Genomic DNA, 143,803 nt, shown 5'->3' on the forward strand with positions numbered 1-143,803 from the left:
CACCCCACCCTAACCCCATGTACCTCACATTCCAAACTCCATTCCTTCACTCACACTATTCCTTTTGACTGAATTCCCTATTTCAAACCCCTTCCACCTGTGAAAATCTTTCCCACCTTGCAAAGCCAAGTTTATGAAACTCCCTGGTTCCTAGTAAAATTGAGTATCTCCTTTGTGCTTTTTCAGCTGTCTTTGTACTACTTATTACAAGCTGCCTTACATTAGACTTATTTAAGTACCATGCCTTCCTCACAAGATTCTAAGCTCTGATTCTCCTGCACCACTCAGGGATTATACAATAAATGTTAATGGAGTTCTCATTGCCATTTTTGACACACACACACACATATATATATATATATATATTTTTTTTTTAAAGACAGAGTCTCACTCTGTTGCCCAGGCTGGAGTGCAGTGGCGTGATCTCGGCTTACTGCCTCCCAGATTCAAGCAATTCTCCTGCATCAACCTCCCAAGTAGCTGAGACTACAGGCATGTGCCACCACGCCCTGGCTAATTTTTTGTATTTTTAGTAGAGACGGGGTTTCACCATGTTAGCCAGCATGGTCTCAATCTCCTGACCTCATGATCTGCCCACCTCGGCCTCCCAAAGTGCTGGGATTACAGGCGTGAGCCACTGCGCCCGGCTGATATATTTCATATAATATAAAATTAATCATTTAAAACGTATACTTGGGTGGTTTTTGTTTTTTGGAGAGTTTTGTTTTGAGAGACAGGGTCATGCTCTATCACTCAGGCTGGAGCCCAGTGGCACAATCACAGCTCACTGTAACCTCGAATTCCTAGGCTCAAGTGATCTTCCCACCTCAGCCTCCAAAGTAGCTGGGACTACAGACACACACCACCACACTCAGGTAATTAAATTTTTTTTTTTTTTTTTTTTTTTTTAGAAACAGGGTCTTCCTGTGTTGCCCAGGCTGGTCTTGACTTCCTGGCCTGAAGCAATCTTCCCACCTGGGTCTCCCAAAGTGTTGGGATTACAGGCATGAGCCACTGCACTCAGCCTTTGAATGGTTTTTAGTATATTCACTATGTTGTACAACCATAACCACTATCTAATTCCAGAACAGTCCCATCACCCCAAAAAGAAACTCTGTCTCTACTTGCAGTTAGTCTCAATTCATCCCTTCTTTCATTCCTTCTCAACCACTAATCTACTTTGTCTCTATGAATTTGCTTATTGTGGACATTTCATGTAAGCAGAATCACACAATTTGTCATCTTTGTGACTGGATTTTCACTTAGCACAATGTTTTCAAGGTTCATGTTGTAGCATGTGATAGTTATTTCATTATTTTTATTTATTTATTTTGTAGAGACTGGGTCTATGTTGCCCAGGCCGGTCTTGAACTCCTGGCCTTAAGCAATCCTCCCATTGTGACCTCCTAAAGCAATAGGATTACGCTTGAGAGCTACTGCACCTGGCTTCTGCATTCCTTTTTATGGCTGAATAAGATTTCATTGTATGGATATGCCACATTTTATTTATCATTTCATCCACTGATGGACATTTGGGTTGCTTCCACTTTTTGGCAAATATGAATAAATAATGCCACTTGTTAATGTATGTACAAGTTAATGTATGAACATATGTTTTCAATTCTCTTGGGTCTATACCCAGGAGTAGAATTGCTGAGTCATTCTATGTTTAGTTTTTTTGAGGAACTGCAAAACTTTTGTGCAGTAACTGCATCATTTTACATTTCCATCAGCAATGAAGGCTCTAGTTTCTCTACTTCCTTACCAAAACTTGTTACTGTCTTAAAAAAAAAATAGTATGACCATCCTAGAGGATGTAAAGTGTTATCTCTCACTGTGGTTTTGATTTGTAATTCCCTACAGACTATGATGTTGAAGATCTTGTCATGTGCTTCTAAGTCATTTGTACATCTTCTCTGGAGAAATGTCTATTCTATTCAAATGCTTTGCCCATTTTTAAATTGCACTGTCTTATCTTTGTTGAGTTGAAAGGGTTCTTTGCATATTCGGGATATAAACAATATATATAAAATATGTATACTTATCAGAGATATAATTTGCAAATATTTTCCCCCATTCTGTGAGTTGTCTTCATTCTACAGTGTCCTTTGATGCATGAAAGTTTTTAACGAAGTCCAGTTTATCTACGTTTTTCTTTCACTGCTTGTGTTTTTGTTTTATATCTTCAAAAATCACCATTTAATCCAAGGTCATACAGATTTTCACCTATGTTTCCTTCTAAGAACTTAACAGGTTTAGGTCTTTGATCCATTCTGAGTTAATTTCGCATGTGATGTGAGGCAGGGATCCAAATTCATTTTTTTACATGTAGATATCCAGTTGCCCCAGCAACATATGTTGAAAAGATTATTCTTTCCCCAGTTAATGATCTTGGCACCCTGGTCAAAATCAACTGACCATAAATGTATGGGTTTATTTCTGGACTCTAAATTGTATTCCATTGGTTTACATGACTCTCCTCATGCCAGTGACATGCCATCTGGATTACTGTAGTTTTGCAGTAAGTTTTGAAATCAGGAAGTATGAGTCCTACAATTTTGTTCTCTTTTTTTCAAGATTGTTGTGGCAAATATGGCTCTACAATTCCATACAAATTATAAGATCAGGTTGTCTATTTTCAGGAAAAAGGCAGTTGAACTGTGACAGGGATTGCATTAAATTTGTAGATAAATCTGGGTAGCATTGCCATCTTAACAATATTAAGTCTTCCAAGCCATGAACACAGGACGTCTTTCAATTTATTTAGCTCTCTACTTTCCTTCAACATGTTTTCTGTTTTTTAGTGTACAAACCTTACACTTCTTTGGTTAACTTTATTCATAAGTATTTTATTCTTTCTGATGTTATTATAAATAGATGTTTTTTCTATTTCATTTTCAGATTATCCATAGCTAGCATATAGGAATGCAACTGATTTTTAGATAATAATCTTGTACCTTGCAACTTTGCTGAATTCATTTATTAGTTCCAATTTTGTTTTTGGTAAATTCTGTAGGATTTTTCTACATATAAGATCATGTCATCTGTAAATATAGTTTTATTTCTGTCTGATATAAATGTCTTTTCTTTTTCCTGCCTAACTGCCCCACCTAGAACCGCCAATAGAGTGTTGAATAGGAGTGGCGAGAGCATCTTTGTCTTGTTTTCATCTTAAGTGGGAAAGCTTTCAGTCTTCAACCATTAAATATGATGTTAGCTGTGAATTTTTCTGTTAGTTGGATTTTGTTTGTTGAACTGAATTTTGACAGTGCCAACTCATAAGGTTGCTCTGAGAATCTAATAAGAAAAGATCTGTGAAGGTGTTTTCAAAACTGTAAAATATCATTTAATTTCAAGATTGTCTTATTCAGTGACTTGGTACTCTTACTCTAAAAAGTTTCAGAGTAATGTTAAATGAATCAAAATGTTTCTGAAGCTTTTTAAATTCCTGACATCCTGACAAAGCTTTTGCACTTATGTTGTTTTGAAAGGGGAAGAAAAAGGGAAAACTCTTTGGAGAAGGAATCAGAACAAGGATCCAAGGCCTAGAGCCTCTCCCCTGTCCCAACAAGGGAATGCCAGTCCAGTACAACTCAGGATGTTCAGGAAAGCAGAAAGGAGAAATGCAAAAACGGGCAAGCAGCAGCATGGTACGGAGGAATGAACACGGGATTTAATGGAAAAAGATAGCTGAGATTCCAGTTGTTCAGAAACAACTGAAAAAAACAGTAAGGCTGGGTGCGGTGGCTCAAACTATAATCTCAACACTTTGGGAGGCCAAGGAGGGAGAATCATTTGAGGCCAGGAGTTCAAGACCAGCCTGGGCAACATAGTGAGACCCAAACTCTACAAAAAAGAAAGAAAAGAAAAGAAAAGAAAAAGAAAAAAGAAAAGAAAAGAAAATTAACCTGGCTTGGTGGCACAAACCAGTAATCCCAGTTATTAAGGGGGCTGAGGTGAGAGGTTCGAGCCCAGGAGGTCAAGGCTACAGTGAGCCCTGATCATGCTACTGCACTCCAGACTGGGTGACAAAGTGATACCTATCTCAAAAAAAAAAAAAAAAGAAAAAGAAAAAAGAAACAGTGAGACACCCGAGATTATTAGAAGGTCTACTAAACTGCACATCTTCAATGCTGCATGATGTATTGACTTACATCCATAAGGCCACACTATACTTATCTAAATTGTTGATGCTACTTTTAGTCACTATAACACAGCATGCTAATAATTTATGATGTGTCCTTAATATTGAGAGGTTTCTCATTTAACAAATTCAGCTTGCTAATAAATATAAACACAGTATTTACATATTATTTAGAAATAACTGAGTAGAAATCATATTTACAAATAATTGAGTCAAAAATCAGCTGTTAGAAAGCAAAAAGAAATTACTAGCCTACTTCTGTTCCATAGAACAAATATTTGATAAATATTTATAATGTCCCAGGCACTGTGCTAGGTGCAGGAGATGCTCAAATTAACAACAAAGCAGTTACCACTTTTTATATTTTTTTGAACACTGAACAGGAATAAAATATGTATAAAATATAGGTAACACATAAAACACCATAAACCTGCTACCCAGTTTAAGAAAAAGAACATTATTTAAATCAAGTTTTTATTGAAGAAAAACATATATACAGAAAAGTGCATACATTATATGTGTTTGGCTCAATGAATTTCTACAAAGTGAACACACCCAGGGTAACCAACAGTTAGGTGAAGAGGACATTACCAGCATCCCATACTGCCCGCTCCTAGTCATTATCCTTCTACTCAACCGCAGATACCCACTAGCTTAATTTCTGTCATCAGAGATAGAAATCATGAATAGAAATATATTCACTCCTCCCACCCCCAGGAGTATAAGTGCTGGGTCACGGCATCCTGCCTACTCTCAGTTTTAGGGAATTCTTTTAGTTTTCCAAAGAGGTTGTGCTCATGTATTTTCATCAGCTCCAGCTGCTGCACATCCTCATCACCACTTAGAATTGCCATGACAGGTCAGGCGCGGAGGCTTACACCTGTAATCCCAGCACTTTGGGAGGCCGAGGCAGGTGGATCGCTTGAGATCAGGAGTTCGAGACCAGCCTGGCCAACATGGCAAAACCCCATCTCTACTAAAATACAAAAATTAGCTGGGCGTGGTGGCAGGTGCCCATAATCCCACCTATTCGGGAGGCTGAGGCAGGAGAATCACTTGAACTCAGAAGGCAGAGGTTGCAGTGAGCCAGGATCGCACCACTACACTCCAGCCAGGCAACAGAGCAAGACTCCATCTCAAAAAAACAAAACAAAACAAAATCAAACCCAGAATTGTCATGACAATGTGTTCTTAATTTAACTTTCTGGTGGGTGTGGAATAACATTTCCCTGAGGTTTTAACTTGTGTTTATCTGATGACTAATGAGGTTGAGCATTTAACATATGTTACAGGTAAGTTCTTTGTGAAATGCCTGTTTGAATCCTTTGTTCATTTTTCCATTGGCTTTCTGTCCTTTCTTTTTATTCTTGATTTGTAGTTCTTTATATATTCCAGGTACAAGTCCTTGTCAAATACATGTATTTCTTTTTTCTTTTTTGAGACAGAATCTTGCTCTGTCGCCCAGGCTGGAGTGCAGTGGCGTGATCTTGGCTCACTGCAAGCTCCGCCTCCCAGGTTCACGCCATTCTCCTGCTTCAACCTCCTGAGTAGCTGGGACTACAGGCGCCTGACCCCATGCCTGGCTAATTTTTTGTATTTTTAGTAGAGACAGGGTTTCACCGTGTTAGCCAGGATGGTCTGGATCTCCTAACCTCATGATCTGCCTGCCTCAGCCTCCCAAAGTGCTGGGATTACAGGCGTGAGCCACTGCGCCCGGCTGTCAAATATGTGTATTTCAAATACCTTCTCCCATTCTCTTCTTTCTCCTCAGTGGCGTCTACTATGGAGTGAAATGTGCACTCCCCACTGCCCCCACCAAAATTTATTAGTTGAGGCGCTTCCCCCACCCCAACTATTTTGGAGATAGGGACTTTAGGAGGTAATTGAGGTTAAATTAGGTCATAAGCGAAGGGCCCTAATCTGACAGGACTGTGGCTTTATAAGAAAAGGAAGAGAGATGGTGAGATCTTGCTGTCTATCTGCCGCACAGACACACGGCAAGAAGCCTGTGTGCAAGCCACAAAGACAGTGGTCACCAAAACACAGTCATACTGGCACCCTGGTCTCAAACTTCCAGTTTCCGGAACTGTGAGAAAATACATTTCTCTTGTTTAAGCCACCAAGTCTACAGCATTGTGTTATTGCAGCCTGAGCAGACTAAGACGGTGTCTTTGATGAAATCCAATTAATCAATTTTTTTCCTTTGTATCTAGCGCTTTTTGTATTCTGTTTAAGAAATCTTGGCCGGGCGTGATGGCTCAGGCCTGTAATCCCAGCACTTTGGGAGGCCGAGACGGGCGGATCACGAGGTCAGGAGATCGAGACCATCCTGGCTAACCCGGTGAAACCCCGTCTCTACTAAAAAATACAAAAAAACTAGCCGGGCGAGGTAACGGGTGCCTGTAGTCCCAGCTACTTGGGAGGCTGAAGCAGGAGAATGGCGTAAACCCGGGAGGCGGAGCTTGCAGTGAGCTGAGATCCGGCCACTGCACTTCAGCCTGGGCGACAGAGCGAGACTCCATCTCAAAAAAAAAAGAAATCTTTACCTGTCTTCAATGTTTCTGCCTTTTCTTGTCATTAATTTCCACCTTGCCTACATTATGATCAGATATTATAAAGATATCAGCACCTTGGATGTGGTGTTCAATACTCCTCAATTATTAACATTGTTAATTATATTAAGTCTTCTAAATTAATGCAGTGCAAAAGTACTTTCTATGCTGTCCAATACAGCAGCCATATAGCAGCCATTGTCACATGTCACTAGTAAGCACTTTAAAAGTGGCTATTGCAACTGAGAAACTGAATTTTTAATTTAATTTTCAGCTGTAACCATTTTGTCTTTTTAATTTTTCAATTACTGACAGAGTTTTGAAACTCCTCACCATGGTAGATTTGTCTATTTCATCTTACAATTATGTCATTTTGTTCTTTGTACATTGAGGCAATTATTAGGTTCACACAAGTTTGGAATTGTTTTTACCTTTATGGATAAATAAACCTTTTCTCATTGTCGAGGGACCTATCTCTAGCTATCTCTTGTTTGAAAGATCATATTGTCTCATGCTAATATAGCTAGTTTACCTCCCTTTTGGTTAGAATTTGCCTGATAGACTTTTTCCATCCTTTTGCTTTCTATCTTTCTACATTCATATGTATTAGCTCTCTCTCTCGAAAATTATAGCTAGATTTTATGTTGTTTCAGTAAGGTTTTTTTGCTTGTTTTTATTTATTTACTTTTTGAGACGGAATCTCACTTTGTTGCCCAGGCTGGAGTACAGTGGCATGATCTTGGCTTACTGCAACCTCCGCATCCTGGGTTCAAGTGATTCTCCTGCCTCAGCTTCCCAAGTAGCTGGCATTAAAGGTGAGCACCACAACACCCAGTTAATTTTTGTATTCTTAGCAGAGGCAGGGTTTCACCATGTTGGCCAGGCTGGTCTCGAACTCCTGATCTCAAGTGATCCACCTGTCTCAGGCTCTCAAAGTGCTGGGTTTACAGGCATGAGCCACTGCACCCAGCCTGCTTGTTTTTAAATAATCCAATCTGACATTCTTTGTCTGAATGATGTATTTAGTCCACCATATATTTGATTTGATTTTTACATTTTATTTTTGCTTCCTCTTTATCTGACCTTTTCTATGTTTTTCACTACTTCCTTGCCTTTTAAAAATTGTTTTTCCGCTATAAATTATTCCTAATATTTATATTATTTTAGTAGTTACTCTGAAAATACTAATACACACACTTATCAAAATCTAAAGTTAATTGAATAGCTTTACCTTTCTCTTCAACAGTATAAAGATCATAAAACACTTTAACCAGTCTTTTGATTTAGATGCCATTGTTATAAAATATTTAGTTTTTCTTTTTTTTTGAGATGGAATTTCGCTCTCGTTGCCCAGGCTGGAGTGCAAAGGCGTGATCTCAGCTCACTGCAACCTCTGTTTCCCAGGTTCAAGCGATTCTCCTGCCTGAGACTCCCAAGTAGCTGGGATCACAGGCATGTGCCACCATGCCTGGCTAATTTTTTTCTTATTTTATTTTTAGTAGACACGGCGTTTCTCCATGTTGGTCAGGCTGATCTCAAACTCATGACCTCAGGTGATTCGCCCGCCTCGGCCTCCCAAAGAGCTGGGATTACAGGCATGAGCCACCATACCCAGCCTATTTAGTTCTATTTTTTAAATCTCCGCATACATCATTTTATAAAGCCAAGCCAACATTTATTTCAATATATCCACAAATTTATCATTATCTTTACTCTTCAATCCTTCTTAAATCTCAGACTTTACATCAGTGGTCACTTTTTTTTTTTAGCCTTCAAGAAATTGATCCGAATTTCTACTAGTAGGGAAGGTTTGACGGTTACAACGTTCAGTATTTGTCTGTTTTAAAGTGTCTAATTTTGCCCCCATTCTTCACAAGATATACAATTCTTGGTTGACAATTATTTTCTCTAAGCATATGGAAAATATTATTCCCTGTCTTATGGCTTTCACTATTACAGACAGGAAATTAGCTGACAGCCCAAATACCTGAAGGTAATATCTTTTTTCTCTGACAGCTTTTAAGACCTCTCTATGGTATTATGCAGTTTCTTTAAAAAATGTTTAGGTGTGAATTTCTCTTCTTTTTATCCTTTCTAGGATATTTTAGCTTCCTAAATTTGTAGGTTGTTTTTCGTCGGTTCTCTGTCATTATCTCTTCAAATACTGCCTTTGCTTCATTCTTTTCCATGCCCCTGCTCCCCTGGCCCTGGAATTCTGACTAGACTGAACCTTCTTACTCTACCTTCCGTATTCTCTTAACTCTTTTATTACTTTTCATTTTCTTGCCTCTATACTGCAATTTTTTCAGATCCACTTTACTAAATCTTTCTTTAGCTATGTCTAATCTGTTATTAAATTTGTACACTGGTCATTTTTGTATACTTGCTCCTTATTCCTATTTAAATTTTTTTTTCTGTAAGCATATTAAATACATGTGTTTATAATCTGTGTCTGCTAATTGCAATATGTGAAGTCTTTGCAGGTTCTGATTCTGCTCTTCATTGTTTCTGCTTGCTCTCATTCATTGCATCTTATTTCTTTCTGCATTTTGTGAATGTGAGATCGTATTTCTTACAGCTTTATGTTTAGGAATTTTCTAAATCCTAAGATCAAGATGGGTTCTCCCAAGAAGCTTTGTATTTGCTGCTTTTTAGACATTCTTAGGCATTTTAAGGCTTCGTCACTCTTGTACCACTTTTATATTTAATTACTGGCTTAAGATCTTCATACCATCCAGGTAATATAAAATCAGGATTCAAACCTGCATGAAGGTCAGCTTGTGGGTAAAACTTCTCAGGGAATTTCTGTACCCTTCCCATCACCACAAAAGTTTGAGGCAGGAAATTTTCCTTTCTGATCCTTAGACAAGGTAAGTTTATTACCAGTTCTCATTTATTATGATGTATAGCCCCTTGGGGTACCATCTTTACCGGTAGAGGTAGGACGTTCTACCAGAAAACTACCAACTTTTATATTCTGTTCTCTGGGCTTCTTGAGGCACAAGCACAAGTTAACCAGGTTTTCCAAGTAAAGCCATTTGCAAATAATGTCCTCACGGCAAAAGTACTTGGCTTATATTTCTGGGTTTTCACCTTCACATAGTTTTTGGCCTGATTATTCCTTCCTTTTCAGCCAGCTATCTCCATGCATGTAAGGTTTTTACTTAAAAAATATTTTATCTGCCAGGCACAGCTGCTCACACCTGTAATCCCAGCACTGGGAGGCCCAGGTGGAAGAACTGCTCGAGCCCAGGAGTTAGACCAGTCTGGGCAACATGGCAAGACCCCATCTCCACAAAAAATAAAAAAATTTGCTGGACATGGTGGTGTGCACCCGTGGCCCCAGCTACTCGGGAGACTGAGGTGGGAGGATCGCTTGAGTCCAACAGGTTAAGGTTGCAGTCAGCCATGTTCACACTACTGCACTCTGGTCTGTGTGACAGAGCAAGACCCTGTCCCCCCTCCAAAAAAAATTTATCTAGAATTTTAAATTGTTTATTTGGGAAGGTCAGTCAGGGTACCTAATTAACTATACTGCAGGAAAATAGCTATGCTTTCTTAAAAGTTTGAAAATTGGATATAGATGAAGGTAGTAATGGGAAGAAGACGATAACCTTGAAACCTATCAATAACAAGGTTGAGTATACATTTGGAAAGAAATCTGGAAAAAATACCTTCAACAATTTATAAGGAACTAAATTGGAGAGCTCAAAATACTCAGTGAATGCTTCTCAACTTTAACATACATCAGAATCACCTGGAGAATTTACTGATAGAGAATGCTAAGCCCTACCCCAGGGTTTCTAAATTAGTCAACCTGAAGTGGGAACTGAGAATTTGCTTTTCTAACAAGTTCTCAGATAATGCTAATTTGCTGGTCTGCAGAACCCACTATCACAATCACTGTACTAAGAGAAATAAACTTCATAAAACAGGAACACTGACAGGTTCATTTCATTACCTTCTACAAAAGAAGAGAAGAAACGTGTGGAAATGAGATTTCAATAACACTCTTGGTCCATCTCATCATTTAACTTATACTTAAGTTAATTTGGTGATTGATAAGTAGATTTATTGAAAGATTTGTGAAAAAGGACTGCAGTGCAGCAGCTGTTTAAAGCTAGATCTATAATACTAATGATTTAAATAACACAATAAACAACATTATTTAGAGTATTCAATAGCTTGGCAGAGAATATCAAAATTCAAACTACAGACATTGTCAGAAGTGACAATTTACTAAGATGTTCAGAAACAAATGTCTTGTTCAATCATTCAGGAATCATAATATCCCCATACCAGGCTCTATTCTCAGCAATGGGAACTGTCTGCTACCATCCCACAAAATTGTATCATCCCACAAACTTATTCTCTAGGAGAAAAATAGGCAGGATAATTAAATTTAAAAATTTGACACAGAGGTTCATTGGAAGACTCAGAATTAGTGATAATTGCTAGTTTCATTGCTTGTCAAACCAACTACAAAATGTTTATCAGTACACAACACTGAAAACACTTTACAACTTTTTAAAAAACCCACCAATGCAGCCCTAAAAGTCTTTATTATGTGGTGATTTTAAAAAGAAATGACTCTTGCATTTCAAAAATGACTAACTTATTTCTTACCTGAAATTAATAATTTTCCCATTTCTTCCTCCACCAAAGTTCTATATGGCTAGTGCAAATCTATCAGCACTTTAGCAGTTCTTTCTGAATTTAGCAAAAGACCAAAATACCCTGCATTACTCATAAACAGCTGATGCTAATTCATTTGGTTTCAAATCTACAAGGCATAAGTTGTGAGAAATTAACACTTTCAGCTTAAAGTCAAAGAAAAGGAGATCAGGTTCCTAAAGTTATTGAGCTGAATTTTATTGAAGTGCTCTTTGTGGCTGCCCTAATAAAATATAAGAGGAAAAATGTAGGTCAAAAATCAATACTGGTAGGTTAAAAGTGTCTTTAAACAAACAAACAAACCAACAGTCTCGCTCTGTTGCCCAGGCTGGAGTGCAGTGGCACGATTTCAACTCACTGCAACCTCCACCTCTTGGGTTCAAGCTGATTCTCGTGCCTCAGCCTCCTGAGTAGCTGAGACTACAGGCATGTGCCATCGTGCCCGCTAATTTTTGTATTTTTAGTGGAGATGGGGTTTTGCTATGTTGTCCAGGCTGGCCTTGAACTCCTAGCTTCAAGTGATCCACCCGCCTCAGTCTCCCAAAGTGCTGGGATTACAGGCATGAGCCACCGTGCCTGGCTGTAATGTTCTATTTTTTAAAAGATAAATATCTGAAGCAGGTATCATAATATGTTAACATTTCTTAAATCTCAGTGGTAATCACATGGATATACGTTATTCACTGTACTTTTTGTCATAATTGAAATCTCTTAAAAGTGTGTATGAATTATACTCATACAAAAATACTTAGGGCTTCCAGAAATGGTTACATCTACATAAGAAATATTTCGTTTTCACTATAAAAAAAAAGTTGGAAATTAGAAGTTTAAATCACTAGGAAACTGAAGTCAGTAGGTAGCTCTCAGAGCAATATTAAGGGTATCAGTACTAAAATATGAAAGAGTATCTCACTGAGCAATTTTCACTTAAAATACTACAGTCAGAGGACAGATGCTTTAAAAAGCATTACAGCAAGTTCTTAGTGTACTGCCCAATGCAGGTATTTGCAAGGGTTCACTCTTCCGCCACTTCCAGAATTTTCAATGGTTAATATACTTTACCTTATACTTCTGCACCTTAACTTAAATACTTGAAAAAAGAATCATCCTATACATAAATTTCTCTGGGTTTATCTAATGCTGCTTTAAAGAATTGCTTTGTTTCCTAAAATTCATTGCATTTGAAGATACTTTTGAAAATATCCACTAAAGCGATATACAAAACCAGTAACTACTGCATATAAGACTGCAGAAAGTTGATGTACTTTAGAGAGTCAAACTTTCATTTAGGAAATGGATTACCAAACACTTTATAGTATTTGTTTTGATTTGTGGTACCGCACATGAGCTATCCCCAATTTACAGCCTGAGTTCCAAAGTTTCATCTGAAAGTTTATTTGGTAACGATGTCATTCACCCACAAAATGTTACAAATGACTAGGTTTCTAAACAAAGGCTACAAAAGCTTCTGATATTGATACTGATACTGAATATTCTGGCCTGCCCTAGTCAAAACACTGGATTCAATAAATTTTACCTCTAACATCTTTCCATACCCCTTTCAACCCCTAAGAAAGTTCTCTCTCGTTGGTTCCTATTTCACATTATCTTACTCCCATCTCTACAAAACAGATTACCTCGACTGGGTTTAAGGACTTATGAAGAAAGAGATCCACTGGTTTTATTTGCATTAAAGTATGTATATTTTCAGAAAGGGACTGCTGAATCTCCAGTGAGATTTCTGGCAATTTTAAAAGATAAGCATACAAAACAGTTCAGGCACTGTGGAAAACTTTTCTCTTTTTCTTTTCCAGTAGTGGGAAGGTAGTGGTATCTTCTGATGACCTATAAACTGTACACTGAGTAACATCACATATTTTATTCTTCAGCCAATTTCCCAGATATACTATATACGGTGCTTCATTGGTCAGAGAAAGGAGAGAGCAAGACATACAAGTTACTAGTGCTATCAATAGCAACAGTGATATAACAAAAAAAAACTTCAATTACATAGTGAATATAAATCCCACTTACAAGATGATGTCAGAATACCAAAATTAACCAAATCAAAAGTGCAAGAATTCAAAATAAACTGTCCCCCACAAAAAGGAAATATAAAATCCATTAAGAGTATCGCAATAGCTGGGCACAGTGCCTCACGCCTGTAATCCCAGCACTGTGGGAGGCCGAGGCAGGCAAATCACTTGAGGTCAGAAGTTCGAGACCAGCCTGGCCAATATAGCGAAACCCCGTCTCTACTAAAAATAAAAAAATTAGCCGAGTGTGGTAGCGCAAGCCTGTAATCTCAGCTACTAGGGACGCTAAGGCAGGAGAATTGCTTGAACCCAGTGGGTGGAGGTTGCAGCGAGCCGAGATATCACGCCACTGCATTACAGCCTGGGCGACAGAGCAAGACTCTGTCTCAAAAAAATAAAAAAAAAGAGTATTGCAACAACAACAACAACAACAAAAATCTGATAAAATTCAACATCCCTTCATGATTAAAAAAACTCTCAACAAATTAGGCATAGAAGGAATACATCTCAAAATAATAAAGTCTATATATAACAAACCCAGAGCTAACGCATACTGAATGAGGAAAGGTGAAATCTTTCTTCTAAAAGCTGGAATGAGGCAGGGATGCCCATTTTCACCACTCCTATTCACCACAGTACTGGAAATCCTAGCCAGAACAATCAGACAAGAGAAAGAAATGAAAGGCATCCAAACTGGACAAGAGCAAGTCAAATTGTGTCTTTGCTGATTATATATCTGTAGGTTTAGAAAACCTTTAAATCAGTAGCATTTCTATACACCAATAATGATCTAGCCAAGAAAGAAATTAAGAAGGCAATCCCATTTACAATAGCTACCAAAAACCTACGAATACATTTAACTAAGGAAGTGAAAGATCTCTACAAGGAAAACTACAAAACACTAATGAAAGAAAATAAAAAAAATCCTATGCTTGTGGAAAGAATTAATATCATTAAAATGACCATATTGCCAAAGCAATCTACAGATTCAATGAAATCCCTATCAAAATACCAATGTCATTCATATGGGACCAAAAAAATCGCTTGAACCTGGGAGGCAGAGGTTGCAGTGAGCCAAGATCACGCCACTGCACTCCAGCCTCGGGCGATGGAGCGAGACTCCATCTCAAAAAAAAAAAAAAAAAAAAAAAAAATCCAGTGATAGGAGGAATAAATTCAATGTTTGATAGCTGAGTAGATGACTATACTTAATATATTGGACTCATGTACCCTGACTTGATCACTACACATTATACACATGTAAAAAATTTTTCATGTACTCCATAAATATGCACAAATAAAAGTATTGCAACAAGGTGAACTATATTTGCTAAACATCACTCAGTAATTACTAGAAAATAAAGGCTACCAGAAGAAATGATAGACAATCAGATGGGCCAAAGTTGTTCAGATTTTCCAAAAGGTAGAAGATAGTTTCTGAACATTATTATGTCCAAAAAGTTCTAGGTGAGGTAAACTTAGTCTTCATTACATTCTTGTAACTAAGTTAGTGAACTAGGTAACAGTACCAGGCTGATCTGAGTTCAAATCCTGACCCTGCTTCTTGCTGGCTACGTGAACTTGGCAAGTTACTAAATCTCTCTCTCTCTCTCTGCAAAAAACAAAGATAATACTACCTACTTTGCAGGGTTGTTTTGTTGGGATTAAATGAGATATATCTGTACTTAAGCAACAGTACCCAAGTGTATTAATGGGTATCAGTCTAGAGACAGGTCACTGGCACCATATGCTGAAGGGTTATTTCTGACCCTGTCTTATTCTATTCTTTACCAATAACTCAAATGTAGAAACAGAAGTCACGATTATTAAACCTACAGAGCTAACCAAACTGAAAGAGACAGCTATTATGTTTCCTAACACGAGAAGAACTAAGAATCCAGATTACCTCAACAAATAGCAGACAGGCAATGACCTAAAAAAATGAATTGTAAAAGGATAAGGTCTTGATTTAGGTTCAGTAAAACGGCTCCAAACCTAGAATGGAGCTAGGGAGCTGATTTTAAAAGAACGTGAGTTTTCATTAAGTACAAGCTCAGTTATGAGCCAAGAACGTGATTTACTGTAGAAAAAACGTTAATACAATTTTATCTGGCATGAATAATGGTAGTGTCCATCTCAAGAGAATAATAGCTCAAGTACACTCTTCTCTGATCACTGTGTTCCACTCTGGGCACATTTTAGAAGAAAGGCTGACAAAACAGTAACATTAGGTTACTTCCAGAGGAAGGTAGTCTAAATGATTAAGCGTTTGGAATATGAAATATGCCAGGAATTGGGGGATGTTTAACTTGTAAAATAGAAAATCTGAGGAGATATGTAACCTGTATTCAAGTAAACGAATAGCTCGAGTAGCTATTACATGGAAAATTGTGTTTACACCTTCCATATAGCTTTAAACAGCAGAAATAGTAACTACGTGTAAAAGTTACATGGAACTCCAGATAACAAAGACGTAACATAGCTGTATGACATTATGGGCAAGCTTTAGGGTAATACACCATCTATCACCAGAGTGTTCAGAGATTGATTCATTTTCAACAAAAATGTATTGAGTACCTAAGTCCCAGAAGGTACACAAAGTGCAGTTGCTAATGACTAAATAACTTATATGTTCTCTGCTTTTCACTGAGGTGAAGTGGTAGAAGCAAATAATTACACACACTCAAAGTAACCAAAAAAAAAATCTCTAAGGAGAGGAATACAGTTCTTCAAGGGTATATAACAAAGGATCCTTACTTACAATGTGGGGTCAGAATAGGCCTCCCTTGAGTAGCTAAATGATGTCTGAGTAGGCGGTAAATGGTTGTGGCAAAGAACGTTACAAAGAAAGGAAACACCACTTGCAAAGACCTTGCGGTAAAAGAAACTACAGGCTGAAGGAATTGAAAGGCTCATTTACCATATAACCTGAGGACAGAGAGTTAAGAGAGAGAGAGTGGAAAGAAGCAGGAGCAGAACCACAAAGAGTCTTGAAGGCCTCATTAAGGATTTGGTTTTCTCTAAAAAGTAATGGGATGCTGCTGAGGAGGGGTTTAAGTAGTAATGGGCATGGGAAGGAACAATCAATGTCAGTGTCCAGAATGAACCGGAGGTGGGCCATACACTCTAAGAAGACTATTTGGGAGGCCGGGCACGGTGGCTCAGGCCTGTAATCCCAGCACTCTGGGAGGCCGAGGCAGGTGGATCACCTGAGGTCAGGAGTTTGAGACCAGTCTGGCCAACATGGTAAAACCCCATCTCTACTAAAAACACAAAAATTAGCCGGGTGTCGTGGCGGGCACCTGTAATCCCAGTTACTCAGGAGGCTGAGGTAGGAAAATGGCTTGAACCTGGGAGACGGAAGTTGCAGTGAGCTGAGATCGCGCCATTGCACTCCACGCTGGGTGACAAGAGCGAAACTCCGTCCCAAAAATAAAACCAAAAAAACAACAAAACAAAACAAAACAAAAAAACTACTTGGAAGCTTCCTGCAGTAGTCCAGACCAGAAATGATGGTAGTCTGGGAAAACGAGGTAAAAATGAAGATGTGGAAAGGTGGACAGACAGGAGATTTTTAGGTTAAAATGACAGAACCCATGTGACCAATCCAGCCAGTCCAGTGGGTGATTTGGATCTAGTTTAAAGCAATCATTCTCCCAAACCAGAGTCTTTAGACCCTAATTAAACACCTTTATGGGGGGCAGGAGCAGAACTGACAAATTTTACCAAATTTTACCTCTGTATAGGGCAGAGGACATGGATAGGGCAGAGGAGAGATATCAAGGGTTACCCACCCTCTTCCTCCCCCAGATTCCCAGCCTATATAACTGGGTGGATGACGGTATCATTCAGTGAGATATTCCTATCTTACTGAATAGGTACAGACAGTCCCTGACTTACAATGGTTTCACTTAACATTTTTCAACTTTACAATAGTGCAAAGGTGACAGGCATTCAACAGAAACTGTACTTTGAGGACCTACACAACCATTCTGTTTTTCACTATCAGCACAGCAATAAATGACATGAGGTATTCAACATTTTATAATATAGGTTTATGTTAGATGATTTTGCCCTACTGTAGGCTAATGTAAGTGTTCTGGGGATGTGTAAGGAAGGTAGGCTAGGCTAAGCTATGATATTCGGTAGATGGGGTGTATTAAATGCATTTTCAACTTCTGATACTTTCAGCTTACAATGGGTTTATCAGAAGGTAACTCCATCGTTAAGTTGAGGAGCATCTACACAAGTTAGGTGGGCTAAGATCCTAGGTTCGGAATTGAAAAAGCTGAGTTTCAGGGGCCTTGATTTTAAATAAGCTGTTGGACGTATTAACCTGAAACTTAAAGGGCAAGTCTGGACTGGGGGTAAAATATTGAGAATCACTGCCATATAGACAGTTGTAGCTATGGGCTTAGAAGAGATTGCCTGAGCAGAAAATTGAGAGAAGATGGCCTTTGAGGAATACCAGCAATGAATAACGAAGTAGAGGAGGGTGAGTCCGCAAAAGAGAGGTCTGAGTCAAACCAGGAGCTAGGCATCCAAGAACACATGTAAAGAGTGCTTTCCATCGAGGAGGCCATGGTCAACAACGTCAAAAGCTGCTGAGACATCAAATAAGGATTGAAAAGTTCAATTAAGTTGAGGGACAGGTTTCAGTGGGATGATGGGACATAAATCAGACTGCAGTAGGTTGAGGGGTGAGTAGGTGGTAAGCAAATGGAAAACAATAAATATAGACAACTCTATCAAATTTCCTGCTGTAAAGTGGGAAGGGAAAAGGTGACAGCTGTGGGGGTGGGGGAAGGGTTTGTTTTAGGATAAAGAAGCTTGATTATATTAAGAAGGAGCAGATGAATATACAGATAGGGTCTGAAGTATTGGTAGAAGGACTAGCCTTAAAAGGAGAGACCACGGGGAAAAGGAAGAGAAAGAAGCCAAACTAAATGACCTTTAAGATCCCTTCTGACTCTAGAATCTCATGACCTACAAGTCCCTTTAGATAGGGCTTTTGCATATATGCATAAATCTATGTAAACTTATTCAAAAATTCTGGTACAAAGAGATCAGTCAAGCACATCTTTCGCCCCCAGTGACGCAGTTAATGTCCTCAGGTTTATAACCAGTGTAATCTCTGGGCAGGACTCATCCCTTGAGAGCTTTTAGCTCAAGGCAGACTGCAATACAGCACTCAACCAGCTCTATCTCTCCTCGCCAAATCCATCCTACCCAGCAACCCTAAAGCCTAAAGGAGGAAGTAAATTTAAAACCCTGAAACTACAGCATATCCTGCTGCATTGAAAGCGCCTGTCATCCATAAAAACAAAACGTGACAGCCCAAATCCATCCTCACTCCAAGCTAAAGCAAATTCCCGCCTGACCTGACAGTTGACAGGTCCCCCAGATGGCAGGGCTCTAACACTAAAAGTCATTGGCACCCCCTCCTCTTTCCCAACGACCTTTAATTTGTGAAGAGCCAGACATGGGTTCCTGATGATCCTTCCTACACCGCTCGCCCCGAATGCAGCAGACGTGCTCCCGGCAGTTACTCCGGCGCCCCCTAATAAGCCCTCGCAAGGGGGTGCGGAAAGACCCCCAGAGCCAGTCAGAAGGGGCTTCGGCGACCGCGACCCTGCGGCTATGTGGAGGACAAGGGAAACAAGCCCCAAGGAATGGGAGAGGACGACCTGAGGCGCAGCAGACGCGGGTAACGAGGGGGTCATCTCCCCTCGAGGGGGGTGGAGTTGTTGAGGAGGGCTAATCCTCTGCCACCGCTCCCCTGCTACCCTCGAGTCCCGCTCTGGCCTCGCGCCCCATTGCTCGGATTCACTCCCACTCCCCTGGGGCCTCCTGGACCCCGGAGTGCCCGCGAGCCCGGCGCCCCTGCCTCGAGCCTCACCGGCACTCACCCGGCCCGCCATCTTCGCCGACACGTCCGGCTAGGCGGCTGCAGCTCTGCGTTAGGCAAAGCCCGCCCCCGCCGTGCGCGCGCCCCCGCCGCCCGCCCTCGCGCAGGCGTGCAGCCGCGGTGAGGACGCGCGCGTCCCCGGAGTCCTCGCTCCACAGGGCGCGCGCGCGGGGCGGGCAGAGCGGCGGCGCCATTTTGGCTGGAGCTGCTGGGCGGCGGCAGGTGACTCTGTTTCCAGCGCGCGCATCCGTCCGCGGCTCGCTCGAGGGCTGCTCCTGCGAGTCTCATGTCCCCTGGCCGTTCGCGCCGGAATTTGTCGCAAGGGCTTTAATGCTTCGGATCACTTATCCCTTTGCCAGCAGTTGTTCGCCCTCGAATGTCCGTTTTGCTCTGTGCTTCCAGACTCTCTCTTTTTTTTTTTTTTTTAAGACGGGGTTTCGCCCGGGTCCCCCGCTGTAGCCCGGGCTGGAGTGCAGTGGCGCCATCTCGGCTCACTGCAAGCTCCGCCTCCCGGGTTCACGCCATTCTCCTGCCTCAGCCTCCCAAGTAGCTGGGACCACAGGCGCCCGCCACCACGCCCGGCTAATTTTTTGTATTTTTTAGTGGAGACGGGGTTTCACCATGTTAGCCAGGATGGTCTCGATTTCCTGACCTCGTGATCCGCCCGCCTCGGCCTCCCAACGTGCTGGGATTACAGGCGTGAGCCACCGCGCCTGGCCTCCAGACTCTCTTAAACATGGCCTTGCGGTTGAGAAAACCCCGCGCATTCCCTGGCTTCCCCCAGAAAATATCAGCTCCGAGGAGTTGGTTCTGAGTTCAAATTCTCCATGAATTTTCTCACTTTTCTTTGTAGGCGTACTTGTTTTCCTAGTTGCTGGAATTGTCATCGTTGGCAGTTTTATTTATGTGTAGCCTGGAAAACTCAGTATTTTCTTCAGATTTGAAAGCGAATTGTGATTATTTTTATTAAATATTTGTCTTTAATAAAGGCAACTTGTATCTTCGACAACCTTTTCATTCCCCAGCGTTGTTTCATTTTAGACACTATACATGGTAGAATCTGAATAAAATATAACCTAAATTTCAGCCTTGTTGAACCTCGATGTTTTCACCATACCATTCCTCCACTGGAATCTCAGAATATCTAACTTCAAGCACCCTGGGAGGAGACAGATTCTGCCGAATGGATTCCCTTTTGCTTTTATTTACCCCACTATCATCTCTCTCTTCATATTTGCGCAAGACAATAGGGAATGATAGGATTTGTTCTCTTTCATTTCTCACAGTTAATTAGAATAAATCGGGTTTTTTTCCCCCCAGCATGAGAAAAGAAGGGAAATAACTAGAAGAGCTGAGCATGCATAGTGATTTAAATTTGAGAACTAATAAAATCAGACAGTGACCTGAAGATGAACTAGGGACAGAAGAAAAAGTTAACGCCAGCCAGGCGGGGTGGCTCATGCCTGTAATCCAAGCACTTTGGGAGGCCAAGGCGGGCGGATCACCTAAGGTCAGGAGTTCCAGACCAGCCTGGCCAATATGGTGAAACCCCATCTCTACTAAAAATACAGAAATTAGCCGGGTGTGGTGGCGGGTGCCTGTAATCCCAGCTACTTAGGAGGCTGAGGTGGGAGAATCGCTTGAACCCGGGAGGCGGAGGTTGCAGTAAGCCGAGACTGTGCCACTGCACTCCAGGCTGGGCAACAGAGCGAGACCCTGTGTCAAAAAAAAAAAAAATCACGTCAATTTCATGAAGTCTCACACTGAACCTGAGGACCAAGTTGCTTCCTTGACCAAATCAGATGTTAGCTAAATCATGGGTGGGTCAGAGAGGTTATCAGGAAATACAGGAAACTAGTTGAGTTCTGATCTACTAACTTGCAGAAATTACTAACGTACAAAAACAAATATTAGAATAGCTTGGGAAGTCCAGAGGGTTAGGTTCTCTTTGTCCCTATCTGCCCGTCACCTGTGTACCTTCATATCCCTGAGCCCAGTTTCCTTATTTGTTTTTTTTGTTTGTTTGTTTTTGAGATGCAATCTCACTCTGTCACCCAGGCTGGAGTGCAATGGCGTGAGCTCAGCTCACTGCAAACTCCACCTCCCAGGTTCCAGTGATTCTCCTGTCTTAGCCTCCCAAGTCGCTGGTATGACAGATGCCCACCACCACGCCCAGCTAATTTTTGTATTTTTAGTAGAGACAGGGTTTTGCCATGTTGTCCAGGCTGGTCTCGAACTCTTGACCTCAGGTGATCCACCTGCCTTGTCCTCCCAAACTGCTGGGATTACAGAGGTGAGCCACCACGCCTGGCCTAGTTTCCATCCTTTTTTTTTTTTTTCTTTTTCTTTTGGTACCTTGAATTTGAACCTAGAAATCAAAGAGATTTTAATAAATAATTACCAGATCGAGAAAATGACATTGGCTCTCGGTCCAATAATCTGACATTATTTTCAAGGTTGGAAAATAATGCAAACGTGTTTCTCCATATCACTGGTTAATTTGTCTTGTTTTACTAGGTAAGCTAGACTGCAAGTACAAATGTCTTCAATTTCTCCAACAAGGAGGAATATTTATCATCTTGGAAAGATATGCCTGCTGGAAAATTTCCAGTGTATCAGCTAACGTGCGTATCTACCCATTATAAGAGGCCCTCTGTGCCCTCTCAAAGCCCTCTGTGCCTTCTCACAAGTGTTAAAAATTAAATAGAATCATTTGCACAGCCCTGCAGGGCCTGCCAAATAAATTGCAGGCAAACATAGCTCCTGTCCTTAAGGTCCTTAGCATCCAGCAGGAGGGGAAGGATTGTAAGACATTGCTCCAGATACTCCACATGTCTCTGCATCCTGTTTGTGCCTTGCTCTGACATTCAAGGTCATCTTAGAGGGGTGCTGATTCTGCATCACCCTCTGAGTAATCCTTGCAGCGATAGTCGATAAGCAACACATGTTTTTGCTGCCCCAGATTCACTCTGCCCTTTTCTGGTAACAGCTCTTCCAGTTCATGTGGCCTTGGAAGGATTGTCAAACCAGGAACCCTGCCTCCCCCTGGCCCAGGAGTGAGTACAGAACCCAAGTTCAATCAATCAGATGCTCTCTCTCCCCTAAGTAATTGTAATCTTGAGTACCCTGAGGAATAATGACAGAAATAGCTAGAGCTCATTTATTGCAATGATGACACCCTGAAGAGACCATTTGCTAGTTTTCTAGATCTCTAGAGTTCACCTGCTTTCTGTCATCTGCAAAATCTGACTGTCCCCCTTTGTCTTGATTTCTGTGAGTTAGTCACTTTCTCTTCCTAAAAAAATACCTCCCTTAGCTCTTCATCGATCCCTGAAATTCTTTTAATATGCTTTTCTTTTACAGTGAGAAAGTTAGTAAGACGGTTAACAGAATGATTAATTTAAATTCTAAAGTGTAATGACTAACATCATTTTTTTAAGGAAGGAAGGGCTTTGAGTGGGAGGTAGGAGGTGAGACTAGGGATAGGGTCAGAAAGGAAAGGTACCTGAAAGGTCGGGGGAGAAGATGAAGACATGATAAAATGAAAATAGCAGGACCCAGAATGAAAAAGAGTGGGGCATAGGGGCAAGGGCAGGGTTTGACCAAAATCAGTTAGCCCTTGTGATCCAGTGTGATGGTTAATTTTGTATCAACTTGGCTTGGCCATGTTGCCCAGATACTTGATCAAATATTATTCTGGATGTTTCTGTGAGGGTGTTTTTAGATGAGATTTACATTTAAATCTGTAGACTCTGAGTAAAGAACGTTGCCCTCCATAAGGTAGGTGGGTCTCATCCAATCACTTGAAAGCCTGAATAGACAAAAAGCCAAACTCATTCAGAACAAGAAGGAATTCTCTAGCAGGTTACCTGTGAACTAGAACTGTAACTCTTCCCTGGGCCTCCAGCATGCCAGCTTCTCCCATCAGATTTTGGGTTCCCCAAGTCTCCACGATCACACACGAGTCAATTCCTCGAACTAAATTTCTTCCTTTATGTATATACATTCTGTTAGTTCTGTTTCTCTGGAGAACCCTGATGAATATGGTCAGTTTCCTGTCAATTACAGGGATGAGATTCCTGTCTTTTACAAAGTGACCCTTAATATCACCTGTTGCTCCCTGATAGGTAACCAACATCTATAGGTGGAGGCCTGATTCAAAGACTTGAAAACAGTGCACTGATATAATTTTATGTTCAAATTATATCCCATTAAACATCACTTAATATGTGCTCCATCAGAATGGGCTGAATAACATTTTGGTTATATAGACGTTTGTTTGTAATGGTTGTGGTAACAGAATTTAACTGGCGGAAAAATAAATATCTTCTGTGATTTGTGGAGTGAGGGCAATATGAAACATAAAAGTGAACAGATTCACTGTAATCCACTTTATTTAACAAAGCAATCTATTTGGTGTTTTCATATTAACCAAAGGAAAACTACCTTTAGTCTGTGGAAACTGTAGGGTTAAACAAGTGGCGCTGGGTACAGAGTTTTTAGTCACTGCAGAGCTGTTTCAAAGGTCTTCCAGCAGGATTGTATGTAGGTGTTTCAGGGAACAGACCTGTTTGGTGAATTCATCACTGCATTGTAATTGTCAGAAGGCATCCTGCAGTGTGTGTGTGTGTGTGTGTGTGTGTATGTGTCAGAGAGAGAGAGACAGAGAGAGATGAAGACCTGAACTTCCCCTCTTGCAGAAGTTGTCACTGTGAAGCACACAAAGGCGGTCTTCAGAGCCCCTTTTATTCCCTTCCTGCTGCACCCCCTCCCCTCTTTCTCAAGTTCTTTCAGTATTAGTAACCTAATGTATTACCCTTCCCAGGAGTAGTGGCAATTTGGGAGAATACTGACAGGACAGCAGTCAGTATTCTCCTAACTAACCTAAGAAAACAAACCTCAAAAGGCAACACTTCAGAGACTGACACTGTATGGGGAGCCATCTGTGTATAGAAAGCCTTCTCTTGCCCCTCCAATTGTAACTCACAGGTCAGCCACACATGCCATGCAAGCCTAGGCTTTCTGGGAGCCCCATGGACACTTGATTTTACAGCCCTGTCACAGCCAGTTTTAGGATGATGGAGTTGCCATCTGTTTGTTTTCTGTCAGAGAAACCTGTTTTCTAAAATGATGGATAAAGCTAGAGAACAGAGCAAAATGGAGAAAGGACATGGAATTTTAAAATGAAAGGAAGACTGGCTGATGCAATGCAGTATTCTAGCTGCAATCAGTTGCGGGGTGGGGTGGGGTGTTTGTTTTAAATGAATATGTCTTTTCTCTTTGCAGGATCAAGGACAAACACCTATAGTCACAAAAATCAATTCATTCTAGAAAGCCTGAGTGGGCAGGACAGATGATAGAATCCTCCATGGAAAGGAAGGACTGTTGCTATGGAAACCAGATGATCCTTCAGTGGGGGCCACAATACACTTGCCAGGCTGCCTAACCCTGTGTATTAACATCATGGGGCTGGAAGGCTGCCTGCATCTCTTTGAAAAGGGATTTTTCAGATATTGTTCTGATGAGTCTTAATGCATCTTGAGAAAAGTAAATCAGCGTCTCCTGGGAGGGCCTGAGTTGTCTAGAACCTTAAAACACTAGAGGCCCAGACACCACAGCTGATTGGGGTGACTATATTGGCTACTCTTGACATTTCTCAGGAGGGCATCAAAGAAGGTGTGTCTTAAGGATTCTCTCTCTCTTTTTTTTTTTTCTCGAGATGGTGTCTTGCTCTGTTGCCCAGGCTGGAGTGCAGTGGGACAATCTCAGCTCACTGCAACCTCTGCCTCCAAGGTTCAAGTGATTTTCCTGCTTCAGCCTCTCAAGTAGTTGAGATTACAGGCACACACGACCATGCCTGGCTAGTTTATTTTTTATTTTTATTTTTTGGTAGAGACAGAGTTTCACCATGATGACCAGGCAGCTCTCAAACTCCTGACCTCAAGAGATCCACCCACCTTGGCCTCCCAAAGTGCTGGGATTACAAGCGTGAGTCACTGCACCTGGCCAAGGATTCTCTTAAGGACAGGTTTATGGAGGCTGTTTCTGAGGTAAGGAACACAGCTTTCCAAGAGAGGAAGAAGACATCCCTTGAGCAGAAGTTTGATTAGAAGAGTAAGTTTAGTGGCACTTGGGGGAAGGTGGTCTGGGTATTCTGTGTGCCATTTAAACTCTAACTACCATACCAATACCACTATTACTACAACTAATCCTAATTACACTATTAACTAATTTTAAAGTCTAAGCCAGAGATGAGGAACTTTCTCCAAATAGGTTTCTCAAAGTGAAATTCTCTTTCTGCTTCTCCCAAGAGCACTTTGTCCTTTCCATGTGTTTTCTAATTAAGGAAAAAATAACTCTTAAATCAATATTATCATAAGCAATTCATGCTTATTGAGTCATTGCAGTTCGAGATTTATAAACTTGCCTGAGCAGCCATTGTGATTTCAATTAATCCTCCCTCTTAATTGTCAGAGTTTTAATTTTTAAAAAATAAGTTGAGTTTTCCATTTTAAAATCAGTACACCATTTTCCCTCGATCACTTAAAAACAATCACAGTCCTACCTCCTGAATATATTCACTAGTAAGTTAGGCCTATTTTTAGCCTCTCCTCTATATATTCCTCATGCATATCATTATAAAATTCTCCCTCTTTTTCTCTGTCTATATGTATGTATTTTGTTTGTTCATTTTTTGAGACAGGGTCTTGCTTTGTCTCCTAGGCTGGAGTGCAGTGGCACTATCTTGCCTCACTGCAACCTCTGCCTCCCAGGCTCAAGCAGCCCTCTCATCTCAGTCTTCTAAGTAGCTGGGGCTACAGGTGCACACCACCATGACCAGCTAATTTTTGTATTTTGTATTTTTGGTAGAGATGGGATCTCACCATGTTGACCAGACTGGTCTTGAACTCCTTGGCTCAAGCAATCTACCCAACTCAGCCTCCCGAAGTGCTAGGATTACAGGTGTGAGCCACTGCACCCAGCCATATGTATTAAATATATATATAATATATATAAAATATATATGTATATGTGTATGTATTCATGTGATTATAATTGTTTAGCAATCGAATGCCATGTGGGCAGGAACTTTGTTTATTCAGAGGCTTGTGAAAGGAAAATAAAAACTTGGGACCCCAATTCATTCTGCCAAAAGAAAAAAAAATGAAGCTGAAAGCTGAGTCATGCAAGAAGTTGCCTTTCCTTTCATTCCTAAGCAGGACTGGCTGCAGCTAACTACTCTATGTCCACCTTATCTTATGGTAAGCACGAGAGTAATACATAATTGACTATTTCTCTACCTGCTCTTTGTCTCTTGCAACATGTGAATTCAGTAATGTGAGCATACTCTCCTTCTTTCCCGTCCAGCCTGCTTTTCCATTTTAAATATTAAATCCTGGCCAGGCATGGTGGCTCACGCCTGTAACCCCAGCACTTTGGGAGGCTGAGGCAGGCGGATCACGAGGTCAGGAATTCAAGACCAGCCTGGCCAACATGGTGAAACCTCGTCTCTGCTAAAAACAACAAAAATTAGCTGGGCATGGTGGTGTGCACCTGTAATCCCAGCTACGGGTGCGGCTGAGCCAGGAGAATGACTTGAACCCAGGAGGCGGAGGTTGTAGTAAGCCAAGATCGTGCCAGCGCACTCCAGCCTGGGTGATAGGGCAAGATAAATAAATAAATAAATAAATAAATAAATAAATAAATAAATAAATAAAATATTAAATCCTTCTGGCTGGGCACGGTGGTTCACACCTGTAATCCCAGCACTTTGGGAGGCTGAGGTGGGCGGATCACCTGAGGTCAGGAGTTGGAGACCAATCTGGCTAACATGGTGAAACCCTGTCTCTACTAAAAATATGAAAATTAACCAGGAGTGGTGGCACATGCCTGCTAATCCCAGCTACTTGGGAAGCTGAGGCATGAGAATTGCTTGAATCTGGGAGGCGGAGGTTGCAGTGAGCCAAGATTGTACCACTGCACTCCACCCTGGGCAACAGAGTGAGACTCTGTCTCAAAAACAGACAAACAAACAAACAAAACAAATCCCTCAAAATCACCTTTGGAAAAAGGCACAGGCCTATCTCCCAGGTAAGCGTCCTTAATTTTGGCAAAATAAACTTGTAAATTGATTGAGACCTGTCTCAGATACATTTTGGTTTACAGGCTCAGTGCAGATCTTGGAAAATAATGAATATTCTTAGGTTATAAGGGATGGAAGGATAAATTCTCATAATTATCAGCTCCAGCATTCCTTCTGTAGGAACAAACAATGCTAAGTAAAAATCTTACCTTTGTTATTTCACCTTGTTTGTAGGTTATGATGACTCCATTCAAACAACAACTTTCATAGTTGCTGGCCAAACAACTTTCTGTCTTTGCCTTGGAAGTCAGTAGGACATGAATATATCATTTCTAATAGATGAAATAAAAACACTAGTGAATATTTGGAAAAATAACGAGTCATCAAAGAAATGAAAATTAAACTAACATGAGGTTTTTTTTTGTTTTTTTTGAGACAGAGTCTCACTCTGTCACCCAGGCTGGAGTGCAGTGGCTCGATCCCGGCTCACTGCAACCTCTGCCTTCCGGGTTCAAGCGATTCTCCTGCCTCAACCTCCCAAGTAGCTGGGATTACAGGAGTGCGCCACCATGCCCAGCTAATTTTTGTATTTTTAGTAGAGACGGGGTTTCACCATGTTGACCATGATGATCTCGACCTCCTAATCTTGTGATCCACCTGCCTCGGCCTCCCAGAGTGCTGGGATTACAGGTGTGAGCCACAGTGCCCGGTCTTCTTTTTTTTTTTTTTTTTTTTGAGACAGTGTCTCACTCTGTCACCCAGGCTGGAGTGCAATGGCACAATCATGGCTCACTGCAGCCTCAACCTCCTGGGCTTAAATGACTCTCCCACCTCAGCCTCCCAAGTAGCTGAGACTACAGGCGGACAGGGTTTTACCGTGTTTCCCAGGTTTATCTGAAATTCCTGAGCTCAAGCGATCCTCTCGCCTTGGCCTCTCAAAGTGCTGGAATTACAGGTGTGAGCTGGCATCATGCTCAGCCGAGAGCTTTTTTTTTGGGGGGGGGTGGGGGTGGGGTCACCAAATTAGCAAACAAAAAACTTCACCTTCAAAAAATGAGTCCTTTTTTTTTTGAGACAGAGTTTCTCTCTGCTCACCCAGGCTGAAGTGCAATGGCACAATCTCCGCTCACTGCTACCTCCACCTCCTGGGTTCAAGCAATTCTCCAGCCTCAGCCTCCCGAGTAGCTGGAATTACAGGCACCTGCCACCATGCTCAGCTAATTTTTGTATTTTTACGGGGTTTCACCATGTTGGCCAGGCTGATCTTGAACTCATGACCTCAGGTGATCTGCCCGCCTCGGCCTCCCAAAGTGCTGGGATTACAGGTGTGAGCCACTGCACCCGGCCAGCTCATTTCTTTATCGTGCTGCATAATATTCCACTGTCTGGATGTACCATAGTTTATTTATCCATTCACCCATTGAAGGACATCTTGGTTCCTTTCCAGTTTTGGTAATTATGAATAAGCTGCTATAAACATCCATGTGCAGATTTTTGTGTGGACATGTTTTACTTATACCCAATTCTTACTCAGCTCCTTTGGGTAAGAGTATGTTTAATTTTGTAAGAGACAGCAAACTGTCTTCAAGAGTGGCTGTTCCATTTTGCAATGAATGAGAGTTCCTGTTGCTCTATAAAAATCCACTGTTTGAAAGAGCTGGCCGGACAAGGTGGCTCAAGCTGTAATCCTAGCACCTTGGGAGGCTGAGGTTGGAGGATTGCTTGAGCCCGGGAGTTCAATATCAGACTGGGCAACGTGGTAAAACCCTGTCTACAAAAATTACAAAAATTAGCCAGGCATGGTGGTGCATGCCTGTAGTCCTAGCTATTGGGGATGCTGAGGTGGGAGGATTGCTTGAGCCTGGGGAAGCAGAGGTTGGAGTGAGCCAAGATCATACTACTGTACTGCAGCTTGGGTAACAGAGCGAGACCCTGTCTCAAATAAAAATAAAAATAAACCAAAATGGTAACAGTGATTATATTTGGATGGTAGGATGATGGGTGATTATTTGTTTTTCCTCCTTTTCCTCCCCCCACTCGTTTTCTTATCTCCCTCTCTCTCTCTGGTGAGGGGAGTGTCTTTTTTCCCATGTACTTTAACAAATGACTATGTATAATTTTTTTTTTTTGAGACCGAATTTCACTCTTGTTACCCAGGCTGGAGTGCAATGGTGAGATCTTGGCTCACCACAACCTCCACTTCCCAGTTTCAAGCGATTCTCCTGTCTCAGTCTCCCGAGTAGCTGGGATTACAGGCATGTGCCACCACGTCCGGCTAAATCTGTATTTTTAGTAGAGATGGGGTTCTCCATGTTTGTCAGACTGATCTCGAACTCCCGACCTCAGGTGATCCACCCGCCTTGGCCTCCCAAAGTGCTAGGATTACATGTGTGAGCCACCACACCCGGCTATGTATAATTTTTATAGTCAGAAAAAAGATACTTTAATTTTTAAGGAGTCATATGTATTTATATTAACCCTCATACATACAAGCACTGTAATTAGAAGAGTAAGTACAGTACTGTAATTGTAATAGTTTTGTTTGCCCAATGCACAGTGAGTCAGCATACAGAGACACCCGGCTGCAGCAAAGAAAGAGTTTAACAATCACAGGGCATCTGAACGAGGAGATGGGAAGAAGCCTCAAATCCACCTCCCTGAGAGCTTTGGGGGACAGGGTTTTTTAAGTCCTCTGGACAGGGACTGTAGTGTGGGGATCGATGATTGGTCAGGAAGTGAAGGGCGAAGTCATGAGACAGGGAGACTAAGAAACCTCATTCTTGTGCTGAGTGGGTTCCTTGGTGGGGTATGTCAGAATTCAGAATCTGAAAAACAAACAGTTCTTGAGCAGAAAGATCTTATGAGTCTAGCGTCAGAAATTCTTACTCATGGTAAGAACCGTGGGGAAACAGGTAGCAGGTGGTCTAGCATGCTGGGTGACGTTCTGTGAGTTAGCAGCTGCAGGGAAGTGGGTCAAAGTACACTTGTGCACCCTAGATAATAGCTAACTATATATAATGCTGTCTTAAAGCCTGGCTTGTAACTCTCCTTAATCCTGTGAGGGCAGTTTCAATTCTGTATTTGCTTAAAAAGATTAAGGTGGCTGGGCGCGGTGGTTCATGCCTGTAATCCCAGCACTTTGGGAGGCCGAGGTGGGTGGATCACTTGAGTTCAGGAGTTCAAGACCAGCCTAGCCAACATGGTGAAACCCCGTCTCTACTAAAAATATAAAAATTAGCTGGGCGCAGTGGTGTGTGCCTGTAATCCCAGCTACTTGAGAGGCTGAGGCAGGAGAATTGCTTGAACCAGGGAGGCGGAGATTGCAGTGAGCGGAGGTTGCAGTGAGCTGAGATCGTGCCACTGCTACTTAATATTTTTCTGTAAAACAGCAGGGAAAATAGTTTCTAATTCACTGGACGTGACGGTCCTGCAGGTAAAATTCTTTTTCTTATTTATTTAGTCAATTCTAGCAGTACCTTCTAACTTTGTTTGTTTGTTTGAGACAGGGTCTCACTTTGTCACCCAGGCTGGAGTGCAGTGGTGTGATCACGGCTCTCTGCAGCTTTGACCTCCCGGGTTCAAGTGATCCTCCTGCCTCAGCCTCCCAAGTAGCTAGGACTACAGCCGTGTGCCACCATGCCCGGCTATTTAAAAAAAAATTTTTTTTGTAGAGGTGGGGTTTTGCCATGTTGCTCAGGCTGGTCTCGAACTCCTAGCTCAAAGCCTTGGCCTTACCAGGAGGGAGCCACCGTGCCGCGCCAGCTAAAGTTCTTGATATAGGTTCTGGCACATAGTATATGTTTAATAGATATTTGTAATTCTGATGATTTCAGTTATGTACCGTTTACAGGCGTTTGTAACCTTTTTAGCTAACAAGGTGGGCATTTAGGGAACTGATTATGGAAAGCATTGCTCAGAAACCAGGACTGGTTCTGCGACGTCTTAACGAGGTGCGGGTGGCCAGTGTTTTCCCCAACTGTTGAAAATCTGTTTAGAGGTGGGAGAGCAGTCTAGCCTCAGGCGGAATAGGAAACCTTCCTTATGTCTAATTTCAGTGTCAGAGTCTGCTATTTCCTACGCGGAACACCGCCCCAAACTAATGTCTACGTTTAACTCAACTGCGGTAAATTTCCTTCCATGGCACTATTAACCTGGCCCTGCCCACATGTCCGCTCCCGGTTGGTGTGAATGCTCCAGGGTTAGCTCAAACCTCAGCGATTTTCCCAGCCGATTGGCTGTGGAAATAGACAATCCTTTTGCTTTTCTGATTGGTCGCACGTGGCATGGAGGACGTGGGCGTGTCTCGCCGGAACTCGCTGAGCTGTCATTTGAAGACGAACAGGGTATTGCCAGAGCTTCGTGGCGTCGCCTACGGCGCTCCCTCCCTCCTAGGCCTTTACTATCCTTTGCATTGGTCAGATGTGTCGTCACTCATAAAACTTCTAGCTCATTGGTGCAAAAGCTCTAGGAGGCGGTGGGTGATTGATTGGTTGCTGTTCCTATCTCCACGCCGGTTGTGGTTTAGCTGAACTGAGCCGAAATCCTAAAGGCCGCGGAGTCGGCGGTGATGTAGGTAGCGGTGCCTTGAGTGGCAACAGGTGAATCTCCGGCTCACCTGGGGCGGCAGCACTCAAGACCTGGCTGGATCTCCACTTCGTCTGCGGGCCAGAAACTGGAGGGCGGCGGTGGCTTGCGGAAAGGTATTGGGCTCCGCTGTTCCTTCTTTGCCCTCTCGACGGCCGGAGCAGCGAGGAACCGAAGGAGGCTTCGTAGGTTCCACGCAAGGCCCTCTCTCTGCTCTTCCAGGGGCGCACAAGTTGAGAAGGAGCGGCCTGGCGGCCCAGGTAAAAAAGGCATTCGGCGTTCTTCCCCGGCAGCCGGGCGTGCCTGGCTGCCGCGCACGCTCACCTGGGCCACCGTGCTCGTTCGTGTCCTTGACGTCGTGCCGACGTTTCTCCCTAATGCACTTTTGGCGCTTGGGGCCAGGAGAGTGAGCATGCCAAAAAGGCCCTGTAATCGGAGCCATCATACCCCAGAGGGTCTTCAGCGGCGCAGGGGTGTCAGGACCGCGGGGGTCTGGGGCACATGAGTAGCAAGAAGAGGAAAGAGAAGGGAGAGGGAGGTCAAGGGGGTGTGTCTGTGCGGTTGGCAGGGGGAATCTGTGGAATTATCTGCCTCAAGGGGCATCTGAGCGGGAAATACCTTCCCTCCCCCAGCATGTTCCATATTTGTGAACAGGAAAAATTCTGGGCTCGCTTTCTCTCATCCTAGAAAGGAATGTTGTGTACTTGGGCGTAATCCATGATATTAAGCTACTGCTGGCCACTGTTGAATTTCAGCGGTGAGGCCTGTGGAATTTCAGCGGTGAGGCCTGTGGACCTCCCCTCTGTGGTCACCAGAGTTCGAATGAATGGTTGATTGCCTGTCGTCTTTGTGTCTTCCCCCTCCCCTGACCAGGAGTAAAGCTTTCTTTGGTTAGCAATTTAAAAGGAAAATAAATCACAGTCTCTGGAACAAGGATATAGGTTTCTTTTTTTTGTATTATTTTAAAAAATAGAGGCAGGGTCTCGCTGTGTTGCCCAGGCTGGTCTCGTACTCCTGGCCTAAAGCAATCCTCCCGTGTTTTCTGTTATCTTAGTAAGCAAAAAATAAAGTGATCGTATTGCTTTGGCCTCACAAAGTGCTGGAATTGCAGCGGTAAGCCACCCTACCTGGTCTGAAGATCTTTATAGACTTCCAAGAGCTTGGTTAGAGGTGTAGACCCAGCACTGCTTTTAAGTCTTTACTTAGAATGTCAAGCTCACATTTCAAGTAGGCTGATCTCAAAGAGACTGTACATTTCTGTAAAGTTAGTCTAACTTTGCTATTGATGTACTTTATGTAAGCTACCATGATCTCTACTGAAAAATAAAATATTGAACATTTATGCTGTTAGAAGTCAATATAGTGATTACCTTTTATGGAGTAATGACTGGGAGGAGACACAAGGAGAATTGATCTAATAATCATCTTTTTTTTTTGAGATGGAGTCTCGCTCTGTTGCCCTGGGCTGGAGTGCAGTGTCCTAATCTCAGCTCACTTCAACCTCCACCTCCCAGGTTCAAGTGATTATTGTGCCTTAGCTGCCTGAGTAGCTGGGACTGCAGCTGTGCACCACCATGCCTGGCTAATTTTTGTGTTTTTAGTAGAGACAGGGTTTTGCCATGTTGGCCAGGCTGGTCTTGAACTCTTGACTTCAGGTGATCCGCCCACCTTGGTCTCCCAAAGTGCTGGGATTATAGGCGTGAGCCACTGTGCCCAGCCTGATAAATCATCTTTTCTTGATTTGTTTACATAGATGTGTTTGGTTCATGAAAATTTATTGAACTTTACAGTTATGTACGTTCATATCTGTATGTAAACTATACTTAAATAAAAAGTTCTAAGAACTGGTTGAGAGAAAGGTGATAGTTACAGCAATAGAACACTGGATACTGGCTGGGCCTGGTAGCTCACGCCTGTAATCCCAGGACTTTGGGAGGCTAAGGCGGGAGAATCACTTCCTGAGCCCAGGGGTTCGAGATTAGCCTGGGAAATATAGTGAGACCTAATTTTCACAAAAAATACAAAAATTAGCTGGGCGAGGTGGCGAATGCCTGTAGTCGCAGCTGCTCTGGAGACTGCGGTGGGAGGATTGCTTGAGATGGGGAGGTTGAGGTTGCAGTGAGTCGTGATTGTGCTGCTGCACTCCAGCCTGGGTGACAGAGTGAGACCCTATCTTAAAACAAAAGACTCAAATGAAAACTGGATGCTGTGGTGCCTCCTCAACTCTGCCAAGTTCTCTCTCTTGGCAGTGAAGCTTCCCAACGCTGAATTTCTTTGCCTCTGAAATGTCTTAGGTTATTTACTAGGCTGTCTGCTAGCCATGGGAACTACTACGTTTCCAAGGGATATAGTTGTTTAACCTACCTTAAAGACTTTGTTTTATATTGCATAAAATATACAGCTTCTCTGCTTCACAAATTCTCATTTCAGTACAGTTTAGAATGAGGTATAGTTGTATTTGTTGTATCATTGCTTCTGTACTTCTGTTTTTTTAAAAAATTTAATTAATTAATTAATTAATTTTTTGAGACGGTCTTGCTCTGTCACCCAGATTAGAGTGCAGTGGCGTGGTCCTGGCTCAGTGCAACGTCTGCCTCCAGGTTCAAGCGATTCTTATGCCTTAGCCTCCTGAGTAGCTGGTACTACAGGTGTGCGCCACCAGGCCTGGCTAATTTTTGTGTTTTCAGTAGAGATGGGGTTTCACCATGTTGGCCAAGCTGGTCTTGAACCCCTGACCTCAGGTGATCCGCCCGCCTTTTGGCCTCCCAAAGTGCTGGGATTACAGGCGTGAGCTACCGCGCCTGGTCCTGTACTTCTGTACTAAATTGACTAAAGGCTGCCACTGTCGTAGCAGTGCTGAGGTTGAGTTGCATATCCCACTTGGATGCTGCAGTGGAAAATATAATTTTCTGGTAAGGCATTGAAAGGTTTAGTTGAGTTTCCCTTTGAAGATAAGACTACTCATTGGCCAAAGTGTACCTAAAATTGTTTAATTTTTCCTGGAAGCCATTTCTAATTGACACTTGTATTTTATGCATGTTGCTTCTATATCTCTGCAAAGAACAATTATTTGACTTACTTTTCTTGTCATGTTACAGAATTCAATTACAATGGGAAGCATTTTTGAAAAGCTCGTTAAGAGTCTACTTGGGAAAAAAGAGATGCGGATTCTTATATTGGGTTTGGATACAGCTGGAAAAATGACCATCTTGTATAAATTGAAGCTGGGGGAGACTGTGCCTACCATCCCTACAGTAGGTAAGTTAATGAAAGACCTGCGGCAATTGCAGTTTACAATTTAGTATGTTATATATATTTTTTCTGTTAGGTTCTGTTTCACCGGAGAAATATGTTTTATTTTTACATGCTGCTTCTGTTATTGAATAATCCTTTTTAAAAATCTTGTCTACTCCAAGAGCATACATTTTTAGAGGCCAAAAACCAGGTTACATTATATATCCTTTTCTTTTTTTTTGACTCTGTCACCCAGACTAGAGTGCAGTGGCGCCTCTCTGCTTACTACAGTCTCAACTTCCTGGGCTCAAGTGATCCTTCCACCTCCCTCCTGAGTAGCTGGAACTACAGGCATGCACCAGCATGCCCAGCTAATTTTTGAATTTTTGGTAGAGATGGGGTCTTGCCATGTTGCCTAGGCTGGTCTCGAACTCCTGGGCTCAAGCGATCCTCCTGCCATGGTCTCCCAAAGTGCAGGGATTATAGGCATGAGCCACCGTTCCTGACCAGGTTCTCTGTCCTTTTCTAGTGGCTTGCACATTCTTAGGTTCACAAAGGTGACATGTGAACACAGATAGACTAAGCAAAATTAACCCTATCTGCTTGGCAAAAAAGAAAAAGATAATGGGCCAAACAGGGAGGGTAGTTCTGCCCCCCTTTCCTCCCAGCTAGTGTCCCAGCAGAAGGCTGAGGGTGGGAGCTGGGAATCTGCTGGTGCCTCCTCAGTCAGCCTCTGTTCCAGCTGGCCTTCCTTAGTAGCAGCATCTTATCTCTCTATACCAAGTACACTCCTGGTGCTTAGAGACGGAGTGTGATTTCTTTTCTTCACTCTGGCTCAAGCCAACTGCTTGAGATGATGTCCAACTAGAGAAATAGACAAGCTGGCTGTATTGCTCTTACTGTGAACCAGCACTGTGTTTTATGGGCTCGTTAAGAGATTTGCAAAATGAGTTTTGACAGAACTGAATCTTTGCCTTGTGAACTGCCTTTAGATCCAAACTTCTGACTGAGGATACACCCCACAGGTTGGCATGTGAACATGACTACTGTTCTGAACACTGAATTAGGCACAGGACTCAAATGATCAACTTTTTTTTTTTTTTTTTTTTGAGATGGAGTCTCGCTCTGTCATCCAGGCTGGAGTACCGTGGCACGATCTCGGCTCACTACAACCTCTGCCTCCTGGGTTCAAGCAATTCTCATGCCTCAGCCTCCCGAGAAAGCTGGAAATACAGACGTTCGCCACCACGCAAGGCTAATTTTTGTATTTGTAGCAGAGACAGGTTTTCACCATGTTGGCCAGGCTGGTCTGGAACTCCTGACCTCAAGTGATCTGCCCTGCTAAGTGCTGGGATTACAGGCGTGAGCCACCGCATCTGGCCTCCAAATGATCACCTTTCAACTTGGGCAGTAACTGCAGAGATTGCGTCGATTGAGCAGTGGGAAACCGATGAGAATGTTCGAGTTATGAGATGGTTGTGAGTAAGGTAGGAATTTGGTTAAATTTTCCAAATGGGTAAGCCAGTGCTGTCTAGGAGGCACTTTCTGCAGTGATTGAAATGTTCTGTCTGTGCTGTTTGAAGTGGTAGCCAATAGCTATGTGACTGTTGAGTGCTTGAAATGTGGCTAATGCAACTGAGGAACGGAACTTTTTTTTTTTTGAGATGGAATCTCGCTCTGTCACCCAGACTGGAGTGCAGTGGCGCAATCTCGGCTCACTGCAACATCCACCTCCTGAATTCAAGTCATTCTCCTGCCTCAGCCTCCTGAGAAGCTGGGATTACAGACGTGTGCCACCATGCCCAGCTAATTTTTGTATTATTAGTGGAGACGGGGTTTTACTCTGTTAGCCAGGCTGGTCTCAAACTCCTGACCTCAGGTGATCCGCCCACCTTGGCCCCCCAAACTGTTGGAATTACAGGCATGAGCCACTGTGCCCAGCCAGGAACTGAACTTTTAATCGTATTTAACATTAAGTTTATTTTTTACTTATTTTTATTTGTTGATTGATTTTTGATTTTCACTTTAAGTTTAAATAGCCACATTGCTGGGCGCAGTGGCTCATGCCTATAATCCCAGCACTTCGGGAGGCTGAGGTGGGAAGATCACTTGAGATCAGGAGTTCGAGACCAGCCTGACCAACATGGTGAAATCCCATATCTACTAAAAGTACAAAAATTAGTCAGGTGTAGTGGCATGCTTCTGTAATCCCAGCTACTTGGAAGGCTAAGGCAGGAGAATCACTTGAGCCCGGGAGGCGGAGGTTGCAGTGAGCTGAGATTGCACCATTGCGCTTCAACCTAGGTTACAGAGCAAGACTCTGTCTCAAAAACTAAATAAATAGGCCGGGCGTGGTGGCTTATGCCTGTAATCTCAGCACTTTGGGAGGCCGAGGCCGGTGGATCACTTGAGGTCAGGAGTTCGAGACCAGCTTGGTCAACATGGTGAAACCCCGTCTCTACAGAAAATACAAAAAAAAAAAAAAAGGGGGGGTGTGGTGACAGCTGCCTGTAATCCCAGCTACTTGGGAGGCTGAGGCAGGAGAATCGCTTGAATCCGGGAGACGGAGGTTACAGTGAGCCAAGATCGCACCATGTACTCCAGCCTGGGCAACAAGAGTGAGACTCTGTCTCAAAAACAAAACAAAACAAAAAAATAAATGAATAAACAAATAGTCACAAATGGCTAGTGACTGTATTGGACAGTGCTGGGGTAGACAGTTGTTCAATGTCATTTATTGAATAATTTTTCCATGCTGATTTGAAATGCCTTCTTTGTCACATACTAAATTCTCACTGGTATGTATGTCTTTTTCTGGACAACTACCTGTTTCTGGACAACTACAGAGTTACATTTATATTTGAACTCTGTTACTTCAAGTGTTACTAGGGCTTGGCATAGCTTTAAAAATAATTCATTATTCATTTTCAGAGATTTCCTGGTTGTGCTTACTTGTTTATTTCTCCAAGTTAAATTTTAGATAATCCTTTGCTCAAAGCTTTCCTGCCCACCTCAGCCTCCTACCAGTGCTGGGGCTATAGGATGTGAGCCAATGTGCATCTGTATATTATTTCATTTAGCAATTTTGAATTTTAGATTGTTGCAATGTAATGAGTGTCTCTCTTTTGTAAGTTTGAAAATATTCCAATCAAACATAAATGTGTAGAGAAATGATGTGACCACACTACGTGTTTTTAAGCGATTGCTTTGATTAGAAGATGGTGACTGGATGGAGACAGGGAGAGTGGCTGAGGTGAAATTAGTTATATGGTTTCAAGAATTAAGGCTAGAAATGATGGTCTGTTGGATTAGGGTGACTATTAGCTGTTTAAGAGGTTGAATTGATAAGATATGGTAGTAGGGTTCTAGGAGTGAGAGCATCGGATGTTTCCAGGGCTCCTCTTAGGCTATCAGCTTGTGGAATGAAGTCAATGAGGGGATAACTAGCAGAGGAGGAGGTGGGGAGTAGGGACCTTAAATTCCATTTTTGACTGATACCTGGTTTTGGGGCCTTGAAGACATTCCCCAAAGCTGTTAGATTATGAGCCTGAAGCTCAGGAGAGAGGATATAAATCTCAGAGCTAGATTGGAAGATATAAATCTCAGAGTTAGTACAGAGATAGGAATGAAGTCATGGCAGTGAGTGAGATTGCGTAGGGAGGGGTGCAGAAAGAGGAGAATCAATGGGGCCAGTGAGAGCCAGGGGGACTCCATCATTGCAGGATCAGTTAAACATGGCTGAGCTCACTAAGGAGACTGAGATGGTACGGCCATAGAGATAAAAGGAAAAGGGAAGCTGGGGAAGAGTGTCAAGGAGGGAGTGAGCAGTAGTGTCAGATAGAAGATCAGATTATGGAAGAGCTGAAAAGGCATGTGTTGGATTTGTTCACCTGGTGGTCATTGCTGACCTTAGTGAAAACCAGCTACCCAACATGGTGGAGCAGAGATAAGGTGCTGTTGCGTGAGAGGACCAAAGAAAGCTCAGTGAATATAGCCACACTTCTTTGAGACGTTTGACTTTAAAAGAGCAAATAGACCAGGCATGGTGGCTCACACCCGTAATCCCAGCACTTTGGGAGGCTAAGATGGGCAGATTGCTTGACCTGAGGAATTTGAGGCCAGTCTGAGCAACATAGTGAGACCTGTCTCTACAAAAAAAAATTTATATTTAGCTAGGTATGGTGGTTCATGCTTATAGTTCTAGCTACTTGGGAGGCTGAGGCAGGAGGATCCCTTGAGCACAGGAGTTTGAGGCTGCAGTGAGCTATGATTCTACCTCTGTGCTCCAGCCTGGCCAACACAGCAAGGCTCTGTCTCTTTAAAAAAAAAAAAAAAAGAGCAAATAGAGGGTGAAGATGTGAAGGAAGGAAGGAAGAGGGTGAAGGAAGGAAGAAAGAGGGTGCTGATGAAGATGTGGGGGTCAAGGAAAGATTCTGTTGCTTTTAAAGATGTAAAAGACTTAAGCATGCCAAGGTGAACAGATTGGAGATATTCAGATATGGGAGAGAGTAGGAATAGTAAAAATTCCAGACAGTCTGGGTGGAGTGGATGTGGATCATAGAGGGAGGGAGTTGGTGAAAGAGAGTTACTCTCTTCTGTTGTTCCAAGAGGGAGGAAGAAAAGTGTGGGTAAAGATATAGACTGGCTTTTACACTGTATGGTGGAAATGGAAGTCAGTCCCATCAGTGGCTTCTCTGCTCTGAAGTACACTGTGATAGTCTCCTGCTGAGAGGAAGGGCAGGTGCATGGCTGGAGATTGGAGAGTAGAGAATGTTTGAGACACCTGTCCTGATGAATGGGAGAGGGGGCCAGCACATTCTCTTTGAAGGCTATAGATATTTGACTAGCAGGCTGCTTTGTAAATTAAAAGTACTATCCACATGTTGAAATTATTTTGAATTGTTCAACCAGCACAAATCATAATTAAACATTTTCCCCCTATTTCATTTAGGTTTCCATATGGAGACGGTAGAATATAAAAATATAAAAGATATAAAAATATCGCCTTCACAGTCTGAGATGTTGGCAGCCACTTCAAAATGAGACCTCTGTGGCGGCATATTTTCCAGAACACAAAAGGTAAAGATTATTCAGTGTATAGCCTCGATACTGTTTCTGTGAAATGTCTCTAAAGACAGATGCTTGAAGTGATACCTTGTGGTGCTCTGCTCTATTGACACTGTCAGCCACTTCCTCTCTTAGGAAGTGGGAGCTTTCTTCTGTGAGACAGAGTCTTGCCCTGTTGCCCAGGCTGGAGTGCAGTGGTGTGATCTCGGCTCCCTGCAACCTCCGTCTCCTGAGTTCAAGTGATTCTCCTGCCTCAGCCTCCCGAGTAGCTGGGGTTACAGGCATGCACCATCATGCCTGGCCAATTTTTGTATTTTTAGTAGAGATGGGGTTTCGCCATGTTGGTCAGTCTGGTCTTGAACTTCTGATCTCAGGTGATCCACTTGCCTTGGCCTCCCAAAGTGCTGGGATTACAGGTGTGAGTCACCGCGCCCAGCCCCCCTGTCTACTTTAAATCACTACTAGATTACTTCTAATGTCTACTAGCATGTAAATGCTATATAGTTAGATTGTATTGTTTTTTATTTGTATTTTTTTTTTTTACTGTTGCATTACTATTTTTATTTTTTTATTTATTTACTTATTTATTTATTTTTTGAGATGGAGTTTCACTTTTGTTGCCCGGGCTGGAGTGCAATGGCATGATCTCAGCTCACCACAACCTCCACCTCCTGGGTTCAAGTGATTCTCCTGCCTTAGCCTCCTGAGTAGCTGGGATTACAGGCATGTACCACCACGCTCGGCTAATTTTGTATATTTAGTAGAGACAGGGTTTCTCCATGTTGGTCAGGCTGGTCTTGAACTCCCGACCTCAGGTGATCCACCCGCCTCGGCCTCCAAAGTTCTAGGATTACAGGCGTGAGTCACCGTGCCCGGCCTGCATTATTACTTTTTAATATTTTTGGTTCAAGGTGGGTTGAAACTGTGGATACAGAGGGCTGACTATAGTTTTTACACCCTGATTTTCATATAAAATATTAACCATATAGAATCTACAAATTACTCATTTTAGAATTTATTTGGAGTCTGTTCGTTTTGAAGGTTCTCCTGCATGTACTTGATAGTAAAGACTTACACATTCGTCAGTCTTTCCCGACTAAATACCCTAGTCGACTGTCCCTCTATATTTTATATCATTGTTTTAGCTGTTACCTTTGGCAATTAACTCTATTTGCAGTTAGCTTTTCCAGGCTATAGATTTTAGAATGTTTTTTCTCAAAGTAGTGCATTTATATTTTTTAACTTCTTTAGTGGAAAATCTAAAACAAATACAAAGACAGAGAAGACAACATAATGAACCCCCACGTACCCATCACCAAGCCTCAACAGTTATTAGCATTTTGCCCATCCCAGACATGATGCCTTTTATTCATACATCCTTTAGTGTTCGTTTCCAACTGATAAGGCCTTTTATATACATATATATGTAAATCTCTATGCCATTATAACATCTCCAAAATTAATATTAATTCTTTAATATCTAGTACCTAGTCCCTATTCTAATTCCCCCAGTTGTATCAAATGTATCCTGGCTGGGTGTGGTGGCTGACACCTGTAATCCCAGCACTCTGAGAGGCCAAGGCTGGTGGATCACCTGCGGTCAAGAGTTGGAGACCAGCCTGGCCAACCTAGTGAAACCCTATCTCTACTAAAAATATGCAAAAAAATTATCCAAGCATGGTGGTGTGTGCCTGCAATCCCAGCTACTCGGGAGGCTGAGACAGGATATTCTCTTGAACCCGGGAGGTGGAGGTTGCAGTGAGCTAAGATCGCACCATTGCACCCCAGCCTTGGCAACAGGGCAAGACTCCATCTCAAAAAAAAAAGTATCTTTTCTACATCTGCTTTGTTTGCATCTGGATCAAAGTTCACACAGTGCATTTTGTTGTTTTGCCTCTTTAGTCTTTTATTCTACAGCAGTTGTTCTTTTTCTATGCCTTTTGTTTTCCTTATTTTATTTTATTTTATTTTATTTTATTTTAGAGACAGGGTCTCGTGCAGTGGCACAACCTCGGCTCACTGCAGCCTCTGCCTCCTGGAGTCAAGCGATCCTCTCACTTCAGCCTCCCAGATAGCTGGGACCACAGGTGCATACCATCACACCTAGCAAATTTTTTTATACTTTTTGTAGAGATGGGTTTTCCACCATGTTGCCCAATCTGGTCTCAAACTCCTGGGCTCAAGCATCTGCCCACCTTGACCCCCCAAAGTGCTGAGACTATAGGTGTGAGCCACCTCGCCTGGCCTCCCCTTTTTTTTTTTTTTTTGGTTGTTAACTGTTTATTCCACATTCTGGATTTGGCTGATTACTTTATTATGGTGCCGTCTAACTTGCTTGGCTGTCTGTGGATTTCCTGTGAACTGGTTGTTTATTCTAGAGACTTGATTAGATTCTGGTTCATTTCAGAGGCAAGAATACTTCATAAGTATTCTTCCTATCCTAATACAGAAGTTCGGTTGTCACACTTAAACATTTTTTTAAAATTTTTATCGTGGCAAAATATACATAATATAAAAATTACAAGTTTATTCTTAAGTATACAATTCAGTGGCATTAAGTACATTCACTGTGTTTTATAACCTTCACCACTGTCCATTTCCACAATTTTTTCATCATCCCCAACAGAGACTTTGTATCCATTAAGCCATAACTGCCCATTCCCCTCTCTCCCAACCCTTAGTAACCTTTATTCTACTCTCTCTCTATGAATTTGCCTATTCAGTGGAATTGTATATTAGTCTTTCGCAGTTCAGCCGCCTGGCCTCTTTCACTTAATACAGTGTTTTCAAGGTTCATCTATGCAGTAGTATGTATCAGAACTTAATTCCTTTAATGGCTGAATAATATTCTATTGTACGGATATACCACGTTTTGTTTATCCATTCATCTGCTGATGGACTCTTGAGTTGCTTCTGCCTTTTGGCTATTATGAATAATGTTGCTCTGAACATTCATGTCCAAGTATCTGTTTGAGTCTGTGCTTTGAGTTCTTTGGGTATATGCCTAGAAGTGGAATTGCTGGGTAACTATGTTTTAATTTTTTTTTTTTTTTTTGAGACGGAGTCTCCCTCTATTGCCCAGGCTGGAGTGCAGTGGTGTAATCTCGGCTCACTGCAACCCTGGCCTCCTGGGTTCAAGCAATTCTCCTGCCTTAGCCACCTGAGTAGCTGGGACTACAGGCGTGAGCCACCACGCCCGGCTAGTTTATTTGTATTTTTAGTAGAGACGGGGTTTCACCATATTGGCCAGGCCAGTCTCAAACTCCTGACCTTGTGGTCCACCTACCTCTGCCTCCCAAGGTGCTGGGACTACAAGCATGAGCCACTGCACCCAACCTCATTATTTTTTTATTGTGGTAAAATACACATAACTTAAAATTTAGCATCTTAAGCTTTTTTTTTTTGGTTTTGTTTTGTTTTGTGGTAGTGATGTTTTTGTGAGATGAGGTCTCTATATGTTACTTAGATTGGTCTCGAACTCATGGGCTCAAGTGATTCTCCTGCCTCAGCCTCCTGTATAACTGGGACTACAGGTGTGCACCACTGCACCCAGCTCTATCTTAAACATTGTTAAGTGTATAGTCAGTCAAAATGTTTTGCAGCCATCACCGCTATTCATTTCTGCAACTATTTTCATCTTGTAAAACTGAAACTTTGTACCCGTAAACTATAACTCCTGTTGCTTCCCCCCACCCAGTCCCCCCACTCCCTGGCAGCCACCAGCTTGTCACATTTTTAGTGATGCCAAATGATTTCAGGTGATATCAGCTTAATTCCCCTGAATTAAAATTCTCCATCAGCTTTTCACCTAATCATTTTAGCATCCGTTGAAAGCTATTGCCTAAACCCATTATTTTATTAGAAGTTATAAAATGGTGATTTTTTTCCCCTCCTAAATCTTGTTATTCCTCTGCATTTATTAGCTAACATCTTTCTAAACAAAGAATTCCTTCATCAAATATTTGGTTTCCCTGAAATATAGTTTGTACAAGAAAGGCTGGAAAAATGCTTTATTTTTTTCCTTCATAGATTTTCAGAGAAACCACTGGATGCCCCAGCAACTCCCATGGTGACTCTTAGATGTTTGTATCTTCGTGTTTCGATCTGCAGATTATATATATTTTTTGATACTCAGAGCATCCATTTATCTTGGACTGGCACTTGACAACTTGGCAAACCCTTGCAGTTTCTTAACTGCAGTAAAACTAGAGCACGTGGGTTTGAACCACAGCTCTGCGGTGAAACCTTGACAGTTAGGTAATCTCGTCTGTCTCAATTTCCTCATCTTAAAATGGAGATGATACCTACTGCCTGCATCATCGGGCTTAAATTACTTATGTAAAATGCTTATGTAAAAAGCCATTTCATGGCTGGATGACAGTAGGCACTCAAAAGCCCAAATTGTTTGAGGTTTCACTTCATCATTTCTCTGGCAGAATTCTTTTTTCTTACCCTACTGGGAGTTTTCACATTCAAATAACAAGATGAAATAAATGCCTTTATTTCTTCACTCTTTTCTTCATAACAAGCCTAATTTTAGTAAGTTTCAGTGACTATTGCTTTTGATGGTAGGGAGCTGGCTGTATTCTAGGACCTTGGGGTGGGTAATTTGGACTTTTCATGAAATAGCAATTGGGAGCTGTTGGAAGAATGGACTTGCTGTGAGTGGTCTTGGATGCAGCCCTATTTTTTCTGCCAGTTTCTAAAGATCAGGCTGTCTTTTAGTTTAAATTTTCTTCATCAGTATGTTGAGTATGATAGAACTTAATGCTTTTAGCTTTCTATTAAAAGACATTTAACTGTGTAGGTTTCACTTGTATAGATTGGAATTTGAACAGTTTGTGATTTCTTTTTTATTTTATTTTATTTTTATTTTTTTGAGATAGAGTCTCGCTCTGTCGCCAGGCTGGAGTGCAGTGGCACAATCTCGGCTCACTGCAACCTGCACCTCCCAGGTTCAAGCGATTCTCCTGCCTCAGCTGCCCGAGTAGCTAGGACTATAGGCGCATGCCACGCCCAGCTAATTTTTATATTTTTAGTAGAGACGGGGTTTTACCATGTTGGCCAGGATGGTTTGGATCTCTTGACCTGGTGATCCGCCCGCCTCAGCCTCCCAAAGTGCTGGGATTACAGGCGTGCATCACTGAGTTTTTTTTTTGAAACGGAGTCTAGCTCTGTCACCAAGGCTGGAGTGCAGTGGTGTGATCTCGGCTCACTGCAGCCTCCACCTGGGTCAAATAATTCTCCTGCCTCAGCCTCCCGAGTAGCTGGGATTACAGGTGCCCACCACGATGCCCGGTTAATTTTTTGTATTTTTAGTGGAGATGGGGTTTCACCATGTTTGCCAGGCTAGTCTTGAACTCCTGACCTCAAGTGATCCGCCTGCCTTGGCCTTCTAAAGTGCTGGGATTACAGGTGTGAGCCACTGCGCCCGGCTGTGATTTCTTAATTGATATTTTTATAGAATGCATACGATGGTCCATTAGTTATTATGGAGAAATATTTTTCTCCTTGATTGTAGGTTCAGTTATTTTAATTTGTTGAATTGCAGTGTATCTATCTGGTTCAAAATTCAGAAGTAAGAAAACGTGTATACTCGTCCTTTGGTATCTGTGGGAGATTAGTTCCAGGACCTCCCATGGATGCTAAAATCCTTGGATACTCAAGGCCTTGATATAAAATGGCGTAGTATTGGCATATAACCTATACACATCCTCCTTTATACTCTAAATCAGTGGTCCCCAACCTTTTTGGCACCAGGGACTGGTTTCGTGAAATATAATTTTTCCACAGACCCAGGGGCTGGAGAGGGGGATTGGGGATAGTTTTGGGATGATTTAGCACATTGCATTTATTGTGTACTTTATTTCTATTACTATTACATTGTAATATATAATGAAATAATTATACAAACTCACCATCATGTAGAATCAGTGGGAGCCCTGAGCTTGTTTTCCTGCAACTAGATGGTCCCATCCGGGGGTGATGGGAGACAGTGACAGATCATCAGGCATTAGATTCTCATAAGGAACGGGCATCCTAGATCCCTCGCTTGCGCAGTTCACAATAGGGTCCACGCTCCTATGAGAATCGAATGCTGCAGCTGATCTGACAGGAGGTGGAGCTCAAGTGGTCATGCTAGAGATGGGGATGGGGTGCGGCTGAAAATACCGATGAGGCTTCTCTCACTCACCTGCTGCTCACCTCCTGCTGTGCAGCCCCGTTCCTAACAGGCCCAATTCTTAACAGTGCTGGTCTGTGGCCCAGGGGTTGGGGACCCCTGCTTTAAATCACCTCTAGATTACTTATAATGCTAAATACAACATAAATCCTGCATAAATAGTTGTGAAACTCTATTGTTCGGGGAATAATGATAAGAAAAAAGTCTGTACATGTTCAGCACATATGCAGTTTTTTTCTTTTCTTAATAATTTCTATCTGTGGTCAGTTGAATCCATGGATATGGAACCCATGGATGTGGAGGGCGGACTGTATAGTGAAAAGTCACTGTCTCATTCCTGTCCCTTAACCATTCAGTTCCCCTCCCATAGACAACATTTTTTTTTTTTTTTTTGAGACAGAGTTTTGCTCTTGTTGCCCATACTGGAGTGCAGTGGCTCGATCTCGGCTCACTGCGATGCCCACCTCCTGGGTTCAAGCAATTCTCCTGCCTCAGCCTCCCAAGTAGCTGGGACTACAGGTGTGCGCCACCATGCCCAGCTCATTTTTGTATTTTTAGTAGAGATGGGATTTCACCATGTTGGCCAGGCTGGTCTCAAACTCCTGACTCAGGTGATCTGCCCGCTTCAGCCTCCCAGAGTGCTGAGATTATAGGCACGAGCCACTGTGCCTGGCTGACAAACATTTTTATTTCTTGTATATCTGTCCAGACATATTTTATGTATATACCAGCTCTCTCTATATATATTCCCATTTTTAAAAACACATTAATAGTAACATGTGTAAATATACTTTTTTTTTTTTTCGAGATGGAGTTTCGCTCTTGTTGCCCAGGCTGCAGTACAATGGTGCGATCTCGGCTCACCGCAACCTCTGCCTCCTGGTTTCAAGCAATTATCCTGCCTCAGCCTCCCGAGTAGCTGGGATTACAGGCATGCACCACCATGCCTGGCTAATTTTGTATTTTTAGTAGAGACGGGGTTTCTCCATGTTGGTCAGGCTGGTCTTGAACTCCTGACCTCAGGTAATCCGCCCACCTCAGCCTCCCAAAGTGCTGGGATTACAGGCGTGAGCCACTGTGCCCAGCCGTAAATATGCTTTTTGTAGGTTCTCCTAGTTCAGATGTAGGATCAGTCTGATGTTAGGTTCTTAGGTAAGGACCTATATAAAGACAGTATAAAATGGTACCTAATATTACAAAGCTTTATTAGGAATGGCAAAGGGATAATATGGCAGCTTCCTCCCTGTCAGTTCTGCATTGGTGACTAAGGATCTCAAATTTCTGGATAATCTGGCTTCCTTAGTTATGATGAGAGACCAGAACTGCTGATAGCATATGAAATCTTCAGGGGAGTTTTGAATGTTTTTCATTTTTTAATCTGATATGATGTAGCAGACATGACATTGACTCACGCGTAAGCCCCAAACATGCCGAAGCCGCGGGAACTCTCTATCAGCCATAGCAGGCTGCTCTGGAGCCGCGGGTTCAGGCAGCTGTTGAGTGGGCCTGGAGGCACGGAGGGAAAGGGAAGAGGGCCAGCACTGGTTTAGTCTCCTGGACATAGTCATGAAATCTCATTGTCAGAGGAAACCAAGAAGTCATCTTATCCTGCTGCTGTTTTCCTTCCAGGGTCTCTTCCGCAGGGTCCCCATGACTTGTCACTGAAGCTGTGCACAAACAAATGTCTCCAGTGACAGCAATGCCTTCTGAGGCAGCCCATTGCATCTTCATCTGCTGACACTCTGTTAGGCTGACTTCTGTAGTTTTCACCACTGATCTTCAGTCCACCTCACAGAGCTCTATAAAATGCTTGGATCCTCTTTACATCATAGACTTTCAGCTACTTGAAGATAGCCATCAGCCCCTCATGAATCTTTTCTCCAGGTAAAATCTTCGGTTACAGCAGCTGGTCTTCATATGGCCGAGTGTCGAATGCCTTTGCTCTCCTGGTCATTTTTTGAATTTCTTCAGTTTGCCCATGTCTCAGAGTGTGGAGTCCAGCACTGCCTGTGTAATGTTCCCAGGATGTTCTGCCTGATATAGAGTAAGCCTGGTGTCACCCATGTCCTAGGAACTGAGACCCCGTCACTACTGGTGATGCAGTCTAGGATCAAACTGTTCTTTGGGCAGCCACTTCACATTTTTGTGTTAAGGGCTTACTGTTAGCCAAACACAATTTTTTTGTTTTTTGTTTTTTTTGTTTTTTCCGAGACAGGGTCTCACTCTGTCACCTAAGCTGGAGAGTAGTGGCACGATCTTGGCTCACTGCAACCGCTGCCTCCTGGATTCAAGCAATTCTTTCACCTCAGCCTCCTGAGTAGCTGGGACCACAGGTGTGCACCACCATACCCGGCTAATTTTTGTATTTTTAGTAGAGATGGGGTGTTGCCACGTTGGCCAGGCTGGTTTCGAACCCCTGACCTCAAGTGATCTGCCCACCTTGGCCTCCTGAAGTGCTGGGATTACAGGCGTGAGCCACCACACCTGGCTGACAGATTGTTGTTACCATTAATGTCACGTGAACTACCGCCAAGGGCATCTCCCCTTCCTGTTCTTGGAGGATGTGTTGGATGCTTCCTGTGCCCCTCCCTGGAGAAGCTTTTGGCCCCACAGCTTCCTCCAGCCAATGTAGCAGTGACTGGGTCTGTGCAGGCTTTGGTCACCCTCACTCAGGCGTGATGGGGTGATGCCTTTCTTTGACCTGCCCCAGGTATCTTTTACTTCCTGGGATGTATCTGGTGCTATAGTATGGGATGCTGCAGAGACTTCCAGCACCAACCCCCTGGAGTTGGGCTTTATTTCACAGGTTGAGGGCACCATCCTCCACAAGAATCCCCAACTTCAGCCACCAGCTGGCAGTAGATTTGGGGGTCCTCAGACCACCCTCACTTCTGGCCAGATGGCTACGAATTTGGCGATTTCCACTACCCCCTCAGGTTTGATCATTTGTTAGAATGATTCACAGAATTCAGGGATGTACCATTACATCCCATCCCTGATGTACAACTGTACAATTACAGTTTTATTAATTGATCAATAAAGCAAAAGGATGCAAATGAATCAGTCAAAGGGAAAGACACATAGATCTGGGAGGGCAGCAAACACAAAGCCTTCAGTGTTCTTCCCCGTGGAGTCAGGGGCCGTTACCTTTCCAGCACATCGACGCGTGACAATGTATAGAGTATTGCCAACCAACGACATTCTCCTGAGCTTCAGTATTCGTCATTCTTATTGCGGCTGCATCGCATAGGCACAATTGATTGAATCATTGGCCATGTGACTCAAACTTTAGCACCCTCATTTTTCCAGAGGTGATCTTGTTAGCATAAACTATCTAGGGGCCCACCCTGAGTCATCTTGTTAGCATCAAGTTACAGATGTGCGCCCACCATGATAACAAAGACACTCCTATCACTCTGCAAAGTCCAAGGGTTTAGAGGCTACCTTCTAGAACAGCCAAATTCATTACTATACAGATGCCCTAGGAATCTGTTGGTGTTCATACCAATGTGACCCAGAAGTGTGGGTGGCCTAACACCTGTTGAGTTGTTCTTGACTAACAGGGAATGGGTACTGAAGGATACTTGTTTTCTCTTTTGTCTCCTGGGTGGACAGTTCTGACGGGCATTTGATATGGCTTCTTAGAATGTCCAGCAATGGCCGGGCATGGTGACTCAAGCCTGTAATCCCAGCACTTTGGGAGGCCAAGACAGGCAGATCACGAGGTCAGGAGATCGAGACCATCCTGGCTAACACGGTGAAACCCTGTCTCTACTAAAAATGCAAAAAATTAGCCGGGCGAGGTGGCAGGCACCTGTAGTCCCAGCCACTCGGGAGGCTGAGGCAGGAGAATGGTGTGAACCCGGGAGGCGGAGCTTGCAGTGAGCCGAGATCGTGCCACTGCACTCCAGCCTGGGCGACAGAGCGAGACTCCATCTCAAAAAAAAAAAAAAAGAATGTCCAGCAGTAGCGAGCACTGGTCCCACAGTGGGAGCTCAGCTTGATAACTCATCCTTCTATTGTCTGTCCCTTCTGCCCTGTTTTACTCCCTCAGGCCCTCATTCCTGCTCCCTGGGATCACTTCCCAAAGAAAGTACCTGCACTTAAGCTTTTGTCTCAAGTTTTGCTGTAGAGAGCTAGACCTAGAATGCTGTTTATTATAATAAACTTTACATGTTTTAAAAAACAATGTTTTGGCCAGGCGCAGTGCTCATGCCTATAATCCTAGCACTTTGGGAAGCTGAGGCAGGCGGATCACCTGAGGTCAGGAGTTCAAGACCAGCCTGACAAATATGGTGAAACCCCGTCTCTACTAAAAATACAAAAATAAGCTGGGTGTGATGGTGTGCCTATATCCCAGCTAATCAGGAGGCTGAGACAGGAGAATTGCTTGAACCCGGGAGGTGGAGGTTGCAGTGAGCCGAGATCATGCCACTGCATTTCAGCCTGGGCTGCAGTGAGACTCCATCTCAAAACCAATCAATCAATCAATCAATCAATTAAAAAATAAAAAACATGTTTTTTTCCCCTGATGTGGAAATTAAGTGATTATAAAATGAGACTAACTTTTTCACTATATATTCTTGTTGTTAATATGGTACAGAGCTGTGATGCTTCTGCAAAAGGTGAGCTGAGTGTACAGCAGGCCTCCTAACTCTAGAGATGATGTATCCTTCCATATTGATTGCCTTTGTGAAGTCACACACACAAGCAGGGAGAAGCCGCACAGATACATAAACAGCTGTGTTTTCCAGGCTCAGATCACTAACATGCTCGTGATTTCTTTCTAGGTCTGATTTTTGTGGTTGACAGTAATGACAGAGAGCGGATTGATGAGGCCCGGGAAGTACTAACTTACTTATTAGAGGATGATGAGCTCAGAAATGCAGTTTTATTGGTATTTGCCAATAAACAGGTATGTTGTTATTGACTTTCTGAATGCTGGAACTGAAATTTACTGCCAAATGTCTCACTTATGAATGTAGACATTTAAATGAGATGTCTGCCTCCCTCTCTCCAGTCCCAACCATAACGTCTCCCACCATCTCCTTGCTAGAATATCTTTTTCTTACTGAGACAGTCGTACTCTGTTGCCCAGGCTGGAGTACAGTAGTGTGATCTCAGCTCACTGTGACCTCCACCTCCCAGGTTCAAGTGATTCTCCTGCCTCAGCCTCCCAAGTAATGGGGATTACAGGCATGTGCTGCCATGCCCACCTAATTTTTGTATTTTTAATAGAGACTGGGTTTCACCATATTGGCTAGGCTGGTCTTGAATTCCTGACTTCAAGTGATCCGCCCACCTTGACCTCCCAAAATGCTGGGATTACAGGTGTGAGCCATTGAGCATCTACTAAGTTCCAGACTTGGTTTTAGGCTTAAACCAAGACAGACAAAATCCTCGTGTTCATGGAGTTTACGTTGCTAGTGGGAAGAGAGTCAACCAATAAATAAAATGTAATGTGCCAGGTGTGGTGGCTCATGCCTGTACTCCCATCATTTTGGGAGGCTGTGGCAGGGGGATCACTTGAGCCCAGGAGTTCAAGACCAGCCTGGGCAACATAGTGAAACCCCATCTCTACAAAAAAGTACAAAAATTAGCTGGATGTGGTGGCATGCACCTGTGGTCCCAGCTATTCAGGAGGCTGAGGTGGGAGGATCCCTTAAGCCTGGAAGTTCGGGGCTGCAGTGAGATGAGATTATTCCATTACGCTCCATCCTGGGCTACACAGTAAAATAAATAATAATACATGTCATATGGTAAGTGTTGTGGAAGAAGGAAAAGCATAGTAAGGGGGCAGGGTAGGTGTGGGAAAGACTGGGAATGCCTCTCTGATAAGATGACATCTGAGCAGAGACCAGAAGGCCGGGAGGAAGGGAGCCACACGGTTCTAGGAACAGCATGGCAACCAGCACAGCTGGAACAGAATGAGCGGGGGAGAAAGGAGATGAGATTGGATCATATAGGGCCTGTTTTGGAGGAGGAAAAGGGCTTGTACATAAATGTAAAACAGTAAAAGAAACATGGGAGGAAGACCAAGCGTAGAACTATCCAACCTCAGGACTCTGAGCTAAACTAAGCATGAAAAAGAAGGTAGAAAGAACTACGTGGAATTGTACCAGCCTGAGATGACCACTGTCACATTCTGACATCCTTCCTTCACTTGCTCTTCCATGAGTGCATTCATTATGTAATTGAGATCATACTGTTTTGACAATGTTGCATCTGCTTTATCACTTTAGATTTATCAAAAGCATTGTCTCTTGTTATCCAACTCTTTGTAGACATGATTTTAAATGGTCAATGGATCATCATTTGTACAACCGTTACTCCACTGTTCAGGTTCAATGTCAGTCCAGAGTTTGCACTAGTGAATATATGACTATTAAAGAAAGAAAATGAATCTGGAGTGTGTGTGTATGTGTGTGTGATTTTTTTGTTTTGTTGTGTTTTGAGACAGGGTCTTACTCTGTCGCCCAGGCTGCAGTGAAGTGGTGTGATCACAGTTCACTGCAGCCTCGAACTCCTGGGCTCAAGTGATCCTTCTTCCTCAGCCTCCCAAGTAGCTGGGACTGCAGGCACATGCCACCATGCCCAGCTAATTTTTTAATTTTTCTTTTCTTTTTTGTTTTGTTTTTTGACTCACGCCTGTAATCCCAGCACTTTGGGAGGCCGAGGCGGGCGGATCACGAGGTCAGGAGATCAAGACCATCCTGGCTAACATGGTGAAACCCCGTCTGTACTAAAAATACAAAAAGTTAGCTGGGCGTGTGGTGGGCGCCTGTAGTCCCAGCTACTCGGGAGGCTGAGGCAGGAGAATGGCGTGAACACGGGAGGCGGAGCTTGCAGTGAGCTGAGTTCACCCCACTGCACTCCAGCCTGGGCGACAGAGTGAAACTTGTCTCAAAAAAAAAAAAAAAAAAAAATTTTTTTTTGTAGAGCTGAGATCTTGCCATGTTGCCCAGGCTGGTCTCAAACACCTGTGCTCAAGCTGTCCTCCCACCTCAGCCCCACAAAGTGCTGGAATTTCAGGTGTAACCTACTGTGCTTGGTGCCTTTGTTGTTTTCAATGATAAAAACAGAATGTTCTCATGGTATAAATACGCATACAGTTCAGAATATTCAAGTGAAATAGTCTAGTGCTACTCTTCATTGTTAAATTTATTCTTTCTCTTTCCAGAAATCCAACTTTCTCTGCCTGTGTAAGCAATTGTATGATTGTGTTCTTTCACTTAGCGTATCTTGGAAGTCCTTCCATATCAGTACATCTACAGCTACTTTGTTCATTTATTTGTTTGTTTGTTTGTTTATTGAGATGGAGTTTCACCCTTGTTGTCCAGTCTGGAGTGCAATGGCGCTATCTCGGCTCACCATAACTTACGCCTCCTGGGCTCAAGCAATTCTCCTGCCTCAGCCTCCCAAGTAGTTGGGATTACAGGCATGCGCCACCACTCCTGGCTAATTTTGTATTTTTAGTAGAGACAGGGTTTCTCCATGTTGGTCAGGCTGGTGTGAAACTCCCAACCTCAGGTGATCCACCCACCTCGGCCTCCCAAAGTGCTGGGATTACAGGTGTCAGCCACCATGCCTGGCCTTACTTTGTTCTTTAATGCTGATTTATTCAAATTTAGTTTGAGCTTATTCTGTGCCACGCACATTTTGAGGCACTTGGGATACATCAGAGGACAAGATAGACCAAGATTCCTGCCCTCGTAAAGCTTGCATTCTAGTTAGGGGAGACAGATAGACAGTTAATAATAAATATACTTAAGTAAGTAAATGTCATGATATAGTAACGTATGGTGAGTGCCATATTGAAAAGATGGAACAGACCGCTTCGGTGAGGTCTCCAGTCCAGGAGGCTTTGTGGACCGTAAGGACTCTGACTCGTATCCTGAGAGAGGGGGAGCTGTTGCAGTTTTGATAGAGGAATGATTCAATCTGATTCACTGGTGGCTTGGTTGAGAACAAGCTTCACAGGATCCAGAGCAGAGAAGTAGGGAGGCCAGTTAGGAAGTTATTTCAGTCATCCAGGTGAGAAGTGATGTGGCGTCAGGTTGGGGTGACAGCTGTGAAGTTAGTAAGTGGTCAGATTCTGGATAAATTTTGATGGTAGAGCCATTAGGAGTTCCTGACAGATTGGCTGTGACATTGAGAGAAAAAAAGTTAGGATAATTTCAAGCTTTTTGACCTGAGCAACTGGAAGGTTGGGGTTGCCATCAACAGAGAAGACTGTGGGTTTGGGCACATTTAGCAGGGAAGAGCATATTTTGCTATACGGATACAACAGTATACATTGACTTTTGAATGTTCTTTTTCAAGGATCTCCCTAATACTATGAACGCGGCAGAGATAACAGACAAGCTCGGCCTCCATTCCCTCCGCTACGGAAACTGGCACATTCAGGCTACTTGTGCCACTACCGGACATGGGCTTTACGAAGGCCTGGACTGGCTCGCCAACCAGCTCCAGAACCAGAATTGACCAGAAGGATCTATTCTTTGTGCCTTGTGGCCACATCGGTTGGCCTCTGCTGCATGCACGTGTACCTGTGTGCTGGGAGTGGAGGCAGCTTTCTCACAGTGCCTTATCCATGCCATAAGAAAAGCAGGTTACATTTTAAGAAACCCCGTGTTAAGTTTTAAACACCACCTTCCATTTCAGTAGCTTTGATGATCATTTTTGCAGTTGATGGAGAAGTCCAGAGAGCTTGCTGGTGCTCGAAGGCCAGAGCGGGCTTCATGGTGGAAAGGAGGAGGAGAGTTGGAGTGGGAACTGAGTTCAGCTGTTGCAATCCTGGTCTGGCATCTGGAGTCCTGTTAGTTTTTGGTGTCCTTTCGTAAAAAGGAAGGAATTGTCATTCTTTTTTTTTTTTTTTTAACCATATTTTTACTGTACCTTTTCATGTTTATTTTTTATTAAAAATTTTCTTTTTTTTTTTGAAACAGCCTCCCACTCTGTCGCCCAAGCTGGAGTGCAGTGGTACAATCTCAGCTCACTGCAACCTCCGCCTCTCGGGCTCAAGCAATCCTCCCACCTCAGCCTCCTACAGGTGTGCACACCATACCTGGGTAATTTTTGTATTTTTTATGGAGATGGGGTCTCGCCATGTTGCCTGGGCTGGTCTCTAACTCCTGAGCTCAAGGGATCCATCCACCTCAGCCTTCCAAAGTGCTGGGATTACAGGCATGAGCCACTACGCTCCCCAGAAATCGTCATTCTTTACCATCACTGCTGGAGCTAGCAGCTCACTCTTCAGTGCTTTAAAGCAAATGATCCTCAGGAAAGAAAAGGTACTTGCTTATTGCAGGTGTGAAGAGGTTAAGATTGGTGGAACTTTTCCCTGACGCTGTATTTTAGCCCAGAGTTCCTGATGTAAGATGCTTTATTTAAAGATATCAGTGAGCTTTTTCACTGGCATGTCAAGACTTCATAACACTAGGAAGGTATCCAGCCTTTTCCATATGCTAGTTCCTTCCCTTATTTGCCAGATGGGGACCCCGTGGGGAGGTGACCCAGTGTGAGGCCGAAGCTCTTTCCCAGAGCCCCGCAGGCCAGCGGAGGGTCGTGTCTGCGCTCTGGCCATCACCGTCTGGGGTCTCGGTCCTCTGTGACTGCAGCTCCCACATCCCTGCTCTGAGATAAATGTTCTTCCCGTGAAGCAAGACGGTTCACTTTTGGGATGGCGCTGTCCCCAGGTTTGGCTGTCTCAGTCCAGATGATGGTTTTGGTTAGTTTCCATTCCCAGAACCACACGCCTATGAGTTCTGAGAGTCTGTGACAGACTCAAGGGGCTAATTTGAGAGATGTGAGATTCCCAGCTACCCCTGGTATTGCCCCCGAGTTAGTGGCAAATTTCACTATGGGAAATAGCTCTTGTCAAGACTAAGCTCCACCACATTGCCTCCCTCTTTTGGATGGCCATGGCATCTCATGAACCACCTGGAAATGTGTTTTATGTTGTTCTTCAAATATGAATAAAAATGTCCTGGAGAGGAGGTTCACTGAGTGGGCTAGAGCTCGTTTATCCAGACAACTGTTGGCCACATTAGTACCTAAGCACTTTTACTACTTAACCTTTTTTTTTTGAGATGGAGTCTTGCTGTATTGCCCTGGCTGGAGTACAGTGGCGTGATCTTGGCTCACAGCAACCTCTGCCTCCTGGTTCAAGCGATTCTCCTCCCTCAGCCTCCTGAGTAGCTGGGACTACAGGCATCTGCCACCATGCCCGGCTAATTTTTATACTTTTAGTGGAGACAAGGTTTCATCATGTTGGCCAGGCTGGTCTTGAACTCCTGACCTTGTGATCCACCCTCCTCGGCCTCCCAAAGTGTTGGGATTACAGGCGCGAGCCACCGCACCTGGCCGCCGAGAAATATTTAGATTGTACACCTCAAATGGGCAGGGACTGTGTCTTTCACTTTTGTATTTATGCTACAGTGTACCTAGTACAGTGCCAGCCCTCGTTAAATACTTATTGATTGCTCAGACAATAAGGACCTTGCTTTGGAAGGAGGAGAGGATAGCCATGTGCTTCTGAATGTCTTGAGCTTTTCGAAATCTCTTTCCCCATCCAGTTTAGCAGAGTTTCTATTGAAACTCCTAGGCTGTGTTTATGGAGGAAAAACTCAGAGGTGCTGTCCTGGCCTTAGGCCCTGGCAGTACGCCTTGCTGGGACTTTTCACAGCACATCCACTACAGCCTTTCCCACACTGTGACGCTGGAGCCGGTGAGTCAGAGTAAGTGTAAGTGGGGAGCAGTTTTCAGTACAGTAGTTTTGAGGAAAGACTTGGGTCCCTGAAAGCCATGTTTGCATCCCTGCCATGTCCCTCACTGGCTGCTAGCCTCAGGCCACTGACTCTTAGCCTCTGTATCGCGGAGCCTCAGTTTGCCTAACTGTTAAATGGGGATACTGATTCCTGCCTCATAGGGTTATGAGGATTAAATGTCTCCTACCTTTGAATGTCTTGCTCTGGTGTTTCCCTGGAGATATCTTGTCCAAGTATGAACAGCAGTGCTGGCCACAAACTCATCAGTATTATTATTATTATTATTATTATTATTTTTTTTTTTTTTTGAGACAGAGTCTTGCTCTGTCACCCAGGCTGGAGTGCAGTAGCACGATCTCAGCTCACTGCAAGCTCTGCCTTCCGGGTTCACGCCATTCTCCTGCCTCAGCCTCCAGACTAGCTGGGACTACCGGCACCTGCCACCACGCCCAGCTAATTTTTTGTACTTTTAGTAGAGATGGGGTTTCACCGTGTTAGCCAGGATGGTCTGGATCTCCTGACTTTGTGATCCACCCACCTCAGCCTCCCAAAGTGCTGGGATTACAGGTGTGAACCACTGTGCCTGGCCTATTATTATTATTGAGACAGAGTCTCACTCTGTTGCCCAGGCTGGAGTGCAGTGGCACAATCTCAGCTCACTACAACCTCTGCCTCCCGGGTTCAAGCGATTCTGCTTTCTCAGCCACCCGAGTAGCTGGGATTATAGGCATGCACCACCACACCTGGCTAATTTTTGTATTAGTAGTAGAGACGGGGATGTACTATGTTGGCCAGGCTGGTCTTGAACTCTTGACCTCAAGCGATCTGCCCGCCTCAGCCTTCCAAAGTGCTGGGATTACAGGCGTGAACCACTGTGCCTGGTCACTTTTAAAACATTTCTATCACCCTGAAAAGGAACCCTGTACCCTTTAGTGATCACTCCTCATTTCCCCCATCCCCCGCAGCACTGGGCAACCACTAACCACCGACCTACTTCCTATCTCTACATCTGGTGGAGATGCTTTTTAAACTTTTTTTTACTACCCTGTGGTCCGTGAGGAGCATTACACTGATAAATTCTCTCCTGTTTTTTCATTCTCTCCATCCTCTTTTGCTCTAGTGCATGGCATGGGAAGCCCTCTCTAGGAGGATGCTGTGGTCACACAAGCACTGGACGAACAGCTGGAGTAGGCGACTTCCAAAGTGTCCTAATGTAGCTATTAGACCAACTCCTGCATTTGGCCAGTAATTAGCGTGCTGCTGCGCATTGCCACTAGGTGGTGCTGCTGCTCCATCCCAACTAACCCACATGCACTCCCTGGCTAGGGTCAGCCTTGGGGGTTCCCAAATGTAGGGGAATCCATCTCTGTGTCTACGGTAAGGGCTGGACACCAGGAGAGACCCAGGAAACAGGGATATTCCGAGAAGAGAAAGGCAAAATAAGCGCTCAAAGCAGAGGACTTTTGAGTGTCAATAATGAAGGTGGCAGCAGTAATCATGGATACCATTTATTAAAAATAGTGAATATTGGCCAGACATGGTGGCTCACACCTGTAATCCCAGCACTTTGGGAGACCAAGGCAGGTGGATCACTTGAGTTCGAGACCAGCGTGGCCAACATGGTGAAACTATCTACTAAAAATACAAAAATTAGCCAGGTGTGGTGGTGCACGCCTGTAGTCCCAGCTACTCAGGAGGCTGAGGCAGAAGAATCACTTGAACCTGGGAGGCGGAGGCTGTAGTGAGCCGAGATCGCGCCACTGCACTCCAGCCTGGGCGACAGTGCAAGACTGTCTCAAAAAAAAAAAAGTAGATATTGTGCTAGTCACTTGATACACATCATTTCATCATTTCTGATCTTTGCACCGAGCAAGGCATGTATATTATGTCTGCATTACAAAAGGGGAAAAATTAAGGTCCAAGAAGATAAAGTGGCCAGGCATGGTGGCACATGCCTGTAATCACAGCACTTTAAGAGGCTGAGACAGGTGAATCGCTTGAACCCAGGAGTTTAAGACCAGCCTGGGCAACATAGTGAGACCTCATCGCTACAAAAAATAAATAAATAAATAAATAAATAAATAAATAAACAAAATTAGCTGGGTGTGGTGGTGCGTGCCTGTAGTCACAGCTCCTTGGGAGGCTGATGTGGAAGGATCACTTGAGCCCGGAAGATAGAGGCTGCAGTGAGATGAGACTGAGCCATTGCACTCAGCCTAGGCAACAGAGTGAGACCCTGTCTCAAAACAGAAATAACGAATATAAGGTGACTTGCTGGAGGCCACATGGCCATAAGCCAAATACAGCTCTGGGGTAGCAGGGCTCACATACTTCTGAGTACACCCTACTGCTTTGGAATCTGCTGAAGACCAAGCCCCTGCCCCCATGCCATGGCAGAGGAGGAAGGAAGGAAGCAAAGGTGCCCATCGGAGACACCTTGGGTGGGGGGAGGCACCCAGGGCCCAGGAAGGCCAAGCAGCATGTGGCAGGGCAGATCAGGTGACACCCAAGAAGGAATGAGGAGAGGCTGTGAGGCAAGAGCCACAGCACAGAGTCCTGCTGTTAGGTCTGCGGAGACCACGGCCCATGGGACCTGGATCTACCCTTGATGCTAATAATGTTCTTTGGGGAAAAAAACTATAATCACAAAGTTTCTGCAACTGGACCGTAGCAATGATTGCAGAGCTGTATAGATTTACTAGGAACCATCAAACTGTTCACTTACAATGGATAAATTGTACAGTACATAGGTTATCCCTCAGTAAAGCTGTATGAAGTTTATAGTCAAGAAACCAATAGTGACAAGGGAGCTGAGAAAGTAGGTCTCAGCCGTGCTGTAGGCACTTTGAGAAGAGGAAGAGTAGATTTCAGGTTTATTGAAAGCCTGGCCCATGACATCCAGCTTCTGCTTGAATACTTTCAGTGCCCGGGAGCTCAGTATCTCAAAGCAGCCCACTCCGGTTTAGGATAACTCTCTAATCCTTAGAATGTCAAAATACATCATTACCATTATTCTTAAACTGCTATGAAAAATAAATGTCTGTGTTTTGCCACATAACATTTCTCTGAGAGCTTGAGGACAGTTATTGCGTTTTCCCAAGTCATTTTTGTTTCAGACAGAATTCCCTGATGACCTGTAGGTTTTTTGTTTTTGTTTTTTTTTTTTTTTGGAGATGGAGTCTTACTGTGTTGCCCAGGCTGGAGTGCAGTGGTGCAATCTTGGCTCACTGCAGCCTCCACATCCCGAGTTCAAGCAATTCTCCTGCCTCAGCCTCCCAAATAGCTGGGATTACAGGTGTGAGCCACCACACCTGGCTAATTTTTGTATTTTTAGTAGAGATGGAGTTTCACTACATTGGCCAGGCTAGTCTCGAACTCCTGGTTTCAGGTGATCCGCCCTCCTCGGCCTCCCAAAGTGCTGGGATTACAGGTGTGAGCCACTGCACTTGGCCCTCCCTGTATTTCTTACAGGACAAGATTTCCAGCCTCTCCCATTCTCCCATTCTCCTGGTGGCTCTCCAGGAGCTACCCCTTTGATCTGTCCACATCCTTCTTAAAATGTGGGGACCCAATCTCAGAACCTGAGATTCTGCAGATGCCAGCCCAGTGCTGTGTGGTTGACAATTTGGATCCTAGCATTAAGACTCTGGGTTCAAATCCTTGCTCCACTGTAGGCCAGCTGTGTGACCATGGTTAAAAACATCTACTTTTCTGAGCTCTAATGTCGTCATCTAAATTATTGTGAGGATTGTACTAACCCACACTTTCTACCTGCCCAATCCCTTGAGGTGGGCTCAACCTGGTTTGGCAATAGTTGGGCAAGGAAGAGCGATCCAAAGAGCAAGCTGTCACACTGCTGCTAAGCCAAGCAGACACACAGCCACCATTAGGAGAAGGGGCTCTGCCATCTCCACCTATCAGGCTTTTCTCCCATGGAGCTGTAACCCCTGGTAAAGGTGGTGAGGAACTTGTCGGGGGGGAGCACACAAACACCTGCTGATGTGCCGGACTTGGGTACCCAGGAAGTTGCTGGCTTTGTCTTCCTTTCCCCAATAGTTTTGTTTGTTTGAGACAGTCTCACTCTGTCACCCAGGCTAGAGTGCAATGGCGTGATCTTGGCTCACTGCAACCTCTGCCTCTTGAGTTCAAGTGATTCTCCTGCCTCAGCCTCCTGAGTATTTGGGACGACAGGCATGCACCACCCCACCTGGCTAATTTTTGTATAGCCTCAGCTTCCCAAGTAGCTGGGACTACCGGTGTGTGCCACCACACCTGGCTAAGTTTTGTATTTTTAGTAGAGATGGGGTTTTGCCATGTTGGCCAGGCTGGTTTCGAACTCCTGACCTCAGCTGATCCACCCACCTCGGCCTCCCAGAGGGTTGGGATTACAGGCATGAGCCACCGCACCTGGATGGCATTTTTTTTTTCTTTTTTTCAATAGAGTCTCCTCTTGATCTCATCCTTTGTCCACTGCACAAACCCCTCCCTAAAACTATTCCCAAGGCAGAGCCAACTAGACCACATATTGCTTCCACCCTTAATAGACTTTATCATCACAGGCTTTTCTTATTACAGTCCATTCATATAAGGAAGAGGCTCCCGAACGGGATCAGCCTAGGGTGGGCCTACCCAGTCCAATCTTAGCCGGGTCTATGGCGCCATCTGATTGAAATCTAACTTGACTCTCTTCTCACCAACCTCCTTGGGGTCCCAGGGGTGTAAACATCCTGCAGCCTTCTGCCAGCACTGTCTCTTTCGATGTTCCCCTCCATTCACTGACTGTCCTCACTATATTTCGACTAACTTACTCTTACATACAAAACAGATCTTTCCCCCTTCCTGTACATCAGATATCATTTTGGATCAATACTACACCTGAGGTTGGGCATGGTGGGTCACACCTGTAATCCCAGCACTTTGGGAGGCTGAGGCAGGCAGATTACTTGAGGTCAGGAGTTCAAGACCAGCCTGGCCAACATAGTGAAACCCCGTCTCTACTAAAAATACAAAACTTAGCCGGGCGTGGTGGCACACACCGGTAATCCCAGCTACTTGGGAGGCTGAGGCACAAAAATTGCTTGAACTCGGAAGGTGGAGGTTATACTGAGCTAAGATTGTGCCACTGCACTCCAGCCTGGGTGCAAAATATATTATATTTTATATATATATATAAAATTGGATGGGGACATACCATCAGAAACTTCCCTCCAACTTGATTCATTTGTGTAACAGTAACAGATATTTACTAAGCACCTATAATGTGCTCTGTAGTGGACACTGTTCCATTCATTAGATGTGGAGGTTCAGCCATCTATGTAACTTGGCTAATCATACTTTAAATCTAGCCCTTATTTCTCCATCTTACCCACCAGGAATCCTGAAAGATTCTATCAGGTGCTTTGCTAAAATTAAGTATGCAATATGCGTAGCAATGCCTTCATGTACCAATCCCTGAGCAATGGAAATAAGGTTAATTTGACTAATTACTCTTAGTAAGCCACTTTGACCACTAGTAACATCTGCCATCTTTTATAAGCCTATCTGCCTGCAGATCAATCTCAGACATACCCATCTGTAGTTTCTGGAATCCCCCTTCTCTCACAAACCTGGGCAACATTTGCTCATCTCTAATTCTTCCCCACCCTTCTCACCTTCCTGACTTCTCAATATTTACAGTAGGGGTTTGCAACCACACAGTAAAGGTCTTGGGTATATTTAGTGGGAGTTAAGAGCGTTGGGCTCGCATAAAGCAGAAGGGCTCTCCTTGAGTGCTGCGTCATCTGTCTTGGGTCCCGATTTCCCCATAATCATGTTTATTATCCTTTCCAGGTTGAAGATAATTCTCTCTTCTAAAGAAAATAGAAGAATATTAGGATAAAAGACACCTTAAAATGTTCACTCTTTTATTCACATTACATCATCTGTCTTGAATAATGGGTCTCTTTCCTGTTACTCTGGCCCTGAAAAAAAAAATTAGCTTTTTAAGACTGCTTTTGTTATGCGTGCATATTCTTGTAATCTCGTCATTCTGGGATTTAATAATAATGGTATTAATACCACCTACCATTTGTTGGTTACTTAATGTGTTTTAGGCACTGTGCTAAATGCCTTACACATATTCATCTCATTAGTAAACATTTCTGAAACTATTCTTACAATTTGTCCTTTTTCTTGTTCTTGTCCTCTTAAAATCTGAGTTTAGCCATGAGCTCTCAGTGAAGCTGCTTATATTTCTTTAAAAACCCCTCTTTGCTTCTTCTGAGTGGAGTGGGTTGTACTTCTGAGGTCAGGACAAACTGGGCACTGGAGGAGTTCAGCCTTCCGAGGCGCAGGAGGGGTGGGTTCCCTGAGGCGAGCAAGGTGATGTAAGGCCTTGACTTGGGGTAATGGACAGCCACAGACAGGAAGAGAGAAGCCTACATTTAACCACGGAAGGATACGAAGGGTGGAGAGGTGGGTTGAGCATTGGGCCCCAGGTGCAGGGAGTGGGAAAAGGTCCAAAGGTGAAACCTGGGAAGCCTGGGCTTGGGTCTGGAAGTGGAGAGAAGGAAGTCGTTCCAGGCGGAGCTGTGAGCAATGAGAACCCATGATTCCTGTTTTCACCAGCAAGGGTGAGAATTGAGTCCACAGGAGTGGCTCCCTCCTCTGCTTCCGCAACCTGTGGAGGGCTAAGTGGGGCAACAAGCTGGGTAGAACTTTACAAGATGCTCTGCTCTTAGCAGAATGAGCCGTTCTGACCATTTCCCAAGAGCCAAATTTCCTCATCAGTCCTGAATGTTGCCTCTGTTCTATGATTTGCATTAAAAAAAAAAGATATAGTCTCCCCACTGTGTTGTCAAATCTGAAATAAGGGACTGTGTTTTTGCAAAATTCTCTTCCGGGGCCAAGCACAGGGTCAATGTTCAGCAAATATTTGGTGAGTTAATGAATGAAATGAAAGCACTCTCCTTATGCTCCTCGGCTGGGTGATGTAGAGAAGAGTTCCAGAACAATATAATTTATGTTTCTTTCTCCTTCTAACCGACCCTAGAAATTCTCCACAAGGCATATGCAGATATCTCAGACGTGTGGGTTTCCAAGCATGTGTTTTATGTACAAATACTGCTGCATATATATGATTTTTACTTTTTGAGACAAGGTTCATTGTCCAGGCTGGAGTGCATTGGGTGCCATCTCGGCTCACTGCAGATTTGACTTTCTGAGTTCAGGTGGTCCTCCCACCTTAGCCTCCCAAGTAGCTGGGATGACAGGTGCACGCCTCCATGCCCAGCTAATTTTTTGTATTTTTAGTGGAGGTGACACTTCACTATGTTGCCCAGGCTGGTCTTGAACTCCTGGGCACTAGCAATCTGCCCACCTTGGCCTCTCAAAGCGCTGGGATTACAGGCATAAGCTTCTGATCCATATATGTTACTTGTTCATCTGACTGAAGACCCCAAAAGAGACCAGCACCCCAAAGAAGCATGTATTTCGCTTTGGAACCGGAAGCAAACATCCTTCTGTTTGCTTGGGATACATGGGATGAGCATGCAGTAGGTGTTTAATAAATACTTGTTGACTAATTAGGGGGCATAAATATGTAAAAGTGGTAAATTAGCAAGAAAGAGCTATAGTGTAGATAATCAAATAACAAAGCTGTCTAGAACAAGATAATCTATCTCTGAGGGCTCTGTGTAGGGGGAGAGGCAGTGCTGGCTAGCGAGGCAGATGTGCCTTCTCATTAGGCTCCAATCAGGATAATATTGCAATTAGCTCGGGATATTATAGCAGTTAGCTTCTATTCTTGGAACAAATTCCTGGGAGATTTAAGTTGGGTGGTAAAAGAAGGTTGTCCCAGGAATAAATTTGCTGTGAACCGCTTCTGAGTGACTACCTCATATGTGTCTAATTGAACCGCCAATGTAAACCTGATTGGATTGTTTCCTTCTTTGTCGGCGACACTTAAACATGAGCTCAGGAATTTGGACAGCCACTTAACAACAGAACACAGCTCCGGAAATTGCAGATTTCAAATTTCAGAAAAATCAATGAATTTAGACAACTTGACTGTCTTCTTTTTGTCAGGGTAGTCAGCCTTCGGCCTCCAGGATCTGGCTGACAAGTGCTTGCTGCTGAGACAGGCACTGAAAAGAGTAAAAAATATAATGTCCTCAATTATCTTCCCAGTCATTGAGACATTTAAAAACTACACCCCAGCCCACCCTGACAGTCTCCTGTAAGGAGCTCGATTTTCTCTCTGTCAACCTGATGACAGACCCAGGAGGATGTTGTGTCTGGGAATGTTTGCTCTTCCTGGCGGGGGTGAGTAGGGCTTGGCAGCAGAGACAGTGCGACAAAACCAAGCCACGAATCCTGGCTCTCAATCCACCCAGCCAGTGGCTTTTCGCTTCATCCTTTACCCTCCATGCTTCTTCTCTTTCTTCTGCATCAGGAGAGGCAGATGTAGAGCCCAGAGTTTTTTGTCAAAGAGCCTGAGTTGGAATCCTGCCTGACTCCACCCTTGGGGGGTGACCGTGGCTTTCTGAGGCCCAGTTTCTTCGTCTATAAAATGGGCATGCTAATATCTGCCCATATCATTTCAGGAGGTTGGTTTTTGAGAAGGGGTGGTGCCTGTACGACTGCCCTAAGTTTGAAAGGACTGCAATCGCTGCCGGCTTTGTAGCTCACAACCTTTACCTTAATGCTGACCATCACAGGGTCTTGGGACAGGCCCCAGGACCTGCCCCCGCTGGTGCAGGGCTGCCCTGCAGATGGCGCTGTGGCCTGGAGAATGCAGTCAGCAATAAATCAGGGCAGCTTGATTAAACATGTCCAAGTCTAGTCAAGCCAGACTAGACGTGGGCGTGTTTGGCACTATAGGTGGATCCAGTCTGGATTTCCTTTACCTGCATGTCCTGGGTGTGTATCCCTCACCAAAGGTCCCCCCATCACATTTGCACCTCCCCAATTTAAGCCACCCAGCCCCCACGTGGCCGCGGGAACCACTGCGGCAGGCAGTGTGTTTAATCCCTGTGAAGCATTTTAGCATTAGATGAAGATGACACCTTTGGGCTCCCATCCGCCTGTGACAGAGGCTGCCAGCTCCCCTCTTGGAAACACCCTTGTTCTGACTTAGTTTCCCATCCAAGATGAAGGTAGGCAGGCTGAAAAAGCCAATGCTAAAAGAAAGAAGACCCCAAGACCCCTGTGTGAAGCTCAGAAAGCAAAGCCAGTCTTCACAGGCCCAGCTAAAGAGCTGGGCTTTGGCACCAACACTTGGGTTTGGAACCCAAGCTCCACCATTTAGCATTTGTGAGACCAGGAGCTTGTTAAGGAATGCCCCAAGGCTCCCTTCCCTGGCTATAGAGAGAAGAGATGATACCTGCTTTATAGGATACAGTGGTGAGGGTTCAATGAGAAGAGGCATGCAATAGGCTTGGTATAGGGCCTGGCACATGGGAATACTCAAATAGTGGTGACTATTAGATCAGGAGCAGACACTGGGGTAGGAGGTATTAGCCCAAGGAGAGCTAGGGAGGGAAGGACGTGCCAGGGAAGAGACGGTGGGCTCTGCAGAGAAAGGCTTCTCGGTACCCCTTGAAAGCTGCTGTGGGAACACATCTTTACTCTGCTGACCTTTTCAGGCAGCCGTGCTGGCAGGGATCTGGGCACCTGGCAAAGCAAGCTGACCATCTAGTCAGCTGTTTCTGCAACAAAAAGAGATGGTGTCAAAGGCTTTGGGAGCTGGGCTCCTTTGACCCACAGTTGGCACTGGAGGCCAAAGAAGTCCTCCTCGAGACCATCACCTTCTCATCAGCAATCTTCCATCCAGCACACTGCAGCGGCCAGTGAGTGAGTGCAGAATCGTCTCCAGGAAGCCAGTGCCAAGGCCAGAGGTCCAGCGCCTGCACTGAGCAAATCGCCAGGAAGTAGTGATGGCCCTTCCCTCCTGGTCAGTGCTCTTGTCCCCTGGGGCTGCTATCTCCTCTGGATCCCATGAAGACTGCTCCCTGCCACACCCATGATTACCTGTCACACTGCACGGCTAGAAGTGCAGGCTCTGAGGCCAGGCTGCCTGGGTTCATGCATTAGCTGTGTAACCTTGGGCAAGTTACTTAGCCACATTTTGCCTCAGTTTTCTGGACTGCAAAATGGAGTTGTGAGAGTTCAAGTTCACGCTTATAAAGAGATGGCAACACTGCCTGGCATTTAACCAGTGCCCCACAGGTGTCATCTGGGGCTGTTGTCATCTCTGTGGCCAATTGTGCCGCGGTTCCAGGTCTCGGGGTCATGTCTGTGTATCTGGTGCTGTCAGTGCCCCAATATCTGGTCTCTTTTTCTCCCATTAAGAAATCAATCTCGCTTCTCTGTCTCCCCATCTTTCTCGCTTTTATCTTCCCTTTCTTAGCACATTTATTTAACAAACACGGATGAAGTCCCTGCCCTGCGCCAGGCGCCGGGGAGGGAGAGGATGGGGGGATACAGACATGGAATAAGCAGTGAGCCCTGCTCAGGACCCTCTGAGTGCCCACAGCTAGGCAGAACAGCAGTTAGTCCATGCTGCTGCAGGCTTCACCATCGTCAACGGGGAGCCAGAATCTGGAGACACCCCGGCCCTGAAGACGGAGCCTGCCCAGCCCCCCACTGGAGAGCGAGCTGCTACTGGCCTCAGCCTCCAGAAAGTGCCGGGTGATTCAGCGGGAGGGAGATCCTCCTTCCCGAGACAAGATGGGGGCAGCAGAGGTGAGAGTCTGGCTGGGGGTGAATGGGTCTGCTAGCTGACAGCCTGCCTGTCACATTCAAAAGCTTATCCGGGGACAGTGCCCCTCTGCCCTGCTAATGACAGGGCTGTCACTCACAGATCTCCCCTGAATTGTGCTGAATCAGACATTGCTGCCTGTGCCCCGGCAGGGTGATACACGTCACAAGGGCTTGGGAAGCTTCAGGGGAAAGTCAGGCTATCGGCCCACCCCTCAATCTTTATGCCACGCATCCCCAGAGTCACACAGAAATGTTCTTACACACCTCTTATGCCTTGGCACGGCTGCTCCCTCTGCCCAGCCTGCCCTCCCCTAGATCAGGCCTTCTCCATCTGAGTGTCCCACATGTCCCCAAGCCTCAATCCCCAGGAAGCTCTGGGAGCCTGCAGTGCTCCAGAAACGCAGAAATTCCTACCTCCCTTGAGTGGCCCTGATGCCTCGGGCATGCTTTTACTACCACACCGTCACACTGGGAGGTCATCATTTGTTTAGTTGTCTTTCTTCCTTACCCTAGACCTTGAGTTTTTGAGGCCACGAACAGCCACAGCTCAGTTTTCTCTGCAGAGCCAAGGACATAGTTAGCACTTGCAAACGCGTGCTGAGGAATGGATTGTGGTTACTGATGTGTCTGGAATTGGTTCCTTCCCTTGGGTTCTTGGTCTTGCTAACTTCAAGAATGAAGCCACGGACCCTCACGGTGTTACAGTTCTTAAAGATGGTGTGTCCTGAATTTCTTCCTTCTGGGGGGTTCTTGCTGACTTCAGGAGTGAAGCCACACACCTTCCCAGGGAGGGTTACAGCTCTAAAAGTTGGCGCCTAGGGAGTCGTTTGTTCTTCCTGGTGGGTTCATGGTCTTGCCAACTCATGCTATGTTGTGGTCTCGCCGAGTTCAGGAGTCAAGCCGCAGACCTTCACCATGAGTGCTGCAGCTCTTCAAGGTAGCGTGAACCCAAAGAGTGAGCAGCAGCAACTGTTATTATGAAGAGCAAAAGAACAAAACCAACACTGCGCGGAAGAAAACCCCAACAGCTCGCCGCTACCGGCTCAGGTGGCCAGCTTTTATTCCCTTATTTGGCCCCGCCCACATGCTACTGATTGGTCCATTTTACAGAGCACTGATTGGTCCATTTTACAGAGTGCTGATTGGTCCATTTTACAGAGTGCTGATTGGTGCGTTTACAAATCTTTAGCTAGACACAGAGTGCTGATTGGTGCATTTAAAATCCTTTAGCTAGACACAAAAATTCTCCAAGTCCCCACTCCACCCAGAGGTCCAGCAGGCTTCACCTCTCACTGACGTCAGCATCCACCTCTGCACAAGTCTGGACACAGAGCAGCCTCTAACCCCTGCAGGAAGCCTGGCCTAAAGTGACACACCTGCTTTAGTGAGGAGTTGGAGTTTGGAAGGCCCGCTGGATATAAGGATCTAGAATGAGAAGGGCTTTTCCTATTGAGGACCAAAGATCTCAACTCTTTTTGCCTAATAAACTAGAAGGGACCAGTTTGGAATTGTCTCTAAGTGTACAGGATGAGTTTGAGCTTAGAGGTAGGGGAGCCTCTTGTTCCCAACTGAAGGCACTCACAAAACCTGAACTGCACCCACTTGGAGGAAGGTGAGACAGGGCTTCCCAGGGAGATGCATCAGAGGCCACAGAGGGAACAAACAAAAAAGCAATTTAATTTAGATTTTTTAATGCAGAAATGAAGTGTTCCGCTTGTTTGCTTTTAAAATGGAGAACAGAGAACACAAAATGATTTAACAAATGAAGGAAGTCATTAGAAAAAATTTTCCAGTTCTATGTGATGGCCAGTAAAGAAAGACAGAGCACAGAAAAGATAGAACGGGAAGGGCAGACGGAAAGGAAGGAGAATAGGACACAGAGATGATGACGCAAAAAGAGAGAGAGAGTGGAGAAGAGATAAACATAGAACCCCCATCCCTCCACACGCACATATTTTGATCTTATGAAAAACTTGCTTTGTAGAATTAAAGTTTGTCTTTTGTTGTTTTTACACTGTAAGAGAGAGATTTGAATACATTTCTCTATTTTCTGACTTCTAGAATAAGACGTTGCCAGTGAGAAGTCCAATGCCATTCTTAGTCTTGATCTTTTTTTATAATCTGTTTTTTTTCTCTCTGGAAAATTTTAAGTTTTTTTTTTTTTTGTTGGAGTCTCACTCTGTCACCCAGGCTGTAGAGTCCAGTGGTGCTATCTCAGCTCACTGCAACTTCAGCCTTTCGAGTTCAAGCAATTCTTGTGCCTCAGCCTCCCAAGTAGCTGGGATTACAGGCATGTGCCACCACGGCCAGCTAATTTTTGTAGTTTTAACAGAGACGGGGTTTCACTATGTTGGCCAGGCTGGTCTTGAACTCCTGACCTCAAGTGATCCGCCTGCCTTGGCCTCCCAAACTGCTAGGATTACAGGCGTGAGCCACTATGCCTGGCCTAAATTTTAAGATTTTACCTTCATATACATCACTATGAAATTAGCGTGGGCCTTTTTTCATTCATTGTATTGGGTGCACAATGGGCTGGTAAACTCTGCAGACGCAGGTCATTCAGTCTTAGGAAGTAATTTTATATTATTTCTTTGATAATGGACTCTCCTCCGTTTCCTCTCCTCTCTGTTTCTTTTGCTGGGCCTCCTGGATGGATCTTCTGCTTTTCCATTTTCTCTCTGAGTTTCCATACCTTTATTTTTTTCCACTTCCAGGAAGATTTCCTTGACCTTATCTTCCAAATCCTCTATTAACTATTTTATTTATGTGATCAAATTTTCAGAAGTTTGCAATGTTTTTCTGATTTTTTTAAAAAAGAGTTTTATTGGAGGTACACTTCACATACTCTAAAATTCACTCATTTTCAGTGTCTAATTCAATGATTTTTAGTAAATTTACAGAGGTCTGTAACCATCACCACAATCCCGTTTAAATTACTCCTTTGTGTATAATTGTTTGTTCTGGTTTCACGGGTGAAATGTCTTCTCTTATCTCTGTGTGTGTGTGTGTGTGTGTGTGTGTGTGTGTGTGAGATGGAGTCTCGCTCTGTTGCCTAGGTTGGAGTGCAGTGGCACAGTCTTGGCACACTGCAACCTTCACCTCCCAGGTTCAAGCAATTCTCCTGCCTCAGCCTCCCAAGTAGCTGGGATTACAGGTGCCCACCACCATGCTCTACTAATTTTTTGTATTTTTAGTAGAGATGAGGTTTCACCATGTTGGCCAGGGTGGTCTCGAACTCCTGACCTCAAGTGATCTGCCCACCTCAGCCTACCAAAGTGCTGGGATTACAGGCGTGAGCCACTGCGCCGGGCCATCCTCCACCTGTTACAATGCAGCCAAAAGGCCCTCACTAAATGGAGTCCCCTAATCTCAGACTTCCCAGATTCCAGAACGGTGAACCAAATAAACTTCTATTGTTTATAAATTACCTAACCCCTGGATATCTATCCTTGCAGATCCCTAAAAAAAAGAGTTCCTGGGAGTTGATGGATCTTTGATACCTGCTTGAAGGATAAACCAGATACTCTTTTGAGAGCCCATCTAATTCTGGGATTCTACCCTCAAGTGGGTTGAGGGGCTCAGTGTTTGCAAAGCTAGAGAGTGTCAGGACCAGGGACAGATCCAGGTTTTGTGAAACCTGAAGCTTACACAATTTTGGGTGCTTGGTATAAGAAAAATAATACAAAATTATGGATGCCAGATTAGATACGGGGCCTAGGAAGGGGCTCGTAAACTCTGCAGTAGTGGGCCTTAAGCATAAGCTTATTAGCTTCCCAATAAAGCCTCCTCTGTCTAGGACAGAACCGTTTTCCTTTGGAGCCAGTAGATTTCAATGCATTTTTCCCCAACAGACTTGCTCTTCCAGATTCTACATCGCCCTCATGATTTCTGCCCCCCCACCAAATTTCTAACTCAGCAAAAGCTTATTGAATGCCCACTATCTGCAAGGCATAGGTTTGTGCCCCTTCATTACCTGCCTCTGTGGTGGGACTGAGATGATCACCTATCCAGGGAGAAGCACATCTGACTCAAGATGCCCCTGAGTCTGTGCAGGTACCATCAAGGCAGAGGAAGAGTCGGATGGGCACAGAAAACCAGATGGGAAGCAGGGCCACATCTGATCTGAGGACACAGGTGGTCTTCTGAGGATGTCAGGCCCCTGTGCTCAGAGGAGAAATTCATGCTGCCCTCTGTCTCACTTCTGAAAGGAATCGTTCCCGCAGAAACTGCACAGAGACCTCAAAAGCCTGAGTTGGAGTGGAAGGCTCAGCTGTTTTCCTGCTGCTCCTCTGTCAGACACATCACCCCTCTTGTGGGACTGGAGTCAAATGTCATGACTCAGAGTCAATAGCCCTGCACTCGGACACTTGGTCTGGAGCCCAGCTGCCAGCCCTGTCCCCACATTTGTCCCCGGCCCTGTCCAGGTCTTTTTGAGCTGATTGAATTACAGTGTCTAGAAAACTTCAGCCAATTCTAGGTCCTGTCTACAATCTCTGAGTGTCTCCTTTTCTCTTGGAATGTTTAACCAGCAGAAAAGCACACACCTGCAGTGGTTTCTGAGGTCCTCTTCGCCTTGCCAGATGACCAGGCCTTGCCAGGGACCTACTGAGTCTCTGTCATCTCCCCGAGCCTTTTTCCTCTTCTGTAAAACTGAGACGAGAACCCCTGTGAAGGGATAGTTTTATAAATGTAGTCAAGGTCAACCTGGGTCTGAGTGTGGGAAGGGGCTACTGATATCTCACAGTCTATCTTCTGGTCTAGCTGTACAGGTGATAGCCACGGGTCCCTACCAGTTAGATGTAGTGGGGGAGATAATCAGGCAGGTCAGGGCCCTCGGATGCCCCACATTTGCTTTGTGGTTTATGACATTCTCCCATGGTTTGTACTGACAATGCTAGGTGGGAAGGAATAAAAACAGCCAAACTTCTTAAGGTGATTTGCCTGAAAATTTTTATTTCGAGACACACTGTACTGAACACAGACCTGCAAATGCATTTTAAAAGGCTTTCTAATGAAGCAAATACAAAACAACTCACACATTAGACAAACCTCTGTGGTATAGCCATACTAGGGAGAGCAGAGGCTTTCTCAGAGAAGGTGGGCCAAGGAAGAGGTGGGGGAGATGTGAGGATGGCCCAAGGAGGTTTAGGGAGGGATGATTTGGGCTCCCCTCTGAAGTTCATTGTGACCCCTATTTCCACCCAGAGAGCTCAGTGCCCTATCTCTGTTATTTATACTAGTTGCTTCCCAAGTTTCCTGGGCTTTTCTCTAATTTGGGGTGCAATTTAGGGACTCCATTGATGCACTTTAAAATCCATTGATATTGGGCCAGGTGCAGTGGCTCACACCTGTAACTTCAGCACTTTGGCAGACAAAGGTGGGAGGATTGCTTGAGGCTAAGAGTTCAAGAGTTCAAGACCAGCCTGGACAACATAGTGAGACCCGCATCTCTACAAAAATTTTTTTAAAAAATTAGCCAGGCATAGTGGCCTGAGCCTGTAGTCCCAGCTACTTGAGAGGCTGAGGCAGGAGGATCAATTGAGCCCAGGAATTTGAGGCTCCAGTGAGCCAAGATTATGCTACTGCACTCCAGCCTGGGCAACAGAGCAAGACCCTGTCTCTAGAAAAGAAAATCCATTGATATTATATGCAAAACTTTATGGGTGTGAAAAAAATCTCATATGGCTGGGTTTAGAATTTTTTTCTGGGAAGAGGGCCTGAGCTTTTACCTGCTTTCCAATGGGTTCAGCACCCACCACGGAAATCATCATGGTAGACCATGCTAAGGCAGGAAAAGGTGGGCCAGCACATGATTCCAGCAGGGCCACTGAGAGAGTGGGGAATGCGGACCACCTCCAGTTTCGGGGTGGGCTGGGTACCCAAAGGAAGATGGAGACTCAAAACCCCAGGATGTCGTTTCCCTCACGAGGTTTGTACCCATGCTACCTGGCCAGTAGTCCAGACCCTTCTACAGATATCTGATTCTATTCACAGCACTTGTTTGGCACCCCGATGAGCCTGGCACTTGTGGAGGACATGAGGAAGGTCAGACATGACCCTCGTCAGCCTGTATGGCACTCCTAGTTGAGGGGGCTGGGGAAACAGGCACCCAGAGAAATTACAGCATGCTGTGGTGTGCGCTGCACATGAAGGTAAAATAACTGGGCAGCACCGATGGAAAGGTTAGCTCAGCTCATTCTGGAAGCTAGAAAGCCACCCATGGGCCTTAAAGTGAAACACCAGCCACCCATGGACCTTCGCGTGAAGCGCCAGGCTGTGTGACTTCTGAGGACCTCAGTTTCCTTATTAGTACCATATAGCAACAACTATTCATGGAGTTGGGAGAGTCACATGAAGTCATGTCCACACAGTGCATCCATGGATTGGACCTTCAAGCGGAATTTGCCTTGTGGAAAGATCTAGAAGGACACCAAAAGCAGCAAGGGCAACATGGATAGAGGCATGGCTCGGCAGGGCACTTTGTGCCGACTCAGCGATGGGTCCATGCTGTGACTTGGAGAGACTCACTTTTGATGGTCCAGCAGTGTTCAGATTCAATGACTCAGCAATTCCTGATTCAATGATGTGGTCATTTGAAGATTTGTGGGTACCGGCGATTAAGTAAGCAGAGCGTTTATTAATCTAGGCTGCTGATAATCACAATAATAATCGCTGCTAAAAATGATTGAGAGCTTACTATGTGCCAGGCTGCACACAGCATTTACAGATTAACTCATGGAATCATTAGGTGACGCTAATGGAAGGGTCTTGGGTAATCCCTTCACCCAGGGGCCACCTGTCACCTTTAGTTTCAGTTTATTCCTCCCCCTCCCATTCTTACTCAGGCCTCCCTATCCTTACCTCCCCATAAGTCATGACCTTCTCCTAAAAGTCCTAGAAGGTCAGAGCCAGAAGGGACCTGGGAGATCCCCAGTCCAGTTACTTTTTTTTTTTTTTGAGACAGGGTCTCACTCGGTTGTACAGGCTGGAGTGCAGTGATGGTGCGATCACAGCTCACTGCAGCCTCGACCTCCTGGGCCCAAGTGATCCTCCCACCTCAGCCTCCCAAGTAGCTGGGACTGTCGGTACATGCCACCACACCCAGCTATTTTATTATTATTATTATTTTTGTAGAGACAGGGTCTTACTATGTTTCCCAGGCTGGTCTTAAATTCCTGGGCTCAAACGATCCTCCTGCCACAGCCTCTCAAAGTGCTGGGATTACAGGCATGAGCCACTGCACCTGGCCTCAGCTCCTCATTTTATACAGGAGGAAATTAAGCCCACAAAAGGAAGGGACTTGCTTTTCTAGAATACAGAGAAAGGGCCTCTGAGCACCTGTGTAGGTGCTTGGTGAATCCAGCCAGGAGGCCTTGGTTATCCTTCATTGACTATCTATGCGATCTCGGGTGAAGTTCAGAGTAAGTCAAGCCAGTGCTCAGCTGGGTGTGTCCACATGCTCCCTGGGACTCACATGCACTCTGCTCTTCTTCTGGCTGTCCTGGGTCACCTAGGGACCTGGTTTCCCCTCAGGTCAAGCAACAGAGGTAAGGGGTTCAGGCCTCTCCAGGGCTGTAGCTCAGACATCAGGAGATGCAGGAGACACCTGAGAGGTTCAGAGAGGCACAGTAACTTTAGATGTGTCCTGGTGGCCTGAAATAGCCACTGAGCATTGCTGTGGCCCTGCCCAGGCCAGTAGTGTGGCCAGCCTGGGACGCTAAACCTTTGAGACTAGCTTAGTTAGGATTGCAGTCTGTTTTCCCCAAATCCTTCAAACCCAGAACCATCCCGGGCTGGAGTGCAGTAGCAAAATCAGCAGCCTGAGCTGTCTTCTTCTGTCTAATCCCTTGACTGTATTCCAATGTCTTCGACCCTGAGACAGACTTACTGATGGCCCTGAACTTACACTTTCTCCCCTTCTCTGTCCCTCACGCCTGCCTGGCCCCATCACTGTCCCTTACCCTTCCAAGTTGAACCTCAGCTTTTGCCTGGCTTCACAGAGGTCTCCTCCCCGACTCCTGTTCTCACTTCACAACCACCTGTAAGTCGACCCTGCCTTAATCTTTCACCAGGAGAATTTGTGTGGGAATATAGACATAAAATTTACCATTTATCTTTTTAATTTTTTTTTGTTGTTTGTTTTTGTTTTTTGTTTTGTTTTTGAGACTGAGTCCCACTCTGCTGCCTAGGCTGGAGTGCAGTGGCGCGATTTTGGCTCAACGCAACCTCTGCCTCCTGGATTAAGCAATTCTCCCGCCTCAGCCTCCCGAGTAGCTGGCAATACAGGCGTGTGCCACCACACCCAGCTAATTTTTGTATTTTTAGTAGAGGTGGGGTTTCACCATGTTGGTCAAACTGGTCTCGAACCCTGACCTCAAGCGATCCTCCTACCTCGGGCTCCCAAAGTGCTGGGATTACAGGCGTGAGCCACCGCACGTGGCCCATTTTAATCATTTTTAAGGGGATAATTTAAGGGCATCAATCACATTCATGATGTTGTACAATCATCACCACTATTTATTTCTGAAATTTTTTCATTACCCCAAGCAGAAACTCTGAACCCATTAAGCAATATTTCCACATCCCCCACACCACCCAACCCCTAGTAACCTCCAATCAACGTTTCTGTCTCTACAAATTTGCCTATTCTAGGTACCTCATATAAGTGAAATATTTGTCCCTCTATGTGTGACTTCTTTCACTTAGCATAATGTCGAGGTTCATCCATGTGGTAGCGTGTGTCAGAACATCATTCCTTTTTATGGCTGAATAATATTCCATTGTTTGTATATACTTTGTGTATCCATTCATTTACTGATAACACTGGGTAGTTTCCATCTTTTGACTATCGTGAATAATGCTGCAGTGAATATTTGTGTACAAGTATCTTGTTTGAGTTCCTGCTTGCTTTCGTTTCTTTTTTTTTTTTTTTTGAGACAGAGTCTTGCTCTTGTCACCAAAGCTGGAGTGCAGTGGCATGATCTCAGCTGACAGCAACTTCTGCCTCCCAGCTTCAAGCAATTCTCCTCAGCCTCCCAAGTAGCTGGGATTATGGGCATATGCCACTACACCTGGCTATATGCCTGGCTAATTTTGGTATTTTTAGTAGAGACGGGGCTTCACCATGTTGGTCAGGCTGGTCTCGAACTTCTGACCTCAGGTAATCCACCTGCCTCGGTCTCCCAAAGTATTGGGATTACAGGCGTGAGCCACCGGGCCTGGCCTTGGGTTCTTGCTTTCAATTCCTTTGGGTACATACCTACAAGTGGAATGGCTGGATCAAATGATAATTCTATGTTTAGCATTTTAAGGAACCACCAAACTGCTTTCCCCAGTGAGAGCACCATTTTACATTCTCACCAGCAACATGTGTGGGTTCTGATTTCTCCATCCTGACCAACTCTTGTTATTTTTGAAACAGGTTTCTTCAGGTTTCTTTTCTTTTTTTTTTTTCTTTTCTTTTCTTTTTTTTTTTTTTGAGAAAGAGTTTCGCTCTTGTTGCCCAGGCTGGAGTGCAATGGCACGATCTCGGCTCATCACAACCTCTGACTCCCCAGTTCAAGTGATTCTCCTGAGCAGCCTCCTGAGTAGCTGGGATTACAGGCATGCGCCACCACGCCTGGCAAATTTTGTATTTTTAGTAGAGATGGGGTTTCTCCATGTTGGTCAGGCTGGTCTTGAACTCCTGACCTCAGGTAATTCGCCTGCCTTGGCCTCCCAAAGTGCTGGGATTACAGGCGTGAGCCACCGCACCCAGCCGAAACAGGCTTCTTATTCTTTCTGACAACAGCCTCCTATGGGTCATCATCGGGAGGTTTCTGTTCTCTTTAGAATCTGACCTCAAATGGTCCCATCACACTTGAGTCTCCTTAGCCCAATTGCTGCTGCAGTAGCCCAAGAAGTGAGGTGCTGAGATGAAGGTCTACATCAGCAGGTCTGGGGTGGGGCCCTGGAATTGGCATTTCTAACAACTTTCCAGCAGGTGCTGATGCTGCTGCTCTGGGGATCACTGGAGAACCAAGGCTTGAAGGCGTCACATTTTATATTTTGCCCTAGGAGGTTTCTGCTTAGTTCTTTCCCTTCCACATTTGCATAAAACAGAAGCCCTGCAACTCAAGGTCTTGTTAGGCTCCGGGGAGGAAGTCAGGGAAGGGATTCCTTCCTTTCCTCAATTCCCAAACCTCTGTCCTGCTCCGTCTGGAATGTGAGTGTCCCCTGTTCTGTCTCTGCAAACAAGTTAGGGCCTTTGCTGGGGCCAACAGTGGCACAAGAATTAAAGTTCCAAGTTAGTCTTGGATCAGCTTCAATCCACTTTTCACTCTGGAACTGTTGTCATTGAGGGATTGGCATTTTATTCAGTGTGTTAAATGGCTGACAGGCATTGAGTCTGGTGAAAGATCTCCCTGAAATACTTCCCCAAGGCCTGGTGTGGGAGAAAAACAATGAAAGCCTGGCCTCTCTCTGGAGCGGAGGGCCTTTTATCCAGGCCCCAGAGCCTTCCACTGAAGCTCTGTCCAAGGTAGCCAGCCACAGGGTTCTCTGCTTCAGAGCTCCCAACCCTGGTTCCCTGTGACCCGCCCCTTTCTCTTTCTCCCAAACTCTAGCTTTGGAGACCTTTGCCTACTCTTGGCCTCTGGTTATGGCAAACAGTTTCCAACATCTTAGATTTCCCCATTTTGCATACAAATCACTTCCCTTCTGTGGGCCTCAATTTCCCCATTGTTCAAATTAAAGAAATGACGACAGTAATGATTTTGTAACCATGTTCCACAGAGCCCGAGGATTCGCTGAAGGTCAAGGTATACCCCGAGTTCACCACCTCCTCTTTATTAGAGTGACCTCATTTGTATTTGATATCTTAGAATTCTATGTAAACATCTCATTTGGAAGACAAAGTTTTGCTGCTAAAAAGTAGTTTGAAAATCAACAGCCTAGATGATCTTGAACATTTTTCCCCTCTGGTTTCATCTTCTATGTTTTATAGTTCTTTGACCATTACATCGTTTCCAAGTCCCAGCCTGCATGCGTTGTCAGCCTTGAGTTTTTCCTTGAGCTTCCGAAACTCAATGCTCAGGAACACGTTTCTTCCACGACAGGGAAAGGACAGTTGCCGGCCGGCCTGGTGGTGACTGCTGCAGCCCTCTGGCCAGTCTAGGAGGGCACCTCCAGCCAGGTGGAGTGGGGCTGAGTGGGGGAAGGAGATTTGAGTGGTCACTACGAGCCTTCCTGGGTGTGTTTGTGTGTGTGTGTTTTCCACTTGGAAGACGCCACCTGCAAAGGAGTAGGAACCCATTTCACAGTTCCTGTGACAGTCCTGTGTGAAATACCAGTGAACTCCCAGGCCCACTGGAGGGTGAGAAGGGAGATCAAGTGGGAGCCACCCGCAAGGATGTTTTCTGGCTATCAAATTGACCTCATGGGCCTGAAGTTGACACTTGTCAGCACAACGAACAAGCCTGCAATACCTGATCATCAGGACAGAAGCAAGCATTCCTGGGATGCTTCTCTGGGAGCCAGAAAGGTGATAGGAAGAGGGTAAAATATGCAGAGTTGAAAGAGCTGAGGCTGTTTCTTCTGGAGAAGAGCAGGCAGAGGGCTGGGGTGGGTAGATGGGGGAGTATCTATTTATCAGGCTCAAGTACACGTACCCTTATTGCGGGAAATGTGATGTACATGCTTCTGGATTTATGGTGAGGGAGAGGCAGGAGTCTAAATCATTTTGAAGACCCTGAAGCCCTGACTGGAGGCTTCTCAGGCTAGAATACATTACACGGTGGGAGCTCCTCCAGTGATGCACCGTAAATTGTGGTAGCGTGGCTACTCCAGAGGCACTGGAAATATTCAAAGGGAGGAAGGAAGATGGGAACTGTTCAATGGCATTGTATGTGTAAAGGGAGTGCCCAGGCGCCTGGGGTGAGGGTGAAGCTCCCACTGGAGTTTCCAGTTCTAGCTGTGCTCTGGCACTTAGCTCTGTAAATCTGCCCAAAGACCCTGACAGTGGAGTAGAAAGGGCTTTGCAGCCAGACGAACTCGGACTTGAATCCTAGCTCTACCGATCTGCAGCTGGATGACCTTGAGCAACTTATCTGAAAACTCTTAAATCTATTTCCTTAGTTGTAAAGTAGGAATAATACCCAAGGATGTCACTGTTTGTTTTTCATCCAAAGGCCAATCTCCCTTTCTCCTTTGAGTTTGTTTAGATGAAACATTAGGGAAAGAGGCCCTCTCCTGCAGCTTCAGCAAGATAAACTGCAATTGGTCGGATCTAAGCATAATCATGTCATTTTCTTTGAGCTATTGATTGGTTTGGGAGAGGGCATGTAACCTAATTTTAACCAATGAGATTTTTCTTTCTGATTATGTCAAAAAGTCCTACTGTCATCTTCCTACCATAATGTGGTTGGGTGAGGATGTGATGCTTGGAGCTGTGGCAGCCATTCTGCAACCATGAGCTGATAAGCCTAAGAAAGAAAAGACAACACAGCAAGGATGGTGATGCAGAGAAATAGAAAGAAGCTGGGTCCTTGAGCATTTTGCTGAGCGGTGGAACTGTAATAGGTTCATTGCTCAATGTGTGAGGCAAGTCAATATGCTGAGACACTAGGTTGCAGCAGAGAAAGACGTTTAATCATAGGGTCACTGAATGAAGAAAGGGGAAGGAACTTCAAATTCATCTGTCTGAGGAGTTTGAGGCTAGAGTTTTTAAGGATTTTGGAGTGGGCCAAAGTGTGGAGATCGTTGATTGGCTGAAGAGTGCAGGATGAAGTCGTGGGACAGGGAGATGAAGAAGCTGGATTCTCTTGCTGATCCCATTCCTCTGTGAAAAACATCTGAAGTGATCCTTAAAGAAAAGACTTACGATTTTCTTTTGGAGGGGCTGCTAACAGCTTTATTGAGATATATACTACACATGCCATACAATTCACCCACTTAAAGTATTCCTGGTATCTTCACAGAGTTGTGTAAACTTCACTACAGTCAATTTTAGAATATTTTCTTCACCTCAAAAAGAAACTCTCTATGCTTTTGCTATCACTCCCCCACCCCCTACATCCCCCAGCTTTATGCAACTATTAATCCACTTTTTCTCTCCATGGATATACCTATTTTAGACATTTCACGTAAGTAACCTAATATATAGTATTTATGACTGGCTTCTTTTACTTAGCATAATGTTTCCAAGGTTTATCCATGTTATAGCATGTATCACTACTTTATTCATTTTTATGGCTGAATATTATTTCATTGTATGGATACACTACATAAAATTTTAGGATTTGGCGAGGCACGGTGACTCACACCTGTAATCCCAGCACTTTGGGAAGCCAAGGCGGGTGGCTCATTTGAGGTCAGGAGTGCAAGACCAGCCTGGCCAACATGGTGAAATCCCATCTCTACTAAAAATACAAAAGTTAGCCGGGTGTGGTGGTGTGTGCCTGTAATCACAGCCACTTGGGACGCTGAGTCAGGAGAATTGCTTAAACTCGGGAGGCGGAAGTTGCAGAGAACCAAGATCCTGCCACTGCACTCCAGCCTGGTGACAAGAGTAAAACTCCGTCTCTCCAAAAAAAAAAAAAAAAAAAGCTTTAGGATTCTGATGTCAGAGAGCTTGTCTATAAGGAGCAATGGGGATGTAAACAGTCAGGATCTAGTGCTACCTGACCTTTAGTAACAAGAAAATGGGCCCAAAGTACAGCCTGATTCGTGCTGAATTATAACTATATTTCTGTCCAGAACTTGGCATGCAACCCTTGTCAACCCTCTGGGGGCAGTGTCAGTTGCTGCATGGACTCTGGGATTGTGTGTGCCTCCAGACTTCTTATCTGAGAGTGAAGTATCTTTATTCCATATGACATTGGCAATTGGGTATTCCATTGCCTGCACCTAATGCATTCCTCCCTGTAATACAGCAATCTCACAGGGTTGTTGTGAGCATTAAATAAGATAACAAATATGCAAAAATTCCAAGCCTAGAACTTGGTTTAGTGTAGGTGTTCAATACATGCTAATTTCTTCCCTCTCCTCTATTTTAATCTCTTAACTTTAGATTTTTTTTCTACTCTACCAACCTCACAAGATTGTGCTAAGAAACAAATGAGATCATTGTTATTTATTGCCACGATAATGCTGTATAACAAATAGCCACAAAACCTCAGTGGCACACCACAATAAACATTTCTTTAGCCCACAAATTGGAGGCACTGTCAACTTGGGTAACAAAGGGGCGGATGCACAGGCCTGTGAATCTACTAAAAGCCATTGAATTAAATGGGTGAATTTTATGGTACGTGAATTACATCTCAACAAAGCAGCTAAAAAGAAAAAAAGAGGATGATTGCAGATTAAGGAGAGGAGGAACGAATTACTAGGCGGTGGTGATACCACCCATTTCCTATAAGGCTGCTGGGGCCCCATGATGCAGGACCATTCACAACCCTGCTTGTTAAGGTCTTCTCTGCCATCCTTGAAAATAATCTCTTGTTGCATAATGGATGCTGTGGGGAGAGATTCTGTTGATAGCAATTCACTCTGTGGCTGACTTTGCAGGAGCATAAGCCCCCCTATCCCATAGGCCCAGACAGGAGCAGGGATCTCAGTGCATAGAAGGAAGTAGAGGCACCAGATGGAAGGTGGGAACATCAGCCCAGGGCTCTCCTTGGCCAGAAGGTGGCATTAAGGGCTTCTGTCCTGCTGTGTATTTGCAGAGGCAGAGGCGTGTGGGAAAGGGAGAAAACATTAGCATGTAACAGCGACGAAGGGGCTGGAGCACAGGACCTACAGGGAAGGATGAAACGAACCGGGGTGAGGAGCAAGAGAAGAGCGGGATGAGGGGCAGTTTCACAACTATCTTCAGGAAACAGTTGGGTTATTAACTGCAAAAGCACTGTGACAGGCTTCTCTCCTGGCTCTTTGAACTTGAGTCCTTAGGAAGCAAAATTGCTTTCACAGGAAACTGGCAACTGCCTGCAGCATCTGAGCAAGTGCATAGGTACCGGGTCCATGTTGACATGAGGCTCCCCCTTCCTCTGGAACATTCCCACCCCCACCGAAAAGCAGCCACAGACAACATGTAAATGAATGGGCATGGCTGTATTCTAATAACACTTTATTTATAAAAACAGGCCCGCTGGGCACGGTGGCTCAAGCCTGTAATCCCAGCACTTTGGGAGGCTGAGACAGGCGGATCACGAGGTCAGGAGATCGAGACCATCCTGGCTAACACAGTGAAACCCCGTCTCTACTAAAAATACAAAAAAACTAGCCGGGCGAGGTGGCGGGCGCCTGTAGTCCCAGCTACTCGGGAGGCTGAGGCAGGAGAATGGTGTAAACCTGGGAGGCAGAGCTTGCAAAGAGCTGGGATCCGGCCACTGCACTCCAGCCTGGGCGACAGAGCGAGACTCCGTCTCAAAAAACAAAAAAAACAAAAAAAACAAAAAAAAAACAAACAAAAAAAACAGGCCCATTGAGTGTAGACTCCTGGAGAAGGACAGAACTAGGAGAGTCTCAGAGACCAGTGATTTCTAGCCTTGCCTGCATAATAGTCACCTGAGAAGCTTTCAAACACTACTCATGTCTGGGCCCCATGCAGAAAGTCAATTTCATCAACTTTCTGGGGGCCGGCCGTGAGCGTGGACATTTATTCAAGTTCCCAAGGTGGTTCTGACGTGCAGTCTGGGGTTAAGAGCCACTGCCTCAATTCAACTGCATCATTTTAAACATCAGGAAACTGAAGCCCGGGGAGAGTAAGCAGGTCTACGTTCTCACAGTCAGTCTGATTTCCTCCAAAGCGGCAAAGTGCCATTTGGGTCAGACCTGTGACCTGAGCTGCCTCTTGGGACTGTCATCTTTCTCTCTTCTTGACAGGTGGATTTTCCCACGTAAAGTTTAGATCGGCTGATCCAGGAACTATAATGAAAATGGGGCACCCTGAGGACCCACTGGGGAACAGAGTTTGGGAGGGAACATGGAGGGCAGTTCTTCGTAAATGTAGGTTTTAGAGAGAAACAATTCAATTTACTAGCTTTGTGTGACATGGGCAGGTTACCTAATCCAATACTTTGTTTCTCCATTTATAGAATAGAGCTGATCATAATACCTGCCTTGTGAGGGTGTTGTAAGGATTAGAAGGGATTATCCATGTAAAATGTTTAGCATTGTTCCTGGCACACAACCAGTGCTAATAAACGGCAGCATTTACAAGTATTTTTATTTTATCTTAGTATTAGATCCATTGCTGTGGGTGCACTTAGCAAAGTGAGAAGCAGGAATCCAGCAGGAAGGTAGAGGGCAGTCCAGGCGTGGGCAATGGCCAAAGAAAGGCCATGAGGTGGGGGTGAGCAAGCTGTGATGAGTCCCAGCTCTGGGGACCCATTCAAATGTCACCAAACCTGCCTGTGTCCAGACTGCCACCTGGAACCTGCTCCTCCTCTCCCCCAGCTCCTGAGCTTCTGTTCCGCTGTGGTCAGGGTCCTTACTGCACCCTGCCAGGTTGGGGAAACTGCCCCTAGTGAGGGCAGGCGTGCCCTGTGTGTGGGCAGCCTCCAAGGGGCCTTGTACCTTGTGTGGCACACAACAGGCATAGCCAGTTAGGCTGAAAAGGAAGCAGCTTCTAACAAACATTGAAATAAGAGAGGCATGGCAGGGAAAAGCTGTGGCAGGATGGCCAAGGAGCTTCCGTTTGATGCCATGGGAAGCAAGAAGCTGTGCTTGGCTGGAGCTCCCCACGTACCCCTAAGGGATCCTGTGCTGCTCTGACCCAGGGCCATTTGCTCTGGGAAGAGAGTGCCTTGGCCCTGGGCTGGGACAGGAAGTCTTCCCTGCCCATCACTGTCACATCCTTCCATGTGCTCTGGTGGCGGCAGCCCCTACTCCAGAACTTGCAATCCACCCCCTCCTCACTGCTAAGGTCGGGCCCAAGGTGTCCAAGCCCACCGCAGCCACCCTACCTGACACCTGGGCAGCCTTCCCATAGACCAGGGAGCAGGGGAGGAGAGAACAGACCAGTGGGCCTGGAAAGGGACTGGATAGTTGATTTGGGGTCCACCCAATTAGGTTCCAGATGACTAACCGCATTCAGAATCCTGATGCCACCCCACCCAGCTGTACTAACATAGCAGCCTCATGTTCACAGGTGCTTTCCTGTGACTTGCTTCACTCCAGCTTCTCAAGCCATGCTCTTAACCTCTGTTTCCTTTCTCAGGGCTCAGAGCTCTTTTCCAGGTGGGTCACGTCGGGGAAAAGGTTGATTTTTCAGCTGATGCTGATGTGTCATAGCCTACCATGCCTGACTGACCCCACTGAGATAAAGGGGACAGAAGAGCCCCTGTCTCCTAGCTCCCCAAGGCTTGCCTGGAGATCGGGGTGTCATAGAGAATGGCACAGAAAGCACACTAGGTGCTTTTTCTCCAAGGCTGCAAACCCAGCCTGCGGGGCACCCCATTTTCTTAGCTTCAAGGATTGTTCTCCCCCAAGGACCCTCTCCCCAGGTCAGTGTTCCTTCCTCCTTAGTCCCACTCAGGGTGGGGAGGCTGCAGAATCCATCTGGAGACAGGGAGCGTGGGACTGATGTGCTGTTTTTAGTTCCGTGGGAGAACTCACAACAAGGGGTTGTAATTTCTCTGCAATTTCTCTCCTTGATGAGACATCTGTTGGCATGCTGTGAGGAGATTCTCATCGGAGCAGACAGGGCACGTCTATGGAGCCACTTGCATGGGTGTGACAAGGCCTCATCACTGCTTCTGCCTCACAGAGGTCCTGTGCTTTGCTCTGAATCAGAGGAGCTGATGTGGGGACTGTCCTCCTTCTCTGCCTCTGTCTTCCTCCTCTACCACCTTCTCTGCCTCCCTCTCTGGCTGACTCACATGTGGCCTCCAGCTGTCTCTGCCATGGGTGGCACCTGCCCGTGCCTTGGTCACCTCTTGTTTCTTGCACTGTCCGAGCCTGATGGTCCCCTCGATGGTGACTCTGAGCTCCAGCACATCTGCCAGCTCTGCGATACTCCAACCCATACCATCTCCTGGAGCTCCAGGGATGAACAGGGAGCCCCCCTCTCCACCCACTCACCCTCGGGTAGCTGACTGCATGGGTGGGAGGGAAGGCAAGACACTAACATGAGATGCCTGTGCTCATGGCAGGATGCCCATTGGAGTTTGGGAGCTCAAAGAGGGAAACCCTCATCTCTTGGAAGCACAGTGATTGGCAGAGCTGGAAGTCAGACAACTGGAATTTTGCCCCAGGCCAGCCAAATACAGAGGCTATGACATTTGGGGGAAATAATTATAGATGGTGTGATGGAGAATGTTACACTTACAGGCTAGGACATGCTTTCCCATGCAGCAAGTGCCTGGCAGGAATAGTTATTTACAATAGGAAGCTCCCAGGCAGTGCACTTAATACTATTCTGCTCCTCACTGTCGCCCCAGCCACAACCAGGCACTTCCAAGCTGATGTGAGGACACCTTTATTGTCCTTGTCCTGGGCATCAAGGTTGCCAGTTCTAGTTCTGGTGGCTCAGGGTGCACCAGGGAGCAGGTGATGCTTCGCCTGAGGCTTGATGGGTGGGCAGGGGTTTGCCAGGCAGGTGAGGGGGTGGAGTGCAGGGAGTTCCAGGTAGGGGATGGAGGTGGGCACCATATTTGGAAGAATCTACATGGTTTGACCTGGCAAGGGCTTGAGGTTAAAAGGGCAGGAGGTGTCCTCAAATGCTGGGTGGAGTCAAACCCTGAGGTCCTTGAATGCTACACTGAGAGGTCATGGCTTTTCACCTCCAGGCCTTTGCTCATCATAGACTGTGCCCCCTCAGGAGTAGGGCAAGCGAGGTGCAAAATTTATGGAGACACTCTCAGCCACACCAGTGCACGTCGGTACCTGATAACGACTGCCTCCTTATTTTGCATTCCAGGTCCCCTTCCTAGGTCACCCTACACACAGCCCTGCTTAGGAGGGAGGTCACTTTCTATTCGTCTTTGAGCTTGGGGCCTGAAATAGCGCCCGACCAGAGGAGGAGAGCAAGAAGTGCTTATAGAATCAACAAGTGAATGAACAAATGTTCTGTCTGGAACATGTTTACCTTCCTCTTGGCCAGTCAAGGTGTGTCATTTTTTTTGCAGCTTACCTCTTCCCTGCAGCCCCTCCAGGCAATGCTGCCCTGGGTCCTCAGCTCTTACGTCGTGTACATGTCCTGTTTCCCAGGTGGGTGGTGTTCTTCTGTCTGGAAAAGGACATAGACGCAGCAGGTGCCCTGTAACATCTGGGCATCATCAAACGTATCCCGGGCCCTTGGGTGGGAAATACCAGTCGCCACTGCTGCTGCTGCAAGTTTGGGCTTCCCTCCCTCCGCCTTCCTTCCCTCTTCTTCATGGGGCTAGGCTCAGAGAAGGCTCCTGGAGGTGGTAGCTCCAAACTGCCCCTCCACAGGTACAACGCATTTGCTCAGCTCGAGTTCCTGATTCCCCGCTTTGGATGGCTGCCAGCCGGCTGCTGCTCATGCAATCTGGAAGGCTCCAGAGGTCTTCTGATTTGCCCACACCCCTCATCCTCCGGATGGCACTCCTCATCAGGTATGAAACCCACGGGGTCTTGGCTAAAAAAACAACGTTAAACATGACCACTCCTGGGCTGCAGAAACTCCGGGGATGATCAATGATGTTCCCTAGGAGGGGTCAAGACATTCACATCTTTTGTCCAGTAGAGCATCCGTTTCAATCAAGAAGCTATTCTTGCTGTCCAGAAGAGTGGATCAGTCCCCTCCCATGCTCACCTCACGAGAACAGGGAGAAGAGGCAGAGGGCATCACATGGGTAGCGTAATTACAGAGTACCCAGGTCAGGGCGCTGAGCCTTTACATGAAGAAGGCAGCCGTGCCCTGGCATCCATCAGAACCTGGCATCCTGCATACTACATCTCAGAGGGCACAAACCTCCTTGGGAATGCTGTTGCTACAGAACCAGTGCTCAGGTGAACTCGAAGCAACTGCAGACACACAATGAGCGACAAAGGGCTTAGAGACAGTGCCAAACCCCAAACCTCCTGTGCAGTATAAAGACCTTGGGGCCCCAGAGAAGGTCCAAGCTCCCCCACATAAGGAACAAACTCTAATTCAATCAGGGAAAGAGCTGGGCATCCACTTAGCCATTTTTTACTAGCTGTGTGCTTATTAATTACGCCTGAGTTGCGAGGAAGTTTAAAGCATTGGTAATGAGCTCTGCCATTTACTAGCTCTGTGCCCTCAGGCAAGTTATCTAGCCTTGCTGGACTTCAGTTTCTCCATCTGTAAAATGGAGATAATTCTATCTCCCCTCAAAACGTCTGATGATTCAGTAAGTCCTTAGAAAGTCTGACACATCGTGGATACTATTAAGTATTGCCTGATAATAACAATCAAAATATTTTCCATATAGTTTAATTACATTGAGCTCTCATTTTGAGTCTGGGAGGGTTAAGTCATTTAAAATATCAATCATTTGTACTTTTCATAAAGTCCAAGTTCAAGAACATGTGTAGGTATTAAGGCTAAACCTCAGTCACGGGGATGAACCGACTTCCAGAGCCAAGATTCTGAGGCCCAGGAGGGTAGAACCCGGTAAGCAGCGTTCCTTCCTTCCTGGATCCTGTCCTTTTACGGTCCATCCCTGCCAGGTTGGGTACAAGTCACCACAGACACAGCCCACCTTGGCTTTTTGGACCAGGCTGAAGGCAGCCCTAATGTGTCCGGAGTTGGTTCCTTCCGGTGGGTTCATGGTCTGGCTAACTTCAAGAATGGAGCCGTGGACCTTCATGTGAGTGTTGCAGCTCTTAAAGATGGCACGGGACCAAAGAGCGAGCAGCAGCAACATTTATTGTGAAAAGCGAAAGAACAAACCTTCAACAAAGCTTCCACAGCGTGGACCGAGGACCAGAGCAGGTTGCCTGCGCGCTGGGGTTGGGGGGGAGCGGCTAGCTTTTATTCCCTGATTGTCCCCTCCCATGTTCTGTTTCTGTCCTATCAGAGTGCCCTTTTTTCTTTTCTTTTCTTTTCTTTCCCTTTTTTTTTTTTTTTTTTTTTTTTTTTTTTTTTCTTTTTTTCTGTTTTCCCTTTTTTCTCTCCTGTTTTTGGTTTGAGACGGAGTCTCGCTCTGTCACCCAGGCCAGAGTACAGTGGCGCGATCTCGGCTCACTGCAAGCTCCGCCTCCCAGGCTCACGCCATTCTCCTGCCTCCGCCTCCCGAGTAGCTGGGACTACAGGCGCCCGCCACCACACCCGGCTGATTTTTTGTATTTTTAGTAGAGACGGGGTTTCACCGTTTTAGCCAGGATGGTCTCAATCTCCTGACCTCGTGATCCGCCTGCCTCGGCCTCCCAAAGTGCTAGGATTACAGGCGTGAGCCACCGCGCCGGCCTCCTTTTTTCAATCTTCCCTGCCATTGGCTTCTTTTAGAATCCTGCTGATTGGTGCATTTTACAGAGCGTTGATCGGTGCGTTTTACAGAGCGCTGACTGTTATGTTTTACAATCCTCGTGTAAGACAGGAAAGTTCCTGATTGGTGCGTTTTTACAATCCTCTTGTAAAACAGGAAAGTTCCCCAGGTCCCCACTCGACCCAGGAAGTCCAGTTGGCTCACCTCTCACTAGACTCGGCCATGGGGACCCTGCTTCACCGTTCTAAGTGTCTGCTTCTCTTGGCAATGGCAGAAGTTTATCTGCTCTGCTGTGGGGCAGTGGCAGAGTGGAAAGCAGAAAAGTTCAGTATCTGGCAGGAATGTACTTCTTTTCCATTTCTCTGTGCGAGAATGAGAAGAGTGGTGCTGGGATGCGTTTTCTGACCTCACTGCTCCGGGCCTAAGAGCCAGGGTGGAGTGGTCCCCTTGTCCTGCCTGTCTCGTGAAGCTGAGAATACCATAGGCAGCGGTTGGAGGATAGGGGAGGGAATGAATGCGGTGGTTTGAAGAAAGCTGATCTTGGCCCTGCTGACCCTGGCCTGGGCCAGGCAGTTCCCCAAGGGCATTGTATTATAACTGTTGGTAGAGGAGCTGCTAGATTGTGGGAGCACCCCCACAACCAGGTTGTGCCCAGAAAGTGTTCCCGCCCCTGCCCTTGTTGTTGTGTTTGAGACTGGGTTTTCTTATGTTGCCCAGACTGGTCTCGAACTCCTGGGTTCAAGCGATCCTCCTGCCTCAGCCTCTGGAGTAGCTGGGACCACAAGCATGTGCCACGACGCCCAGCTTTCCCACCCTCTTCTTCATCATTTTGCTTTCCTGGCCACAGGAGCAGAGGCTTTTGTGCCTGGCATCTCACCCCTTGGCCCTCTTCCAATCCCAGCTCCAGCGTCTGCCCCTCACTGTGCCTTTTCTGCTCAGTCCTTGCACAGGTGCAGCCTGGAATGGAGATGGGGGAAGGGGGAAGTGGGAGACGAGAGGAGGGGAATAGGTGCTTCAGTCTCCCGGCCTTCGGGGAGTCGATTCTGACGTACTCTGCACGGCTTCAGGCCCACTTAACCACCACCTCATTCACCCTCCACACCCCCTCATTGCTTCCCATGGTTGCCTCCCCCGTTAACCACCTGCATCCAAGTTGTCTCTGGCCCTGCTTCCTGGGAACTGCACGCTCAAATTGCACGTGACTGCCATCCGTGCAAAGGCGATTGGCCAAAAGATAGAGTGTGTCCCCAAGCAAGGCCAATCAGAATCCTCCTCTGGAAAAATACGAGCCACTCACGTGTGGGCACTGCCAAGGCTGCAGGGGTGACCCAGCACGTGGAGACGGCAGGATCAGGGATGTGAGAGAGAGGGCAAGACCTCCGCTAAAGAAGAGACAAGCAGACGTGAGAGACTAGGGGAGTGTCTTGGGGTTTTGAGCGCCTGAGGCTGTGGTTGCTTCCTTGGATCTATGAGCCAGAGCCTTCCAGGACACATGAAGCCTAACTCTCCTGGAGCTGGGGTGAACTAGGGTCTGTTACTCAACTGAGAGAGGCCAGGTTAAGACAATGTTTCCGTCTCCCCTGCAGAAATGAGGGCTCCTTGAGGGAAGGGACTGGGGCTCCTTCATCTCTATTGAGAGGTGAAGCAAGCTGGACTTCCTGGATAAAGGGCGGACTTGGAGAACTTTTCTGTCTAGCTAAAGGAATGTAAATGCACCAAGCAGCGCTCTGTATCTAGCTAACGCTTTGTAAACGCACCAATCAGCACTCTGTAAAAACGGACCTATCAGCTCTCTGTAAAATGGACCAGTCAACGCTCTATAAAATGGACCAATCAGCAGGATGTGGGCGGGGCCAAATGAGGAAATAAACGCTGGCCCCTAGAGCCCGCAACAGCAACCAGCTCAGGTCCCTTTCCAAGCTGGGAAGCTTTGTTCTTTCTCTTCGCTCTTCCTAATAAATCTTGCTGCTGCTCACTCTGGGTCTGCATTACCTTTATGAGGTGTAACACTCACTGCAGAGGTCTGCCACTTCCCTCCTGAAGTCAGGGAGACCGCAAACCCACTGGAAGGGAGAAACTCCGGACACATCTGAACATCTGAAGGAACAAACTCCGGACATGCCATCTTTAAGAACTGTAACACTCACGGCTAGGATCCGCAGCTTCATTCTTGAAGTCGGCGAGACCAAGAACCCACCGGAAGGAATAAATTCTGAATGCACTAGTGCAGTGCCTGAAGGCATCAGGTACGTCATGAATGAACGAACAAAGGAGTGAATGAGAGAGTGGATACATCATGGGTGTCTTTTGCTGTTCTTTCTCTCTGCCATCACCGGGCCTACCTTCAACAGTCTCTTTTCCTATGAAACGGAAGCAAGATAATTAGGCTTTAGATTGTGAAGTACAGAAGAGTAAAAATCTTGAGTAAATGATTCAGGTCCCTTGTATAGGAGAAAAGGGAGGGGGGGCAAAGGAAAGGTGGAAACCGAATGCACTTAGTATCTATTCGATGCACACGCTTGAAACATTACTTTAAACATTTTTGACAATATCCCCAGGGAGAAGACATTATCCCTCTTACAGCTGTGTAAACTGAGGCACGGAGTCGTCAAGTACTTTGCCTGAGGTTTTACAAATAGTAATCAGTAGACCTAGGGTTTGATTTAAGCCGTTCTCGTAGGTGTTAGATGGTATCTTGTAGCTTTAATTTATATTTTCCTAATGTCTGATATTGTTGGGCATCTTGTATGTCCTTATTTGCCATCTGTAGCTCTTGTTTAGTTCGTACTTGTTCAAATTTTTTGTCCATTAAAAATAATTGGTTGTTTATTGGGTTGGTTCTTTTTTATTGGCTTGCTATTGAGTTTTGAGAATTTTTTTTTTCTAATTTTCTGGATACTGGTCCTTTGTCAGATACATGTTTTGCCGATAGTTTCTAGGTTTTATATTCATTTTTAAAATTATACTTTAAGTTCTAGGGTACATGTGCACAATGTGCAGGTTTGTTACATGTGTATATATGTGCCATGCTGGTGTGCTGCACCTGTTAACTCGTCATTTACATTAAGTATATTTCCTAATGCTATCCCCCTCTTCCCCCACCCCACGACAGGCCCCGGTGTGTGATGTTCTCCACCCTGTGTCCAAGTGATCTCATTGTTTAATTCCCACCTATGAGTGAGAACATGCTGTGTTTGGTTTTCTGTCCTTGCAATAGTTTGCTCAGAATGATGGTTTCCAGCTTCATCCATGTCCCTGCAAAGGACATGAACTCATCCTTTTTTATGGCTGCATAGTATTGCATGGTGTATGTGTGCCACATTTTCTTAATCCAGTCTATCATTGATGGACATTTGGGTTGGTTCCAAGTCTTTGCTTTTGTGAATAGTGCAATAATAAACATACGTGTGCATGTGTCTTTATAGCAGCATAATTTATAATCCTTTGGGTATATACCCAGTAATGGGATGGCTGAGTCAAATGTTATCTCTAGTTTTTGCAGATAGTTTCTATCAGTCTATAGCCTGTCTTCATTTTCTTAATGGTATGTCTTGAAGAGCAGAAGTTTTTTTTTTTTTTTAATCTTGATATAGTACAACTTATCCATTTTTACTTTTATGCTTGGTCCTTTTTGTGCCCTGGACCTGGAATCTAAACCCAGATCTGTGAATGTCAAAGTCCTTCTTCTTATTGCATCTAATGTAGTGTTGCCTCAAAGTCTATTCTAAGGCCAGTGCCAGGCACCATGAGAATCACCCGAGGAGCTTGCTTACAACTGTGGAGAATCTGCTTCCATGGGCCTGGGTATACCTGGGAACCTGCATATTTTATCAACTCTCCAGGTGACTGGGTGATCAGCCAGGTGTGGAAGGGGCTGTAATGCATGGACCCTGGCACCCCTGAGCCTTTAGACCTGGTGGCTTCTTGGCCTCGCCTCTTCTCTTCTCTCTCCTCTCTCCTCTCCTCTTCTATTTCTCTCTTTCTTTCTTTATTTCTTTTTTTTTTTTTTTTTGATGGAGTCTTGCTCTGTCACCCAGACTGGAGTACAGTGGCATGATCTCGGCTCACTGCAACCTCCACCTCCTGGGTTCAAGTGATTCTCCTGCCTCAGCCTCCCGAGAAGCTGGGATTATAGGTGCCCGCCACCATGCCTGGCTAATTTTTGTATTTTTAGTAGAGACAGGGTTTCACCATGTTGGCCAGGCTGGTCTCGAACTCTTGACCTCAGGTGATCAACCCACTTCGACCTCCCAAAGTGCTGGGATTATAGGTGTGAGCCACCGTGCCTGGCCTTCTTGGCCTCTTTCTAGCTGCATCCTGCAAAGTGCTGCTGATGGTGACATTTCTAGATCTGTTTCTTATGTGTCCCTTCCCCTGTCTTCCTCCCCAGCTCCTTAGCTCAGTATTTGACGTTCAGCAGATGATGAAGACATGCTTTTAAACCAAGCGACCCACTCGCTACCAGTAGGGGGGAGTGGCAACCTCACTCCACAGCTGGCACTAAGTGGAGCCAAGTAGAAACCGTATAATTACTGACCTTGGTTTAGAGTGCTCTCCTGTAGCTCCTTCCCTCCCCAGCCGTGGGCGGCCACTTAAGCCGGTTGCCTCACCCTCTGGCCCAGCCAGAGGCTTCCCCACCTAGAGAAACTGTTATTTTAAAGTAGCTCCAAGATCGGCTTATCGGAGTTGAAAAGGACACTTGTGTAAGTGAACAGCTATGGCAGCCTCCAAATAAAAGAAAACTGGATTAATTGGGAACAGGGGATGGGACTGGGGAAATGGAGTGTGTTTTGGCTTAGGAGCAAAACAAGCACCTAGAGGTTTAGCAACTTTCTCTGGCATGTCAGATTGTGACATGTCATAGGGTCAGAAGTGAATACTGTAGGATGACAAAGATGGTCACCTGCTTTCCCCCAGACAACTGGGACTTCTTGGGGAACAGAAATTATTTCCTTCTCCCACCCTCAAAGGGAGCAGCAGTAAGAAAACTAAGATCTATTGTCAGGGTTTTATATTTTATTTAATCCTTCCAATAACCCACAGGGTCAATATTATTCACATTTTTCAACATGGGCAAACTGAGACTCAAGAGATTATAAAGATAGCCAGGATATGCTGGAGCCAGGATTGGGAATGTAGCAGAGGCTGAGCCACTGTAATAAAGAGGCCTCAAAATACAGTGCTTTAAAGAATGTTGACAGTTATTTCTTCCTCATAAAACATCTCCAGGTCAGTACAAAAGCTCTGTTCGAGGCAGTCACTCAGGGACCCAGGATCCTGCTATCTGTGGCTTCACAGGTTTCTGGAACTGGGGTCAGCAATCTTTCTCTATAAAGAGCTCGATTGTATTTTAGACTATACAAGGCACGTGGTCTCTGTCCTGACTACTCAACTCTTGTATTGTGACAGTAGACATAGACAATATGTAAATCACTGGGCATGGCTGTGTTTTAATAAAACTTTATTTACGAAACAGGCTGGATTTTTGGTTCAAGGGCTGTAGTTTGTTGATCACCATCCTAAGAGGGTGATTCTCAAAGTGTAGTGCCAGGGAACCAGCAGTATCAGCATCATTTGGAAACATATTAGAAGTGCAACTTTTGGGGTGAGTCCCAAGGCCCTACTGAATTAGAAACTCTGGGGTTGGGACCCAGTGATGTGTGTTTTAACACGTCCTCCAGGTGATTCGTATGCATGCTGCAGTTTAAGAACCATCACTGTTCTGGAGTCCTACCTCTCAGCCCCAGCTGCATCTGAGCATCACCTGGAGAGTTTTAAATTAAAATTCCTAGTGCCTGGGCCGTATCTCAGTGCCATTACCTTGGACTCTCTGGGGGTGGAACCAGAACTTTTAAAGCTGCCTGCTGATTCCAGAGTATTGCAAAGCAGTGGCCTAGAGCGGCGTTATCACTGGTGTGGTTAGAGCTGGCTTGCCGCCTGGCCGCCAACCACACCTGCTTCTCCAAGGTGGGGCACCCAGTGCTCCCTGAGATCTGGATTTTGGTTTTTTCCTTTGTCTTATCTCCCAAGCCCCTGGCACCCTGGCTCCTTCCTGGGAACTCTGTATGGGGCTTCGTGATTAGGGAGGACCTCAGTTCAAGTTTGTCAACTGACCGATCTCTGCTTAGCAGTGTTGCAATACGGGATTGGGGGGATGACCTGTGTGGGTGAAGGAATGTGGAATGGAAACAGACTAGGAGAGGAAGGAGGGAGGGGACAGAGCAGGAGGAGGACTTGGATGTGGAAGCAGCTGGCACAGTGGCCTGTCACCAAGATTCAGTGAAGGCCAGTTCCCTTCCCCGCCTTTTCCTCCCCAGCTCCATCCAGCACCTGGCAGGTGCACAGCTTTCTGGAGGGAAGGGAATGCTATAGGGTGACAAAGAACCAGTCCCTGGGTACTGCTGAGCCTTCCTTTATATGGTGAGCACTTAGCGTTGACAATGTGCCTGGCAGTACAGTTGTCCCCCAGTACCTGTGGGAGATTTGTTCCAGGACCCCCATGAATGCCAAGATTCTCAGGTACTCAGGTCCTTCAATATCCTAAATGCTTTATATGAATTAATGCATTAAATCCTCACAGCAACCCGTAGGGTAGGCACTATAATTACCTCCATTTTACAGATGGGGAGACTGAGGCTTTAAGAAGTTAGGTGACCTGCACGCGGTTACACAGGTGGTAAGTTGTTGAGCCAGGAGTCAACTCAGGAAGTCTGGCTCCAGGACTAAGCTCTGCTGTCTTCTTGTCATAACTGCAATGGTGGCATTTATTTATTTATTTATTTATTTATTTATTTATTTTTGAGATGGAGTTTTGCTCTTGTCGCCCAGACTGGAGTGCAATGGTGCAATCTTGGCTCACCGCAATCTCTGCCTCCCGGGTTCAAGCAATTCTCCTGCCTCAGCCTCCCGAGTAGCTGAGATTACAGGCATGCACCACCACACCCAGCTAATTTTTTGTTTGTTTGTTTGTTTGTTTTTAGTAGAGACAAGGTTTCTCTGTGTTGGTCGGGCTGGTCTCAAACTCCCAACCTCAGGTGATCCACCCACTTTGGCCTCCCAAAGTTCAGAGATTACAGGTGTGAGCCACGGCGCCTGGGCCCATGGTGGTATTTTTATTCCCGTTTTACAGATGAAGAAACTGGGGCCATGCAACTTGCTCAAGATCACAGAGCCAGGAGGTGGTGGAGGCAGGACTCGAACCCAGATCTCCCTGCCAACAAAGCCTTTGGATTTGCCAGCTTGCCCCACAGCCTGCATCAGGTTCCCCTCCCTTCTTTCCTCCATCTGTCCACCCAACTTATTCTGGGTTTGCACGTGTGGGGCTGACTCATAGGGAGCAGGAGAGCCCATCCTCCGGAGTGAGAAGGCAGATTTTATTTCTGTTCAGAGCATCTTGGGCTGGTGCTGGGAGAGCTGCCAAGCCCAGCTGACACATTTTCTTCTGCCAAGGCTGCTGAGTGGGTGGGTAGCCCCAGGGGGCTCTAGAGGGCCCCAAGACACTAACTCCTCAGATGTGTGTCAGCACCCAGGGGAAAGATGGGGATGCTTGCTTCCTCTGCCTTAACTGCAATCTCTTTCCCTAAGGGAGTTTCCTGGAGCTAAAATTTCGGTTGCCAAAATCTTCCTCATTTCTCTGCTCTGGTCCAAAGCTGAAAGGAACCCCAAGAAGCCATTTGTTCAAGGTTTGCCTTTAGGCAATCAAGGTAATCCTGGTTGTTCCCATTTTACAGATCACAGAAGGCAGCTGTGGTTCTCATTGGCTTGTCCTCCGTCCCGTTAGCCCTATGATACTTCCCAAATGTCCTTTCTCCTATCAAATAATTTCTCCTATCAAATGATCATAAGAATCCCAGGGCACTTACTAACTTTCTGGATCACCTGTCCTCTGCTGTAAAAAAATAGGAAGCAGTCGGTTACAGCTGGGGCCCTTTACCAGATGCAGTGGCTAATGCCTGTAATCCCAGCACTTTGGGAGGCTGAGGCAGGTGGATCACCTGAGATCAGGAGTTGCCTGTAATCCCAGCACTTTGGGAGGCTGAGGCAGGTGGATCACCTGAGATCAGGAGTTGAAGACCAGCATGGCCAACATGGTGAAACCCCATCTCCACTCTAAAAATACAAAAATTAGCTGGGAGTGGTGGTGGGCACCTGTAATCCCAGTTACTCGGGAGGCTGAGGCAGGAGAATCGCTTGAACCTGGGAGGCAGAGGTTGCAGTGAGCTGGTATTGCACCACTGCACTCCTGCCTGGGCGACAGAGCGAGACCCTGTCTCAAACAAACAAACACAAAAGAGGTGGGGCCCTTTAACGAGCACTGCAGGTGACTCTCATCATCTGGGATAATGGAAAATACTAGCACACAGAGACCTTCCAATGGGTGCCAGGATTCTCCCCCATTTAAGGTATAAACCCTGACCGACTGTCTTAGCTGTGCCCCAAATTGTTAAAATTGCCCCCCGCCTCTTGGATGAGTCTTGTGGGTTTGGCGGCTCATTCCCCTCCCAGCCCAACTCAGGTCATTAGAATGGGGTTGCAGGATGGTGTGGTGTGCCTGCATCCTCCCCCCACCCTGCCCCCTGGCCAGTCCTGCCTTATTCTTCAGAGGCTGTTCGCTGAGGATCATGGAGACCTTGGCAGTGTCCTCAAATCTATGGCTATCTTAGCCTCACTTCAGCCAGACACGCCAACACTCAGGGTTCCCCATTTTCCAAGGGTCCCTAGCCCAATTGTTTCTGTTCTATGTAAGAAAAGCCAAAAGTCACTGGAGAGGACATTTGTTTCAAGTTGTGGTTTCATAATAGGTCTAAAAATTCTTTGAGCCTCCTTCCTGAAGTGGCAGAGCCTAATTCTCCTCCAGTGTGGGTGGACAGGATGACTTCCTTCTAATGCATAAAGTGGAAATAAGAGTATGTGACTTCTGAGACTAGGTCATGAAAGGCACCATGGCTTTCTTCTCTTTCCTGGATTACTCACTGTAAGGGAAAGCCAGCTGCCATGTTGTGAGGACACTCAAGCAACCCAGTGGAGAGATGGCGAGAAACTGAAGCCTCCTGCCAATAGTTAGCAAAGAAACGAGGCCTTTTGCCAAGAGCTGTGGGAATAAGCCATCTTGGAAGCCGACCCACCATCCCCAGTCAAGCCTTTGGAGAACTGCAGCCCAGGCCAATGTTTTGTCTGCAACCTCATTGGAGACCCTGAGCCAGAACCACCCAGCCAAGCTGCTTCTGAATCTCTGATTCACGGAAGTTGTGAGATACTAAACATTTGTTATTTTAAGCTACTAAGTTGTGGGTCATTTTTTAAATGCAGTGATGGGTAACTGACACACAAATCAGGAGCCACAGCCTTCGTCGACAAGCTGAGTGGGTAGGTGAGAGGACTGAGGTGGGCGTGGCACCCAAAGACCTGGACAGAGAACCAGCATTTGTCAGGATGGAGTGCAGTGCTTGGATGTGTGTCCTTCCATTTACTGTTAGTGCTATTACCCCTATTGCCCATGTCAGGAAACTGGGGCTCAGATAGGTCAGATCGCATGACTGAGGTTGCCAGGCTCATCAGTGGCACAGCTAGGACTTAAGCCCAGTCTGTCTGCTCTGGTCCATACTTTCCCACTCTTGATGATCTCAGTGATTTTTGGGCAAGACTCACCCGTTTTGGGGGCTTGCATAGAACTTGAGCCGACCTCATGCATATCCGATGAGGAGGTTGAACCTGGTGTGCTCTGGCCCTGGATTATCTAAGCTGTGTGAACCCTGCTCTCATAGTCTTTGCCCTGTAGGGTGCCCCAGGGTAGGTCAGCTCCGTCTGCTAAAGATCTAGTGAGCCAAGGATGAGGATGTGATAGCGTGGCTTTGAACGCCCCTGTGCAAACGTGTAGCTTCCTTCAGCAATATCATCTCCTGATTCTCCCTCACAGACATGTGTGCCCAGGTCTGTTTGCAGTGACACCAACATCACCCCCTGCCCTCGGCCTTGCCCCTCTCTTCACCTCCGTCCTGATTCCCGCTCTCCAGCCATACAGATGCCAACAGCTGACACTTGTCCAAGAAACATGTGCTCAAGGTCAGGTGCAGTGGCTTAGGCCTGTAATCCCAGTGTTTTGAGAAGCTGAGGAGGGACGATTGCTTGAGGCCAGGAGTTCAAGACCAGCCTGAACAACATGGGGGCCCTTGTCTGTACTAAAAAAAAAAAAAAAAAAAAAAGCTGCGCATAGTGCCATGCCTGTGGTTCCAGCTACTTGGGAGGCTGAGGCAGGAGGATTACTTGACTTGAAGAGATTGAGGCTGCTATGAACCGTAATCATGCCACTACACTTTAGCCTGGGTAACAGAGCGAGACCCTATCTCAAAAAAAAAAAAAAAAGAAACAAGTGCTCAGGGTGATGCACATTGACTCCATCTTGTCACCCAGAGCTCAGCAGGAGGTGCCTTCCTGGGAGAGTCAGATCAGGAGCACACAGGGCTGGACACAAGCACCTGGGGCAGCCTTGGGAAGCTACTGCTTAGCGGCATCGGAAGTTCTTGCCCCTCTCCCGGGGCCTGGGGCATTGCACTTGGCACCTGAAGCCTTTCCTCCACACCTCCTTCTGGAGGCGGGGCCAGAGCCCACTCTGGGATGCCTCCTTCTCCACAGCTCCATGCTTTGATGGGACACTCCCCTGCCACCTCTCTCCCAGTCACAGCTTCTACCATAGCCATGGCCAACAGCCTCCGTTAGCCCATGCTTACAGGGCAGTGGAGGGGCTGCCTGGAGCCTCCTGCAGCTCCACCCTCATCCTGCTCCACCCTCTCCCTGAAGAACCTCCACAGGCTCCTTGGTCCCATTCATGAGGAGCCTGGCCCGCTTATCGTGCTATTCAAGCCACCCAAGTTCTTTCCCAGGCCCTATACCGCACCGTCCCTTTTCACAGCAGCCTCTTCCTAAGTGGTTTGAGTTTTGGGTCTCCAGGCCTCCTCCAGCTGAAACCCTGTCTGTAGACACCCTGACTCCCCTCCACCCACCTCCCACACTAGAAGTAGAGGAAAGGCAGATGGATGGGGTGTCTGTCCAGCCTGAGGGGCAAGGTGTGGGGACAGGCAGGAAGGGCAGGCCCCAGGATGGACAGATGGACAAGGCATCCGGCTCTCCCTTTTCCTGAATGACCACAGGAGGAATGAGGTCGCCACCCCATGCCTCTAGCAGAGATGCTGTGAGTGTGAATGAGAACAGCTTGTGAGGGGTTCTGACAGGCGTAGCCTGGTGCGGAGACCTTTTGTAACCTTCCGGACCTGGCATTGAACCAGAAGACGGGTCATGTGACCCATGTTGCTCCGCCCTTTTAGCCTTCCTGGCTCATGGCTCACATCCCAAATACCCTCGCCCTCTGCAGGCGCTCTTAACCTGAGGAGGGGCATGGATTTGTTTGAGGGTAGGAGATGCGTTGCCTGTGTTGAATCTACAGCTATATGCATATGTACTTTTAAAATTTTTTTCTGGCGTGTTCGCAGCTTTTCAAAGGTTTTGTGATAAACCTTTGAAATGGTCTAACTAACTTAGTACCAGCTTTCTAGTCTAGGCCCACCTGGATGTTTACTCCCAGCAAATCTGGTTTCCAAGCTTAAGGCATCCATCCTGATGAAGCGCTTGCCTCTTCACTTTGAAACTCTGACAGCTAACCTGCATTGGGGAGATGTGAGATCCGGTCGGCACAGTGGGTACGTCCTCTAGCCTTCTCCTCCTCCCAGGCTGACCTCAGTTTCCCGCATCCGAAGTGGATCGGCGTTGGGTTACAGCTACACTCCAGGCTACTGGCAGTGTTCCCAGTGACAGGTAAATCTCCGTCCCATGCAAACATCCTGCATCTGAGCAGCCCTTTCCAAAGATATTTTGTTTTGTTTCAAACACGTGGGCTTCTGCCTTGTACAGGAGTTTTAGTGTGTTTCCCAGAAAAACTCAGCCTCCTAACCTTTAGTATAAATAGGGTTGTTCACAAGCTAATGACTCTGATCATGGCAAGATGACTTCTATCTTGATCTCACCTAAATTCCTCCTCAATCCATCTTTAACCTGAGGTCTGAAAGCTGACCACAGCATGCTCACAAAAGCTAAGCAGCAAAGAGAAATGGCTTCCCCAAAGACTGTCCTATCCCAGTACAACTTTGTCTTATTATTATTGTTTAAATGGAGTCTCACTCTGTCGCCCAGGCTGGAGTGCAGTGACGCAATCTCAGCTCACTGCAACCTCCACCTCCTGGGTTCAAGTGATTCTCCTGTCTCAGCCTCCCGAGTAGCTGGGATTACAGGTGCCCACCACCATGCCCTGCTAATTTTTTGTATTTTTAGTAGAGATGGGGTTTCACCATGTTGGCCACGCTGGTCTCGAACTCCTGACCTTGTGATCTGGCTGCCTCGGCCTCCCAAAGTGCTGGGATTACAGGCGTGAACCAATGCACCCAGCGGTTTTTTTTTCACATGTAATAAGTTCCTGGAAATGTCTAAGAATATCAAATGTATCAAAGTTAGATAATAATCTTACACTATGCAAGAAGAAGTAGAGCCTGATGGTTCAGAATGTGGTCAGTGACCTACCTACACGGGCATAAATCTGCCACTTCCTAGGTGTGTGACTGAGACCTCTCTGTGTCTCAGTTTTCTGAAAGAGGGAATGATTATAGAAACCACCTTATAGGGTTCTTGTGCAAATTAAGTAATATATATAAAGCGTTCAAAACAGGGTCGTATGCACTAAATATGTTAATAATTATTATTGTATGTTTTAAGGTGGATTCTATACTCAACTAGAAAGAATGGCAATTCCCTAATTATATTTTGCTTCTAAGAACATGATCACTGATAATTTATTTCTAAGGTCTTATTTTCTGGCTGAGTGCAGTAGCTCAAGCTGGTAATCTCGGCACCTTGGGAGGCTGAGGTGGGAGGATTGCTTGAGCCCAGAAGTTTGAGACCAGCCTGGGCAACATAGTGAAACCCCATCTCTACAAAAAAAATAAAAATAAAATAAAATAATTAGCCCGGTGTGGTGGCACATGCCTGTTAAGTCCCAGCTACTTGGGAGGCTGAGGTAGGAAGATCATTTGAGCCCAGGAGGTCAAGGCTGTATAGGCCATGATCGTGTCACATCACTCCAGCCTGGGTGACAGAGTGAGACCTTGTCTCAAAAAAAAAAAAAAAAACAAACTTTTTTTTCACCTCACAAATGAATCCAGTCAACCAACTTGAGTTAAATGAACACTGAGCTAAAATGAAAACAACTTTCCTTTTATTTTTATTTTTAATTAATGAATTATTTATTTGTTGAGACAAAGTCTTGCTGTACTGGCCAGGCTGGAGTGCAGTGGCATAATCTCAGCTCACTGCAGCCTCTGCCTCCCAGGTTCAAGAGAGTCTCCTGCCTCAGCCTTCCAAGTAGCTGAGGCAACAGATGTGTGCCCCCATGCCCAGTTAACTTTTGCATTTTTTAGTAAAAACCAGATTTTGCCGTGTTGGCCCAGCTGGTCTCAAACTCCTGACCTCAGGTGATCCTCCCGCCTCAGCATCCCAAAGTGCTGGAATTACAGGCACGAGCCACTGCACCCGGCCTCATTTTAATTTTAATTATATTAACTTTGTGAGACCCTTTCTTGTTTATTACCTACTACCTACACTTTTATTTTCCCATGTTTGCTCATTTTTACTATCAATAAACACAACAACATATTCAAACAATGGCATCAACAGGCTGTACAATATGAGCCAAGTGGAATGGAGATACTTCCAAAATGGGGCTGCTGGCTGCTCGTTTGTGTCACCTCATGACATCCCAACATGTTTGTCAGTGGATGTGAAAGAGCCCAGAATTGGTGAAGAAAAATCAATTTAGGAATGTCGAAGTCCAAACCTATGACAGCGGTGATGGTTCAAAAGCCAAAAATCCTTGAGGCTGGGACGGATGTCTGGGTTCATGTCAACGATCTTGTTGGAAGAGTAATTTGTTACCATGAAGTAGGAGACAGACAGTCTTTACTTTAATAACAGACCCATTCCAAGACAGCTGGCTATAAAGAGACTATTCATATTGTGAATCACATTTTTTTTGAATTTCGTTGTAAAACTAAGATGGTCTAAGTAAAATGGAGAGCTTTGAGAAGTTTTGGTGGATAGGGCCAGGTCTTTGTCCTGCTGGGATTATGGTGAGAGAGATTTGAAAGCACTTTCAGTAATTGCTGTTCCTTCCTGTAGCAGAAGCTTCAAGGGGAGCTTCTTAAATGGAATTATGGTGAAATTTACGGCAGACTCTGCCTAAGTTTACAAGGAGCAGCAGATACTCCAGGCTACCTCCTCAGTGAGGTCTGATCCCTCCCCCGTTTATTCTCCTGCAGAGTGTCTTATATTATAGCTGATAACACTCACTAATGTCTCCATTTCTTTTTTCTTTTCTTTTCTTTTCTTTTTTTGGAGACAGGTTGTTTTGTTGCCCAGGCTGGAGTGCAATGGTGCAATCATGGATTATTGCAGCTGTAATCTCACAGGCTCAAATGATCCTCTAACCTCAGCCTCCCAAGTAATTGGGACTGCAGGCATGAGCCACCAGTCTCAGCTAAATTATTTTTATTTTCATTTTCATGGAGATAGGGTCCCTCTCTGTTGTCTAGGTTGGTCTCCATCTCCTGGGATCAAGCAGTCCTCCTGCCTCGGCCTCCCAAAGTGCTGGGATTACAGGCGTGAGCCACTGTGCCTGGGCTTCACTTCTTCTTCCCCACATTTTGTTGTGTCCTTTTGCGATTGGGGTTTAGCTAGCTAGAGGTGGAGTTCTTTACTTTCCTGACAGTTAGGGTTTGTGTAGTCTCGGTATGCTCCCTACGTTGATGGCTACATTCTGGAAGCTGGGGAAGATATGTGTAAGTCTGAGCAGAATGTCTGGCACTGAAACATCAAGAGAGCCCTGATGCCACTCAAGGCCTTCACACATTGACGGGATGGCTATGTATACACAAGGGCTCCTGCCGTGGGTGGAGCGGGGGATGCATCACCAGATAGAACTTCATAAGGACAAAACATCAAATTCCTTCCTTCCCCTCTCTTAGTAATGGTCCTCCCTATTTAATTCCGGGATGTGAGTTCTTTTGGTGATGGGGGTTTGCTGAATTGATAGGGAATGGTGCCGGTGGTAGTGTCCAAGTGGTATTGAACCATAGAAACATTTCTGAATGTTTCTTCTATTTCTACACCCTAATCTTTTCACGCCGCTAGGCATGTGAGGCCAACATGGCGTTCTAAGCTTCTATAGTCAGCCTGGCTGCCACTGTCCCTACATGATCCTGGGGACTCCAAGGGAGTCCCAGAGACCAAGGAGAGTCCAGTCTTGTGGTGCTGGCCAGAACTGAAATTTCACCATTGACTTTGTCATCGAGCTGCGTGCTTCTCCAAACCACAAGGGTTCCTCCTGCTTCCGGGGGCCTCAGCTCTATCCTTGCAGCTCTCACGAGCCTCAAGTTCTCATGCAGTTTTCAGATTCGGTGGTTCCAGGAACTCACACCTGTCTCTTTTCTCCTGTGCCATTGTCAGAGGTGGCAGCAGATCATGTTCCACAGTGAGAATGGCCGGTTAACATATGCAATGCTTCCCTTTGAAAGCACCGTAAGTGGAGAATTCTAGAAAATAAACCAGGCTGGGCGTGGTGGCTCACGCCTATAATCCCAGCACTTTGGGAGGCCAAGGTGGGAGGCTTATGAGGTCAGGAGTTTGAGACCAGCCTGACCAACATGGTGAAACCCCATCTCTACTAAGAATACAAAAATTAGCTGGGCATGATGGCACACGCCTGAAATCCCAGCTACTCAGGAGGCTGAGGCAGGAGAATCACTAGAACCTGGGAGGCGAAGGTTGCAGTGAGCCAAGATCACACCACTGCACTCCAGCCTGAGTGACAGAGCAAGACTCCATCTAAAAAAAAAGAAAACTGTTTCCCACTTTCATCCATTCTGGAAGCTCAGACCTAAGTAAAATTTATTTATTTCAAAGAAGGTGCGATAAAATTGTTCAAGCCCACTTGGAAATCCGTTGTAAGGGGTGCTGGCATTTTGAAAAATCATTTTGCTGATTGTGAGAGTAATACAAGCTCATTGCAAATAATTAAGAAAATACAAAAAGGTACATAGAAATAAAATCTCCCAAGATGTCACTTCTCAGAAATAACCATTATTAGCATTTAATGTGCCACTCCTTTTTCTGTGCGCAACAATTTATAAAATTACATGGTACTTTATCTACAATTTTTCACCTTGCTTTTTTCACCTTAAACAACCAGAACATTCCCCCCGTGTCATCGTCTACTCTTCAAAAACACCGTTTTAATGACTACGTAATATTTCATTGTCTGGTTGTACCCGGATTTATTTATCCAGTTCTCTATTTGCAGGCATCTAGGCGGTTTCTTATTTTTCATGATTATAAATGATGCTGCAGTGAATATTCTTGTCCAGGAAATCTTTATCTGGGTTTCTGATAATTTCCTTAGAAGAGATTCCAAGAAGGGAAATTATGGAGTCTCAATTCTGCTGGGTGTTACCTGTCTCCCATGGATGCTTAGAAAGATGGAGTGGCTCCTATTACCCTGAGTGGATAGCGTTTCCTGCCACTAAGGCCTCCTAAAGGCCTGGACCAGAGAATTTTTATTCCTACTGGGGAGAGATGAAAAGAGGGCTCCTGAACCCCCCCAGACAGATCCCAACTAGTCACCTGAACCTGCTCCATACAAAGCAGAGCTTCCCCCTGCAGGACTCATTTCATAATTAACTTAGAGACTAAAGCATATTTAATTAACCATGGAAACCCTCCCGGCCATCTGCCTCTGTTTTTATTTTGAGGAAAATGGCAGATTTTTTTTCCCTTAGCTCCCTCTTTTTGGGGATGGAGCTCATTTCCAGCGTCTTCGTTCTTGTTTGGATCTGGGTCCTCTCCCTTGCTGGTGGCCACTCCAGAGTGTCAGAGTCGGGGATTAGCTTGAGGTGGGAGGCTGGGTGAGAGGTTGCACAAGGGCCTGGGCTTGGCCTCTAAGGCCAAACCCCTGCCTGGGGTGAGCTCGGCCAGGCAAAGGTGGCATCCACACACTGCAGCGTGGGCCTTCAGGGACCTAGCCTCAGCCTCTTGGCTGCTGTCCTAAACTTACAGGGCTACAGAGAGGGGCAGAGCTCAGAGAAAGAGGCCAACACTCTCATTCCACAGGTGAGGAAACTGAGGCCCAGACAGGCTCCAGGTCAAGCCTGAGCACAGAGATTTTCAGGCCCCTTGTTTGCTTCTTTGTTGTAGCCTCAAAGGAGTGGGGATGGCTTTGATTTCACTGGACTCCAAGGTCAGGGGATTTAAACTCTGCCCTGGGGGCTGTAACAGCCCGTGACGTTGGAGCACTTTGAAATGTGCAAAACGCGTTCGCAGATCACATCTCACTGAATACTCAACCCAGGCTCTGGAGACTCCAGGGTCACGTGACATGCATATAGTCACACAGCTGGTGAGTGTTGAGGCTGCGATGGAAACGAGAAGTGCTTTGGTCTGAATTCCCAATATATCAGGATGGCTTTTATTTGCATGGTATTCATCAGAGGCCCTGGACTGGGAACTCACAGCAGAAAGGTCTGAAGGAACATTAGTCCAGTTACTTCTAGTGACATCACCTCCTCCAGGAACCCTTCCTGGGCTATTGCCCCAGGCTGAGTTGGGAGGGAGGGCTGGATCTCTGACCCTTTATCAACCCACACACACCACAGCATTATACCCTAGGGTGCTGTACTTCATGCCTCTTCTCCAGGTTCTAGCAAAGGGTCTGGCTTATACTAGTCGATCAATAAGTGGTATTGAATTGAATGAGATCAAATGTGGACGCAGGTGTAATTGCTTCAGCGCCTCACTTTTCCTTCCCTCAGGGGGTCATCTGAGATCTCTCTGGGGGTGGATGTCACATGTGCTTTGGGATGGTCCCCAAGGGTTGCCATATGGACCCATCTATGTGCCAGGCTGGCCATGTGCCCCGGATCGTGGAGCTGTCAGAAGGGCTGGAGATCTAGCTCACAGACCCTGGCCAGGTAGCATCACCTTTAATAGATATGTGGCCAGGCCTGGCAGGGGACTGGGGACATCTGCAGCCCCATGCTTTTAGTAAACCATGCCCACCCTCTGAGACTCATTTGCTCCTCTGTCAGATGAAGGCAATTTGATTGGACCCTTCCAGCCCTGATGATCCATGTCCTTTGACTTTATAATGTCCTCAGGCAGGGGCCAGGAATGGCAGAGAACAAATCCCCCCAAAACAGTCTTGGGGGGACAGTCCAGGAAAGCTTTCTGGAAGAAGAGATCTTAGAAATAACTGGACTCATGTTCCATTGGACCTTTCCTCTGTGAGTTCCCAGCTCAGGACCTCTGCTAGGGGCTAGGGCAAAAAAGATGGAGAGTCAACTCCAGCCAGAAGTCAGGAAGCTGGAGCTGCTAACCAAGCTAAAATATATCCTGCATAGAAAAGACAGTAAAGTACCAGGTTTCCTGGAGCCACTTTAATGTTCCTGCCAGGCTGAAAATCTCTCTCCTTTTAAGATATAAAAGATTTGCTCCCTGACACTCATCTTCAATCATTTTCTGTCTCTCCAGCCACTACAGCCTGCAATGAAGGCAAGGGAATCCACAGTGATGAATGAATTAGGTATCTATAGCTATTTCTCCAGAGCTGCATCTATTAAACCCAAAGCAGGTCTTGGCTCCACTGAAATCAAATTCAACATGAAAAGCCCTCAACAGGGCACCCCCAGCCCAGAGCCACACTGCAGCCTCCCCTTCATCCCTCCTCTGTGACCCCTCGCATATCACCTGGGCCACTTATTCTGTGAATTGCTGTAAAATTTGAGTTGAGAACTTATCTTTTTTCCTATCAAGAGCATGACCTACAGAATGAGAAAATAATTCGATGGAGGAAGATGAAAGTAAAATGCAGCTTCATTCAGGGAGCTTTTGGGAGAGAGAAATAGAAAATGCCTCTGTCATTTTCTTTTAAAAATCAAGAATGGGGAGCATGTAACTCTCTCCAGTAAATACAACTAGTAATAAAAATGCTCTGTAGTTCTCTGCTGTGGCCAGTTCCTGGAGAGAGGCTGAAGGGGGAGGAGGAGGAAGGGGTTCAAGGAGTAGGGCAGGGGGAGAGAAGCAGCCGGAAACAGGTGACTAGAAAGAAGGAAAAAAAAAAAAAATCGAAACTCTGTAAAAGAGAGGGCATGAATGACAGTCGCATGCAAAGCAACACAAAATTATAGACAAAAAAAGAAGCATGCACACATCACAGCCCAGCCACTCGATAGGAAGAGAGACGGAGATGGGGAGGCCAGAGTAGGAGAAAACAGACACAAAGAGGGGCATGAGAGGGAGACAGGCAAAGACGGGCTCAGCAAGCAATGCAGCTATTTAAGAATAACCAACACCACAATCTAGGCTTGTTTTTGTTTTTAAAGAAGCAAACATTATCAGAATTACGTTCTTTTTCCCAGCATTACTTTTTAATGTGTTTACATTCCTGTCTAACTTTGAGAAGCGCAGGCATTCTTAAAAATCCATTCTCCTCATTTGCCACCCAGAGAACTCCTCGTTAACAGCTCCTGGCACGAGATCTCACACCTTGTGCTGTAACCTTTTCGGATGATGCCGCTGAAAACCTTAAAGTGGTGTTGTGTTTTCACAGCTCTGGACCTATGTGGTCACGCCTCTCTGTGCTACTCACTGGGCGCCTTTTGCTCAACCCCATCCCGCCCTTGCAGAGACCACCGATTCAGAATCGAGGATGATCCAACCAGGGCCAGAGCTGACCATTCCACGCTGCTTGGTGACAAGGTTTGCTGAGCAAATAAGTACTGAAAATAAGATGACAGCAGATGTGTGGAATGAATGAAAAGAAGGAGTGCCAGGCCCTCCAGCCGCATCACACCCAGTGAAAGCTTCCCAAACCTGCCAAGCGCTCTCACACCTCGCTGCCAGAAACTCCTCTTTCCTCCCCTGCCTCTGCTGTGGGAAATCCTTCCCACCCATCATTCATCAATCAATTCATTGTATTAAGCATCTCCTCTGGGAATTCTTTTCCAACGGTGCTCCTCCCTGGGGGTTAATCCTTCCTTCCTTTGGCTTCCTGTCTTGCTACCTCTGCCGTAGGTCTTAGCATATTTCATTAGAGCAAGATTTCTCAACCTTGCACTATTGTTTTGGGCCAGATACTGCTTTGCTGGAGGACAGGGAGGGGCTGTCCTATCCATTGTAGCTTCAGCAGCATCCCTGTCCTCTACCCACTGGATGCCAGCAGCCCCACTGTCCCGGTTGTAACGACCAAAACAATCTCCAGCCATTGCGAAATATCCTCAAATCACACCCAAAGACGCCGAGCGAGAGCAGTTGTTGGGGGTGTCAGCCTCAAAGACAGTGTGGCCTCTGGAGTCTCAGTGTTAGAACAGTGGATGGCATAGAGGAAGCACCCAGATTCTGTAGAAGAAGAATCCGGATGCTTGAACTCTGCCCATGGGCAGTAGATAATGAACTGGCCAGTTGCACACGAGCGATGTTGATCATTGAAACAGGAGTGTGTTGGTGCATTAGGTCTGAAAGTAAATCCACCAGTCTATTGAGTGATCTGTGGGAGACACAAGGAATAAGAAAGAAAGCATCTCTGTTTAAGGCTTTTGTGATCTAGTTCATCAGAAAAGGCCTACAGCCACGGGACGCTGATGTAAGAATAACGGGCAGTTTGTAATGAGTTCTGAAGCAGTGCAGGTTCCTCTACATGGGTTTAGGTATTTAGAAAAGGGGAAACCAGGGTGGGCTGCTATTCCTGTGGAGAGCCTAGGGGGCTCCGTGGAACTTGACCAGGGCCTTTAAAGATGGGATGGACTTGAGGTTGGGGGGTGAATGTGCTGTGGCTTACAGCAGAAAATGTTCGCTCCAAGGGCCAGATCCAGCCAGGTCCGTAAGTTGGGTCTTGATGCCAGGAGGCCAAGTCTCTTCAAATATGTCCTAAACAGCCTGTAGCAGGGTCGCCTGGGGTTGCTGGTCACAAATGCAGATTCCTGAACCCCCCAGGCTTAGTGACTTGCTATCCCTGGGGGGGCCCAGGACCCTATTCTGTATTTTTCACATGCCCCCCACCCAGCTGATTCTAATGCTCTGTGAAGTTTGAGACCCACTTCCTTGTGGTTGGTGGGGAGTGATTAAACAGTCCTGGTAATAAACTTGGCCTTCCATTGTGTGCAGCCTGTAGGGTTTACATGGTCCAGCAGAGCAGTTAAGTACACAGGTGGTAGTGCCATGCTGCCAGGGTGCCAATCTTGGTCCTGTCATTTCTAGCTGTGCAACCTTGGGCCAGTCACTTGAAATCTCTGTGCCTCAAACTTTTCATCCATAATATGGGGTTAATGAGACCCCTACCTCACAAGATATTTGGGAAAATTAAATTAAGTCAAACATATAAATGCTTAGCATGGAGCCTGGCAGATAGTAAACACTCATTCATAAATGTAAGTCATCACTATCATCATTATTTTAGCATTTGAGGCTTGTTAAGGGTTTGACAAAGCTGAAGTCGCCTTTCTTAAAAATGTGGTCTGTCATCCATGGCCCTCCTCTGCTCCCCTCAGCTTGCCTCCAGTTCCTCCAAAACCTGAAGTTTAATTGCCTGAGCCCTTCTCCAGGAGGAAGATGGAACCTGAGGTGCTCTGAGTGGAGGAGCAGTGTTGGGACGAACAAGGGAGTGTCCCTGGCAGCGTCAGGACCCTCCCAGTCTTTGGCTCAGAGAGGAAACACTTCTTGCCTCCCCAGCCCTGGGATGGACATATTGGAGGCCCAGAACACCCCTTTGCCACTGCCAGATGGCCGTGCCACTCCTCAGCAAGTCTCTCCCAGAGGGAGGCCTGAGCCAGGGCAGGAAAGAGGGAAGAACAGAAAACAGCTCTGTCTGCGGCAGATTCCATACCCCAGCCTTCTGGTGTTTTTGTTTTTATTTATTTATTTATTTATTTATTTATTTATTTATTTATTTGAGACAGGGTCTCACTCTGTCTCCCAGGCTGGAGTGCAGTGGCACGAACTCAGCTCACTGCAACTTCTGCCTCCGGAGTTCAAGTGATTCTCTTACCTCAGCCTCTTGAGTAGCTGGGACTACAGGCGTGCACCACCATGCCTGGCTAATTTTTGTATTTTTAGTACAGATGGGGTTTTACCATGTTGTCCAGGCTGGTCTCGAACCCCTGACCTCAAGTGACCCACCCGCTTCGGCCTCCCAACGTGCTGGGATTACAGGCATGAGCCACTGCACCCGGCCCATATCCCAACCTTCTAAGAGTATAATGTGGTATTCAAAACCTGGCACACATGCCTTCCTTATAGTCTTACAATGACCCCAGGAGGTGGGTGGGGAGGCCTTGCCCACCCATTTACAAAAATAACAGCTTTTTGGAGATAAAATTTACATACCATAAATTCATCCCTTTGAAGTATTCAATTTAATGGCTTATAGTATATTCACGGAGTTGTGCAGCCGTCTCCTCTAGCCAATTTTAGAACATTTCATCACCCCCCAAAAAGAACATTTTAGTCACTCCCATTTCCCCCTCCTTCCAGCCCTTGACAACCATGAATGTCTTCTCTGTCTCTATGGATTTGCCCACTCTGGACATTTCATATACAAATGGATTCATGCAATATGTGGACATTTATGTCTGGATTCCTTCACTTAGCATAGTGTTTTCAAGGTTCATACATGTCATGCCATGTGTCAGTATTTTTATTCCTTTTCTTTTTAGTACTTTATTCCTTTTTATGGCTAAGTAATACTCTGTTGTATGGACATATGACATTTTGTTTATCCGTGCATCTGTTTATGGACATTTGGGTTGTTTCAACTTTTTGGCTATTATGGATAATGCTGCTATGAACATTCGCATACAAGTTTTTATATGGATGCACATTTTCATTTGTCTTGGGTATAAACCTAGGAGTGGAATTGCTGAGTCGTAAGGTAACTCTATATTTAAACTTTTGAGGCACCACCAGATTGATTTCCATGGTGGCTGCACCATTTGTAGTCTCAACAAAAGGGCATAAGCATTCCTGTTTTTCTGTGTTCTTGCCAATACTTATTACAGGTTGAGCACCCCTAATCCAAAAATCCCAAACCCCATACGCTCTAAAATCTGAAACTTTTTGAGTGTTGACATGATGCCATCAGTGGAAAACTCTCATGTGACCGCCTGCAGTCAAAGCACAGTCAAAACCTTGTTTTATGCAAAAGATTATTTAAAATATCATGGAAAATCACCTCCAGGCTATTTGTATTAGGTGTGTATGAAACATAAATAAATTTCATGTTTAAACTTGGGTCCCATCCCCAAGATATCTCCTTACGTATATGCAAATTTTCCAAAATCTGAAAATTTTTGGTCCCAACATTTCATATAAGTGGTACTCAACCTGTATCTGTCCTTTTGATTATAGCCATCCTGTTGGGTGTGAATTGGTATGTCATTGTAGGTTCACTTCTTATAGATGAGGAAATTAAGGCTCAAGAGGCAAAGCAACTTGGCCAAGTACACTCGGATAGCCAGGGGCAGAGCCAAAATTCAAACCAGACACATCTCACTTCTACATCCATTTTTTTTTCCTATTACATCAGGCAGTCCTCCAGCTGAATGATTTTTGTCTGCGCCTGTCCCAGTCTCTGAGTCCAAAGTGGTTCTTAGGATTCACACCGGTTACAGGACAGGACCATGGTCTGCCCACCTGAAGCTGACCACCTGGTCACTGTTCACTCTCCCAGCCAGTCTGCTGGCCAATGTTCATTGAACGCCTATTGTGTGCCGAGCTTAGGAGCTGTAAGTAGATTAGGGAAGGCACAGAGCCCACTCTCAAACATGGACCGATTGCTTTTAGTGTGTCTCATCAAATGAAAGATGAATTTTTAGTGTCTAGATTTACACTGTGCCAGAAAAGAGCAGAAAGCTGACCCGAGAGGAAAGGTGAGAAAGAAGAATAGCAAGGGGCCCCCAGCAGGAGAGTTGAAGGGCGATGGCCTGAGCCAGTTTCAAAAAGATTTGTTGCCAATGCTGAGGACCATGGCCAGGAAGAAGAGGACCACCTTAGAGAGGTGGGTTGGAACTGCTTTCAGGGATGGGGTTTAGCAAGGAACTGAGGAGCAATTAAGAGGGAAAGATAAAGAAAGGAGTCAAAAGGAGGAGAGGAGAAAGAACAAGGGCTGATTCGTGTAATTATACAAATATACAGCTTCTATTTAGCAGGCCTCTCTGAGGGGCAGGACCTGTGCTGAGCGCTTTGCATACCCTGCAAGGTACATTGTTAATATTCTTATTTTATAGACAGGAAGCTGAGGCTCAGAGATATTAGGTGACTTGGCCAAGGAAATACCGTTGGTAACTTTCAATCAGACTTTAAACCCTATTCTCTTAACCACCCGAACGTCTACTGAGTGAGTAACCAAGGGATGCTTATGAGGGAACGTGCCATCAGGGGTGCCGGAAATAGGAACCAGGCTCAGCTTTCCCTCTGGAAGGCTGGTATTTTTGGAAATAGAAATGCTTTGGAGCTAATGGTTTTTCCTGTAATGGTTTCAGCCTGTTTGGCGTTTTCACACTTCAGTTTACAGTCTGAGCCACTGGTGTGTACTCATTTATTCCTTTTTACAGGAAAAAAAAAAAAAAACCAATGAATTTTTAATCAAATTGAGCTTGAATATTTGACCAGTGAATCAGAAAGTCTTCCAAGTCTTAGGAAGGAGGTGGAGGTGAAGATAGAAAATGTATACCCATCTCTCTTCAAGAAGGTAGAGTGAGGGAGGCCCCTCCCGGGAGGTCTGGGACAAAAGGAGTGAAAATTAATCCCACAGGTTGTCTGCAGCAGGATCTCCAAGTTCTCTAGGGCATTGCGTCTCTCAGGGTATAGCAACTGGTGAAGACTCTGCTGGTAGATCGAACATTCAGCTGCACGATGATGGTCTAGACCAGGGAAGCACGTTTTTCTATAAAGAACCAGGTAATTGTAAGTTTTGCAGGACACCTATGGTCCCCATCACACATTCATGTCTTCTTCCTTCCCCTTCCTCATTTCCTTCTCTTTCTTCTTCTTCCAGAACCATTTAAAAATGCAAAAAAAATTCAAACAAAAACAAAAACATTCTTAGCTCGAGGGCTATACAGAAAACAGACTGTGCGTCAGATTTGCCTGATAGCCGTAATTGGCCAACCCCTGGTCTAGATATCTTTTGGAAACTAGCTTGGATGAATTGCTTAACTTTCTGGTGTATTATATAATGTATCTATTGAACACCTACTGTGTGCATAGCTTTATACCAGTTGCAATAGAAAGAACACAAAGATAAATGAGTGAAGCTTTGCTGTAGCTGCAAAGCCCCTTTGATGTAGGGGAAACAGCAGCAGACCTAGAGCCAGAAGACGTGGATACCAAGCCTACCTCAGTCCCTGAAGAGCCTGCAGAGCCACATCTGTAAATGGGGAAAATAATGCATCCTTTGCCTGATTAAATAAGCTCAAGAGTAAAGTAATTTGGAAAGCACTACATAATAGGAGCTGTATTTAGAGAGTTGAGGTTACACATGCCTATGAATAGTTGATTGACAATATAAAGACTGTATAAAGCTATGGTGTCAGAGATGTTAAGAGAGAAAAGAGATTGCCACACTGTCATGCAGGACTCCCGATGCCAGGCACTCTCACCTGTGTTAGCCTGTAAGTGATCTAGGCAATGTATCCACTAGAATTGGGTTTGGCTGCTTCCCACAGGAAGCCCAAAGTAAAAATGGTCTAACCAAGACAAAAATATAACTTGACCTGGGCAATAAAGTGAGACCTTGTCACTATTTTTAAACAATTTAAAAATAGCCAGGCATGGTAGTGCACACCTGTGGTCCCACCTACTCAGTAGGCTGAGGCAGAAGGATCGCCTGAACCCAGGAGTTCAAGGCTGCAGTGAGCTTATGATTGTGCCACTGCACTCCAGCCTGGGTGACAGAGTGAGACGAATGAATGAATGAAAGAAAGAAAGAAGGAAAGAAAGAGAAAAAGGAAGGAAGGAAGGAAGGGAAAGAAAGAAGGAAGGAAGGAAGGAGAGGAAAGAGAGGAAATAGAGAAAGAAAAAGAGAGGAAAGAAAGAAAAGAAAGAAAGAAAAAGAGAAAGAGAGAGGGAGGGGAGGGGAGGGGCAGGGTTCATTTGAAGTGGAGATATGCAATCCAGAATGTGGAGAGCATCCCCACAGTGTCAAGAACCCAGGGTCCTTCTACTTTGCTCCATTATCCTTACATGTAGCTCCCATTCAACAAAGACATCTCATAGGTCAAAATGGCTGCTTGACCTCCAGCCATTACATCTGCATTCCAGGCACATGAAAGGAGAAAGGAATAAAGAAGAAAGGTCTAAAGGACATATGCCAGGAGCCTTTCACAAAAATGTACTGGAAGCTGGCTCCAAATACTGCTCTTTAGATCTAATTTGCTACACTTAACAACAAAAGAGACGGTAAAAACAAGTCTTTATTGTGGGTGGCCACGTGCCCGGGTAAAACTGCAAGGTTCTGTTTTTAAAGAGGAGGATAATGAACCCTGGGATAGGCAACTAGCTATGGCTATCATAGGTGACAAGTTCATAGAAAGGACAAAGTCAGGGAAGGCTTTATTAAGAGAGTCAGACAGCATGGCTTGAGGAAATGGGTTGAAGGTCTGGAGGGAGATAGCAGGCAAACTAGTCTAGACTACTTCTGTGGAGGAGGTTTGAGAATTAATGCTGGAAAAGATACTAATTAAAATAATCTATAACCAGCTGGGGACCCTACCACCTTGGGTGATGCACCACCCCTTGATGACTTTGTGACTCCTCAGAAGCTCCTCCCCTTCTCCCCCTCCTCTTCCCCTTCCTTCAATATGTCACCCACACAGCCTTCTGCCAGGGCTGCCACTTCCCAGGAGGTGGTCCTAAGGTCTTCCTGGGTGGGTCCCTCAATGCAGCTCAAGCCCATCCACCTTCCCCTGCATCTCCCAGTCCTTGGAGAGACTTGGTATCTTTGCTGCACTAAACTCTGCAAGTAAGGATTATTTCCTGCTCAATACTCTCTTTCTCTCAGCTGCAGACACAGGCAGCTTCAGTTCTTTTTACTTGAGACTCTTTGGGAGGTGACCAGTTGGGCCCTAGTCTCTGTATTCTCCCAGCTCTCTGTGGGTTGCAGGTCAGGTTCTTCCATATATCTCTCATTCCAGCTCCATGATGGCATCTGGCCAGTGGGACACCCACACTTAGCTTGGGGAGATGTAGATGGGGAGGCCCCAGGTCATCCCAGGCCTCACTACTAGCTGAGAAGTCTAAAAATCCCCACCTCCCTCTAATCACCTTGATGAACCTTTAGCCTTCTTTTTGGTATGGGCTAAGGTGATGGGGCAGGGGATGCAGAACCAGTGAGGGACCATTCTCAGCAAGTCCTACCTGGATAGTCTGGCATCTCCCTTCACAGTGTGTGGGCGATTCACACCTGAAGTTCTCAGCCTTGGGACCTCAGGTGAGATTCTAAAACAACAGGGCAAACCCGTGATGAATGTCCTCTTAAATATATTCCATTTATTGACTTCTAACTATGTGTCAGGCACCACTAACCCACTACCAATGAAGCCTTTACAGGTAAAGAGACTCATGATGGTGGAAGGGCAGGTGAGGACCGGATGATTCCAGAAAGAAGTCATGAGAAATGAGGCCAGGAAAGAGAGGTGGAGGCGGATGGCAGAGGCTTTAGTGTGGGACTGAGAAGCTCTGACCTTCTCCTCTAAGTGCAGGGAACCAATGAAGGATGCTAAGCATATATGATGTGGTCTCAGTTGTGCTTTTGGAAACTTTATCTCCAAGTAGAGTATGGGAAGGATTGGAAAGAGGGGACCAGATGTCTTTCCATTAGAGTGTGAGTCCTGGGAAGCAGTGGAGAGGGAGTGGGGAAGAGAATGAGGAAGAGGAAGGAAGGGAGATATAGGGGAAGAGAGGAAGGAGAGGGGACAAGAGAAGGAAAGGGGAAGAAGAAGGGGGAGGAAGAAAGTGAGGAGATTTGGTTCCTCTCTTCTCTTTTCTCTCCTCCTCTCCTCTCCTCTCCTTTTCTTTTGAGACGGAGTTTCACTGTATCACCCAGGCTGGAAAGCAATGGCATGATCTTGGCTCACTGCAACCTCTGCCTCCTGGGTTCAAGCAAGTCTCCTGCCCCAGCCTCCTGAGTAGCTGGGACTACAGACGTGCACTACCATGCCCAGCTTTTTTTTTTATTTTTTATTTTATTTTTTGTAGAGACGGGGTTTCACCATTTTGGTCAGGCTGGTCTTGAACTCCTGACCTCAGGTGATCTGCCCACCTTGGCCTCCCAAAGTGCTGAGATTACAGGCATGAGCCACTGTGCCCAGCCTGGTCCCTCTATTGCATTTTCTCAACAGGAACATACAATTTCTGAGCACCTACCACATGTGAGAGGGGCTTGGACGAACAAGGTGGACCATCATGGTCCTTGCGAGAGCTCATAACATGGAAGGGAAGAGGGAGGAGGATGCCAGTTGATGTGTATAGGGTCCTCTGGAGCTGACAAATGGCCTTGACAAATACTATCTCCCTCCATTCCTGCACCTGTTCTGTAAAATAAGCAGGACAGACATGCTTATGCTCATTTCATAAATGAGAGAACTCAGGCCCAGGTTATCTTACTCAGAGTTCTACAGCTGGGACAAGGCGGAGCTGGGATTCAAATCCAGTGCTGTTTCTGCTGCATCAAGTACACACAGGAAAGGTACCCAGAGCTCAAGGGGAAGGTAGAATTTGGCAGAATGGTTAAGGGCTGGATTCTGGAGTCCGACTGTCTGGCTCCAAAGCCTGGCTCCATGTCGCTGGCTGTGTGAACTGTAGGTGAGTTTCTTAACTCTCTATGCTTTAGCCCCTTTACCTGTAACATGTGAAGAATGTTGCCCACCTCCGCAGGTCGCATGAGGCTCATGAGCTATAGTTCAGGCCTGGCCCAAAGCAGGCACTCTGTAAGGAATTCTGCCATTACCATTACATTTTGAGGTGGGTGGGACAGGGAGGTGGTCTAGGCAGAAGCAATGAGCCATCTCAAGGGGAAGTGCAGGGACCCAGGCCACTGTCAGGACCTCCTTTCTGGGCCCAGACCCCCTAGTTGCCCTGGACCTAGTCTTTTGCTTCCTCTCCTGTATCCTTCCCCATTGTCCTCTTCCTCTCCCTTTCTTTGTTCCATCCATTTTCCCCTTCTTCCCTGCTGCTCCTTGCTCAGTTGTTGAGCCTTGGAGGCTGAAGACTGTGCTAACACTTCCCCACCACTTCCATGTGACTATGGGCCAACAACCAGCCTTCCAAATTGCTTTGACGTCCACCAAGGAGCATGTTCCAGGAATATCAGCTGTTCACCAGGTCTGCTAAAGGGCATGGCCAGAGCAGTTGGCTTTTCCTGGGGGGAGAGGCTTCTGCAGGCAAACGCCTCTCCCTCCTCACTACCCCTTATCTTGATTCCCAGTCTACATGGTCTCCTTTTTATTAAAGGAGAGGGGGAGAGAGGCTGATAGAGAGGGAGGGAAATATTAGAAATATTGTCACAACCTGCTCCCTGGCTTCACGGAAGGTAATCAGGAAAGAGACGAGGAGAGAACTGGGCTCTGTGGTTATCACAGCTATTAGTGGGAGATTATTTGTTCATCAGCCTGTAAAAAGTTCCCAGCTCTGGCAAAGGTAATTACCAGCCTAGGTGGCTGGCCAGGTTGGGACATGCGGGGAGGTGAAGCTGTCATTTCCAATTCACCAGCCTCCATTTGCTGTTTGGTCAAGAGGTTCAAATGAAAAGGTTAATTAAGAATCAGAGGATTTGCTCATCAGGTTAAGTCATGTATACACAGCACAAAGGGCATGTCTATACATGATAACTGCTTTTAAAAAAAAACCAATTCAGCATGCGTTTGTTGACACACTCACGTCCCCCACCTCTCCCAACACGCTTACAACCTCTCAGGGTTAGGTGTGTGCTAGCCTCTTTGTTTGTTACAGGGGATATGATAGCCGGTGAGGTATGGGTGCTTGCTTGGGATATATGGCTCCCTCTGCAATGGAGAGCAGCCCACAGATGTGGGTGCTCCAGTCAAACTAGCTACTTGCCTGCTGTGTGTCCCTTGGGCAAATAACTTTCTATCTTGGAGAAGGTTAGAGTAGATCTGCAGTTCCTAATCATAATAGTCTGCAGATTAGGAGAAAGGGGATGCAATAGAACCATTTTGGACAACTTTTAAAACTACACTCCCTGCAGGAATTCTGATATTTGCCCTTCTCCCAATTTCATCCAAGTCTCTTGGTACATGTAGTGGATGCTGTAGAATGTCAACCTCGTCCCTCCTTCAGGATTGAGGTCCTCACTTCTCCAGTTGCAGCTAGGAGTATTGGTAGATGATGTCTCTCAGCTGGGTCCCTCTCTAGGAATTGCCTCAGCCAAGGAGAGCCAAGGTCATATCACCTTCCTTGGGGCAGCCTGCATCAAACTATGGATGTAGGGGTGTAAATACCCATTCCTTTTTCTTCAGGACAGGATAACTTGGAAGGCCATCTTAGCTCCAGAACTCCCTGTAGGCTTGGCTGGGACCCTCATCCCAGCTCAGCTTCTTTCTCTGCTTAATCTCATTTCCTTCCCTCTCCTCTACACTCCCTTCCCTCTCCTCCCCACTCCCCACCCCAAGTTGTTGATGCCAAAAGCACCCTCAATAAATTTCCTGCATGAAAATATCCATTTCAGAGTCTGTTTCCCAGGAAACCCAACCCAAGGCAGCACACACAAAAAAATGAGACTCACCAGATCCAGTGATCGGCAGGAGCCGTTCTTCCATTCAGCAAACGAGTGTTTGGCACCTACGTTAACTCTAGCCCTAGAAGACGTCCTGGGTGAGGAAGGATTCCAAGTGGGCCTCAAAGAGTGGGCGGAGTGTGGAAGGAGGAGGAGAGGCAATGAATTTAATGGAATCATTGTGTGTTTTGGAGTGCACACATGGAGTGACCAACTAGATGTCTGAAATTATCCTGGAGTGCCGAATTACTAATTCCAGCTCTGGAGTGACCCTGTCTGACCTTTAGTGGGTGCAGGATTATTGCCAGTGGAAAATTCTATCTTGCTCCTGCCATGTGTTATGTCCCAATGGCAACCTGTCCTCACACCCTACCTTTGAAGAGGTGATCCATCTCCATCTCATAGCTGACATCAACAATGGAAAACTCCTACCTCCCTGGTATTATTTGCAGCCTTTGTTCTGAACCTGTCAATCACTTCACCCTCTTTGAATCTTCTCTGAATTGTCCCTGAGGCCTCAGCTGCCAGCCTCTTGCCCTGCCCCTTGACGAGGGCCTTGCAGGCTCTCCTTGACCCTGATGACTGATGTTTCCCTCCCAACCCTCAGCCTTTGACTCCCCACTCATTTATAATGCAGACACATTCTTCATCACATCTGTCTCCTGCCATGCCAGGGGTCTCCCCAGCCTAGCCTGTCCCAGGCTTTACCTCAGCACTGCCCCAAATGGTCAGGTGCTCTGCTGGCCTGTAAGCCCTGTGACCTCAGACTAACTGTGTAGTGTTTAGAGGGAGACCTGGAGCTCTAAGAGGAGTTGGGGATTGTTACTCTGACTGGGGCACATGACTGAGATGGTCCTCTTATTCTAATAACAGCAGGAAATGCTGTGAGGTCACCTCCTTTCCAGGGTTCTGCGTCTTTACTCCCACCTGGCATAGTTTGGCTTCTGGCTTCCAGTCCAGTATCCCCAGGAGAGAGACAGACTTGAGCAGGGCTGAATCCTCAGTGAGGCACTGGCGACTTTGTCTTAAAGGAAATCAGGAAGGAGAGACGCAAAACAGAAAACAGCCTGGGAAGAAGGCGTTCTGTCCATGGTTCTGAAAAAACAATCCGATTACTTGCTGACCTTCCACCTGAGGCTCAGCGCTCAGCTGTGCACTGTGAGGAGCCCAAAGGACATGGGATCCCAGTTCCTGCTATAAAAGGTCCTTCAGGCAAGTTGGACACAATAAAACACCTACGTGAGAACACACAGGAATAATCCTGAGCAGTCCAAATAATGATGGGTTTCAGAAAACTGCATGCAGGAGAGTTCTGGCTGCCTTGATAAAGGGGACCTTAAGGCAAACCCCATATCAGGCTCTAGGCCCTTTGAAGAAAAAAACCACTTTGTAATGAAATGCTCCTTCTTTAGTCACCATACCATTCCATGCAGTATTTAAAACCTAAAGGTCTTGGATATAAAACTAGTTTATCTAAATGCAGCAGTGCAGCAGTTTAAATTTAGGTGCTAATGCTATGTTTGAAATGTAAGCATACCATTGGCTTTTAGTTATGTCTTTAAAAAAGGATTGGTGAGTCATTTTTGTCTGGGTGCCCCAGCTCCAGGCCGTATGGCCATGGTCTCTCAACCCTTGCTTTTCACAGTCACACAGACCTGACCCTATAAGCAAGAGGCTCCAGGGCCTCACTCTCCAGGGCAGCCTGAGGCCCTGGGACATGTACACAGCAGCGTGTCTGCCACACCCACTGCTGATGGGAGTGTGCTCCCTCCCCAGGCACTGCTCTGCCCTCAGCATTGTGAGGATCTTAGTATGCAGGGGCAACGCATGGCCTCCCTGCTCTGCTCCCAGCAGGTGCCCTCCCTTGCCTTGCATGAGGAAAGGCTCAACTTTGAGCTCCCTCTTTAGCTAGGGAGCCTCCCTTGCCTCCCCCACTGGGTCGCAGGAGGAATAAGCTTGCGTGCATCTTCATCCAGCCTCTGTATCTTTGTGGAGGTCCTCTCATTCACAGACAAAAGCTTTAGGTCTATCTTCAGAATTGGAAAAAATTAATATTCATAAGACAAATACCCTGATCCCTGACCAACTTGATGTCTGAGGAGCGGATCACACATCTATTGACCTCAGTTTCTCCTTTAAAACAAGAAGACCTGACTGGATGATCAAACAGGGTTTCTGCTGAGTCATCCTAACAGCCTCTGAATCAGAAGGAGTGGGATGAGTCCTTCTTTACCTTAGATAAATATGTACCCTATCCATCCACCCCACTCCCTGAAGTCTTACCTCCCTGAGAGCCAATACTCAGGGAATTCACCATCCATGGGAACATCTCTTTTTTCCCCCTCATCTGGGACTGTTTCTCTCTATTCCATTTGATTTACTACCAATGGAACTGGGGTAGAAAACATGGATCCTCAAGGAACCCTTCACTTTTCTCTCCTGAGACCTTCACTAGAGCCAGCCTCTCTCTTGAGCTCTGCTTTAATTTCTTCTAACTACCAAGAGGAAGGGCAGAGGGCATGTCCTGCCCCACAGCCTCACCACCTTGGGAAGATAAAAAAAGAGAAGAAAGAGTCGATTTTCACTCTTCCAGACAAATCCCTCATGTCCAAGGCTTCAGAAAAGAACTGGGTGATCCCAGGAGGAGGCTGGCACACAGGGAAGGGTGTGGGAAAAAAAGAGAAACCTCAATTCAGTGGGTGATAAAGATTACCCAAGAAGGTTTCTCAGAGAAGCTTTCAGAACAGGCATTGAATGAGGATCTGCAGAGATACAGAGAGAAGACAGAGGCATATGTTGTAAAGACAGAAGCAGTAATTGGCAAGTCACTTGTATTTGGGGAGCAGGAGATTTCCAGTGGGCTCCAGCGGGCTGCAGGAAGAGAGTGAGATGTATTTGGTGAGAGGCAGGATTGTGGGGCTGACAGATGATGAGGGCCTTGCATGCTGGAGTCTATTTTCTGCAATAGGAACAAGAAGGACGTTGATCCTGATGCCAGGTATCTGCAGGTTGGGTGTTTGTCCTGGGACTCCCAAACCTGGGGAGAAGGTAGGGCTCAGACATAAGTTTGTGTAAGTGCGTGAACATGCATGGGAAATGCAATGGAGACGGAGTTTCATTTGAGCCATTCTGGCTTGGTCCAAGTTCGTTTTAATTTGGTCAAGAGTGTGAAATCCGCATTACTAGTCATAGGTAACTCAAGCCGAGGATCCAGGAACTGACTCTCAGGCTGCGTGATTGCTTCCCTGCCAGGACAAAGGAGAATGAAGCTTACATGCTTGGTAAATATTGGGTTGGGGAAGAGAAATGGATGTTTTTTTCTTTTCAGTCCATTGATTTTGTTATTCTCAATTGCTGTCCCAGTGGACCCCACACGCTCCACACATCCCTGAAAATTCTCTCACATCTGGCACGCCTTGGGACAGGAGCGGAAATGCTGGGAGGGGTATCTGGAGAAGAGTCTGGAATGCTTCTTGGAAGTTCAGCCAAGTTTGAATGTGCAGCAGGACTGCACCAGCCACTCAGGGCCAGTCATCTCTCACTCTTGCCTCCAGTCCCAGTTTCTGCCCTACTTTCCAAATGTGATAGTTGCTTTTAGCAGAAATCCACAAGCATTTGCCTTCAGGGTCTCCAAGAGCTCCCCTTCCAGTCTCCCACTGGCTCCCTCTCCACCTGCAGCAACACAGGAGCCAAAGCTGGGATTCACCACTGCTGCCCCGTCTGCACCAGGGGCCAGTCTTGGGACCTGCAGGAAGGGTGGGGAAAGTATGTTGGGCCTGTTGACATGAGTGAGTCACTCTGAGTGGGAGCAGATGACAGGGAGAGTATGACTCAGTGAAGGGAATACAATGTGGGTGAAGACAAGGGGTTTGCAAGTTGTTACCTGCCCAAGGGAATGTGGAAACTCAGGGGACTTGGATCAGGCCCAGCTGCTGCTTACTGATGCCATGTTGGCCCAATGGTGCTGCTGTCTTCAGGTTCTCTCTGGGTTACCAATATGTATGGGGTGGTCTTCCTGAGCTTGTCTCATCTGCATTCTTTGGTGCTTCCTTGTATCTTGATCCCTTCAGTCCTTCTTTGTCGGGGAGGTTGGTGAACAGAGGCCTCAAGGAATCCTCAGCCAGTGTCCCAGATACTGGGTCCACATCCATCAGAGGAGCATGGAGCTGGGACCAGTGTCCTGATCTGAGTTTCAGAAGAGAGTCTGCCATAGGGAAAGGCTCTTAAGCGTCTGACTTAGTCACTGAACATGGTGATGCTCTGCATAGGTCTCTCTTTTTGGAATATGGGAAGAGGGACAGTATCCTGGATGCTAAGGGCTGCTGCCTTCCTTCTTTAGCCAGCAACTTGTTAGGAGCAGGAGGGTAAAGTGGTCAAAGCTGTACAAGGAAGAAGAGCAGGGGAACGCTGCCACAAGCCTCATGGCACTGGCAGCCACCTGCCTCAGGGCCTTTTCACATGCTCTCCCCCTTCCCTTCACATGAAATGCTCCTCCCCATACACCTGGATGGCCAGTGCCCTCACTTCCTTCAGGTCTTTGTTCAGATGTCACATTTTTAGTGAGGCTTCCCTGACTACAGTATTTAAAATGCCACCCTACCCACAGCATTTTCTATCTCCCTTTCCTGCCTTATTTTTTTTCCCGTATGCCTTCTCACCAACTAACATACTGTTACTCATTTACTATGTTTATTTTATACCTCCTCCTATTAGAATGCAGGCCTCATGAAGGTAGGCATTCAGTCTGTTTTGTTCATTGCAGTATCTCCAATCCCTATAACAGTGCCTGGCACAAAGAAGTTTCCCATTAATCTTAGTTGAAGATTTAGTGAATTAACCAAGAATATTCTGAGTGCTAGTAGGAAAGGTTTTATGCCCAGGCAGGGGTTACCCACTGCAGAGGATGGAGTGGACAAAAAAGGCTCACACTGGGATTCAGGAGAGCTGGGTGCAAACCCCAGCCCTGGCCCTCGCCAGCAGCAGAGTGGAGATGAGCCAGCCCACGCTGCATCCTCTGGGTAGTGGAAGTGTCACTTTGTAAATTATAAAGAGCTGCCTTCATGGCCCTCATCCTGACTCCACTGTGGTATCTGGGCTGACCCTGAGTCACAGCATGATCAGATGGAGTTGGGGTTAGTAGAGCAGGTTTTGTGGAGGAAGTGCGTCTTGGGATAGGCTCTAGACATGCAGGGAACCGCACTGGCGAAGGCCCAGAGAAACAAGGAGTTTGGGGTGGGAGAGAGGCAGGGCCTCTCTGGAGATTGTTCTGATGTTAATTCAGAGGCACTAGGGACTAGGGAAGCTTCTGCCTTTTGTGGCCACAATTCACAACCAGGCTAGTTGCCCTGGTGTGAGCTGTAGTCTGCTCAAGCCCTGCTTGTTACAGGGAACTGCGACCCACTGCGCTGCCTTGAGTGAAGGGGTGTTGCTGATTGGCAAAGGTGACAAACAGGCAGCCTCAAGGCCATGGAATGCGCTTTTGGAGGCTGGAACTGGATGAGCAGGGAGCCCTTCTCCTGGGTCCCCTCAGCCTACTCCCTTTTCATAAGGTCCAACTTAGCGGCCGCTGTCTTTTCCCCGTTTAGTTTTAGTCTCCGTTCCTGACTATGGGTTTCTATGTGTCTTAATGTTCTCAAAAGAGAAAGCATTTCTAATGCCCTTGAATCAGCCTATGGATGGGAGAGTCACTTGCCCACCTCTCATCCATCTCCTGTAGCCTGGAGGGGACAAAGTCACATGGTGCATGAGGAGAGGGCTTCCCTCTTCAGTGTCAAGGAAAAGGAGTATTGATCTAGGAAGGCAGTTGGGCAGGGAAGGCCAAATGGCTGGGACTTAGGCACAAGTCCTAAGACCATCCTTGCAGACCAGGGCTCCCAGTGTGGATTCGGGAAGAAAAATAAAAGGGCTGTTTCCATAGTGACCCTGTCTGAACTTTAAGCTGTATCTTCTTATTATTTTTTAATTTATTTTTCTCTTTCCCCCCCTCACTCTTGCTATCATCTTATAAGCTTTATCTTTGTGGTCTTTTCACTCCAGCCCAACTCACCCACTCACCAGCGCCTACTTCTGCCCATGTCCTCTCCCTGGCCAACTCTTCCATTGATTCAAATCCTACTTGTCCTTCCAAGCTCAGCTGTGCCCTATCTCCTGCCGGGATATTGCCTTGATCACTCCAGCCCCTCCATCTCCCCTCCTCTCTTCCTCTCATTCTTATGTCTCTTCCAAGTTATTTTCAGCTTCCCTGACCCTTCACGTAAACTGTCTGGTGATAGATGGCCTTTGTAGGGTCATCTTGTATTGCCACTTAATTCTGGTAATTTTTCATGCCTTGCTTTCCAATTGGTCAACAGGACAAACATCACATACCCCCTCAGGTCTTTGCTGGGCACATAAACATCCTTGTAGACATGCACAGTCATTTGCCTTTGGGGCAAGAAGTCTTTAACCACCATCAGGTCAAATCTGAGAGATAAGGAAACCAAAGTCTAGAGAAGAGGAGTATTTTGCCCCAAATCACATAGTCAAGATCAGTGTGGAATTCCGGTCTCTTGACTCTTTATCCAGGCAAGAACTATGAGAAGCAGTTTTGCCTGTGAAGTTGGTACCATAGCGTTGCAAAGTAAACCGGAGCCAAGATGGCCAGCGGCAGTCGGGAAGGTCTCATGCATCAGAGAGTGAGTGGCTGCCCACCCGGGTGGACGCGTTCCCTGCCTCCTTGCAGGGGCTCCAAGCCTCATATTCTGCCAGGAGCCATCTGTTCCTTTGGAAACAGCCATTTCCCCCACTGTTTCCTCTTTTAAAATGTAAACTCCTAAGAGATGGCTCAAGAGCACATGCTGGCAGGGAGTACTGGCTGGGTCCCCCTTGGAAGGAGAGGGGGAGTGGTGGCAGAGGAGCCTTACAACTTCGCCGTGGCCACTGCCAAGGTGCGTATTTCCTGATTGGCAGGAGGACCAAATAAAAGCCAGCCCAGGGATCTGGGGAGAATACATCTCAATGAAATGGTTTTTATCAGGGTTCTGCTGCTCTACGAGGAAGATGTGCAGGTTAAACTGGACAAATAGCAGGCTGAGTGCGGCTGGGCTTTTCCCAGCCTCCGGGGAGGACCCAGGATTGAGCTGCAGGGCCTGGTGATCATCCCAGCCTCAAGGCAAGGGCACAGCTGCGATCCTGCTTGATCTTACCCTGCTTTCTCTGCTTCCCATGGAGAGCTCCCTGGAAGACTTTGAGGGTGGGAAGGAATGTGTGATTATCCCCATTGTACAGAAAGGAAGAGTGAGACTCACAGTGACTAAGTGAATACAGAGAGAATGAGGAAGCAGAAAAGGAATTGGATTGGGGTCTGGGCCTCTGGTCCAGGCTCCGCCCTAATCTGCTATGTGATTTTGTCCAAATCTTTTATCTTTTCTGGTTTCTTCACTGGAGTGTGAACTTTAGACCAGATCAGTGACTTCCAGATCATTTTTTCTAACCACAATGGGCACATGTTAACCCTTTCCATGGGCCCAGGTCCCCTATAAGGGCTGTAATGAAAACACTTATTTCTTCTCCAGAAAGATCATCAGAACAGAGAACCCTGAGAATTGCACTGCAGGGATACCCTTGCCTCTGTTCTAATTTATATAACAAAATCCAGAGCTTTCACACTCAGTATTCGGGAATGAATGACCTACAGGGCACCTGGGTCACTGTCTTGAGAATCTTTAGCTTTCCTGGGTTCCTCACTCAGGTGCTAAGATGCCAGGATCCTGGGTGCCTGAGTGTACCCTGAGGTCTGGTCTCATCCACTGAGGTGGGGAGGCAGAGCTCGGCAAGCCCGGGTATCCAGCCCCCATGCCCCTCAGTGATCGGGGTCACTGTGGCCCCTCACTCTACCTGCCACACCTTTTCCAGCAGGCGGTAGCTGGGAAAGGAAGTCAAATGCCCAGTTTCCTCCCTCACTTTACCTGCCGCACCTTTCCCAGCCCAGCTTCCTCTGGTGGGCTTGGGCAGATCATGCTCCGAGCGCTCCACAGCCCTGTTCCCTGGGTCTCTGAGCTGGCTTTCTCCAGATCTCCGCCTCCCTTTCTCTGCATCTCCAGTGAATACTGCCACACAAGGAGTCTGCTTTGCCAAGCCTTACTTGAGTGTTGAGATGCTAATAGATCCCCTGGGAATGGCAGGCTGGAGTGGAACCTGGCACCGGGAAGACAGACTGTGCCAGGCAGCGCCCACTAGAGCACTGAGCACTACAGCTCTGGCACCACTGAGACCCCTGATCAAGGTCGTTTCTACCTCTGGGTGGACAAGCCAGGCTCAGGGGCACTGCTGGATTGCCCTGTGGGGGCCTCTAGGCAGCACAGAGGCCTTCCTGCTGAGCCCAGGTTGGGAATTCTTCTTGCCCTAGGCCCACACCAGCACTGATTTCAGTCTGAATGTGGTGACTGCAGTGCAGGGCCCACCGTTCTGATGGAACCTGAAGCCAGAGGAAGAAGGAAGAAAATGACCACTGATTAGTACCTGGCAGAGGACAGTGACCTCTTCAGGGATCATCTCATTCATTCCTTACCTCCCAACAGCCCTGTGCTGCAGGCAGTACTATTCTATTTATAGGCACAGAGACTGCAACTCAGGAGGCCAAGCAGTTGGCCCAGGGTCACACAGCCGGCCACAGGCAGAGCAGGGATTCTGCCAGGCCTATTGCTCTTCCCACTTCACCATATCAGGGGTCTAAACCACGGTAAAGAAAGCCAGGAATTGGAACCCCATTGGCTGGTAGCCGTTTCTTCCTTCCTTTGCCCGGGGTGGGTGACGATGCTGTTTCTGCACCACCGCACAACTTGCCGTCCCTTCTAAGATCCCAGCCAGGGCAATGTCTACCGTTCAAGAAAGAGAACCCTCATCTCCCACCAGTAGAAATCAATAATTTATGAACTACTGCTTTAGCCAGAGCAGAGAGTGATATTTTATAATGCTTCTTAAGATCCAGTATTAACAAGTTTTCTAAAGGGTGAAAATGTTTGAATTAGGGGAAATGAATGTTTTACAAGCCAGCAGGGGAGCCATCCCCTCAGATGGGCAGGGGGATGGCTGGGGAGGTGGGAGATTGTTGAACTGGGGCTGGGTCAACCGTCCTGAGGCTCTAAGCCGGAAGCCACTATAACTCAAAAGGGATGTGCCCTGGGCAGAGTGGGTGCAGAATCGCATTCCACAAAGGGTCCCAAATAGCCTCTATGCTAGATGCCTGTTGGGCAATGGCCAGGGGTGTCGAAGTCTAAGACTACTGTGGTCTTTAAATTCTGCCTCTTGGGACCTGCCCCTTTAGAACAGCTGGTCCTCCAGGCCTTCCTGCCACGGGGCTGTAGGCAGGATCACCCTCTATGCTCAATTATGTTATTGTTCAGCAAATATTTACTGTCCCCTCCTCAGCGGGCAGCTTGAGTGGCCTGCCTGACCCTGCAGACCTCGGCTTGGGCTGATGGAATGTGGAGGGCAGGCACATGACTAAGGGCTCCTCCAAGCAGAGGCCTGGAGTGAGTTTGCGCGGAAAGCTGGGGCTCTTGGGCTCCAGTCCTGCACTCTGAGAAGGCTGTGCCCCAGGGAAGTCACTGTTTCTTCCACCTGGATCCAGGATGAGACACCTGTGGGGCAGAGCCAGGAGCAGTCACCACAGCCAACCTGCAGGCTCGTGAGCTCATTGGTGTAAGACACTGAGATGTAGAGTTGTTTGTCATAAGGCATCGTCACAGAAAAGTCAGCACACCTTCCCCTCCCCACCACCTCCACACCCCGCAGGAAAAGCATCTCCTGGCCCCTTATCCAGGCACTTCGTTGTCAAATTCATGCCCTTTGAAGGGTACCTGCTTTCCTGCCAGACATGCTCCCCGCAAGGAGAGCAGAACAAGCTCTCCAACTTTTCCATTGTCAAAGCCCATTTATAGCATCCAATGTTGTCTCTGTCCCCCAAGGTTCAGTGGTTATATTTTCGTAGCCATTGATTGGGACTAGGTGTGGGGAGGAGCACAGTGAGACAAAGCAACTATGAATCAGTTACCCTTTAAAATTGATTATGCTTTAATTTTATTTTATCCAACAGAACAACAGTTTACAAACATTTGAAAAGCAGTATATGAACATAAAAGGTATAGCATTTATTCCCTCACTGCTGCTTACCCCACAGATTCATGGATTCCTCGCAATCTGAGACTCATAGGGACTGTGGAAAGACAGTGAATTTTGTTGTGAGACAGATTACTTCCCAGCAAGCCACTTAAACTGCCTGGATCTCAGTTTCTTCTTCTGTAAAATAAACACATCTCCGCGGCAGGCTTTTCTTAAGTATGAAGGCGAGCCCAGGAATGGTAATGCACATGGCAGACGTGGGAAATACTCAACAGTCACATCTTTTTCATGTTGTCTCTGCTGTTTATTCTGCCCTGTGACATTGGGCCACATTTGGAGCTGACTCTCAGCCTTAGTTCCTTCCTCTGAAAAACGAGGAGCATCGTACCTATCTCAGGGGAGACCCAGAGTCCTGAATGAGAATGCACCTGGAGCACAGTCGGTGCTGAAATAATTTTCTCCTTCCTTTCTTCTCTGCCAGCCCCTCCTGTCTTCCCATGGCCACATGCAAGGCACAGCTTCTCCAACACCCTTCCCAAGACCCCCACTCCATTCAGGAGTCTCCTTTAGGATAAAGCTCCTCTCCAGAAGCGCATTCATCACAAGCTAAACACGCGACAGCTGATATCAGTAACAGAGGCCTGAATGACAAATTAATTAAAGATCCTGTTTACTCGCCTGCCTCCACCGTGTCATGTGCCCCTTCGACCTACAGCCCTGCACCTTAATTGCAGCAATGAGTACACAGCAGTGAGGGACGCCTGGATTTCTCAGACTTCTGCCAGTTTCGCACTTGATTGCATTACCCGAGCCAGGCTGAGCCAGGCTGTCCACACCTGGTGGTTCAAATGTGGCCAGGCTCTCACCTAAGCCACTCGATTACTCTTCACAATGGAATTGGAAATAGAATCCCACCAAGCTGGGGCAAAACAAGGCGGGAAGAGTATTTGATGAAAGCAGGGACCGCACCTTTTTTTTTTTTTTAAGCACCAATCTTGTGTTTTTCATGCCAATAACCAGGCCACAGTGACCTCCTGCTTCAGTCTCCTGGGGCCAGGACATGTACTCCTCACCTATGAGCCCTTGACTGTATCCTCTTGCCTCAGACTTCGCTCTCTGCTCTGAGGACAGTGGCAGGATAGTAATATGAGTAACAGCTAGGACCTGCTGAGCACTCAGCGAGGCTTTTAAAGGCAGTTCTAAGTGTGGTGGTGAAGAGAACCAGTTCTGAAAAGAAGATGGGCAGGGCGTGGCAACTCCTGCTTGTAATCCCAGCATTTTGGGAGGCCAAGGCTGGAGGATTGCTTGAGTTCAGGAGTTTGAGACCAGTCTGGGCAACAGGGCGAGACCCCATCTCTGAAAAAAAAAAAAAAAAAATTAGCCAGGCATGGTGGTATTCGACTGTGGTCCCAGCTACTTGGAAGTCTGAGGTGGGAAGATTGCTTGAGCCCAGGAGATCAAGGCTGCAGTGAGCTCTGTTAGCACCACTGCACTCCAGCCTGGATGACAGAGGGAGACCCAGTTAAAAAAAAAAATAGAGAAGATGTACAAATGGCCAAAGGTACGCACAAAAATGCGCTCAGCATCACTAATCATCAGGGAAATGCAAATGAAAATCACTGTGAGATATTGCCTCATACCTGTTAGAATGGCTATTATCAAAAAGATGAAAGGTAACAAGTGCTGGAGAGGGTGTGGAGAAAAGCGAACCCGGGTAAACTGTTGGTGGGAATGTAAATTAGTACAGCCATTATGTAAAACAGTATGGAGCTTCCTCAAACAATTAAAAATGGAACTCTGATATTACCCAGCAACCCCACTACTGGGTATGTCCGAAGGAAATCAAATTAGTATGACAGAGATATTTACACTACCATATTTATTGCAGCATTGTTCACAATAGCCAAGATGTGGGATCAACCTAAGCGTCTATCCACGAATGAATAGATGAAGAAAATGTGCCCTATAGACACACTGGAACATTATACAGCCTTTTAAAAGAAGGAAATCCTGTCATTGGCAACAACATGGATAAACGTTGTGTTAAGTGAAATAAACCAGGCACAAAAAGAAAATACTGCATGATCACACTCATATGTGGAATCAAAAAAAGTTAAACTCACAGAAGTAGAGAGTCGAATAGTGGTTACCAGGGACTGGCCAGGGGCGGGGGCCAGGTGCAGAGAGATTGGGGAGATACTCGTCAAAGAATACAAAATTTCTGTAGGTAAGAGGAATAAATTCAAGAGATGTATTGTACCACACAGTGATTATAGTTAATAACCATGTATTGTATTCTTGAAAATTGCTGAAAGTAGATTTTGAGTGTTCTTACCACAGAAAAGGATAAGTATGTAAAGTAATGCATATGTTGATTAGCTCAATTTAGCCTTTCCACATTGTATACATATTTCAAACAACGTGTTTTATGAAGTAAATACATACACTATTTATCTATTAAAAATATAAATTAAAAAAAAAAAAGAAAAAGCATGCCAGTTCTGAGTTTGGGTCTGGGCTCTGGCTGTGTGACCCCAAACACATGACCTAATCTCTCAAAGTCTCAGTTAGGAAACTCATTAGTAAACCAGGGCTGTCACAGCACCAGCTGGCAGGGCTGTCATGGGGACTAAAGGAAGAAATGCTTGTAGAGTGATCGGTGCAGTGACTGGCGCATACGAAGAACCCAGTAAATATTAGACATCATTATATTTTGATAAGATGACTTCTCCCAGTGACCCTGTGGCATAGCTGATCTTAACCCTCTTACAAGTGAGGAAACAGACTGGGGAAGTTAAGTAACTTGCCCGAGGTCACATGGCAAATAAGAGGCGTTGAGCCCAGCTTTGTGTGCTCACGACCATGAGAAGACACTCTACAAATGAAGAGGTAAATGCCTGTCTGGATGTCCACCATGGAGCCCTATCTGTGTTAGGACATTCTTGCATTTCCATAAAGAAATACCTGAAAAAGAAAAAACAAACAAAAACCCCCAAACAACAAAGTTTAAAAAAAGAAAAAGAAATGGGGGAAAAAAGTAAAAATCAAAGTACCTGGGGCTGGTTAATCTATAGAGAAAAGAGGCTTCATTGGCTCATGGTTCCACAGGCTGTGTAGGAAGGATGGTGCCAGCATCTGCTCAACTTCTGGGAGCCCTCAGGAAGCTTCCAATCATGGCAGAAGGCAAAGAGGGAGCTGGCATATTACATAGCCAGAGCAGGGGCAAGGGGCAGAGGAGATGCCACGCACTTTTAAACAACCAGATCTTGAGAGAACTCAGTCACCATCACAAGGACAGCACCAAGACCTTCATGAGGGATCCACTCCCATGACCCAAACACCTCTCAGCAGGCCCCACCTCCAACACTGGGGTCTGCATTTCAATAAGAGATTTGGAGGAAGCAAAAACATTCAACCTATATCACTGTCTCGTGCCTACTGCCTTAAATGAGTGGCAGAGTGTGGACTGAGGCCGTGGGGAAAGCAGTGAAGCTGTGAAAAGACTGGGATCAAAGCCACACCCCCTCAGGGTTGATGACCTGCTCTGCGCTTCACTGACTTTGGACCTTTGCAACGGCTTGGCATTACTCAGCCTCAGTTCCCTTGTCTGCACAATGGGTATGAATGATGCCTACCTGTGGTAAGGATTGTGTGAACACTGTGTGCAAAGCAACACAGCACCATTGTGCAGCAATGTATATGTGGCACATAGTAGATACTCAAGAAATGTGAACTCCTTTCTTCTCCCCTTAAGGTTTTGGAGTTGGGGGTCCCTCAGTCACCCAACACCACCCAGGCTGCCTCCTACTCTGCTGAAATGCCAGCCCATCAATCCTGGGCACTTCTGTGGGGCCTTTGGTCTGTGTTCGGCCGTCCTGCAGCACAGGCTTGACTGTGGGTGACACTCTGCCAGCTCTTTTCTGGCTCTCTGGCTGACCTTGGCGAATCACTTCTTCTCTATGGGACTCAGTTTCCCTACCTGCCCATAAGTGGCTCAGCCTGGTTCAAGACCCCAGACAGCACCTCTTGGATAGGCCACATCAGCATCGTTTGGAAAAATATTTAAAATGCCGAATCCTTGACCACGCTTTCTGGAGGCTCTGCTTCAGTGGATGGAATGGGGCCTGGGAACCTGTATTTTTAATGTTTGGGACCCATCAGCCTGGTCTCGCAGCCCCCCTGCAGTTCCTGTAGGCTGTTCTTCCAAGTGAGGACCATGCGACTTGCCTCTGTGCGCTCCCCTCCCTTGAGCGGCACCCTGCACCCCAGCCTGAGCTAGGTGGTCCCAGCAAGGGATTAGGGAATGCCGATGGGAAGGAGGAATGACTTTCCAAGCCAAACAGGAATCTCGCCAGATGCCTCGGGACAATCATAAGCTTCGTGGGACCTGTTCCCATTTTCTACTTGTGATGTGGCATTTCTCAGCTGGGAAAATGCACACTGATGTGGGTGGATTTCCTTCTCCTTTTGCCCCCAGACCTGCGTGCACACACACACATTCACACCCACACACACACCAAGGAATCTAATCTGAGGGATTGTCCTGGTCTTGGCCTTGTCCACTCTTTGAAACAGCCGGATGTATGGAAGTTGCTGGGGGGCAGGGGGGCCGGAGGGGGCAGCTTGACTGTCTCATTTGTTTCAGTGGCTGTGGCTTCATCTACCTGCCAGGGGATGTTGGAGGGGGTCTCCTCCAGAGGGGAGTGGTGAAGCCCAGGAGGGTTCCAGGAACTCCCCCTATGGGAAATGCATGCTTTTGTTTGTTTGTTTGTTTTGGTTGTTTGTTTTTAGAAGGAGTCTCACTCTGTCACCCAGGCTGGAGTGCGGTGGTGTGATCTCGGCTCACTGCAACCTCTGCTTCCCAGGTTCAAGCGACTCTCCTGCCTCAGCCTCCCAAGTAGCTGGGACTACAGGTGTGAGCCACCACGCCTGGCGAATTTTTGTATTTTTAGTAGAGACGGGGCTTTACCATGTTGGCCAGGCTGGTCTCAAACTCCTGACCTCAAGTGATCCGCCTGCCTTGGCCTCCCAAAGTGTTGGGATTACAGGCCACTGTGCCCAGCTGGTGTTTTTTTTTTTTTTTTTTTTGAGAGTGGTAGGGATGGATCATCAGAATGGGCTTTGAAATGAGTCCAGCAGCAAAGAATCATCAAGAAATGAGGATCCATCATGCTGGGAAAGCTCAGGGAGACTGCAGGAAGAACTGAGTTTTGTTGCTTTTAAATGATTTCATTTGTTAGAACAAAATCTAAAGCCTACAAAAGGGTATCCTGTGGAAAGTGTCCTTTTCTTTCCAGACACACAGCCCCACCCCACATTAGCCACCATTCCACTTTCTCACAGATCCTTTCAGAGACAGCCTATGTCGATAAATGCAAATGTGTGAAAATTACTTTCATTCTCCTGGAACAGGTAACACAGTTACACACCATGCATATGCTTTGTGGGTTTTTTTTGTTTTTTTTTTTTGTGTGTGTGTGTGTGTTTTTGCGCGTCGATTTTTTCACTTTACTTATCCTGAAGATCTTTCAGCACACAGAGAGTTGCCACAGTTTTTATTTATTTATTTATTTAGAGACAGAGTCTCACCCTGTTGCCCAGGCTGGAGTGCAATGGTGCAATCTCGGCTCACTGCAATCTCCACCTCCTGGGCTCACTCCATCCTCCTGCTTCAGCTTCCTGAGTAGCTGGGACTACAGGCGTGCACCACCACACCGAGCTAATTTTTTTTTTTTTTTTTTTTTTTAGAGATGGGGTTTTGCCATGTTGCTCAGGTTGGTCTCAAACTCCTGAGCTCAAGTGATCAGTCCACCTCGGCCCCCCAAAGTCCTGGGATTGTCCTAGGTGTGAGCCATTGCACCTAGCCTAGTAGCCACAGTTTTTAAACAGTTGCTTCTATTCCATTTTACAGATAATTCATTTAGTCAATTCCTCCCTTAGCCATTTATCTTGTTTTTCAAGAGATGCTTCAATACAACAGCCCTGCATATACACCCTTTTACATTTAATCTGTGGGATAAATAACCAGGAGGAGAATTTCTGGGTCAGAGGGCATATACATTTTTAATTCTGATAGAGCCAACTCACCTTCAGAGATTGTACTAATTCACACTCTCACCAGCAATGCATGAGAATATGTTACTTTGGTGATTTGATAGTTGAAAAAACACTATCCCCTTGTAGCATAATTTGCATTTCTTTTATGAGTGAGGTTGAACATTTTTTCATGTTTAAAAACCACTGGTTCTTCTTTGTGAACTCTTCTTCTCCGCCTCCGCCTCCGCCTCCGCCTCCGCCTCCGCCTCCGCCTCCGCCTCCGCCTCTGCCTCCTTCTTCTTTGCTTCTTGTGAGGTTTTTCCTTTTTTTTTTTTTTTTAAGACAGGGTCTCACTCCATTGCCCAGGCTGGAGTGCAGTGGCATGATCTCAGCTCACTGCAACCTCTGCCTCCCAGGCTGAAGCAATCCTCCCACTTCAGCCTCCTGAGTAGCTGGGACTACAGGCAGTGCCACCAAGCCTGGCTAATTTTTGTATTTTTTGTAGAGACAGGGTTTTGCCATGTTGTCCAGGCTGGTCTCAGACTCCCAGGCTCAAGTAATCCACCCACTTTGGCCTCCCGAAGTGCTGGGATGAGCTACCATACCCCACTGTGAACTGTTCTTGTGGCTCTGGAGGAATCTTTTTATGTATATAAAAACCAAACCCTTTCCCTGTTCTAAGAGATGCCAGTTTGTTGTTTGCTTATGATGTTTTTTTCCCTGGAGGAAATCTTGACTTTTATATAGTCAAATTTGTCAACTTTTTCTTTATGCCTTCTAGGTTTTGTACCCTATTTTTTAAAGGTCTTTCCATCTCCATTTAAGTTTTAAAATCTCTCGGTAGTATTTTTATGACTCATTTATATATTTAAGGCTTTCAAGCATCTGAGATTTAGATAAGGTATAATGTTTGGGCAAGTGCTTTGTATGTTTTCAAGTATTTTTTCTTTAATGCCAATTAGTTACGAAATTCCGCCCCATAAAAATTCTTTGGGGCATGCAAATGAGATTGCATTTGCTCTAGTTTTTGGGTAAAGATAGACTTTTTTTAGAGCAACTTTGTTTTCCAGATAACTACTGAGTTGCTCAATTTTTTAAAGACATAATCCATCGTATCCCCAGCGATTTGAAACACAATCTTTACCACATGCCAGATTGGTGTTTCTTTCTGGTTTCACTCTATACTTTTTTTTTCCTGTTCCATTGATCTGTCTACTCATGTTGTTTTAATTGCCATTGCTTTATACTGTTTTAAATATCTGGTAGGTCTGGGTCCCCTCACTATTTTTTTTTAGAGTATGCCTATTCTTGCTTGGTTATTTTTCTCTATAAACTTTAGAATGGGCTTTACTAATTCCAAAAAGGAAGAACTGGTAGAGCTGGTGTGGTTGAGCAGGGGATGCCACCTGCCTCCTCTGGTCCTGGTATGCAGAGTCCAGCAGAAAGGATGATGTGGCACTGGACTGTCACAGGTGGCTCAGGAATGTTCTCCTTTCTCTCCTGCTTAATCAAGGAGGGCTTCCTGGAGGAAGAGGAGGTGGAAAAGGCAGAGAGGGGAAGAATAAGCAAGAGAAAGAGGCAGAAGATAATTTTGAAGCAAGGAAGAAAAGAGGCTTCCTGGCAGAAAGGACCGAAGACACTCTCTGGGGAAGAAGAGACAGAGTGAGATGAAGCATCAGAAATCAAGGCTGCAGGGAGGGTTCCTTGCAGAGACTGGAAAATGGTGGGTGGGAGAGGAGGTGGAGGCCAGCTGGAAGGCTTGAGCCTAGGTAGGTCGGGGGTGGCCTGGAACTGATGAAAGATGTGGTTAGAGGGAGGCAGTCCGCCTCTGAGTCATGCGCATAGGACTTCAGTCAGCAAGCTGCCTGGGCTGAGTGGAAGACAGACAGAATTGGAATGAAAGCCAGAAACTCCAACTGTCCTCTCAGGCTGGCCACCAGAGGTGCAGTCTCATTTTCCTTCTGGTTACAAATGGTCCCTACCTCCCAGGAAACCACAGTGTGGGGTTTTGAATAGACTGCTGTGCATTTACTCATAGAGAGGAGTCAGAAGCTAATTTTGAGAGCGTATGAAGTAGTTTTACATCCTGGGCTACAACAGAAGCATATCCTGGTGTGGGGGTGTTGTAGCTGTGTTTCATTAGGAGTCATCATTTTCCAGACCGAAGAAAGTGGCAGGGAGCTCAGCCCTGGGAACAGCGAGCACAGAGTCAGGGGATGCCCAGGATGGGGGAGATCCTGGCACTGCGGAAGGAAGCTAGGCCTGCAGGAGCCCGAGTGTGGGCCACGTTCAGCCTTGTCAGGGTTGCAAGAAAGGGTGGATGATGAGTGCACAGGCAAAAATGGGCCTGCGGGTTCTCTGTCAAGAGCTTCACTCACTTCCAACTAGAGCCCCTGGCAAATGACTTCTCACACCAGGAAGACACCCCTGCGGGAAGGCACTCCCAGCCCCAGCAGGCCCACGTGCACTGCAAACGGACCCGGTGCCACAGTTTTTCCCTGCTGCAGTGCCCAGCTTCAGAGCCCCCATACAGGGTGGCTGGGATGACCTCTTCCCTGTTCCCCCCCATGAAGCTGGCTCTTCTCTCTGCTCCCTTCTGGGCTGGGCTGGCCAGGAAACAGGGTCCTGCTTGCCTACCTATTGGCCTTAAAAGGTTTCCTTCCTCTGCAATTAGAATCATGGAATATCGCCAAGTCCAAATCCCTCTGAAATTTTTCCCTGAAATATCAAAGCTCAGAAAGGGCACACGAGGGTCCCACAGCCACACGAAGTTATAGATGTGACCTGCGTCGAAGAACAAAATTTTAACAAGTTGAGTTTAATAAGTGTAATACTAAGGCCCATGACACTGTCATCTAATTGGCTTTTATTAGGAATTTGTGAATCAGGCAGTATTCCAGCTAGGAAATGTATAGAAAGCTGTTCCACCCCATTGGCAGAACAGTCGGTCGAGATTTTGTTGTTGGTGGTTGTTTTGCTTTGTTTTGAGGCAGGGCCTCATTCTGTCACCCAGGATGAAGTGCAGTGGCACAATTATGGCTCACTACAGCAGCCTGGAACTCCCGGGCTCAGGTGACCCTCCCACCTCAGCCTCCTGAGTAGCTGAGACTGTAGGCACACATACCACGCCCAGCCAATTTTAAAATTTTTTCTCTCGTAGAGACAGGGTCTCACTACATTACCCAGGCTAGTCTCAGACTCCTGGCCTCAAGCAATCTTCCTGCCTTGGCTTCTCAAAGTGCTGGGATTACAGGCATGAGCCACCGCACCTGGCCAAGGACAGTTGGTTTTTGTATGGTAACTTCAGCAGGAACAAGAAAACAGCATAGTACAAAAAGGAAGATTGGGTAACATTAGGTTACTTCACGTTACTTTCCTTGTAAGGGTTAATGCAGAGGAGACTTTCTTCTCCAGCCAACTAAAACTGGCCCGTTTGGGGATTTGGCTACCATCTCTCTCCTGATTTCTTGGAAGGTCAGATCTCATAAGTTAACAAGTTAGGTTTCAGTTTGGTCATGTAACCTTAGCATGAGTGACTCCATTTTGGGTTGATCTACTAGGGCCTAGTGCAGGAGCTTAGTCCAAATCAATGCCCTCCCATATATTTTATTTAACACCAGAATCCAGGTCACTGGCTTCTAGCCACAGGTCTGTCACCTAGTCTGGGTCTCCTCCTGTGTACCACAGGGCACGTTTAGCCTCCCACCAGGGAGTGGAGGTCATCGTCCTTCCAGAGAGTCAGGAAACCTTGCTCTTAATGAGTTCAGGGGCCAGAATCTTGAGGGCCTGTGTTTATTTTCAGTTAGAGTGGATGGAATGTTGTTTGTGGTTGGCTTTTTTAATAAAAAGTGGGCTGTGGAAATGAAGCTGCCTATACAACTCTGTAGGGAGCTGGCCGGCTTTAGCAGAAAATGTTCTTCCCAGGGACCTGAGACTTAAGCTCTGTCTGGAAGTTCCTTCCCCGCTCTTGGCCTCAATTTCTATTCTGTAGATGGAGAAGGCTGGATTGGGGAGTGTCTGAAGGCCCTTTTGGCTCTGACTTGCTTTGCTTTTGTGAAAGGGCTATAAGGCCCTTGACACTGTCCCCAGCACCACAGTGGGGACATGGTGAGACCCTCCAAAGTCTTTTCCCATGGATGGAGTTGGCATGATTTGTATGAAGCACTCTCAGGCCTCCCCAGGGGGGCCACTCCTGTGCCTTCCGCTCAGCAGGTCATCCTGGGGTGGGGTTGACAGTCTACTTTCCTGGCACTTCATGCACAGCTCATCTTGAGAAGGAAAGTAGCTTTAGAGAGTCTCCCTGGGACCCAGCTTGAGGCCACCGTCCAGCAGGGGGAGACAGCCCAGAGATGGAAGCGGCCGTGAGAGCAAAGCACTCCTTACTGCCAGGCTGGCCCAGCTGGACTCTTCCTGCCCCAGCACTGCCCTCCGTCATCCGTCATCCGTGTAGCGGGGGAGTGCCCAGTAAAAACACATGCCTTCGAAGTGCCTCAGAGGGGAAAATACAACACCTTATGACTGTTAGAAACGTGAGAATGGTCAGAAGTACATGAAAGCCGTGATGTAAGTCATGAAATAAAAGTCCAAGTTCTATATGTGTTGAAATAGTATTTAAAAAGAAAAGAAAAGAAAAGAAAAAACCAGCCAGGCGTGGTGGCTCACACCTGTAATCCCAGCCTTTTGGGAGGCAAAGGCAGGAGGATCGCTTGAACCCAGGAGTTCGAGACCAGCCTGGGCAACATAGTGAGACACCATCTCTAAAACAAAATTTAAAAATTAGCCAGGCATGGTGGCGTGCACCTGTGGTCCCAGCTGCTCAGGAGGTTGAAGTGGGAGAATTGCTTGAGCCTGGATTGTGCCACTGCACTCCAGCCTGGGTGACAGAGTGAAACCTGTCTTAAGAAAAAATAAAAAGGAAAAAAACATATTAGGAAAAACTGTGACCCCTGCAGCAGCATGACACAGGTGACAATGACACTTCTATTACATCAACTGTGACAGACCCCTTATCCTGCATGGATTTTGGTTCATGCCAGTGTGTTGCAGAGCTTTGCATCTGACTCCCACTCAGTAATCAGCTGGGGATTTTCCTTGGCGTATTAGTATAAGCCAGGCTGCCATCACAAACCCACCCAACAAAAACTCAGAAGATAGAAGTTGAATTCCGTCTCCTCTAACCAGGTGGATATTCCAAGTCAGTGGGTGACTTTGCTCACACAGAAGTACAGAGAGCCAGATTCCTTCTGTGGTGTGGCTCTGTTGAACCCTAGTCTAGGTGTCCATGGAGGCATACCCACTGTCTTAGGGCTTGTCTTAGTCCATTCATGCTGCTGTACAAAAATACCTTAGACTGGGTAGCTTATAAACAACAGAAATGTATTGCTCACAGTTCTGGAAGCTGGGAAGTTCAAGATCAAGGTGGCAGCAGGTTCGGCGTCTGGTAAGGTCTCACTCTCCGCCTCATAGATGGCACCTTCTCGCTGGCTTTGCATGGTGGAATGGTGGAGGAAGGGAGCAAGCTCCCTTGGGCCTCTTTTATAAGGGCACTAATTCCTTATAAAAGGTGGAGCCGTCATCACCTAATCATCTTCCAAAGTTCCCAACTCTTAGTACTATTGTATTGGGGATCAGGTATCAACACAATTCTGGGCAGACATGAACATTCAGGCCAGGGTTCCAGCCTGGAAGTGAGTACCCTCTTTGCTCACAGTCTATTAATGAGAACTTAGGGCTGTGGTCACATCTAACTGCCACGGAGGCTGGCTAATGTGGTTCTTAGCCAGGTTCGCACATGCTCAAATCCAACTTTATTACTGAGGAAGAAAGAGAATGTATAATTTGATGGATTACCAGCAGTCTCTGTAGCTTTGAAAACTATATCAACCCAAAAGTTTGTATTTTTCCTCTGCCAGTCCCTTCTTGTGATAATGCGTTTTTAGCAGCATTTGTCCACTATTTACCATCTCTTGCTCGCTCTTCTTTCCCCTGCTTCTTTCTTTCCCTCAGCACACCCCTCACTCTTACTGTTTCACCTCTTCCCTCACTGAGTACAGAATCCCTAGGATAAACAGGATAGAGTTTCCAAGTTCCATGGGTCAGGACACACCAGACTGGGTTATGGATAAGGACAATGGTGTACATTCCTGCCTTCTTTGCCTACACTAGCCCATGACCACTTCATCCGTGCTAAGCCATCGTCAGCCCAAATGGCCCTTGAGCATGCATTTGAAAAACAGGTGGAAGATAAAACAAGCAAGAAGCATGCATTGGTTTTGCAGGTGGGAGACCTAGATTTCATGTCCTGCCAGTTACTAATTGTGTGGTCATGAGTAGGTCTCCTCACTTCTGGCCTGAGTATCTCTTCATTGAAAAAATGGAGCAAATGCAAGTTCACCTGCAAACCCCAAAGAGTTTTTATGAGGCTGAAGCAGGATAATGTTTGGCAAGAGCTTTTTATATTTTCAAGTATGTTTCTTTAAGCATATTTGCTTTATAGTCTGAATTTTATAATTTCAATAGCTGAGGTCTTCTGAAGGTCTAATTCTGCTGTTTGTTTTATCTACTAATTTTTCACTCAAGGTGGTTTATTTTATTGTGTACCTTGTAATTGTAGGTTGTGAGCTCATATTCACCTAGGCTTTCCTCTCTGTGAGAATCCTGTGAAGTGCGAATCAAAAGTGTCAGCTTCAGGGCTGGGCGTAGTGGCTCATGCCTGTAATCCCAGCACTTTGGGAGGCCAAGGTGGGCGGATCACTTGAGGTCAGGAGTTTGAGACCGACCTGGGTAAGTGAAACCCCATCTCTACCAAAAATACAAAAAAAAAAATTAGCCGGGAGTGGTGGCACATGCCTGTAGTCCCAGCTATTTGGGAGACTGAGGCAGAAGGACTGCTTGAGCCTGGGAGAAGGAGGTTGCAGTGAGCTGAGATCATGCCAGTGCACTCCAGCCTGGGTGACAGAGTGACTCTCTGAAAAAAAAAAAAAAGAGGTGTCAGCTTCAAAGAGGATTAACATTAACACTCCTGAGTGCTACCAACCTGATCCCACTCTAAGTAAATTTCTCGGTTTGGAGTTTTCCAAATCACATATGCAGTGTACCTTTAAACTCCAACCCTCAGAGGAGAGCCTATGATTCCAAATTCTCAGGGAAGGCTGGTTTTTTTCAACTCAGAGCCCAGATCAAGACAGACATATTTCCTTCAGTCCCTCTTTGCTGATGAGTCTACTTTTCCCTCCAAATATAACCCTTCAAGGATCTAGATTTGATGCTGTGGTCTCACTTCCAACTTCTCACATTGCTTGAATCCCCATGTGGACTTTAAAACTCAAGACTCTGTGAAGTAATTGAGCTGATGCCTTGAGGGAAACTTTCACCTTCAGTGTCATCTTAGCATTTTTACTTCCTGTTCTCTTCTCATTTGGGACCCCT

The 143,803-nt window shown here is 45.9% G+C and overlaps 2 protein-coding genes, 1 long non-coding RNA gene and 1 pseudogene across 16 annotated transcripts in view; 3 read left to right on the forward strand and 1 right to left on the reverse strand.

Moving 5' to 3' along the window:
• NSF (N-ethylmaleimide sensitive factor, vesicle fusing ATPase) overlaps window positions 1-19,433 on the reverse strand; it is a 160,206-nt gene extending 140,773 nt beyond the window's left edge. For 8 of the 9 annotated variants that reach the window (XR_002517891.2, XR_002517890.2, XM_021928364.2 and 5 more), the window contains exon 1: window positions 19,316-19,433. Coding sequence is in view for 6 of the 9 variants with exons in the window: in XM_021928364.2 (XP_021784056.1) it covers window positions 19,316-19,327 (12 nt within the window). In the remaining 3 variants the exon portion in view is untranslated. Of the gene's footprint in view, window positions 1-19,305 lie in introns of all 9 variants that reach the window. The other variant, XM_021928363.2, reaches the window with a different exon arrangement.
• Window positions 19,434-32,132: 12,699 nt separating this feature from the next.
• On the forward strand, window positions 32,133-56,469 carry LOC103878897 (ADP-ribosylation factor 2). Its single transcript, XM_031657648.1, is given in 6 exon segments — window positions 32,133-32,241; window positions 35,080-35,239; window positions 40,167-40,189; window positions 40,192-40,294; window positions 51,254-51,378; window positions 54,786-56,469. Coding segments are annotated over 5 exon segments (561 nt in total). The 5' UTR covers window positions 32,133-32,241; window positions 35,080-35,091; the 3' UTR covers window positions 54,948-56,469.
• On the forward strand, window positions 56,146-60,287 carry LOC103878898 (annotated as a pseudogene). Its single transcript, XR_004179254.1, has 4 exons — window positions 56,146-56,193; window positions 57,151-57,192; window positions 58,555-58,627; window positions 59,461-60,287. The product of XR_004179254.1 is annotated as a putative uncharacterized protein encoded by CRHR1-IT1 (transcript).
• A 30,455-nt stretch (window positions 60,288-90,742) lies between these two features.
• On the forward strand, window positions 90,743-98,647 carry LOC110741551. Of its 5 annotated transcripts, none has more exons than XR_002517895.2 (6): window positions 90,743-91,791; window positions 93,073-93,209; window positions 93,758-96,043; window positions 96,497-96,627; window positions 96,952-97,070; window positions 98,169-98,647. It is a non-coding gene; the product is annotated as an uncharacterized LOC110741551 (long non-coding RNA). The 5 variants fall into 5 exon arrangements; XR_002517896.2 differs by lacking the exon at window positions 90,743-91,791 and having other exon boundaries at window positions 92,761-93,209; window positions 93,758-94,070; window positions 94,411-96,043; XR_002517894.2 differs by lacking the exon at window positions 90,743-91,791 and having other exon boundaries at window positions 92,761-93,209.
• The last annotated feature ends 45,156 nt before the right edge of the window (window positions 98,648-143,803 follow it).

The sequence above is a fragment of the Papio anubis genome, chromosome 17, assembly GCF_008728515.1.
Source record: "Papio anubis isolate 15944 chromosome 17, Panubis1.0, whole genome shotgun sequence".
Lineage (NCBI taxonomy): Eukaryota > Metazoa > Chordata > Mammalia > Primates > Cercopithecidae > Papio > Papio anubis.